This window comes from Canis lupus, chromosome 8 (genome assembly GCF_011100685.1).
Source record: "Canis lupus familiaris isolate Mischka breed German Shepherd chromosome 8, alternate assembly UU_Cfam_GSD_1.0, whole genome shotgun sequence".
NCBI lineage: Eukaryota > Metazoa > Chordata > Mammalia > Carnivora > Canidae > Canis > Canis lupus.
In genome coordinates this window covers 17,660,756-17,804,934 of record NC_049229.1, presented here as the reverse complement: position 1 = coordinate 17,804,934, position 144,179 = coordinate 17,660,756, and the positions used below count along the sequence as shown (strand labels likewise).

Below are 144,179 nucleotides of genomic sequence, written 5' to 3'. Positions count from 1 at the left end.
TGTGTGTGTGTATATATATATGTGAATATATGTGAATATATATATATATTCAACCAAATACCCAGTACTATCAAATATAATTCTAAAATTCATCTTAAATTTGTCACATTCTTTGTTTCTATTGACGTCATCAGAGTTCAAGCCTGTTTCTAATCTATACAATGTTTTCTCATCTGTACTATTGTCTAATAGTATAATCTATGCCACTTTCTAATCTACACTACTGCAATAGCCTCCTAACTTCTAACCTTTTGTCCTTTTCCACTTCATTCGAAGTTACACATTGCCAAAACACTCTTCTCAAACCTGTGCTTACAAAGTGCAGTTCTAAATGTGTTACTCCATGACAACTGTAAGAATATCAAAAAAAGATAAAATGTCACAATTCAAAAAATTTTTGAGACTCACAACTGCTTACTTTGTAAAACCCAAGTGCCTTGTCATGGCATTCAAGTATTACAGGACCTGAAATTATTAAAAAGGAACTTAAATAGCACCTTAAAGAAAGCTCTCTAAACCCTCTCCCCTTTCCTGTCTCACATTTTTATCATGTTTAACATGCCTTACACTCCAGTAAGATTAAAATTATTATTGTTCATTTGACATTTATGCCTCCATGACTATTCTCGAGTTGTTTCCTTTTCCTGGAGTCCCTTCCTCTGAAATCTGTGTCAGAATGTACTCATCTTTCTAAGTTCCACGTCAAACGTCCCATCTTTCATAAATGGTTCCCTGATCCTCGCAAATTAAAAATCATCTCTCCTTTACAGATGGTCAACAGACACGTGAAAAGATGCTCAACATCACTAATAATCAGGACAATGCAAATCTAAACTACAATGAGATATCACCTCACACCTGTCAGAATGGCTAAAATCAAAAACACAAGAAGCAACCAAAAGGAACCCTTGTGCACTGTTGGATGGAATGCAAACTGGTGTTGCTACTGTGGAAAACAGTAATATTAACAATAGAATTACCATATGATCCAGTAATTCCACTGTTGGGTATCATCCCAAAGAAAACAAAAGCACTAATTCGAAAAGATACATGCACCGCTGTTTATTGCAGCATTATTTACAATAGACAAATTATGGAAGTAGCCCAAGTGTCCACTAATAGATGAATGGATAAAGAAGATGTGGTATACACACACACACACACACACACGCATGCATGCACACACACAATGGCATATTATTCAACCATATAAAAGAATGAAATCTTGGGACTCAGTGGTTGAGCATCTGCCTTTGACTCAGGTCATGGTTTCAGGGTCCTGGGATCGAGTCCCGCATCACACTCCCTGAAGAAAACCTGCTTCTCCCTCTGCCTATGTCTCTGCCTCTCTCTGTGTGTCTCTCATGAATAAATAAATAAAATCTTTAAAAAAATAAGATTGGCAAGAATGAAATCTTGCTATTTGCAACACTATGGATGGACCTAGAAGGTCTAATGCTAAGTGAAATAAGTGAGTTACAGAAAGACAAATACCATATGATTTCACTCATATGTGGAATATAAGAAACAAAACAAATGAACAAAGGAAAAAAGAGACAAACTGAAAAAGACTTAATTATAGAAAGCAGAGGGAAGGTGGGGATGGGTGAAAAAAGTGAAGGGGATTAAGAGTACACATATCATAATGAACACTAAGTAATGTATAGAATTGTTTTTGTTTGGGGTTTTTTTTTTTTGGTCTTTTATTTTTATTTTTATTTTTTTTTGTATTTTTTTTATTGGAGTTCGATTTGCCAACATATAGTGTAACACCTAGTGTTTTGGGGGTTTTTTAAGTGTTTTCTAGGGTTTTAATTTTTATTTGAATTCAATTTGCCAGCATATAGTACATCATTAGTTTCAGATGTAAGTTTTTATTAATTTATTAGTTGCATATAACATCCAGTGCTCATCATATCACGTTCCCTCCTTAATGCTCTTCATCCAGTTACCCCATCCCCCCACCTGCCTCCCCTCCAGCAATCCTCCGTTTGCTTCCCAGAGTTAGGAGTCCTCTTGGTTTGTCTCCCCTTCTGATTTTTTCCCATTCAGTTTCCCCTCCTTCCTTTATGGTCCCTTGCACTATTTCTTATATTCCACATATGAGTGAACTGTTGAATCACTACATTATACGCCTGAAACTAATATAACACTGTATGTTAACTATACTGAAATTTTAAAAAATCTCCTCTCCTCTAAACTTTTACAACTCTATTTGAATATTTTCTTAAGGCACTAGAACATTCTGTCCTTTATTATAAATATCATGAATGTCTCCCATCACTGTCATTTGACTATGAAGGGTAGGGACTTCAGTTTATTTATTTGTATCCCCTATAAATACTTTTTCTGACCTTTAAGAAGAAGAAATCACTATCTATATGCTGCTTTCTGTTTTAAAAAAAAAAGTGTTGATAGAAGGTAAATTACAACATTGCAAATGAGATTTCACCTTTTAATTACCAACCACTAGCACTTTTGGGGGAAAGAACTGTTTTCAACACTAGATCTACATCAAGTAGGAAACAATGTCAGACTATTAAGCAATTTTATTCAATAAAAATTCATAAAACATCTACTATGTGCAAGAGGCATTATGCCAGTAGCTTTGAAAATACAAAGATACAACCCTATTCATTAATAATAACAGACTAATGAAATAACACAAAATTTTACATAACTATAACACTAGTATAAGTGCTATATGAGGAAAAAACTGCTGTGAAGATTTAACTACATGCACAACTAAGGGAGGAATTTCTACAGCAGAGTCAGAAGCATATGGAGTTAGAAGTCATTCAGTATGGTTTGTATCCTATGGTTTGGATCTTATATGTGGGGCAGCTGTTGGCAAAATATTTAACTGCTTTAGGTCTCATATTTCTCATCTGTAAAATGGGAATAATACCTACATTTAGCTAACATTCCTAAAACAGAGTAAGTGCTCAAAAAATGACATCTTCCCTCCTCCATTCCTACAGGTCTAAAAAGAGCTCATGACCTTCTTAACCTCACAGGTCTGGGTTGACTAGTGCAAAGAATCAAATTTGAAATGTTCTACATCCTCTCCCCACTGTTCAAAATGACATCGCTAGGAGAAGGTAAAATGAAATCAGCAGTAATTAAAGCCAGAGTTCTGAGGCTATAGTATAGCAAGGGTTGAATTACTGAAAAGACTGCAAATCTCTTTTTGTAGATGATGATTTCAACTTGGGGTAGTAAAATCAAGTGCCATTAATCTAGCATATCAGAGTCAGTTCTATTCAGTTTCTCATGATGATTAATAATTGAGGCCATATCTCACAGTTACAAATATGCTTCAACCCTGAAATGTTCCCAATAAATTTACCATCTTTCTCAAATGGATGTTTTACTGTCAGAACATAGTTTCTTATCCTGTTATATTGGCATTGAGCAAGACAGGCTTAAGCTTTTACTGGTAAAAGCACCAAGATAGTTGTTTTATAAGGCTTTAGCATGCCATCATTTCAAAAGTCCATTTTTATTTTTTAAAGATTTTATTTATTTATTCATGAGAGACACAGAGAGGCAGAGACATGGGCAGAGGGAGAAGCAGGCTCCCTGTGGGGAGCCCGATGTGAGACTTGATCACAGGATCCCGGGATCACGACCTGAGCCAGACAGACACTCAACCACTGAGTCACTCAGGTGCCCCACGAAGGTCCATTTTTAATAAGAAGTATAAGTCTTCCTGCTCCCAGCTTCCCAGCTCCTCTGGACCCCTTTACTGATACAAACTTTTCCAAGTGGAGGAGAACCAGGCATTCCCTAAACTGCTAACCTTATAAACCCAAGTTGATATCAAACTCAATTACAAATATAACTACCTTTTCAAGTCTGTTGCTTTTATCAATATCCTGGCCTTAAGGTCTACAGCAAACCTAACCCAGGCTGGATTCTGAGTGAGCATCAAAGAGTCATTTGAAATCCACTGTTCCTCCAGCGGAGGAAAAAAAAAAAAAAAAAAACAAGGAAACCTGGATTCTATATCTTAATTTGCTCTCAACTGCCTGATTACCCACCATCAAAGTACCAACTCAATTTGATTCAACACTCATTTATCAAACTCCTATATATCCCAGGACTCTGCTAAGTATTAAGTATAAAAAAACAAATACGATCAGGTATGATTTTAAGTTGTTTTAAAACCGAATGTTTGTAAAACAGAAGTAGACAAGTTATGTTACAGATTTTCTTCTTAAAGTAAAATAAAATAAGACTGTATATCGAGATGAAGAGTAGCTTCAGAGAGGTCATCAAGGAAAAACCCCTGAGAAAAAAAAGCATGTGCTCTCTGCCCATGTTGTCCAGACCAATGAGCCAGGTCACCCACTTGAGCTCATCACCATCTTTTATTATCTAGGCAGTGCACTTCTATGCCCTGTTCCAAACATAATACAACAATGTGGTCCCTGCCCTCGAGGCTAACAATTCAGACTCAAGAGATAGCTTGTTCTGACAATTCCTAAATAAGCTTCAAATGTACAAGAGAGAAGCCAAATCAAAGGAAACAGCATCAGACATGTAGTAAATATATTATGACTAACTGACCTAACTCATGATGTATAGAAATCATTTTTCTTCCAAAGATAACAATGTACTTGTAGTCACCACTGTACCAAAACAAGTTGTTTGATAAATCAGTGTATTCCAAATGGTCATATGGTTCAAACATAATATGATTTTAAATAATTTAAAAATATTTCTAGTCTCTAAGAGAATCTACATACTTTTAGATGAGACTTGCACACCATCTTTTTTTTAAGATTTATTTATTTATTTATGATAGACATAAAGAGAGAGAGAGAGGCAGAGACACAGGAGGAGGGAGAAACAGGCTACATGCCTGGAGCCTGATGTGGGACTCAATCCCAGGACTCCAGGATCGTGCCTGGGCCAAAGGCAGGCACTAAACTGCTGAGCCACCCAGGGATCCCCACACACCATCTTTAAAACACTTTCATAGTAGGAATGTTTTAATCTTATAATTTCACAATACTCAACGAGATGATCAGCATCACTCCAAAGTTTTGCAGCAAAACAGGAGAGAGCCATTGCTTGAGGACTTTAGTAAAAGGCAGATTATAGTGCAGATTATACTCAGTGCTTATTACATGATACATTGAATTAAGTAAGAAACTTAAACCACGGAGAGAATTCTAGGTCTGACTTCTAGTTTCCTAGACTTCAAATGTAGAACTTATAATCCTTGCCAGTGTCAATTCATCTTCCAACTTGAAGTTAGATTACAAGAAAAGCATTAATCCAAAATATAGAATTGTACTGGGGTTATTACATTTTCATTACAAGCTGGTCAAAGGTGCTTGCTGATCTACAAGCCCCACTCACAACTATGCCCTGGGCAAAAAATCTCTGGCTCTGAAAGCCTCCCATGGAAGTCATCTTTTCCATCCTACTTTCTTCTAGCAATTTTAAATAACAAAGCCAAACCTATCTAGAAGATTGGCAGTGTAAGTGCCAAGAGTGTGGACTCTGAACCCAGAAGATGGGGAGGTGGGCACCCCAACTCTACAACTTCCTAGCTGTGAGACCTGGGACAACAACAGATGGAACGAGCTAGAGGACTCTCTGTGCCTTAGTTTTCTCATTCCCCCAAATAAGAATAATAGCATACACCTAGATTGTCATAAAACATATACATTATTATATATAAATCACTTAAATCAGTGTTTAGCACATTGTAAATGCTCAGAAAATGTGTTGGAAACATGAATGTTGTGGTAGGGAGTGATTTGGAGAAATAGTTGCATATGTCAGCTGCCTCTATCTCACAAACACACATTACTTGATAATGACTTCACCTCCAATTTAAGACTGCTACAAAAATATTAAGAGCATGGATTATTGTTCAGGAAGCTATTTGTACTAGTAAAAATGTATTATAGATAACAAAGTACACATAGCTGAATACATGCTCATTTCATTTCTGAATTCTATCTAAGAGTTTAGCAGAGAGTATTTTAGCTAAAATAGTGAAGCAGTTAGGAGGCAGAGAAAGTAACAAAAATAAATCATATGTAATTCTATGAAGTATTGGGGCCCAGAGAACATAGAAAGTGGGATGTCACAGGACTGATAAGGAACCTACCCACTCTGACTGTAAAGTCTGATAGTTGAGAGTCATATTCTCAACTTAAGACTATTGATTTCCATGTCATAAATATACCTTTTTATACAAATAAAAACTGTAAAGATGTCATGCCAAGAGGTACCAAGTGTAAAGTTCACGTTCTACCATGGTTTTCACGAGAGGAACCTCCATAATCCACTTACTTCACACCCCAACCAGGTTAACTCTGAAATCGCATCATATTCTCCATCGTTTGAATGTCTAGTTCTAAAGATGAAAAGTGAGTGGAGCAGAAAACTGGTAATTCAACTCCACTAGCCTGTTGGTAAAGGAGTAGGGACAGTCAGGGAGTTACCACTAAGGGAGAGTTGATAAGGCTTTGGAAAGAAGAAGAGAAGAGGAGGGGGAGGGAAGGGGAGGAAAGAGAAAGACACACAAAGACAAAGGTAAAGAATAAGGCTTTGAAATTCAAATTTAATACAAATTTTAAAACAACTGTTAAAAATGTCAGGTAAAGTATTACTGTGCCAATCGGTAAATACAATACTTCAGTATTATTTCTAAGTGTAGATACTACAAATCCTACCCTTTTATGTTTCCAAAAGCAATTCAAAGCCTGTACTCAACAGGCTATTGAGAAACATTTGGCTATTAGTGATTTTGGTGAAATATATATATATATATATATATATATATATATATATATGAATAATTTATGTACACCTTACACACATTATATTGGTGTTGAGTACTTCAAATGCATCAACTCTAATCTTCACAACAACCCTAAGAAATGTAAGTAGCATTATTCTCTCTTTATAAAGAAACTGTATTTATGAGAGGCTAATTTCTGGACCAAGGTAACACAGATTAAAAGTGGCAAGTCCAAATTTCAAACCAAAGTTGATACTAAAGGTGCAATGTATTCAAAACATACTATCCTGGGACAGGCCACAGAAATAATGCATCCCTAAATACCTGAGTTCCTACCCGTGAATAAAGTGCCCTATCTCTAAATAGTTCTTCAGGACACTTGCTGAGTTAAGTAATACATGAAACAGGCACCAAAAACCATATTCCAATTCATCCATGATGAAATTTATTCCATAAATTCTGAATAGCGGTGCCTGGTGGCTCAGTCGGTTAAGCATCTGCCTGCCTTCTACTCGGGTCTTGATCTCAGGGTCCTAGAATCAAACCCCATTGAGGCTCCCTGCTTGGCAGGGAATCTGCCTCTTCCTCTGCCTCTGCCCCTGCCCCTCCTCTGCTTATGCTCACTCTCTCTAATAAATAAATGCAATCTTAAAAAATATTCTGAATATATGCCTTATGATTAATTTGACTATTGTACCAGTTTGAAGTGCTGACACATTAGAACAAAGAACAGTGTCCCAAGGGCACATCTCCTTCCTTTCAAGGCTTACGTCACCACTATCATTAATCATATTTTCAATAAATAAACAAGATAAATTCCAAAATATAAATTGTCCTTTTTCACTTATTCTAACAGCTCTTATCTAATCATATACATGTTCACAGGCTTATCCTCAAATTTTTAGATTGTCATTAAATTCCTTGAATTGTTAATCAGTTATCACAGATTCTATATGTGAATTACATTTTCATTACTGTTCTGGGATTATAAAAATCTTAATTTCCCAAAACATGTTCAATATATACTTTCATTTTAGTTCTAGAAAATAAAATATGATGCATTTTTATAAAAACATGCAACATAGGGGCAGCCCGGGGGGCTCAACAGTTTAGCACCGCCTTCGGCCCAGGGCATGATCCTGAGGACCTGGGATCAAGTCCCACATCGGGCTCCCTGCGTGGAGCCTACTTCTCCCTCTGCCTCTCTCTCTCTGTCTCTCTCATAAATAAATAGATAAAATCTTAAAAAAAAAAAAAACATGCAATATATATACAAACCATAAATGCTACCAAAATTACTTCCTGATAAGATTTTTATAAGAGAAATAAAAAGCAATATTCTCTGAGTATCTTATTTCAGCGCTTCCTATTAAATCATAGAATTTTATCAATGGAAAGCACATTAGGAATAGTTTATCCAAGTTCTTTATTTCATAGACCAAGAAAAAATGCTCAAGAATATAATGGTAAAGATTCAGCTTTCTGAGTAACAGAAGACAGCAATATTAGATTTTGTGGGGAAAAAAAATCTTCAGAGATTTTAATTGTACTATCACTATTTCTTGCTGCATTTCTGCTTGAGTACATGACATGATTGGTCATTTGAAGTAAAATCAAGACAAATTTATCTTCAAGGTGAATAATACCTCAACCTGAATCAGAGATTATTATAGAAGCTATTATTTTATCAACTTATAATATTTAATTAATGAACCTAGGCATATAAAATGTAATTAAGTATATTCTTTATAAGCTATACATGCAAGATGTACAGTCATAACCTTAATAAATATAAAATTCAAAACAGAAGTTTAGCATATGTGAACTTGTTTAACCTATTAGAGCTCTCAAATAAAATGAAAAATGTCATTAACTATGAACAAACCCCCCCAAAAAATGAGGTTAAGGTAATGGAATAGCAACAGTGACATCTGCTGTCTATTTTTATAGTTGCCTTTACACTTCAAATCTATTTTCTTCTATATTTGTCAGTCACATCTGTAACGAAAGAAATGCTTTGATGACTGAGCACATTGTCTACTCTAGTGATTTGCTTCCAGAGAATCTGAAGCAAACTACTTTGAATATATGATCTGTGTCACAGATCTTTTAATACACATAATCTGATGAGAGATATCACAAAAATTTAGAGTGTATAATAATGGTATTCATGAGTTATTGACAGGTTAATAGTCATATTGCTACTGTTCTTTATGTTCCACTAGTAATATTTTTAAAAATAATAAAATAAAATGGTTTTACCTTTAATTTCTATGATACAAAGCACAATGCACAATGCATGAAATTACAGCATTTAGATTCCTTCATGGGAGAACAGAAATGCAAAATTTAGACCTAGCAATCCTTAGGTTGCTTCCACCACCACTAGTAGCAGTCCTACAAATGGGAGAGGTAGGCAGCAGGGTATGCATCCCTCCTGGATATGCAATTTCTCAGGCCCCACCTCAGGACTGCTGAAATACCACAATCACACTCACTTGCTTGATTAATGAATTTTTCATAAGTTCTTACCTGTTCTACAATATTCATTTTCACTCTAGAAGATTAAGATATTGAGCCATTAATGACAAGTAGCTCCCTGGAGGGAGGAAGTTAATCAGATAGATGTTCTTTTTGACAGCCAACTGGTGAGCGTTTTAGTTGAAGAAGAGGGGAAAATGGCTTTGTCTATGGAATGCTGGCCCAAGAAGCAGGCAGACTGTGGAGAAAACTGAGTAGTAAGAGTTTAAGAATATTTAGTGCTTGATCAAGGTCAGGGGGAAAGAACACACAGAAAGAAGATAACACTATAGACAGACCTTTACAATTTTGTTCAGTTCACAGAATGCCCATAAGACAATCTTTACATGGATATGAAGTAGTGAAAGTATTATTATGAAATAAATAAGAAGGAAAGAACTAAGAAGATTCCTTAGCTCTTAAACGAGTGATGCAAGACCAGAAAATCACAGGCAAAAAATAAGTGTCCCAAGTATATTTGTCTTATTTGGGTAGAGGACAGCTGAATTTTCCTATTTGTTATAAGAAGGAAAAGGTACTCCTCAGTCTAAGGTGTGACAAATGACATCCTTCTATTGACAGCACTCACCACAAAACAGAATCTGTGGAAGCTGATCTCAAAGTTTTGCATAAGTGAAAACAAAGGTTATTGGTTAGATAAAAGAAAATCCATTTTTAAGATGACAGTATAAAAAATCCTCTAATGGCAAGAAGCCGTTTTCATTCTAAGGAAAAGTGAAATTCAAGAGCTCATATGGGAAAAAGACATCATTTGCTCTGTTTATTCTTGCCTGAACAGACACATTCTAAATTGGCCATCAGTGAAGAATAGGATAAACATTCAGGAGCAAATGTGCCTACGCTTTTAGTCCTGACATTTGAAGAAAATTTATAAAGAAATTTTATATAAAAATAAATATTTTCAGACACGCAATAAAGGCAGTGTATTTTAGGGATCAAAGGTCATGATGAATATCCCAAGCCATTGAAGTAATTTTTTAATGAAATCATAATTTGATCATTTAACCTCTAGAAACAGCATCAAGCAATGATCAAAATGGTCACTGGAGTGTACACTGGATATACAAAGATAGGTAAGTCATGGACTCCGCACCACAGAAGTTTCAATACACAAATAGCACATAAACATAAGCGAAAGAAAAAATTATTCTTGCCTGAGATTTTCCAGGCCTGCATCATTAGTTTAAGAGTTAAAAAAAAAAAAAAAAAAAAAACTCTGGGGTGTCTGGGTTGCTCAGTGGTTAAGCATCTGCCTTTGGCTCAGGGTATGATCCCATGGTCCCGGGATCGAGTCCCACATCAGGCTCCCTGCATGCAGCCTATTTCTGTCTCTGCCTCTGTCTCTGCCCCTGTGTGTGTGTGTGTGTGTGTGTGTGTGTGTGTGTGTGTCTTTCATAAATAAATAAATAACATCTTTTTAAAAAATAAGAGCTAAAAAAACTTCTTGGTTCTTTGCCTTTCATTGTTTCATTCTTTGTCACAATTACTCATTACAAATGTAAAAAGATTGTTTTATGGGAATTTTGGGTACCAGGTAAACATCAAAGTCAGTTTTCTTTGGAGATATTAGGAAGGCTCTATTCTGTAAGAAAATGGGCTGCATCTTTGAAAATGAGAAGGCATTCAAAATGTGGACAATAGGGAGACTGGCATCTTATGAAGAAAAAGAGGTGAGAGGAAGAGCCCTAAAACAAGATGGCATGTTAGAGAAATCCAGTTCAATATGGCTGAGAATGGCCGTGAAGAAGAAAGGGATGAGAGATGGAGCTGATGGAGAAGTAGGAGTCAGATACTGGAAGAGTGAGTATGACATGGTTCAATTAAGGTCAACATCAACTTTATACCTGTTTCCTTTTGTTTTGTTTTGTTTTTCAGATAGAGACAGGAGAAACCTTCTCAACCATGCTTCTCACAAGTAAAGTAGTAGATTTCCCCCACATGATTTGGGAAAAAGAGGACAAGAATAAGCAATTTAAAAAACGAATCTTGATAAATCATTCCAAATAATTTAACAGTAAAATACATGAGAACATGAAAATGAGGATAGTATCCTCATAAATAGTAAAGGATTTATCAGTTTAAATACCTTCTTTGTATATTTATTTACTGTGTCAGAAGTATACATCAGCAAGCTATAGCCTCAAGAACAATTAGGAAAATAAACCATTCAGTTGTCTTCAGTAAACATTCTTTCTAGACACACAGCTGGAAACGTCCTTTCATTCAGCACTTGCTCATTGGTGAAATAGTCTTAGTCCTTTCCCAAGAGCATGTGTGCCAAGATTTAATGGATCTGGACAGACATCTGCTTAGGGCTATGAAAGCCACCTGAACTGTGCAGAAAGCTTTTTGGTTCCAAGAGGAAAACCTTATAGGTTTTATTTTCTCACAACTGCATCTGCGATAGCAAGTGCCTCCTAAATCAAGAATTTAAGGGATCTTTACAAGAAAAGCTCATACCCAGAGTCTTGACAAAGAGTAACAAAGAAAGTAAGATATTGTTTCAAGACAGTGGTGGCTATGATTGAACTATCTCTTAAGTACCATGTGTCCTACAAGCTCTATAATACTACCTGGAATATCAAAACTTTGAAGAATAAAGGAAGAGCATAGTAAATATTAAAGAGATGGCAGTGAGGAAACCTGGACTCATAGCTAGGTCCTTTGGTATCTCTTAGTATCTTTCACTTAAACAAGTATACATATATTATACATAAAATAATCAAAAGGAGAGAACAAAAGGAAAATATATCAGGAAAAAAACTTAAGTGTACATGAGGCCCTCATTGCACTCTTGCCTAGACATACAAATATTTCCATTAGGACACAAACTCTCTCCTACACAATAATGCACAAGACTTCATCCAGGAAGCTTCTCAACTTCATTTGCTATTCCTATTTCATTCTTCCATAAACAAAGTCATTTCTAACAAGCTCCCAGGTGATGTCAGTGCTGCTGGTCCAGGGACCATACTTGGAGTATCAAGGCTTTCAAGCATAATGAGCATAACTCGCTTGCCTTAGGAAAATTTTCTTAATTCCTACACAGAAGAGACCCACCCAGGAGACTCATTAGCTTCTAACCCATGACTCTCCTATGGAGCATTCATGTTGTTTCTCTGGCTTTCTTTGTTAAACATGCATCTTCCATCTTAACTTCCTCATAAAATGCTATGCAATTCTGAGCAGAGCAGGTAAATCTACACTCAATTATAACAGGTAGTGTTTATTTAATGGCATAAATAAGGAATCTACATCAGACAGCTATAGGTCCAAATCCCACTATTGTCCATCCTAGATGAATGACCATAGGAAAGTATTTAAACCAGCCAAACTTCAATTCCTTCATCTGTAGAATACAGATGACAACAACAAATACTTCAAAAGTTCATTCTAAGGATTACATGATGTAATCCATGTAGCATTACATGGTGAGCACTCAACAAATGCTAGTTATTAGTATCATCACAATGCCACAGCAGCTACAGTGCTTCTAATGTATACTCCCATCTCTATTAATGATAGCATTTTAGATCGGAAACTTACAAGCTGATTTAGTAGAATACTTTGCTCTCACAACCAACAACTATACACATCTGCTAAGTATATTAATCATTTTTTTCTTATAAATACTGATGAAGGGGTGCCTGGGTGGCTCAGTCAGTTAAGTGTCTGCCTTCTGCTCAGGTCATGGTCCTGGAGTCCTGGGATTGAGTCCCGAGAACAAGTCCCACATCTGGCTCCCTGCTTGGTGGGGAGTCGGCTTCTCCCTCTGCCCCTCCCCTGCTCCTGCTCTCTCTCTCTCTCTAAAATAAATAAAATTATTTAAAAATAAATAAATAAATAAATAAATAAATACTGAGTGAAGATCAATACCTCCAATCTTTACATGTATATTTTAACATAGACAAGTATTTATCATTCTTTTGGGCCACCCATTACCTTAAACTTTCTATTAGTCTGGGCTTTTACTTGCAAACAACAGCACTGAATCAAGCTAATTTAGCAGAAAGCGATTTATAGAAAAATATTTAGCCAACTCACAGAATCCCTGAAAGAGACAAAGAACAAGGCTTGGGAGCTCACAGGCAATTACTGAGCCAAGAACAACACAGTGAGAGAAAAGGAACAGCTACAGTGTAGGTCTCTCCTAATAAATTCCATTAACAACCCCACTCACAGGTTAGTACACTTGGTTCTGAAAGCCAGAAGTCCCCCACAGCCACTCTTAAAAAAAAAAAATCACCTTCACAACCATGTTTGCAAAAGGTTCAATCTCCCTGTATGCAGCCATATGAGTTGACTTTATATCCCAATTTTGTATATGTATTCTAGGGGCAACAGAGCTTGGAAATCCATCACTCTCCAGACAAGGACTATCCAGAAAAGGGTTGGAATGAGTGTTGAATGAGCTAACCTATTTTAGTGCTTACCAAAACCTACTCCCTATATTTTGGGGTCTTGCAACTTACGAGTACTGGTAGATGGCAGAGCCTGCTACCACCTGTAGGAAACAAAACGCCAGATATTCGCCTTGTATGGTCCTCACAACCGAAACATGAGCCCATGACCTAAATTTTACCAGTCAGATGTATCCACTCAATTATGAACCAGGAATGCAAAGAAGAGGAAAATGTGAGCAATTTAGTCTGGCAATGACACGAGATGGAACATGATAATATCCCTGGGGTGGCAATGGCCGCAGTTCTAATGGACCCAATCCAAGATCCATTATCACTACTGTCAGCCTTGCAAAGTACAGCACCCAGTGTCAGCAGCAGCAGCAGCAATGGACATGATCTGGAGTATTGTTCCTAGCTCTGCAGCCCTGAAGATTCTGCGCAGGTAGTATCGAAATAATTTATTCATTTTTCTGCTTACATTGCATAGAGTTGCTTTAACTAAGAACACTAAGTAACATATAAATTGCTACCAGTTGCAGTTATAGGCAATGATCCCTCAGAAAAATGGAACTGGATATCTGACCACATTGGAAATAAAAACAATGAAAATTCAATGTTAAGAGATTAGAATGGTAGCCCATGGCACAAATTATCAGATTATCACCTTAAAGAAGTAGTCTTTGAGGAACACATAACCCTTGCCACAAGTATATGATCGGCGTGAGGAATTCAAGAACTTTGAGGCACAGAAGTTGCTTCTAACAGTGCTACAATGCTTAAATGGGAAGGAATGACAAGCTGAAATCACAAATTCTTGGCTAGAGGCACGAAGTGAAATCCCGAGTTTCTCTGACTGCTAAAAGAATGTCTTATCACTTTCTGCCGCAGGGCTGAGATAACTGGAAATCAAACTCAAACTTTGATCCTGGAGCTTTCTAAAAATTATAATGTCAGATGAATTCACAGCCCACTGAGATCACTTATGTGAAAGTAAAAGCATTGATCATGGTAGAACAAAACTGAGATTTGGAATACAAGAAAATGGATGAATTTGGATGTCATAAGTACCCCAAACCCACCAAATCCCATGACAGGCCCTTGCTGACCAAAGCAGTGTTTCCCTTTGTCGGATGAGACACAGAAGGAATAAATTATCTATGGTAATGGAGGTGGCTGTCACAAAAATCTAGTTCTTCAGGTAGCAGGGATAGCAGAGCTGATGGCAGCTTTGAGTCCATTGCTAGGGATGTCAACAGGGCGGGCTGTAGTTCTTAGCAGCAATGACAGCAATGTCTCCACTGAGCTAGTTCTGCAGCATGATTTGGAACATTGTTCCTATCTGCATAGTCCCAAGGCTGGTTCTCTAGCCCAGTGTTCTCTGAATAAATAATTTCCTTCTCAGATCAACAAAATTTGGTTTCTTGCTTATAGCTAAGAACTATTATGCTTAAAAATTTCAATAATGTTTTTCTATTTTACCCTTGAATCCCTCCCCCCAAAAATATGATCAGGATATAAAACATTTCAACTCTGTTTGACGACTTTGGAACAATAAGTCCATAACTGGTCTAAATTTTCCTTACAATAAGAACTCATGCTTAGAGTGACAGGCTCCCTGCCTGGAAAATTTAATAAGAGATTCATGGCTGTTTGCTACTTACAGAGAAAATTTATTCCCTTCCACCTTTATCCATCCTTGTCTCTTTTATATGCAATATTATTATTCACAGTTTTCCAGTGAACTATCAAAGAAAAAGCAAACACAAATGGCTCCCTATGCAGCAGCAGTCAACTAATTTATCAAATCATAACCTACAAATTCCAACATGAGCAATTGCCTGGTCAATCTAACACCATGACAAACTAAATGCCTCATAAACAGTCACAATCCCTTAGAAAATCTATGGCAAAGACTTTCAAAACCTCCAGCAAAGCGCAGTATTGGTAGAAACCACAGATCAAATATAGCTCATACATTGTTGATAAGGCTATTCAAGTCTATATATATACATATTTGTTTGTTTTTGGGGGGGTCTGTTTTGCTTTGATCTGTAAAGAATGAACAGTCGTTTTGCTGCATTAGACCCATAATAGGTCACTATAATGATGGCTACCCAAGTGGGCTGTTTATGTACCTTTCCAGATTTGTAGTATCTCATCATCTCCTAGGCTTTGGATATATTGATCAAAGATAATCCAGCCCCATATCCTCAGTCCCATATCCTCATCTCCTACCACTACTGCCTAGGAGAGCCTGTCTCCAGGCAAGCTTCCACATGGCCTTCATCTGAGCTACCACAGCAGACACAGTGGCTCCTTTCACTGCTTTTAGGTTCATATGAAGCTAGGCTGGCTCCTTTTTGTCATTAAAGTGTCAAAGCATTCTTTCTCTCTCTCTTCTCTCTCTCCTGTTCTCTCTCTCATTTTCTCTCTTATTTTCATCATAACACATATCAGTACTTGACACTCTTGTTCATGACATGACACTAGGAATTTTACGTCTTGTTCAATACTGTATCCCAGTACCTAGAACAGTGCTCACAACACAAGAGGAGCTCCACAAATGTTTGGTGAATAAATAAAGATTGAAATTTTCCCACCAGGTTTAATCACAAAGAGGTGATGAGCTATTTTGGCAATTTTAATAGAGTTTTGATGAAGAAACCTAATTGAAAAGGATAGGAAGTGAGAAAATGGGCAGAGTGTAGTTCTATAGAGAAATATAACTATGGATAGAGAATTGCTGAAAGGGTTGTGCATATAGAGAGTCTTTTTAAAGATGAGTAGATGAGGATATTTAAATGCTGGTGCAAGGGAAAGAACTCAAGATTCAGACACTCCTCTACTGTTGTTCTTATCCATTCATTCACTCATTCTCCTGGGCTTAGGAAACCAAGTGAAACTAATAAAATGATCAGCATGCACTCTTCAGGAAAAGCACATGCTGTGGGAAATAGTTTCAATAACCAACACATTTGTGTGACAATGCCATTTTTTGAGCTCAGTGAGGTGAATAAACAAGCTGAACTTTTTGTCATTAGCTTTCAATAGGATAGCAGTTTTCTAGACAAATTCAATCTTTTCTGACTCTCAAAGAGCAATTTTATGTTGCAAGGGCTCTATATTCAAGAGAGAGACTTTTATATTAAGCCTGAGAACTGAGGAGACTCACAATTGCTAATGTGATGAATAAAAATAAACATAATTGTTTCCTCATAAAAATACTTTAGGTAGCAGGAGTAAAAGCAACTAAACATAAAGCCTTCCAATGTGGATTATTTTCAAATATTTCATCAATTCCACACAATATGGTAATTCTTAAAGTGGTCAAATTTTGCCTTTTTGTTCTTCCAAAGGACACTCTACTGATTCAGATAAAATTTCTTAAATAAGATAAAATTTTCATAGTATAACACAATCATCTTAAGTGAGCTCTTTAAGTGGTCATCTCAGAAAAGACATAGGTGATATACCAGTAAAATCACTAAGTTCCATACTTTAAATTTATGATTCTATTAAATGAAAGTAATACAAATAAGAAGACAAAACAATAATATGCCCCTGATTCCTATTTCTGCCTAAAATATACCTAGATTTTTTAATATTTTATTTTAAAATATTAAAAATCCATGTGAGGTCTAGAGAATAAGAACAAATACACTCAATATATTGTAAATAACAAAAAAAGCCTTAAAATACAAAAGGCAGGTGGAATTGGAAGGATGAAGGAAAGCATGGTCCCAACATAGAAAAAACAGAAGCTGAAATAAGATGAAGAGATACCATGGGTGCTCCAAACTCTGAAGTGGCAAGCAGTGATAGGAGAAGAAGATCTGGGAAACTACTCAAGTTATTGTTAGGAGAACCACATTTAGTGCAGCCAGTTGGGTCAGCAATTCTGGGGGGGATTGCTCTATGATGGTCACAAATCTTTCTCTTCCCTGCATTCACATCCTTACAATGTGACATTGCAGCTCCTTCCTTCAACAAGTGGATTCTATCTCATTCCTTAAATATGGATTGGCCATCTGACTTGTTTTGGCCAATGGAACATTACCAAATATGATGCAGGTAAGTCTTAAAGTCTTTTTCTCTTGTTTTACTTAGAACTGAGACAACCATGTCAACAAGCCCCAGCTGGCTTGCTAAAGAAAGAGTGGATTCATGGGGGAGAACCAAGAAGTTCAACCAACTGTCAGACTTATTACTGAGACCATCTGAGACCAGTTGCCTCAAACCAACCCACCAACTGACAGCAGAAAAGCAGAATCACAGAACCACTTGCTGGTCACAGATGCATAAACAAGAACAGCAGAGAAAAGCAGAACCAGCCAAGACCAGCTGAGCTACCTAGCAGATCCACAAAATTGTCAGCTCAGTAACTCTGCTATTAAGTCACTAAGTTTTAGAGAGGTTTTTGGTGTTGTTACAGCCATAGATGACTGATAGAAACTCCCCTTCTACTACTGCACCATGTAACACACAGCAGAATCTTCTGTCTCTGGCAAGGATAGTTAATGTGAATGCATACCTTGCCAAGGAAAGTTAAGGTACCTGGTGGCTGGCAACATCTATAAGAAAACAGGGACTATTAAAACCAGAATACTAACTACTGGCTCACCTTCCCCACAATAACTGAAGTAAGCTATGGTAAACAGAAGAAGCATTCACTAGTTGTCCTCAAAGACTCTTAAATACAAAGATGAACACACAACCAAGAATCATCAAAATATTTATGGAAAAGGGCACCTGGGTGGCTCAGTTGGTTAAGTGTCTACCTTTAGCTCAGGTCATGATCTCAAGATCCTGGGATCACGCCCCACATCACTTCCCTACTCAGTGGGGAGTTGGCTTCTCCCTCACTCTCTGTACCTCCCAACCACTCCTGTTCTCTCTGTCTCACTCTCTCTCTCTCTCTCTCTCAATAAATAAAATATTTTTAAAATATGTTTAAGGAAAAGCAACACAATAAAAGAGAAGCACTAAATAACAGAAGAAATAACACATGAGCTCAGTGAGAAAAAATATTAGAGGAAACAAAGTAAATTTAAAAGCAATCTAATTAATAATTTTAGTGAAATAAGAAACAAAATCAGGCCATGAAAAAGAACCAGTTAAGATATGGCAAATGAAAATATGATTGTCAAAATAAAAACTCAATAGATGGGCTGAAGATAGTAGCTATATTTGTGGTGAGCATAGCATAATGAATAGGGTTACTAAATCACTATGTTGTTCACCTGAAACTAAGGTAACATTGTGTATCAACTATACTTCAATGACAACATTGACAACAACAAAAAATAATAATAGATGGTCTGGGGGAAAAAAATGAATGAATACAGCTAAAAATTAATGATTCCCAAACTGTACCCCAAAAGGAATAAAAAGATGAAATGTAGAAAAAATTTTAACCAGATAATACTAGTATCTAATGTTAAACTTCCTGATTTTAATTCATTGTAATATGATTATAAAAGAGAATATCCTTGGTCTTAGGAAATTCACACTAAAGTGTTTAGGGGTAATAGAGAACCAATTCTGTAACTTAATCTCAAATGTTTTCCCAAAAAAAATTATATACATATAAAGAGAGAAAAAATGATAAAGCAAATGTGGCATGAGGTTAACAGTTTCTAAATTTAATGCACAAGTTCCTTGTACTGTCCTTGCAATGTTCCTATCTATTCAAAATTATTTCCAAATAAATGATACACAAACTATACAGTACGTGGAGAATAAATTCAGAAGATGCAACCTCATCTATCAAAGTTCCATAAGAAATGACCAGAAATAAAGGGACAGAGAAGAGAATCAAGAAAATAATGGAAGACACACTCTTGTAGCTGAAGAAAGACCCTGACCTTAAAACTGATGGACCAAAGAGGATAAATGAAAAAAGTCTCACACCTGGACACATTGTTATATAATTTTAAACTACCAAGGATAAAGTCAAAAAGGTAAAAGACTTGATGGAAAGATGGCGAAGAGTTACCAGGGAGGGTGGGGAGAAGTTGGTATTTACTGAAAAAAAGAATCAGATTAGTATCACATGCCACACCATTCCTAGATTCAAGAAGATACTGGAGAAATGTCTTCAAAGTTCTAGTGAAAATTACTTTGAACTTGAAAATTTTTTCAGTCAAAGTATTATTCAAATATGAAAGCAAAATAAATTTATTTTCAGATTGTCAAGGGTAAAGAAATGTTATCTCCTATAAGCCCTCTACAAACAATATGTGGTATATCAAAACATATTGTACAGTTTAAATATACATCACTTTTATTTGTTAATTATACGTCAGTAAAGTTGGGATGAGGGTCAGATAAATGAACAAAAACAATCTAAGAAATGGTTAAAAAAAAAAGCAACCATAATGATGAGCAATGAAACCAATAAAACATTAGCTAAATATATTTTAATATTAAATAATAATGATCTGGAACTCAATTATCTCAGATGATCTCAGCATGGGAAGGAAATACCAGGAGGAGGGGGTAGAATGAAGCAGAGTTTTGAGGTCCCTGTCTTGTCCAGAAAGGATTTATTTACTGGTTTATTTTAGATACTGATAAAAAAAATATATATATATATATATGCTTAAACGTATACCTTAAAAACTAAAGTTTAGCCTGTAGAGTCCAGAGGAATAGAATGTATAATTAACCTAACCATAAGAAGGGAAAAACAGAACACAAATATTTCCATCAAAACAAGAGCAGAGGAGCAGCCAGGGTGGCTCAGCGGTTTAGCACCGCCTTCAGCCCAGGGCCTGATCCTGGAGACCCGAGATCGAGTCCCATGTCGGGCTCCCTGCATGGAGCCTGCTTCTCCCTCTGCCTGTGTCTCTGCCTCTCTCTCTCTCTTTCTCATGAATAAATAAATAAAATCTTTTAAAAAAATAAAAAATAAAAAAAACAAGAGCAGAAAATTGGGAAGTTGAAAAAATAATAATTTGGAAGAATATAAAACATATATTACAAAGTAACATGGCAAGAATAATCCCAAACATATTAACAATGACAATAAATGGCAAATTATATACTCCATTACTATATTAAAAGTAGAAAGTAATATTACATTATTAAATGCAGCTATAAGCTGTCTATCCCAGACACATCCCAAACCAAAAGACCCAGAAAAAAAATAAGTAGATAATTAAATTTTTTAAAAAACATATGATTTCACTCATATATGGAATTTAAGCAAAACAAATGAACATATGGGAGGGGAAATAAAAATGGACAGAGGAAAACAAACCATAAGAGACTTTTTGTTTAATTATTTATTTAAATTCAATTTAGTTAACATATACTGTGTTACTAGTTACCAGGGTAAAATTTAGTGATTCATCAGTTGCATATAACACCCAGAGCTCATTATATCAAGTGCCCTCCTTAATGCCCATCACCCAGTTACCTCTTCATTACACCCACCTCCCCTCGAGCACCCTTCAGTTTGTTTCCTAGAGTTCAGCATCTCCTATGGTTTGCCTTCCTCTCTATTTTCATCCTATTTTATTTTTCCTTCCCTTCCCCTATATTCATCCATTTTGTTTCTTAAATTCCACATATGGATGAAATCATATATTTGTCTTTCTTGACTTATTTCACTTAGCATAATATCCTCTAGTTCCATCCACATCATTGCAAATAGCAAGATTTCATTTTTTGATGGCTGAATAATATTCCATTGTATATATACACCACATCTTCTTTATCCATTCTGTTGATACATCTGGACTCTTTCCATATTTTGGCTATGGTGGACATTGCTACTATAAGCATTGGGGTACATGTGCCTCACTGAATCACTATATTTGTATACTTTGGATAAATACATAGTAGGGCAATTGCTGGGTCATAGGATAGCTCTATTTTTAACTTTTTGAGACTCTTAACAATAGAGAACAAACAGGGTTGATGGAGGGAGGTGGGTAGGGGATGGTCTAGATGGGTGATAGGGATTAAGGAGGGCACCTGTTATGATAAACACTGGGTGTTGTATGTAAGTGATGAAACACTGAATTCTACTCCTGAAACCAATATTGCACTGTATGTTAACTAGAATTTAAATAAAAAGTTGAAGAAAAAAAGGTAATGTACACCCAAAACTAATATGTCAATTATATCTCAATTTAAAAATTAATGAGAAATTTTTAAAACAATTCAAAATAAAAAGAGTAATCACATTATAAATAAAAGTTCAAAATATCAAGTGAGTATATATATATGTGTGTGTGTATATATATATATGTATGTATATATATATATGTAATTAAGATGTTTCATACAATAAAGTATATAGTCAAGATATATCATGAAATTAGGCACAGTTATGGGGTGCCTGTGTGGCTAAGTTGGTTAAGCATCTGCCTTCAGCTCAGGTCATGATCTAGGGTCCTAGTACTGAGCCTTACATCAGGATCCTGGCTGAGCCTGCTTCTACCTCTCTCTCTGCCTGCAGCTCCCCTTGCTTGTGCTCAATCTTGCATGTGCATGTGCACTCTTGCGCGCTCTCTCTCTCTGTCAAATAAATAAGTAAAATCTTTTAAAAAAGGAATTAGGCACAGTCTTAAAATATTTAAACTTTAATAGAAATGAAAAATAGATCTATAATCACAGTAGGAGATTATAACATTCTTCTCTCAATTCACAACAAATTAAGTACACAAAAATAAGTAGAGATAGAAATTTTGAATAAAACAACTTTGATTTGGACAAACAAGGTTTGATCAAATTGATATGCAGAAAAGGACTATACCATGATCTGCTTACTAAGTCATGCTGACCAGAATTTTAACAATGATCCTAGAATTCATATAATTCTTCCAATGTATTTCCGGCATTGAAGGCTGTTCCAAATCAATCACTCATATCATTGTTGTACAAATATTATAAAGGTCTACAGTGTGAGGTGTTGGTGATAGCATCTCCTGAAAGTTAACAAGCACATAAGGAAAAAAAAGAAAGGTTTGGGTTTGAAGGAATGCTACAAAACAGCAGCAGATGGTAAAGCCATCTTTTGACACAGAATATCAGGAAACCAATCCATTTAAAGTAGGAAGTATAGCACATACCCTGTATTTATTACTGAGTTTTAAATGTATAACTATTAAATGGTCTGACCTTTTAAAGTCATGGGCTCATTGAAAATTCTGACATTTGTAAGCACAGCATCTGTTAGAAGCCATTCATTCTTCTTTCCCTTACTATTGCACATAAAATAACTGTATTATCTTGCTCAGCAAATTTGATTTACCCCAAAGTTGAGTGAGTTAAAGTGATAGTAATCCATGTTGCAAGATAATTTCTAAAGGAAAAAGTCTGATTTGACCAATAAAATCCTTATGAGAGAAAAAAAAAACTAAAACTAGAACTATACATGTCAAAATTGCTAGTCTTTCTTCTTTAGTCACAGCAATTCACCTTTCAAAATTGTTCCTTACACAATTATGAGAGTGTCTGGGTCCTACCCAAACACTTCTTATGAGAAAAACAGAGATGATGATGACTCTAAAAGATTTCACACAAAGTTATCTATTCATTCTACCAAATATCGTTCCCAAGATCATAAAAGAACCTTGTGTATCTACATGCCAATACTATAAATGTTAAAAAAAAACATTTGAGTGAGGTTAAGAATATAAAGATTTTAGATTGAAAGGAAGACTTTCAACCACTGATGAGTGATAACATAAACCAACATAATACCCTAAGATGTGTTTATAGTAAGGGATATAGCAAATCTTTGATAACTATTTATAGAGATTTGTTTTACCTATGCAACATAAGAGGTTACTGTATTAGTTTCCTGGGATTCCTATATTACAAATTGAGTGGCTTAAACTGAAATCTGTGGTCTCAAAGTCTGGAGGCTAGAAGTCCAGGTCAAGGTGTCAGCAGAGTTGTTTCCATCTGAAGGCTGTGAGGAACAATCTGCTCCATGCCTGTCTCCTAGCTTTTGGTGATTTCCTGGCAATCTTTGCTGTCCTTTGGCTAGTAACATATCACCTCAATGTTTGCCTTTATGTTCACATGATGTCCCTGCATTTGGTCTATCTCAAATTTCCCCTTTTTATAAGGTCACCATTCACACTGGATTAAAGCTTACCCTAATGACATCACTTTAACTCAATTACCTCTGTAAGGCCTTATCTCCAAATAAAGTCATAGTCAGAGGTACTTGGGGTTAGGACTGCAATGTATCTTTTTGGGGAATAACACAATTCAACCCAGAGTAGTTACCTTAAGGTAAGTAGTAAATATACCTTTATTAGCATAACCACACAATGACCTTGGCAGTGAGAAACAGCAGCAATCAAGAACTATTCATAGTTTACTAATTCCAAAAGACCATGCTCTATAATCTGAATTCTTCCCTACTTTCAATGTATCTACAAATGAATTCCAACACAAACATCCTATTTTCCACTAGTCTCAAATGCAGGTGTCCTACTTGTAGTAAGTCTGGAAGAAAGGCCCTACTCTTCCTTTGGCCTCCTCATTACATATACACATGTATGCATGCACACACACATATGTACAGCAAGCCTACTTGGAAACCTATTGTCTGAACACAAATAATCTCTTTTTTAAAAAAATTAAGTATCAAAAAATATGATGTTTGTACTGTATAGGCAAACAGTTAACTAGAATTTAAGTAACCCAAAGATAAGCCTGTCTTCCCCTAAAATAAACTGACACAGCAAAAATGCAGGTCAGGATAAACTAAACATGAAAATAAATGAATTTCAAAACATGTTACTTCATAGTACAACAGAATAAGAGATCAATATTAATATACAATATATCCTATATCCTAAATAATTATTTTGCTTTAAAATGTTATTTCTGGGATGCCTGGGTGGCTCAGTGGTTGAGCATCTGCCTTCAGCTCAGGTTGTGATCCTGGGGTCCTGGGACTGAGTCTGGCATCAGGATCCCCAAAGGGAGCCTGCTTCTCCCTCTGCCTATGTCTCTGCCTCTCTCTGTGTGTCTCTCATTAATAAATAAAATCTTAAAAAATAAAATAAAATGTTATTTCTAAAAATATGGTGAACTATAAAGCTCCTGGCTCTCTTTCTTTCAAAGAAACACTGACTTAACAATATATGTACCAGAATACCTCTGTGAGAACTCTAGAGGTGAAAAGCTATAACATGCGGGCCACTGGAAAACCAAGAAGAGATTCCAGTGAAAGGAGTAGGAAAATTTGTCCCATTTAGTACACCTGTATGTGTCCCTTACTCTATGCGGCATAGTACAGAACATCTAGAAAGAAACTCCATAGCAGAACTCCTTTCTCAGCATGGAAATAGAAGTGACTATACATAAAAAATTCGCCTTGTATAAAGGCTTCTGTCTTGGTATCGGTCTTAGCTGACTCTGAGTGCTGACAGGACCAGATCAGAGTTCAAAAGCTGCTGAAAACATTTGAGCTACAGTTACATAGGCAAAGGCCAGGAAGACCAAAAGATCAGAAAAAGTTCCAAAGGTACAAGAACCTCTAATGAGGCTGACTGACAAAGGTATTCCCCTCTACAAAACCAGTACACAAAGACTGAGGGAGGTGGTTGTTTTTTCAAATATCTGAATCCAATGAGAAATTACAAGGCATGCAAAGAAACAGAATTATAGCCCAATGGATGGTACAAAATAATATACCAGAAACCAATCCTAAAGAAATGCAGATCAAGAGCTGCCTGACAAAGAACTTAAAATATCAAAATAGATGTTCATTTGACTAAAAAAGAACATAGACAATTAAATTAAATTAAGAAAATAATGCATGAACAAAATAAGAGTATAAACCAAGAAACAGAAACTATAAAAAAAAGAGCCAAATACAAATTCTAGAGCTATAAAATGCAATAACTGAACTGAAAATTTCATTAGGGGATTTCAACTGCATACTTGATAGGGTGAAAGAATCAGAGAACTTAGACAAGCCATTTCAAATCATCAATTCCAGGAAATAAAAAGAAAAAAGAATGAAATACAGTGAAGAGAGCCTAACAAACTGTTAGAACACTAATAAGCAGATAAATATATACATTAGGAAAATCTTTTTAGCAGAAAAAAAGAGAGAGGCAAATAGATTATTTGATAAAATAACAGGTGAAACTTCCCAAATCTGAGGAAAGAAATTGGACAAACTTTAAAATCTCATAAAATCACTGGGGGTTATTCTGTATGTTAGTAAATTGAACACCAATAAAAAATAAATTTAAAAAAAATAAAAAATAAAATAAATAAATAAAATCTTGAAAGAAAAAATAAATAAATAAAATAAAATCTCATAAAATTCTAACTAGAATAAATCCAAAAAGAACCACACAAAGATATATTATAACCAAACCGTCTAAAGCAAAAGACAATCTTGGAAACAGGTTTCTCAATAGAACATCACCAGGACAGAAGGCAACAGAATGATATCCAAAGTGCTGGGGGGAAAAAAACTGTCAACCAAAATATTATATCCTGCAAAACTGTCCTTCAAAAAAATGAAGCAGAGGGGTGCCTGGATGACTCAGTGGTTAAACATCTGCCTTTGGCTCACCTCATAATCCCAGGGTCCTGGGATGAGCCTCGAGTCAGGGCTCCCTGCTCACCAGGGATCCATCTTCTCCCTCTCCCTCTGCTGCATGCCCTGCTGCTTGTGTTCTCCCTCTCTCTCTCTCTTTCTCTCTCTCCCCCCTCTCCCTCTGCCAAATTAAATAAAATCTTTTTTAAAAATGAAGAGATGTTAACTAAACTTTTTGTGGTGATCATTTTACAATATATACAAATATTGGATCACAATGCTGTTCACCTGAAACGAATAAATATTATACATCAAATACATTTCAATTTTATTTTTTAAAGATTTTATTGATTTATTTGTGAGAAAGAGAGAAATAAAGAGAGCATGAGCTGGGGAAGGGGGAGAGGGAGAAGTAGATTTCCCACTGAGCAGGGAGCCCAATGTGGGGATCAATTCCAGGACCCTGGGATCATGACTTGGGTCAAACTGAAGACACTAAACTAACTGAGCCATGCAGGTGCCCCTCAAATACATCTCAATTTTAAAGAAAGAAGATATTAAGACATTCCTAGATAAACAAACCCTGAGGGAATTCACTACCAGTAAACCTGCTTGATAAGAAATACTAACAGAAGTTATTCAAGTTGAAACATAAGGACAATAGAGAGTAACACAAAACCGTAGGAAAATATAAGATTCTCCAGTAAAGATAAATATATGGACTAATACAGTAGCTTGACCTATTGTCATTTTGGAGCATAGAATTTAAAGGACAAAAACATTTTTAAACCATAAGTCTATGTTAATGAATATATAATATATAAAGATGTAATTTGTGACAATAACAAAAAAAAGGGGGTTGGAACAGTAAAGGCCTTTTGTATGCAACTGAAGTTGTTAGCAGTTTAAAATAAAAACTATAACTTTAAGATGTTTTCTATAATTGGAATGGTAACCACAAAGAAAATATCTATACAATTTACATCAAAGGAATCAAAACACATCATTATTATAAGTCAACAAAATACAGGAAGATAGGAAAAAAGAGGGGGAAGGTACAAGATATATAGAAAACAGGGGTGCTTAATTCATTACTTAGTTGACGTAGTTGGTTAAGCATCCAACTCTTGATTTCCACTCAGGATCCTGAGATCAAGCCTGCTTAATATTCTCTTTCTGGTGTGCTTGAGTGGCTCATTCAAATAAGCATCTGCCTTTGACTCACATCATGATCCCGGGTCCTGGGATTGAGTCCCTCATTGGGCTCCCTGCTTGGTGGGGAGCCTGTTTATCCCTCTCCCGCTGCTTCCCCTGCTTGGGGCTTGTCAAATAAATAAATGAAATCATCTTAAGAAAGAACAATATTGGAGGCATTAGACTCACTGATTTCAAACTACATTACAAAGCTATAATAACAAAAACATTACGGTATTGGCATAAAAACAGACACATAGACACTAGAATAAAAAAGAGAGCCCAGAAATAAACCCATGCATATATGGTCAACTAATATATGACAAAAGCCAAGTATACATAATAGGAAAGAAAAATCTCTGTAATAAATGGTGTTAGGAAAACTGGACAGCCACACGCCAAGGAATAAAACTGGATCACTGTCTTAAGATATGAAATCAAAAAGCTCCTAGAAGAAAATAAATGCAGCTAGTAGCTCCTTGACCTTGGTCTTGGCAATGATTCTTTTGGATTTGACATCCAAAGCAAAAGCAAGAAAAGCAAAAATAAACAAATGAGACTATATCCAACTAAAAAGCTTCTGCACGGCAAAGGAAACCATCAATTAAATCTAAAGGCAACCAACCAAATGGCTGAAAATATTTGCAAGTCATATGTTTGATATGGAGTTAATATCCAGAATGTATAAAAGAGCTCATACAACTCAATACCAACAAACAAAAGAACCTAATTTAAAGATGGACAGAGGATCTGAATAGACATTTTTCCATAAAAGATATACAGATGGCCAACAGGTACATGAAAAGATGTTTAACATCACTAATTATCAGGGAAATGCAAATCAAAACTATGATGAAATATTACCTTACACCTATTAGAATGCCTAATATCAAAAAGACAAGAGATAACAAGTATTGGTGAAGATGTAGAAAAAAAGGGGACCCTTGTGCACTGTTGGTGGGAATTTGTTGGAGGGAACTGGTACGGTCATTAAGGAAAACAGTATAGAGTTTCCTCAAAAAATTTAGAATAGAACTATCAGATGATCCAGCAATTGCACTTCTGGATACTTATCTGAAGAGAATGAAAACACTAATTCAAAAGATGTCTACCCCTTCTTGTTCATTGCAGCATTATTTACAATAGCCAAGACACAGAAGCAACCTAAGTGTCCAGTGATGGATGAAAGAATAAAGAAAACATTACACACACACACACACACACACAGAGGAATATTACTGAGCCATAAAAAGAAGGAAATCTTACATTTGTGGCAACATGAATAGAGCTTAAGGGCATTGTGTTAATGAAATAAGTCAGATAGAAAAGGACAAATACCATATGATGTCACTTATATATAGAATCTAAAAACAAAAAAAAAAGTGAACTCACAGACACAGAGAACAGATTGGTGGTTGCTAGAGGTAGAGGGAGGGAAAGGAATGTGTGAAGAGATCCAATGGTACAAACTTCCAGTTACAAAACAAATAAGTACTGCCAATGTGATGTACAGTATGGTAACTATAGTTAATAATAGTGTATTGTATATTTGAGAGTTGCTAAGAAGGTAAATCTTAAAAGTTCTCATCATAAGAAAAAAAATATAATTCTGTTTTAAGGATGTTAACTAGAAAGATTGTGGTGATAATTTTGCAATATATACATATATTGAATCATTTATGTAATACACTTGAAACTAATATAATGCTGTATGTCAATTAAATCCCAATTACAGAAAATTCTACAGTTATCCCCACCTAATTCATGACAGTCCTAAGCTAGCTTTTGGGATGAAGCCTCTACTTTAAGAAACTTAGAAACATGGGGATCCCTGGGTGGCTCAGTGGTTTAGAGCCTGCCTTTGGCCTAGGGCATAATCCTGGAAACCTGGGATCAAGTCCCGTGTCAGGTTCCCTGCATGGAGCCTGCTTCTCCCTCTGCCTGTGTCTCTCATGAATAAATAAATAAATAAAATCTCTTTTTAAGATTTTATTTATTTATTCATGAGAGACAGAGAGAGAGACAGAGAGAAAGAGACACAGGCAGAGGGAGAAGCACGCTCCATGCAGGGAGCCCGATGTGGGACTCAATCCCGGGTCCCCAGGATCACACCCCAGGCTGCAGGCGGCACTAAACCGCTGCACCACGGGGGCTGCCAATAAATAAAATCTTAAAAAAAAAAAAGAAAAAGAAACTTAGAAATAAATAAGAAAAGAGAGGGATAAACAAATAATGAGAAAATGGTAGAGTCAGTTCTCAATAAAAAGCATAGGCAAAGGTACAACAGAGGTAGTAGAATAGTATTTGTAAAGGTAATACAATAGAAGGTGACTCGTTCTGCTGGGAGTGTCAGAGAAGGCATCACAGAGAAGATCTGTCTCAATAGGAGCATGTAAGGAGAACAATGGGGAATATTACTGCAGAAAGAACAGGAAAAGGCACAATGATTTTAAAAAGTATGAAGCATTCAGGAACCTAGAAGCAGTTCAGTGTTGCTGGAACATGTGTGGATATGAGCAATGGGTGAGAAAGAAAACTGTTCAGGAGATACATCACTAAGGACCTTATGATGATAAATTTCAGTTTTAATCACAATTGAAACAACTGCAGAAGGGTTTTAAGCAAGAGAGTTTTGTATTTTAGGACAATAACTCTGGTAGCAACCGGAAATGTGAATTGAGATGGGGAAAGCTGAGAATGGAAACTGTTGTGATGTCTCCAAAATAGATGATGCAAGTCTGAACTTGAGCAGTGGGAAAGGAGTGAATAGGATGGCTTCTAGAGATACTTATGAAACAGTAGTTGATAGCTGTGTAATATGAGACAGAAAGGAAAAATAAGGGAAGTTTCTCTAAAGGAAAAAGAAAAAATTTGGCTCAAAAGGAAAAATGGCACAAAAGTGAGAGAAATCTGCTAGAGAAGGAATAGATTCTCTTGTCCCATCACCAAAGATCTTCTTCTTTTGCCTAAAATCATTGAAACAAATTTCTACATAGACACTTTAAATTTAATTATAAAGCTGAAGAACCTAGAACATTAAAATCTAATCAGATATACCTTTCCTAAGTTTTTATTGACTTTTAAATAAGCAGTTAGTTAAAACTACTGTCTTCCACATCTAGGGTTATATTAACCTAAAGGAATCACACAGGCTTCATTTTTCTTGAGCAATTAGGAAAGGTTTTCACTTTTCAATGTGAAGAAAAATCTAATTTGAGAATATTTTCTTTCCTCAACTAGTAGTCAATCATATTATCTTCATGGTAAGCATTTCTCAGGCTTACAACACAACCACATCCCAACTGGATGTTCACAATCCTTAAAAGGATGCTGCCCTCTTCAGCATCTAAAAAAAAAAAAATTCCTTATGAAAGGATCTGAGTGGCTAGGTGATGGGAAAGACAAATACAGCTGCCCAAATTATAGCCAAGTAATCCACTTTTATGTGAGGCAAGAAGATTTTCCTATTGAAGTATCACAATAATTATCAAATCTCAGCTTTAACTGTCACAGTGAAGAACTGGTGTGAAAAGAAAAGGCTTGGGGGATCCCTGGGTGGCTCAGTGGTTGAGCGTCTGCCTTTGGCCCAGGGTGGGACCCTAGGAGTCCCGGGATCGAATCCCACATCGGGCTCCCTGTATGGAGCCTGCTTCTCCCTCTGCCTGTGTCTCTGCCTCTCTTTTTCTGTATCTTTCATGAATAAATAAATAAAATCCTTTAAAAAAAAAAAAGAAAAAAGAAAAAAAGCTCTAAGAAATTCAGAAATCATTTTCCTGTACACTTTGTAACTTGAAGAGGAGGACTTTGCAATCCATATAGCACTTTCTGAAACCCCTGAAACAGAGCAGAAGAACATTAGGAGTAAAAATACAACAAACAAGAAAGGCATGGTTTCTGGTCAGAAAGCAATCAGGAATAAACAGAACATTGTCTAGTATTTCATTTAAGTGGATATAGAAAAGAACATAGACAAGATTTATTACATAAGCACAAATAAAGAGGAATAATATCATAATAACATTCTGAACATTGTATCTGAAACTAATTGGACCAAATGGAGAAACTTGGCAGGCAAGTGGAAACTGTGAAATCCTCTCCCATCTCCCTTCATGACTTGGAATATGACCATTTTAAAGCAGAAAGGTCTAAATTCCCAGATTTAGAGGTGCTTTTTTGATCTAGCTTAGTGAATGAGAACATTGCTTTTCTTAGTCTAGCTTAATGTTTGATGACATTCCTACTTTCCCCCCCACATCCTTTTTCAGTTTAGCCTTTTTGGAGCCCTGAAAAGGACCTAGATTCCCTTCAGGCTTGCAAAGTCCAAATTTTTTTAAACTTTCCTTCTTTCTTTCTTTCTTTCTTTCTTTCTTTCTTTCTTTCTTTCTTTATTGAGAGAGAGAGAGAGAGAGACTATGAGCAGGGGGAGGAGCAGAGGGAGAGGGAGAAGCAGACTCTCCCCTGAGCAGGTAGCTCAATGCTGGGACTCAATCCCAGGACCCTGGAATCATGACCTGAGCTGAAGGTCCATGCTCAACCAACTGAACTACCCAGGCTTGCAAATTCTAGACACTATGTGATCCTCAGAATTTTTTTCCCACCGCCCAGCATCCAGGCATCCTTGCCAACAGTTCCTCCATCTCTTTTGGGAAACCTCTTTCACAGGGTACAGTCTTAGTGAAACTATAATCAAGATGCCCTGCCCTCAACCTCTGATGAAATTCAGAGGCCCCTCAAGAGTCCCTCTGAGGGATGAGATTCTTCCTCTACCTACCCTCCCATGGTCTGGGGTTGGGACCTTTCAGATTCCCTATCCTAGTTCTTCAATCTCCCATGTATTTATTTTAGTTATAGCACCATATTTCTGAGTCTGGTTCTCCATTCTTTCCATCAATCCCAGGTATTGAGAGCCTTCCCAACCAAAAAAAAATCTTTTTTGCTTAATGTGACTGAAGTTGGTTTCTTCTATTTGCAATTCAAGCACAGTGACAGGTTCATAACACTGGAAATGCTGGTGACCATTTTTAAACTTCTCTATTCAATCTAAATTAAACCCAGAACACAATTTTATTTATAGAAGAGACTCTTAATGGTAATAACCCAGAATGCATAGAAGGTAGCATTGCAAGACATTACCACACTTCAAAGATTTCTGTAAAAAACGTCTTGCTTAACAGCAAAAGATTCAAGCAGATTGAAAGGATCAGGAAACTCAATGATGCTGGGGCTCCCAATTAGAGGAAACTGTTGTTTATCTTCCCAGCATTAAATTATACCTAAGTCTCTCGACATCAGATAAACTTAAATTATCCTTTAGCCTCCAAGGCAGAGTTCCTATACTTAATTTAATTTCCCTTAGCCTTGTCTTGGCAGCTTTTGTCTTCCCGGACCATCTCAGGGGATGGTTTCAATAGGCAATGCAGAGCAGCACCTCTGAGAAACCCAGCCAAGTTTTATCAACTGGCAAGAGCATATACCCTTTTTCAATTAGCTCACATTTCTTATAGATTAATAATAATTCACTCTGAGCAGGTGTGCTGTGTTTTTATTACACAATATTTCCATCATTGCACAGCTGTGTATCCTTAGATGCCCCACACTGGAGCTACCAGCAGGCTTCACTATGTCTCATTCTAGGTGAAAGGCAGAAATCAGGAGGAAAAAAAAAAGAGTACAATTGTTAATATCATTCTTTCACATTAATAGGATTCAAAATCCTAAATAAAATTTTAAGACAGCTTTCTTTTTCAAGCCTGGTAGGAGAATCTTTTTTTTATAAAAGGCCTGATGCCTTTTTTAAGGGCTCATCTGAATAATCTTTGCATTAACTAAAAGTCAACTGATTAATAACTTAATCATTAGAGTGACAGCCCATAATATCCACAGGCACCACCAACTCTCAAGGGAAAAGGACTATATAAGGCATGCAAACCACAGGCAGAGAATATTTGGAGACATCTTAGAATTCTTCCTAGCACAACAGTCATGATCTAAAGTAGGTAAATCAAAATATAGAGGAACGAGCATACTATCCAAGCTTATATTTAGACATTTTACAACTAAAAAAAAAACAAAACAAAAAAAACAGTTAAACATAGGTTGCTTTTGAAAAATGGATCTGGGCAAAAAGTAAAATTGCTGCTTCTTATCAAATGCCTTTATGCACTATTTGATTTATTTAACCCTATACATACGTTATCTCAATAAAATCAAAGGAAAAGGAAAGTTCATTAACAAATTATATGGTTTATTTTTACTTTGTGTGTCATCTAAAGCTGTGAACATCTCTAACTTTTTGACGTGACTTTCTCCTGTTTTTCCTCCTATCTTTCATACTAGTTCTTTCTTTTCATTTTATTTTATATTACACAAGAAAAAATGCTATTGTTGAAAGTTAGAAACCACAGATGGGCAGTGGAAAAATCCCACCTTCACAGGCATATTCTCCTATACTCTTCTTAGATGTTCAAGTTAGTCTAGATTAACTCTGGACTTATTTCCTTAACCCTCCAATTACTCTCCCTGGATACTTCATCCATTCCTGTGGCTTCAAGAACCTTCTCTGTGCTGATGGTAATCAAATATGTACTTAATAGCCTTGACCTCCCTCTTGAGTTCCACATACATATTTTTTAATTGTCCCAGATATCTCCAACTACTTAATGCACCAGCATCTCAAATCTATTAAGTCTAAAATTTATTATTTGATACCGCCAAGTCTTCTCTTCATATTTCCTCTATCAGTTGATAGTATAACCATTCACTCAGTGTTTCAAACTATAATTTTGGCATCTGTCACATCTGCCTATTCCTCATCATTCATGGTCACCAAGTTCTTCTGACTATACATCAGACTTGCTCCATATCTGACACTGTCTCACCATCACCACTGCTACCTCTTGACCAATCCTCATGTCTTTTATTTCCACCTACTAATCTCCCACTTTCTAATCTATCCTCTATTCTCTATGCCCCCAGGGCCCATCTTCCTAAAAGCCAACTTTGATGTTTCCACTCGCTGGTTGGAAACTTTCTCCCTAATTTCCTTTACAATAAAGCCCAACTCAATTCTCATCCTCATCTCTATTGGCTCCTCATCCCTCCCTTCATGCTCTTTCTCACACTCTCCCATGCAAGCACAATCTACCTTCTAGCCATACTGAATTTCTCACCATTTGATAAATATGCCATGTTCCTTTATAATTACCTAATTCTACACATGTAATCATCTCTGCCTAAAATGTTCTAGCCTCATGTCCATCAATTCTTGTTCCTTCCTTGTCCTTCTCCCTCTCACCTTCTTGCACACTGCCTCCTATAGCAAACTTCTCACCATTTTATGAACACACTTGTTCTTTGACAATCCTGTGTCTTTCATATATTTTTCTCTCTACATGGGGCGCATTTATCAAACTCCTACTCATTTTCCAAGATCCAGCTCAAATTCTGACTCCTCTAGCAGAGATTTCCTCATCTCCTCACAAAAAACTCATTCCCTTAACTCACAACATACAATTCTTAATATGATTACTGTATTTTTCATTATTATCTCATTTATTATCTTCTTCACTCAACCAAGACCATCTTCAGGACAGACAACCTCTATTATTTGTATCTATATCATTAGTACCAAACACAATTCCTAGTGTACTAGTGTACTAATTTTCCTAGTGTACCTAGTGTACTAATTTTACAAAACAAAATTAATTTGCACATATACAGTCAGTTGATTTATGAAAATGGGGACAATATGGTGCATATCCTTCTGAAAAAGTGAATCTTGTTCTTCCCTCACACCATATGCAAAAATTGATTCCAGATTAATTATAAATTCATATAAATTCCAGATGATTTAAAAATAAAGTTTCCAGAAGATAAATTTGGAATATATCTTTTTTTTAAGATTTTTTAAAGATTTTATTTATTTATTCATGAGAGACACAGAGAGAGAAAGAGGCAGAAACATAGGCAGAGGGAGAAGCAGGCTCCACGCAGGGAACCCAATGTGGGACTCAATCCCGGGTCTCCAGGATCATGCCCTAAGCCGAAGGGCAGGAGCCAAACCACTGAGCCACTCAGGGATCCCCAAGATTTTATTTTTAGGTAATCCATACACCCAATGTGGGACTTGAACTGACAATCTCAAGACCAAGAGTTGCATGTTCTACCACATGAGCAAGCCAGGTACTCCTGGAATACATCTTTATGACCTTGGAGCAAGCAAAGACTTCTTAAACAGGATACAGAGTATGTTAATCATAAAATAAATGATTGTTATTAAATAAAACTACATAAAAATTTAAAAACCTCTGGTCATAAAAAGACATAACTAAGAAAAGGAAAAGTCACAGAGTGGAAAAGATATTGGCAATACAGCCACCTAACAGATGGCAATACAGCCACCTAACAGAATTTATACCACCTACAAATTTATTTTTTATAAAAAAGAAACCAGGCAACCAATAGGAAAAAAAAAAGAAGAAATTATTCACAGAATATAATAACTGATATAAATATGAGAAAGTATTTCATTAGTCATCAGAGAAATGTAAATCAAACTCACAAATGAGGTATCAACCTGTAAATGTTACCTTATAAGGTAAAAAGGTCACTGTGAATGGGATGAAGTTAAGGAACTTAAGATGGAAAGATCATCCTGGATTATTCAAGTGGACCCTAATGCCATTACATGTATCTTTAAAAGAGGGAGACTTGACTACACAGAAAAGAAGGTGATATAAAGACAGAGTAGAGAGAGATTTGAAGATGCTATCCTTGAAGATTGGAGTGATGTGGCTGCAAGCCAGAGAATTCTGACAGCCACTAGAAGCTGGAAGAGGCAAAAAATGTATTCTCTCCTAGAACTTCCAGAGGGAGTGTCACCCTGACAACACCTTTATTTCAGCCCAGTGATAAAGATTTTGGACTTCAGGCCTTCAGAACTGTAATAGAATAAACTTTTGATGTTTCAAGCCACCAAGGCTGTGGTAATTTATTACAAGAGCTATAAGGAAATAATACAGGTACTACATATCAACCCCATCTCCATTTAATAACACTGTTAAACACTGAAAATTATGTGATAGCTCTAGAAATAATATTTTTTTCAAATTTTTCTAATAAGTGCATTTTTTGAATTTCCCAATTGATATTATAGACTGGAGCATCTTATATAACATAGAGATATTCACAGCAAGGGACAAGATATGACAAACATGGAATATAATGTTACTCAGTACATCACAAAGATCTTTAAAAATATGTTTGTTGCAATGTTTCTAGTACCAAAGTACCTTTTGTCTGCTAAGGGCTGAGCTTTAACACTACTTAAAACTCCAAATGGTGTTAAATACAGCCTTCTAGCTCAAAAACTCAGTGTATAAAAGGTACTTATTTAATTGATTAAGGATTATTTAAAATGCAAGTATATACTGACACACTGAGATTTCAAAAGGTTCTCAAATAAAACTTAAGTGCTTTACAGTAATTCATTAATCCACTTATCTTCATATGAATGCTTCAACTAATTACAGCATATTGTATTCTCAATGAATATATCCCAATTCACCCAAAAGATTAAAGTTTTATCCAATGCATACTTATCAAGTACTAATATATACAAAGCAATGTGTTGTTACTTGCTGATGTTGGGAGGTAGAGGAGTGGGCAATACCAAAAAAAATTTTTAAGTGCTGATTTCTGCTGTATAGAAGAAACTACAAGCACTAAGATAGACCTACAGGAAGAAAAGAAACATAAGTATCTATATTTATCAAAATACTGTTTTTCTAAGTGCTATAAGAGATTTAGGTAAAAAGGTTAGAGTTCAGAAAAAGGAGAAATTTCTATACAGTTTACATGGGAAGAGGGAGAAGGCAATGAAAATGGTTCACAGAAAAGGTGGTCCTTGAATGATCTATCGTGCCAAGATGAACAGTCCCAGTGGTGAGAACAGCATACACAAGTACAGAGGTGACAAAGTGCCATGTGTCCAAATTTCTGTAGAGATCATTTTTGCCTGGGACATAATTTTGCAGAAAAAAAAAAGATAGATTGGAAACAAACAGTAAAAGCCTTAAATGCCATGCTAAGGTGGCTGGATTTTGTCTATTAGCCATGAAAATCCACAAGAAGTTCTAAAGCAAAGGAATAAGATCAGGAAGAGAACACAGGGGGGAAGTGATTCAGGTTATATCTCTGCCACTTACACTAATCTCAGGCAAAATTACTTGTGGAAATAGCTCTGGAGCTATTTCTATAAATGGAGATAACTAAAATAATGACCTCCTAGAATTGCTATGAAGGTCAAAATAAATAAGGAATGTGACAGTATTGTATAAACTTTAAAACAGGATAAGTAAAAGGTATAAAATATAAAGTTCAGACTTACATTAATAATTCAGGCAGAGTTAATAAGGGCCTGAAGTATCAATTGGAAACCTAAGGACCAGATGCATATGACAGAGCCTGCCAAAATTATTCAAACTATACAATCCTAAACTTGCTCAGTTGCTTGCTCCGTCTTTCCCATTTCTTCCCACAAAAGTTGCAATAATGGCTCTAGCCCATGCTTTCTCCTCACTCTTTGCATCCTGACAGCCCCCCAGCCTTCCCCAGTGCCCCATAGCACTGAATGCCTCTTCCTCTTGCAAACTGTAAAAAAATATTTTTCAGCAATCTTCTCTCATTTTGAGGAGCAGCCAGGGTGGCTCAGTGGTTTAGTGCCGCCTTCAGCCCAGGGCCTGATCCTGGAGATCCAGGATCAAGTCCCACATCAGGCTCCCTGCATGGAGCCTGCTTCTCCCTCTACCTGTGTCTCTGCCTCTCTCTCTCTCTCTCTCTCTCTCTCTCTCTTTCTCTGTGTGTGTGTGTGTGTGTGTGTCTCATGAATAAATAAATAAAATCTTTAAAAAAAAATCTTCTCTCATCTTTTGGACTCACCACATCTGAATTTTAAAATCCTAGGTATATTTGTAAATGGTCACAGAAGTTTTATGGAGAACAAATAATCAGGGAAGGGTGTTAGGAAATGCTGGGTAGTCAGGATGGTCAGGGAAGGCCTTTCTGATAAGGAGATAATCTACTCAGAAGCCTGAGCAGGCATAAGGATAGGGGGCGAGCCCATTACAGGTAGAAGAACAAGTGCAAAGGAGCAGGGAAAAAATACGGGAGTCAGAATGGTGGAATGCTATAAGGAAAGAAGAAACAATATCAAACAGGTAAGAGAGGAAGCAGCTCCTGAAGACTCTGATCAACATTAGTAAGGATTTTGTCTTTTACTCTGAACAAGAGAGGAAATAACTAAGGGCCTTCAGAGAAGAATGACATGATGTGATCGTGTTTAAAAGCACCACTCTGGCTGCTGTGTGGAGAATATATGGGCAAAAGAGAAAGCAGAGTATACATCAGGATGCTTTTGCAGTAATCCAGAAAAAAAGGTAGTGGTGACTTGTACCAAAGACTGCAAGCTGACTCTAGGTAAGGGAACTGGTAGTTGGAGCAAAGGAGTGAAGGGAGGATTTTCACTCTCGATTTTTTTAATATAAATTTATTTTTTATTGGTGTTCAATTTGCCAACATATAGAATAACACCCAGTGCTCATCCCATCAAGTGCCCCCCTCAGTGCCCGTCACCCAGTCACCCCCACCCCCCACCCACCTCCCCTTCTACCACCCCTGGTTCATTTCCCAGAGTTAGGAGTCTCGATTTTTTTTTAAGGTAAACCATGTGAATATTGTGCCTATACAAAAAAAGTTAACTAAGCTTTGTATAAATTCCATATGTATTCCATTACACTGTTTTTCCATTTCTTCAGCTTCAGAACTTCAAAGCATAAAAGTTGTGACGATTAAGGCATAAGCTTTCATAGACATGTGAAAAGTTCTATTAACCAAAAGAACACCCTATCACAGCAGATAACTGAGATTTTACCTAATATATTCAGATTAATTTTTAAAGTACTAAAGCTAAATAGCTTTTGGTATGTCTCCAATATACAAAAAGAGCTTTATACTTGGAAATACCTGTGATAAAACTTTCACTAAGTCATTTTAATAATAATTGAAAATGTATATAACTGAATGCTTCATAATTTGCAATAATCTTCTTCCTCAAAGTATATTCTTTTCCCTTGTCTATATCGCTTATCTAAAAAGAGGATTCATTTAAATATTTCAAGCTTTTCAACAATATGATCTAGTTCAATATTATTAGTAAGTTATTGATATTCCATAATCAAAACAAATTTACAGATGAATTTCCGCACTTATACAATTATTTCAATTGCCACTTGAAATAAACAGCACCAGTATTCAAATCCTAAGTGTTGATATAAATATTGAAAATATTAAACTCTGGAGAAGTTTTAAACCTTGAGACTATATACATTAAAAGTGTTGTTACATGTTGCTATCTTCATTACCTTAAACGTAAATTACTTTCACCAGCATGTTTTGAAGAATCTTACTCATTTTTGCTGATTCCCTAAGTAAGGTAAATATAACTATTAATTTGGAAATACTGGCAATCTACAGATACAAAGTATTATAATCCAAATAAATCAAGATAAATGTCTAAACTTCAGAAAAGATTTGTGATAATATTAAAATTTGAAAGCTCATTTGTTATAAATTGTTTAAAATGATTCACAGCTATTTGTTATAAGGTGAATTTCAATCTGCAATGAAGACTGTACAACTATTTAAAACCTCCAGTTAGCAAATCAATTATCTCATAATGAATGGCAAGTGACATCAACTGTAAATATGTGTCACAAGGATCATGTACAATTTTAATAGAGATGTTTGGAAAAGAAAAACACTGAACAGTAGGTATTAACATAGTAATGCAGCACTTATTTGTGACAACTATATAGGACCCAGAAAATAATGCCTAAATATCAATAAGTGCATTTACAATATAATTCTATAACCCCTAACTTCTTCAAATGACTGCTTATATTACTCTAAACGAGCAGTATTTGAACATTTTGGTCTCAGGATCTCTTTACCTTCTTAAAGATTATGGAAGACCACATACACAAAAGAGCTTTTTGTCCATATCAATCAATTATACCCTTACAGAAATTAAACTAAGGAAATATTGAAGTATGTTTCAATTTACTTATTTAAAAATCATAATAAATTTATATCTTAACATTAGAGCAACTATGTCATCACATAATGTAGCTTCTGGAAAGGGGGAAAAGAAGAGTCCTTTGTATTATATGGAAAAGTTAAAATGGAAAAAGTTTTCACCTTCCAGACTCCTGAAGCCAAGAACTACTTTGAGACTGCTGCTCCAGGCAGCCCCGGTGGCGCAGCGGTTTGGCACCGCCAGCAGCCTGGGGTGTGATTCTGGAGACCTGGGATGGAGTCCCACATCGGGCTCCCTGCATGGAGCCTGCTTCTCCCTCTGCCTGTGTCTCTGCCTCTCTCTCTGTGTCTAAGAATAAATAAATAAAATCATAAAAATAAAATAAAATAAAAAAGGAAAGAAACTGCGTTCCACTCCCTAGCCGACTTACCAAAGGAAAAGAGAAAGGACCCAAACAGATAAAATCATGAAGGAGAGAGGAGAAATAACAACCAACACCACAGAAGTACAATTATAAGAGAATATTACGAAAATTTATATGCCAACAAATCTGGAAGAAATGGCCAAGTTCCTAGAAACAAACTACCCAAACCGAAACAAGAAGAGATAGAAAATTTGAACAGACCCATAACCGGCAAAGAAATTGAATTCAATAATAAAAAAAAAAATCTCCCAACAAACAGAAGTCCTGGGACAGATGGCCTCCCAGAGGAATTCTACCAGACATTTAAAGAAAACTTCATGCCTAGTGTCCTCAAATTGCTCCAAAAAATAGAAGTGGAAGGAAAACTGCCAAGTTCCCTCTACAAGGCCCCCATTACCTTGATTCCAAAACCAAAGACCCCAGTAGAAAGGAGAATTACAGGCCCATATCTCTGACAAGCATGGATGCAAAAATTCTCAGTAAAATACTAGCAAATCAAATCCAACAGTACATTGAAAGCATCATTCACCACAATCAAGTGGGATTTATTCCTGGGCTGCAGGGTGGTTCAGTATTTGCAAACCAATCGACGTGATACGCCGCGTTAATAAAAGAAAGGAGATCAACCACACAATCCTGTCAACAGATGCAGAAAAAGCCTATGACAAAATACAGCATCCATTCTTGATAAAATCCCTCAACGAAGTAGGGATAGATGGAACATACCTCAACATCATAAAGGCCATATGCAAATGACCCACAGCTGATATCATCATCAATGGGGAAAAAAACTGAGAACTTTTCCTCCAAGGTCAGGAACAAGACAGGGATGACCACTCTCACCACTGTCATTTAGCATAGTACTGGAAGTCCTAGCCTCAGCAATCAGACAACAAAAAGAAATAAAGGGCGTCCAAATCAACAAGGAAGAAGTCAAACTTTCACTGTTTGCAAACAACATAATACGCTATGTAGAAAACCCAAAAGATGCCACCAGAACATTTTTTGCTAGAACTGATACACGAATTCAGCAAAGCTGCAGGATATAAAATCAACGTGCAGAAATCTGTTGCATTTCTATACACCAATAATGGAGCAGCAGAAAAATAAATCAAGGCATCAATCCCCTTTGCAACTGCACCAAAGACCTTAAGATACCTAGGAATAAACCTAACCAAAGACAGAAAAAGATCTGTACTCTGAAAACTATAGAACACTTATGAAAGCAATTAAAAGAGGACACAAAGAAGTGGGAAAAAATTCCATGATCATGTCTTGGAAGAAGAAACATTGTTAAAATGTGTACACTACTCAAAGCAATCTACACATTTAATGCAATCCCTATCAAAATACCAACAGCATTTGTCACAGAGCTACAACAATCCTAAAATTTGTGCAGAGCCAAAACAGACCCCAAATAGCCAAAGCAGTCTTCAAAAAGACAAGAAGCAAAGCTAGAGGTATCACAATTGTGGACTTCAAGCTATAGTACAAAGCTGTAGTGATCAAGACAGTATGGTACTGGCACAAATACAGACACATAGATCAATGGAACAGAATAGAGAACCCAGAAATGGACCCACGACCATATGGTCAACTAATCTTTGACAGAGCAGGGAAGAATATCCAATGGGAAAAAGGACAGTGTCTTCAACAAGTGGTGTTGGGGAAAGTGGACAGCAACATGCAGAAGAGTGAACCTGGACCACTTTCTCACACCATACACAAAAATAAATTCAAAATGGATGAAAGACCTACATGTGAGACAGGAAGCCATCAAAATTCTGGAGGAGAACACAGCCAGCAACGTCTTTGACCTCAGCCACAGCAGCTTCTTACCAGGCACATCTCTGGAGGCAAGGGAAATAAAAGCAAAAATGAACTACTGGGACTTCATCAAGATAAAAAAAAGCTTCTGCACAGTGAAGGAAACAATCAACAAAACTAAAAGGCAGCCTACAAGATGGGAGAAGATGCCTGCAAATGACCTATCTGAAAAATGGTTAGTATCCAAATTCTCTAAAGAACTTCTCAAATTCAGTACCCCAAACCCAAGCAATCCAGTTAAGAAATGGGCAGGATATTTGAATAGACATTTTTCCAGAGAAGACGCCCAAATTGGCTTACAGACATATGAAAAGATGCTCCACATCACCCATCATCAGGGAAATACAAATCAAAACCACAATGAGATACCACCTCAGACCTGTCAGAATGGCTAAAATTAACAACACCGGAAACAACAGGTGTTGTCGAGGTTGCTGAGAAAGGGGAACCTTCTTTACACTGTTGGTAGGAATGCAGACTGGTTGCAGCCACTCTGGAGAACAGTTTGGAGGTTCCTTAAAAGTTAAACGTAGACTTACTTTACGATCTAGCGATTGCACTACTAGGTATTTACCCAAAGGACAGACAAATACAGATTGGAAGGGGTACATGCATGTTTATAGCAGCATTATCGACAATAACCAAACTATGAAGAGAGCCCAAATGTCCATCTTCTGATGGATAGAAGAGGCGATATGTATATATGTGTGTGTGTCTATATATGTATATATATAGACACATATATAATGAAATATGTATATAAATGTATACATACACATAATGGAATATGCATATATGTATATAAAATATATAATTGAATATATGCATAATATATATCATATATACATATAATGGAATATTACTCAGCCATCAAAAAATCGAAGCCTTGCCATTTGCAATGATGTGGATGAAACTAGAGTGCGTTATGCTAAGTGAAATAAGTCAGTCAGAGAAGGACAAACACCAAATCATCTCATTCGTATGTGGAATTTAGGAGACAGAACATATGGACATATGGGAAGGGGGAAAAGATAAAAAAGGAGAGAGAGAAGCCATAGGAAACTGTTAATAATAGAGAACAAACTGAGGGTTGATGGAGGGAGATAGGTGGTGAATGGGCTAGATGGGTGATGGGTACTAAACAGGGCACTTGTGTTTAGCACTGGGTGTTTTATGTAAGCGATGAATCACTGAATTCTACTCCAGAAACCAATATTGCACTATGCGTTAACGAAGTAAAACTTATTTATTTATTTAAGATTTAATTTATTTATTCATGAGAGACAGAGAGAGAGAAAGAGACAGAGAGAGAGAAAGAGAGAGGACACAGGCAGAGGGAGAAGCAGGTTCCATGCAGGGAGCCCAACTCAGGACTCGATCCCAGGACTCCAAGATCACGAGCTGGGCCAAGAGCAGGTGCTAAACTGCTGAGCCACCCAGGGATCTCCCCATTTCAAAAAAATCTAAGAGAAGTGTAACTAGTAGTGAAGGTAAAATGTAAGTTAGTCAAGGCCAAGGATCTTTTTTTTGCCCACTTATGCATCTCATATCTTTAAAACCTGACCTGGCACAAAGCTTATGCTCTGTCAATATTCAGTGAAAGATTGAAGACAGAAGAGAGACTGATGAAATATATCCTGAAATAGAAGATGGAGGATAGAATTAAGGTGATCATCTTCCTTTCATGCTGGAGACAAAAAAAGGAATAGCACATGTAGATAGATTTAGAGGTAAGGGAGAGCGAAATTATGCCCAATGATATCTATATTGTCATTGAAGTAGAAGGTCAGGCCCCAGGTTGAGACTGAGGATGAAAATAGAATAGAATGGTTGCAAAATAGAAAATTCAGTTAAACAGAGGGTTAAATCTTTGAAACTCCTCCCTAAAAGTGGGAAAGGAATCTTACTTGGGATGCCTACAGGGTCTACTGAATAGTTTTGGAATTCTAGCTTAGGAATGTGAGCCAAGCAATTTGATGAGGCAATTCTTTTCTATCATTATGTAATTTATTTTTTAGTAGTCTGAAAACCAGTGAAGATAAAATATGCCCATGACTGTCTAAGTAAGTGTTGTGGAATGTCAAAGGAAATTGAAGGTATGGCTATAAAATGGTAGAAATAACAATGAGATGGAAGCAAACTATGAAATTTGTCAGGGTGTTGTGAGAGTTACATGAGGTAATGCTCATATAACACTTAGAATAGTGCCTGGTAGAATGAACACTCAATCAATGTTAATTATGACTCCTGGTTCAGTTGGAAAGATGTAATTAAAGGGAAGGGACTGATTGGGAAAGTGGTTAGGATGGTAGGCTCACTGATAGGTAAGCATTGAGATGATCAGAGAAATTAGGTATTGTCTAGTTTTACAGTTCAGGATTCCAGAAATGCAGTGCTTCTGAATGATGACAAAGTTTTGAGTATTTCCTGAGAGATGATTGCTGCAGTAGAGGCCAAGTTTGTGATAGCAGTCCAAGTCAGACAATTGTGTGGTTACTATTTAGTGGATCTTCCATGTGAGTAATTAAATCAGAATGTGACAGGACTTTGTCTTTGAAGGGGTATCCTGAGCCAGATACTGGAGATCTTAATGAACATTGGGGGAGTGCTGTGGAGGTTAATAATGACAGTGAAAAGAACGGGAAGAGAATAGTGGTTATATATATAATGGTGGAGGCTTCAAATGAGAGGGCACTATTGAAGGATATTAAGAAAAAAAAGTTCTAGCTCTGAAGTGTTAGCATGCAGCCTGGAGAGTAGCTGGACTCTGAGATTGCCCCAGCATTCTCTTTTCTGATCACATGGATACAAAGGATAGAGATGGCACGTTGGCTTTCTCCCAAGGTCTTAGTCACTTCACCCTCTCTAATCAGTCTATTTTTGTTAAATTAGGTTCAGAATAGCAATTTCTTTATTGGCTACTCTGTTTCCTGAGAAGTGGAATTATCAATATAGCAGAGAAATTTGGGGATATTTCAAGTTACCGGCTATGTGAGAATCAAATGAGACTACTTACAAATGTTTTGAAGAGGGTGAAGTCTTCCAAATATCTTTATCCTTATAAATCACATTATAGTATCTACATGTGATTTTACTAAGTTATATTTTAGAGAGAAGTAAAATTTTATTTTTTAAATTTATTTTTTAAGATTTTATTTATTTATTTATTTATTTATTTATTTATTTATTTATTTGAGAGAGAGAGACCATACATGAGGGGGGAGAGGGAGAGGGAGAAACAGGCTCCCTGCCTAGCAGGGAGCCGGATATAGGACTTGATCCTAAGACCCTGGGGTCACCACCTGAATAGAAGATAGACACAACCAACTGAGCCACCCCAAGTGCCCTGGTAAGTAAAATTTTAATAAACAAAGACCAATATTGTTGTGCCAATTATTAAGTTTTTAAGTTTTTTTAAAAGGTTTTATTTATTCATGAGAGAGGCAGAGACATAGGCAGAGGGAGAAGAGGCTCCCTGCGAGGAGCCTGATGCAGGACTCGATCCCAGGACCATGCGATCACAACCTGAGCCAAAGGCAAGATGCTTAACTACTGAACCACCCAGGTGCCCCCAGTTTTTAAGCCCTTCTGTATTCTGCTTTGTAATGCTGGGACTTGGACTCTATAAACTCCATTTCTGTTATCTGGCCCCCTGTTAGGCTCTGCCAGTTGGAGGAATTGGAGGAAGAATGGGAGATTGAAGGAGAAAGAAGGGACTTGCTCCATTCCTGTTGGCTTCTAGTTTTCTTCCTTTCTTTTTCTGTTCCTGTATTAGTCCAGTGACACTTCACCAGGCAGCTGCAGCTCCCTTCTACAATGTTGACTGAGATGGCTTTCCAACACTGGCAATATCTCCAGCCCGCAACGTAAGCACCAGGCAAGCAACATTCCCTCTTCAAAAGTTGGAGTCCCCACAAGGTCACCCCTCTACATTTCTAGATTTTAACAACTACTTCCTTGTTCGCTTAACCTTAAGGGTGGTGCTAGCTGCTTCCTGCAGTTGCTATTTCTGTAATATCTTTTCTTACTTTTCTAGTTGCCAGTTCTTTGTTGTAAAATCCCTCTGCTCAAAGAACTGGTATGGTTTCTGCCTCCCGATTGTACCCAGACTGATATAATTGTCTTACTGATTTTTATTTTTTTTCTTACTTATTTTTAAATTTGTGAACAGTTTAGGGTTATATCTTAATTGTATGTAACATGCACTTATTATATAATGCTGTTTAGTGTACAATATTCTTCCAAAAATTAATTGTAAAAATATTATGGATAGAAATGAAAACCAAATAAGTTTAATTTTATGAGAAACTTGCTGCATTGCCCTTACTTCTTTTTCATTTTACTGCAGACTAATGATTATTTCATCAGATCCTCACTGGCCTGTGGTCAGCCATTTGGGAACTACCTACTTAGTACAAAGGACTAAGTTTTAAATTAAAATGTTTCACTTTGGCCCAGACTCACATACTTAGGTGATACAATTGACATTTCTGAGCTCCAAATAAAACCAGATTAAGTTCTAAATTTACTTTGGAAAGACAGGATATAAATGCCTATCATAAAAATTCAGTTTAAGGTGGTTAATTTGAAAATCTCCAGGATCAGCATTGCTCCTTTGGTATCTTTCCTCCCTACAGCACTCTTAAACGTAAGGTAGAAATCTTCAGTGTGCCCTCAATAATGTGCTTTCTTCCTTTATCATTTACAAGCCCGAAAAGTTAAAGATGAGTAAGTTTAAAAGAATTCTGGGGAGGACACTCTGAACTGTCATTCTTTCATGGGACAGAACCTGTGCTAATGATTCTGGTTTTAACTATGAAATCAAAATAGATTAGTTCTTGGTAGCCAAGGACATTACTTTGCTTCTATCAGTAGATAGATCAATTGAAAAAATGTAGGAACGAGTAAAATAATGAATTAAAAAACACAATCTTTCCATTCTACTTGCTAACTCATCTCAGAGCACCACCCAGTTTATTTCCATTATTCATGCTCACATATTCTTTACCTCTTTTTTCTCAGCGCGTATCTTAGTGTTCTAGAGCATCTTCTGTATTCTACATTCATAATTTTGCTTTTGCCTCTAAACTTCCAAAATAACAATATTTACCTCTAAAGAGGCTATACTGTATGGTCTTTTTATTTTTTTATTGGAGTTCAATTTTCCAACATATAGCATAACACCCAGTGCTCATCTCATCAAGTGCCCCCCTCAGTGCCCATCACCCAGTCACCCCATCCCCCTGCCCACCTCCCTTTCCACCACCCCTTGTTCGTTTCCCAGAGTTGGGTGTCTCTCATGTTATGTCACCCTCACTGATATTTCCCACTCATTTTCTCTATATGGTCTTTTTTTAAAAAAGATTTTATTTATTTATTCATGAGAGACACAGAGAGAGGCAGAGATATAGGCAGAGGGAGAAGTAGGCTCCCTACGGGGAGCCTGATGCAGGATTTGATCCCAGGATCCCAGGATCATGCCCTGAGCCAAAGGCAGATGCTCAACCACTGAGCCATCCAGGCATCCCTAAATTATATGGTTTTAGGGTTGATCTAATCTGGGTGTGGTCTCCCAATAACCTAATTTATTGGACAGGGATTATGTTTTGATTAACATCTATATTTAAATTTTTTATGTATGTGTTAATGGGCAGAGAGCTAATAATGAATTTATTTTTTCTCTTTCCATAGAGTACCTCTTTCCTGGCTAGATAGAAATATTTCAGTGATCATAAAATTATTTTGGTGAACATAGATTTTAGGTATAGGGAGAAGTATGATCCTAAAACATATTTAAACCAAACTATTTCAAATTGTCCAGTTCATCCTTCCAGTTTTTGGGTTGTGTTATTTTATTAAACCATAATTATATTGACTCTCCTTTATTTGGAAATGATATAAATAATACTTAAAAATTTTTATTACCAAAAAAAAAATTTTATTACCATATTCTTTGTTGGAACTTGTCATTTTGAATTACATTTATTTCAACCAAAGATAATTAATTTTCTCTGAACTTTGTTTGATCTTACCTTTAGTTTAATTCTAGAAACATGCCATAATTGTTTGTTTCAGGTGGCTACAATTATTTTTATTTTAGATATTTCCTTTTACTCATTTATAAAACCTTCTGAATGTTTGCCAGGAAAAAATCACAAATGATCCTTAATGATGAAAAAAAGTCAACAAAAGTTAGAAAGTTCCACCAATTTACAACAAGTAAATGAGCAAAGGTAGTTAAGTCTATGATGACCACTGTGGTGGACACTTCTGTGATTACTGTCTAACGTTCAACTCAGAAGAGTTGCTCATTACTTGGAATGATCTCCAATACATGCAGTGTGTACCCAGTGACAACTATATGCTGACCTTGACTTCCTGTCTGTAACTGACTTTCCAGGATGATTTATCTGATTTGACCTTGCTTAATCACATTCTTTCTCGCAAGAGTTTAAAATTTGGAATTGAGAATGAAGAGTAGAAGTTTTAGGAACTGGATCAGATCAATAGCAACTTCAAACACAGTCTGTGAACTCCTGTGTTTAAGATCGCCAGTTGCCTTTGCTCTTGCCCTTTCTTGGTATTTGTTTTCAAATTATTCTTGAATTCTGTGAGTTTTCCTAGTATCCTACTAATAAGGTTATCTTTTGGTTTAGACTTATCAGGATCGACTATAGTTTTTTGTAACAAAAATACCCCAGTGGAATAAAAAGAACATTGAATGAAAGGGGATATTCTTAAATTACTGGAAATTAGAAAACAGACATGTAATATTAAAACCAGGTTGGAAATAAAATCTTAGGTTGTTAAGGCTTCAGGGAATTTATTCTTTAAATGTTGCCTTTAACAAATTCCTTTATAAATAGTAAATGCTATTCTGCTTTGATTTAAACAGCTTATTCCTATAATGACAGCATTATCATTAACCTAAAAAGTATCTTTTAGTCTAATTTATGATTTTTAGAACTGTTGAAAATAGGAGAAACATTTTATTTGGCAACTGTATTATAAACAAACCTTGCAGTCTCTCAGAGGGGAGAGGAATTACTTTAGTTACTTTCAGAGTGTTTCAGAGTAATATCAATCTAGATTTGGGGAGATGGTTTTTAATTATAGGAAATAGTTTGCTATATTTGACCCACATAACACCTAGCTTTCCAAACTGTTAAACCTGAACACTCTTGTGTTGTCTCAATCAGGAAATGTGGAAAAATAACTCACATTGGTAAATTTTGGTTGTGTATGTTGCTAAGATAATTCCTTATCTTCATTCATTTATTCTATAATTATTTATTGCATGCCTCTTATGTGTTTGGCTCTGTACTAGTGTCTGAGATCATCAATTAAAAAGTAGACAAAGATTTCTGCTCTTGAGATGCTTACATTCTAGTTTTAGAATGGATTTATTTTTTGTTGTTAACTCAGTTAAATTTCTGTTGCCTTGAAACCATTTTGAAGCTCATTCAGATTGTATCATTCAGCATTATTTAGGGTACTGTTAATTTGTGGGGGTGGGACTGATGGTAATGGACAAGCATCTACTACACAGACATCAAAAATTATTTAAGATGGCTATTATTTTGTGTTAGAATTCATTGAGTCCTAGAACAATGTTTATGTCTTCATTTTGGTTAAAAAAAGATTAATATGGCAGATTAGAAACTAGGAAATTCATGAATATATCTGCATATTTATAGATACCAAATAAATATCCACTTGCCATGCACACACACACATACACACACACACATGCACTATTATATTGTATGAATGTTCTTCATTAGCTATTTTGTCAGATCCAGCTCAAGGGCTTATTTAAGTATCCTTGGGAATTTTAGCACATAGAGGGATATTTTAACACAAAATGAACAAAAGCACAGTTTCTCACTTATATAAGTTAATTACAGTACTGATATGTAATTTACCCTAATGAATTCAGCAGTCATAAAGAAATAGTTAAATTGATTTTTAAAACTAAGATTGTTGTCACAGTTAACTAGTTGCTGATGGCCATTTTCATTTCACAAACATTACTTCTGTTTATGAGAGTATCCATGCTGTGCAGGTTGCTGGTTCAGTCTGTGGACTTCAACTGTGTCAGGCTGGAAACTGCAGCACTTGTTTTAGTCATTGGGCCTGGGCTCTTTGTGAAAACTCTTAAGAACTGGCAAGGTAAATGTTCATTCTTCTGAAAACTGCATTTCCTTGTTGATAAATAACAAATTAAGCTTCTCCTACAAACAAAAAAAAAAAGATTTAGAGCATCAGTTTTCTTTTAATTTCAATTTTACTTAGTTGGGCAGCCAGAGTGGCTCAGGGGTTTAGCACCGCCTTCAGCTCAGAGCTTGATTTGACCTGGGATCGAGTCCCACATTGGACTCCCTGCATGGAGCCTGCTTCTCCCTCTGCCTTGTGTCCATGCCTCTCTCTCTCTGTGTCTCTCATGAATAAATAAATTAAATCTTAAATAAATAAATAAATAAATAAATAAATAAATAAATAAATAAGTTTTACTTCGTTAACGCATAGTGCAATATTGGTTTCTGGAGTAGAATTCAGTGATTCATCACTTACATAAACACCCAGTGCTAAACACAAGTGCCCTGTTTAGTACCCATCACCCATCTAGCCCATTCACCACCTATCTCCCTCCATCAACCCTCAGTTTGTTCTCTATTATTAACAGTTTCCTATGGCTTCTCTCTCTCCTTTTTTATCTTTTCCCCCTTCCCATATGTCCATATGTTCTGTCTCCTAAATTCCACATACGAATGAGATGATTTGGTGTTTGTCCTTCTCTGACTGACTTATTTCACTTAGCATAACGCACTCTAGTTTCATCCACATCATTGCAAATGGCAAGGCTTCGATTTTTTTGATGGCTGAGTAATATTCCATTATATGTATATATGATATATATTATGCATATATTCAATTATGTATTTTATATACATATATGCATATTCCATTATGTGTATGTATACATTTATATACATATTTCATTATATATGTGTCTATATATATACATATATAGACACACACACATATATACATATCGCCTCTTCTATCCATCAGAAGATGGACATTTGGGCTCTCTTCATAGTTTGGTTATTGTCGATAATGCTGCTATAAACATGCATGTACCCCTTCCAATCTGTATTTGTGTGTCCTTTGGGTAAATACCTAGCAGTGCAATCGCTAGATCGTAAAGTAAGTCTACGTTTAACTTTTAAGGAACCTCCAAACTGTTCTCCAGAGTGGCTGCAACCAGTCTGCATTCCTACCAACAGTGTAAAGAAGGTTCCCCTTTCTCAGCAACCTCGACAACACCTGTTGTTTCCGGTGTTGTTAATTTTAGCCATTCTGACAGGTCTGAGGTGGTATCTCATTGTGGTTTTGATTTGTATTTCCCTGATGATGGGTGATGTGGAGCATCTTTTCATATGTCTGTAAGCCAATTTGGGCGTCTTCTCTGGAAAAATGTCTATTCAAATATCCTGCCCATTTCTTAACTGGATTGCTTGGGTTTGGGGTGCTGAATTTGAGAAGTTCTTTAGAGAATTTGGATACTAACCATTTTTCAGATAGGTCATTTGCAGGCATCTTCTCCCATCTTGTAGGCTGCCTTTTAGTTTTGTTGATTGTTTCCTTCACTGTGCAGAAGCTTTTTTTTTATCTTGATGAAGTCCCAGTAGTTCATTTTTGCTTTTATTTCCCTTGCCTCCAGAGATGTGTCTGGTAAGAAGCTGCTGTGGCTGAGGTCAAAGACGTTGCTGGCTGTGTTCTCCTCCAGAATTTTGATGGCTTCCTGTCTCACATGTAGGTCTTTCATCCATTTTGAATTTATTTTTGTGTATGGTGTGAGAAACTGGTCCAGGTTCACTCTTCTGCATGTTGCTGTCCACTTTCCCCAACACCACTTGTTGAAGACACTGTCCTTTTTCCCATTGGATATTCTTCCCTGCTCTGTCAAAGATTAGTTGACCATATGGTCGTGGGTCCATTTCTGGGTTCTCTATTCTGTTCCATTGATCTATGTGTCTGTATTTGTGCCAGTACCATACTGTCTTGATCACTACAGCTTTGTACTATAGCTTGAAGTCCACAATTGTGATACCTCTAGCTTTGCTTCTTGTCTTTTTGAAGACTGCTTTGGCTATTTGGGGTCTGTTTTGGCTCTGCACAAATTTTAGGATTGTTGTAGCTCTGTGACAAATGCTGTTGGTATTTTGATAGGGATTGCATTAAATGTGTAGATTGCTTTGAGTAGTGTACACATTTTAACAATGTTTCTTCTTCCAAGACATGATCATGGAATTTTTTCCCACTTCTTTGTGTCCTCTTTTAATTGCTTTCATAAGTGTTCTATAGTTTTCAGAGTACAGATCTTTTTCTGTCTTTGGTTAGGTTTATTCCTAGGTATCTTAAGGTCTTTGGTGCAGTTGCAAAGGGGATTGATGCCTTGATTTATTTTTCTGCTGCTCCATTATTGGTGTATAGAAATGCAACAGATTTCTGCACGTTGATTTTATATCCTGCAGCTTTGCTGAATTCGTGTATCAGTTCTAGCAAAAAATGTTCTGGTGGCATCTTTTGGGTTTTCTACATAGCGTATTATGTTGTTTGCAAACAGTGAAAGTTTGACTTCTTCCTTGTTGATTTGGACGCCCTTTATTTCTTTTTGTTGTCTGATTGCTGAGGCTAGGACTTCCAGTACTATGCTAAATGACAGTGGTGAGAGTGGTCATCCCTGTCTTGTTCCTGACCTTGGAGGAAAAGTTCTCAGTTTTTTTCCCCATTGATGATGATATCAGCTGTGGGTCATTTGCATATGGCCTTTATGATGTTGAGGTATGTTCCATCTATCCCTACTTCGTTGAGGGATTTTATCAAGAATGGATGCTGTATTTTGTCATAGGCTTTTTCTGCATCTGTTGACAGGATTGTGTGGTTGATCTCCTTTCTTTTATTAATGCGGCGTATCACGTCGATTGGTTTGCAAATACTGAACCACCCCGCAGCCCAGGAATAAATCCCACTTGATTGTGGTGAATGATGCTTTCAATGTACTGTTGGATTTGATTTGCTAGTATTTTACTGAGAATTTTTGCATCCATGCTTGTCAGAGATATGGGCCTGTAATTCTCCTTTCTACTGGGGTCTTTGGTTTTGGAATCAAGGTAATGGGGGCCTTGTAGAGGGAACTTGGCAGTTTTCCTTCCACTTCTATTTTTTGGAGCAATTTGAAGACACTAGGCATGAAGTTTTCTTTAAATGTCTGGTAGAATTCCTCTGGGAGGCCATCTGTCCCAGGACTTTTGTTTGTTGGGAGATTTTTTTTTTTATTATTGAATTCAATTTCTTTGCCGGTTATGGGTCTGTTCAAATTTTCTATCTATTCTTGTTTCGGTTTGGGTAGTTTGTTTCTAGGAACTTGGCCATTTCTTCCAGATTTGTTGGCATATAAATTTTTGTAATATTCTCTTATAATTGTACTTCTGTGGTGTTGGTTGTTATTTCTCCTCTCTCGTTCATGATTTTATCTGTTTGGGTCTTTTCTCTTATTTTTGTTAAGTCTAGCTAGGGGCTTATCCATTTTATTGATTCTTTCAAAGAATCGGCTAAGTTTTGTTGATCTGGTCTACTTTTGTTTGTTTCTACATCATTTATTTCTTTTCTGATCTTTATTATTTCTCTTCTTCTGCTAGTTCTAGGCCTTATTTGCTGTCCCTGTTCTAGCTTCTTTCAGCATAAGGTTAGGTTGTGTATTTGGGACTTTTCTTGCTTCTTGAGTAGGCCTGTATTGTAATATACTTCCCTCTGAGGACCATCTTTGCTGCATCCCAAAGGTTTTGTACTGTCATGTCATCATTTTCATTTGCTTTCATTTGCTTTTCTTCTTTAATTTCCTGGTTAACCCATCATTCTTTAGTAGGATGTTCTTTAATATCCATGTATGTGTGGTCTTTCTAAATGTTTTCCTGTGGCAGACTTCAAATTTCATAGCACTGTCCTCTAAAAATATGCATGATATTTTTGTATTTGTTGAGGGCTGAATTGTGAACTAGTATATGTTCTAATCTGAAAAATTTTCCATGTGCACTCAAAAATTTATATATTTTACCTGCTTTGGGATGAAATATTCTGAATATATTTGTTAAGTCCATCTGGTTGAGTGTGTCATTCAAAGCCACTGTTTTCCTGTTGATTTTCTGCTTAAATGATCTCTCCATTGCTGTAAGTTGGGTGTTAAAAGTGCCCTGCTACTCTTGTAATATTATCAGTGAGTTTCTTTATATTTTTTATTGACTGAATTATATATTTGGATGCTCCCAATTTGGGGGCATATTTACAATTATTAGATCTTCTTGTTGGATGGACCCCTTAATTATGATATAATTCCCTTCTTCATCTCTTGCTATAGTCTTTGATTTAATATTTAGTTTGTCTAATATAACTATAGCTACTCCAACTCTCTTTTGGCATCCATTAGCATAATAGTTCTCCATACCCTCACTTTCAATATGCAGACATATTTAGGTCTAAAATGAGTCTCTTGTAGGCAGTCTATAGACAGGTCGTTTTGTTGTTGTTTATCCATTCTGATATCCTATGTCTTCTGATTAGAGCATTTAGTCCAATTATATTCACAGTGATTATTGATAGATATGAACTTAGTGCATTGTGTTACCTATAAAGTTGGTGTTTCTGGTAATGTTTTGTGTTCCTTTCAAGTCTTTGTTGGTTTGGGTCTTTTTCTCCCCAGAGTCCCCTTTAATATTTTTGCAGGACTGGTCTAGTAGTCACAAATTCCTTTGGTTTTTGTTTGTCCTGGAAACTCTTTATCTCTCTTTCCATTCTGAATGACAGCCTTGCTGGATACACATTTCTTGGCTGCATATTTTTCCCATTCAGCACATTGAATACATCATGCCACTGTCATCTGGCCTGCCAAATTTCTGTGGACAGATCTGCTGTAAACCTAATCCATCTTCCCTTGTAGGTTAAGGAATTTTGTTTTCCCTTGCTGCTTTCAAGATTCTTTCCGGTCTGTGTACTTAAGAATTTGACTATGGTATGCCTTGGTAATGGCTAGCTTTCGTTGAATTTAATTGGAATTCTTTGTTCTTCAATTCCGGTATCTGTTTCCTTCCCCAGATTAGGGAAGCTATAATTTGTTCAAATAAACCTTCTGCTCCTTTTTCTTTCTCTTCTTCTTCTGGGACTCCTACAATAAAAGTATTATTACACTTTAAGGAGTTGCTGAGTTCCCTAAGTCTATATTCAGGATTGAATACTTTTCTTTCCCTATTTTTTTCAGCATTATATTCCATAATTTACCTTCCATATCACTGATTCATTCATCTGCTTCATTCCATCCTCATTGTCATGGCATCCCTTCAGTTTTGCATTTCAGTTGCAGCATTTTTTTCTTTCCACCTGACTAGTTTTTAGTTCTATCTTTATTCTCTAGTGTCTTCCATGCCTTTCTCAAGCTCAGCTAGTATCTTTATGATTATTGTTTAAATTATGATTCAGACATCTTACTTGTATCTGTATTGATTAAATCCCTGCCATGTCTTCTTCCTGTTCTTTCTTTTGCTATGAATTCCTCCATCTTGTCATTCTGTCTGGGTTACAGTTTTTGTGTGATTGTTAAGAAAGTCTATTGTGTTCCTGTGTTTAATATAGAGTAATGTCTATATTAAAAAGAGGTTAAAAAAAAAAAAGGAAGCTAGATCCTAGGTATGTTTTGGTCTGCTTGTTAAAAGAAGCTAGATCTAAGAAACAAAACAAACAAAAAAGCTAGATCCTATTTCTTCTAGAGCTTCTGGAGTTTTGCAGCACTCTATGATCAGTAGACATAGTGCATGCAAGGGATTTGTGCTGGTCTTCTAGTGGGAAGGGCCTGCTGAGCTGATTCTCAGGCAGACTTGCCCTAGTGGAGATGCACCTTCAGGGTACAGTGGGAGGAGGCTTGGTGTAGGTGGCTCCAATCACCACTGGAGGTGCTGTGTTGTTCCCTGAGGTTCCCTGGTCATTGCTAATGGACAGTGGGGAAAATGGCATTACCCCACTCTCTCCTCCCTGGAGCAGGGAGTTGTGCTCTCCATTCTTCAGGAAGACCTGACAGAAGAGCAATCAATCACCCCTCTTGTGTTCCAGACTTCCATCAGATCCCTGCCTTCACCCTATGTCTGAGCTGTCTGCCTGCCAAGTGGCACAGTACTCTGTGTTTCATCTCTCAAGTGTGCAGCTGGGTTTCAAAACTCCAAATTTTATGGACCTGTATGACACGGAACTGGCCTGATCTTCTAGGGGTGTCTTGCTGCACTTTGTCACTTGCCAGTTTGTCCCAGAAAAGCAGTCACAGAACCACAGTCTAGGGTACTTTACCAGCCAAGAAGATGGCGCCAAGGCTTACTGCCTTCAGCTGGTGTCTTTGTTCCTATGGTAGGGAATGGGCAGAATGTTGGCACTGCCAGTTCTTCTGTCCCTGGAGAAGCCATGCCACCACTCCCAAATGCTCTCCAAGAAGGGGGAACTGTTTCTCCCTGTGCAACCCAGGGTATCCTGAGACCACACTTCCTGCTCCCAGATCTCTGCCCTCCTTCTCTGCAAAAGCCTACCAGGAACAATCCCTGAGATGGCTCAGACTTCTAAAACTCAGACTCTACACTCCACTGCTTATAATAACTTGCGGTAGTCAGCCCCTCTCCTTTTCCCAGTCAATGGTTTAGGGGAAGAGGTTTTTCTTGTGCAATCCCCTGCCTGCTTGCTGCTTCACTCTTTCTCTCTCTCTTTCCTCTCTCTGCAATCAAGGTTCCCTCCCCTCCGCAGCACCTGCAGTTCTTTTCTACCCCAAATCAACTCTCCGCAGCCCCTATCTTCCATGAAGTGGTTGTTTTTCTATTTGTGGATGTGCAGTTTTGTTTTCTCAGTTCTCAAACTGAGTTCTTGGGTATTCAAAATGATTTGATATTTATCTAGCTGTGTTCAATGGATGAGCCAAGTGCAGGGTCCCCCTACTCCTCTGCCATCTTAACTCCTTTCCAATCACCCCTTTTGACACATGTACTTCATTTATTAAGTGCTTACTGTGTATCAGGCAATACTAAGCACTGAGGACAGAGATATATGTATAACACTGAAATGAAAAAAATTATAATCTAGTAATCATAACAATAACAAATTACTCAGTGTATGAATAGAAAAATATAAACAGTAATATAAACAGGAAGCATCTTGGAAGGGTGAGTAGACAAAAGCCTTACAGGAAAGCGGAACTATCTCTGATAGTTTGTTATTGGTGTATAGAAATAAGTTGTTTTTTTTTAATTTTGTATCATGTAACTTTATGGAAATCATTTATTCTAACAGTTTCAGACTGGAATCTTTAGGTTTTCTTATATGTCATCTGCAATAACAAAAAAAAAAAAAAAGACTATTTTACTTGTTCCTTTTCAATTTGGTTTATTTTATTTCTTTTTGTGGTCTGTTTTGGCTACAAATTCCAGTACTATGTTGAATAAGAGCACCAAGAGTGGGTACCCTTATCTTGCTCCCAATCTTAGAGGAAAAGTTTTCAGCTTTTTACTATTGAGTATAATGGTAGCTTTCGAGCTTGTCATGTATGGTCTTTGTTATGTTGAGGTACCTCCCAGTTATACCCAGTGCCCAGTGTGTCGAGTTTTTATGATGAAAGGATGTTGGATTTTATCAAATGATTTTTCTGCATGTATTGAGATGATCATATGAGTTTTATCCTTCATTTTTAAAGTGGTGTATGACATTAATTTGTGGATGTGGAACCATCATTGCATCCATAGAATAAGTCCCATTTGATCACAATGTATAATCCTTTTAATATATTGTTGAATTTGGTTTGCTAACATTTCATTGAGGATTTTTTCACCTATAATGATCAGAGATAATAGCCTGTAATATTCTTTTATTGTAGTGCCATCATTCAGCTTTGATATCAGGATAATACTGACCTATTTAAATTGGAAGTGTTCCTCCCTCTCCTATTCTTTTGAAGCATTTTGAGAAGGATGGGTATGAATTCTTTAAATGTTAGATAGAATTCACCAATAAAGCCATCTCGTCCTGAACTTTTGTTTGTTGAGAGGTTTTGGATTACTGTCTCAATTTCCTTCCTTTCTAGTAATTGTTCTATTCAGATTTTCTATTTCTTCATGATTCAGTATTGATAGGTTTATGTTTCTAGAAATTTATCTGTTTCTTTCAATTTGTTGGGGTAAAAATGTAGTGGTCTCTTATGACCCTTTTTATTTTGTATCAGTTGTTATGTCTCTTTCGTTTCTGATTTTGAGTCTTTTTTTTTCTTGATGAGGCTAAAGATTTGTCTCTATCTTTTCAAAAATCAGCTCTTACTTACATTGATCTTTTCTATCTTCAGTCTCTATTTCATATATTTGCACTCTAATATTTGCTATTTCCAACCTTCTACACCTTGGGCTTAGTTTATTCTTTTCGAGTTCCTTGAAGTGTAAATGTAGGTTTGAGATCTTTTTCCTTAATGTAGGCGTTTATCACTATAATGTCTTTCTTAGAACTATTTTTGTGGCATTCCATAAGTTTTATGTTTCCTTTTTCATTTGTCTCAAGATATTTTATTTCTCCTTTGATTCTTTCACCCAATTACTCAGAATTATGCTGTAATATCCAAATATTTGTGAATTTTCCCATCCTCTTATTGTAATTGATTCCTACTTTCATGCTGTGGCCAAAAAAGATGCCAATCTTCTAAAATGTATTGAGACTTGTTGCCTAATGCAATCTATCATGGAGAGTGTTACAAGTGCACTTGAAAAGAATGTGTTTCCTGTTGCTTTGGATAAAATGTTCTGTAGATGTCTGTTAGGTCCATCTTGTCCAATATATCATCTATATTCAAGTTTCCTTATTGATTTTCTGCCTAGACAACCTATCCATTGCTGAAAATGGGATGTTGAAGTCCCCTTCTATTATTGTATTGCTATTTCTCCCTTCAGATATGTTAATATTTGCTTTACATAACTAGGTACTCCTATACTGGGTGCATATTATTTATAGATGTTCTATCCTCTTGATGAATTGACTCCATTATCATTATATATTGACTTTTCTCTCCCAGTTTGACAGAGTGGTCTCAAGTAGATGAAGCTTGCCAACCAGCCCAGCCCATTTTCCTGTCTCTCAAATCTGTATGACTGTCCAAGCCATCATCTCTGTTCTTAGTGGCTCCCAGTCAGTGAGGGTAGGCAAGACCCATCTGTATCACAAAGGTGAGGATTATAGCCAGCACTTAGGTGCAGGCTGATTACAATCTGGACCTTTAAGAGGCAATTTATATAAAAGTATATAGTTCATGGGCAGCCCAGGTGGCTCAGTGGTTTAGGGCCACCTTCAGCCCAGGGGGTGATCCCGGAGACCTGGGATCCAGTCCCACATCAGGCTCCCTGCATGAGGCCTGCTTCTCCCTCTGCCTGTGTCTCTGCCTCTCTCTGTCTCTCTCATGAATAAATGAATAAATTATTTTTATTTTTTTAATTTTTTAAAGATTTTATTCATTATATATATAGAGAGAGAGAGGCGGGGCGGGGGGGAGGCAGAGACACAGGCAGAGGGAGAAGCAGGCTCCATGCCAGGAGCCTGACATGGGACTCAATCTCGGGACTCCGGGATCACACCCTGGGTCAAAGGCAGGCGCTAAACCACTGAGCCACCCAGGGATCCTCGAACAAATTCTTTTTTAAAAAAGTATATAGTTCAGTCCCATTCAGGAGAACCTAGGTAATGGCCATTTTTGCCTGCTCCCTTTGTGCCAAGTACAGATTTATAGCAGGGAAGGGTATTTCTGCATCCATTTGAAACTGCTTGTTTGCTGTAGTCCTACAGGACTCATGCACGCAAGCCCTGTTGGCTATTAGAGTTAGGTGGTTTGAGGGCCCATCCCTCAGGTTGTAGCCACAAAAGCTGGGGGCTCATACATGTGTACAAGCTTCTTCTATGGAGATCTTGGCAACTAAGTTTTACTGTTGTAGCAAGCTGGTTGGAGAAGGCTGTGGAAATTTCCAATAGCTTCACTAGTCTTTAGAGGGTATCACAGCCAGCCACTAGATACATGCTAAATTGATAAGGAGTGTGGCTCAGTCAAGTAAGCATCTGCCTTTCACTCAGGTCATGATCCCAAAGTCCTGGCATCAGCCTTGCCTCGGGCTCCCCCACTCAGTAGGAAGTCTGCTTCTCCCTCTCCCTCTACCCACCCCCCACCCCACTGGTGCACACACTCTGTCTCTCTCAATAAATCTTAAAACAGGGCAGCCCCAATGGCACAGCGGTTTAGTGCCGCCTGCAGCCGGGGGTGTGATCCTGGAGAACCAGGATCGAATCCCACATCGGGCTCCCTGCATGGAGCCTGCTTCTCCCTCTGCCTGTGTCTCTACCCCTCTCTCTCTCTCTCATGAATAAATAAATCAAATCTTAAAAAAAAATTTTTTTAATTAAAAATAAATAAATAAATCTTAAAACAAACAAACAAAAAAATCCAGACCCTCAAACAATAGCATGTAAAGTCAGATCCCTTTCAGGGAGACTAGAAGATGGGCATTTTTGCCTGCTCCCTCACTACTGAGCCCTGGAAGTATAGCAGTGGTGAGTGTTTACATTACATGCTCTCACCCATTAGGAACTGCTTCTTTCTTTGCTACAATTCTGTGAGATTTCCAAATGCAAGCCCCATTGGCTATGAGAGCCAGATGATCTGGGTGCCTCTCCCTCAAGCGAAAGCAACAAAAGCTGAGGTGCCAGATGTGTATGTATAAGCTGCTTTCAGGGAAATACTGGTGATTTGGTTTTATTGTTGAAGGAGGCCAAGAAAAGACAGGGGAAGGGCCCACCATTTCTTTTGGGCTCTGGGGAGGACTGCAGACAGCCCCTGGATGCATGCTAAAACTAAAAGTTGGAAACTCAGGCAGCACCTTGTAAAGTATGCTGTTGGACCCTGATTTTCAGTGAAATGCTGGGAGATTTCAGTGAAAAGGCTTTTCCTGCTCCTTCTACTGAGCCTAGGGAGACAGTTGCCTCAAGTGATCTCACCCCCATTAAGAACTACTTCTTTGTATGCAATAGTCTTGTGGGTCTTGTAGATGCAAGCCCTGTTGGCTTTCAGACCTAGAGGTCTTGACTCTGCTGGTTTCTGCACGTTAGATATAAAAACCACCTCTCCACTCTGACAGTGGTCTCATGAAGATGAATTTCATCAGTTTAGCCGAAGTTCCTAGTCATCTCTCAAACTTTTATGACTACCCAAGCCACCACCTTTGTTCTTAGTGGCTCCCCTCCCTCAGGAAAGGGTGTGCAAGATCCAACTGTGTCACAAAGGGGAGGATTGCAGTCAGTCCCTTAAGTTGGGGTGCTAGATGTGTAGTCCAAAAACTTTGTTCCCCAGAGAGAAGCTAGGATTTGGGGATTCTCTCTCAAATTTTATGACACTCTACAGGGATATAGTTTATGATGAAATCATCCCAGCCTTTCCTACGCATTAAGTATTTTCTCTTCTGCCCAATGTGTGGAGTTGGCTCAGCTGGTTTTTGAATTTCTTTCAGAGGGTACCTCTCTCAGTGTAGCTATATGTACATTTGGTGCACCCATGAAAGGAGGAATATTCAGGAGCCTTCTATATTGCCACCTTGGTCAAATCTCCAAATGCTGGATACTTCTATAGTCACTGTGGAATGGCTTACTCAGTACATGTCCTAAACCCTTCTTCTAGTACTGGGGCTAAAAAGCTTAAAAACTATTTCCCAATCTCTTGTACCTAGGGTTCTAGATTTTATCGAAGTTCCTACAATCAGATGTTAAACTTGACTGTGGCATCCACTTGCGTTGGAGACTTGAAACAGCAGTGGCATAGTCTGGGACAACAGCTGTAAGAAGCAACTTCCTAAGTTGGTAGGCAATTTTCGTTCATAGAAGAAACTCTGGCGCTGATAGGCATGGTGATTATCTTTCCGATATCATAGCATCTCAACTGTGGCAAAGGCAACAATCCCTCTTCAGCCAGTGTGGGTCTGGGAATCATTCCTGGAAGCTCAACCTACAACCAGTAAGCCATTTAATACTCTGATGAATCTCTTTCTGCTTAAACTAGAGTGAATTTTTATTCTCCATAACTAAACACTGACCAAAATACTAACTACTGTTATTTCTTCTGGAGAAATTTTCCAACTGGGAAGAAAATGATTTGTGACCAAGATGGCAATTCAGAGAAAGATTTCACTCCACATATTTGACTTTAAGTCAGTGAAGTGGGAACCACACTCATAAAAAAAGAATGGCAAGCAGTGGTTTGTAACAGGCTTTGGCAAGCATTTGGGAGTACTGAAATTTGGTGTAGTATTTAAAACTATATCTGAACTCCTTGACTATAACTTAGTTTAATAAAATAACATGCTACTGTTTTCTGCTATATATGCCTTCCTATAAGCATGTACCAGAATTTTTCCATATAAACATCTTCTAGGAGCAGTGACTATCTGCATGCACCCGCAGACCCTGGAAAGGTCAAGCACTGGGTATGAACTCCCAACAGGAAGCGTAAGAAAAGTCAGAATCCAGGTCTCCTTATTGCTGGCCCTTCAACACTGTTCTGTCTGAATTTAGCTGCTCTTCTTTCTTCACCTCTATGTCCTTGAAAGGCTCTCAGTATCACATTCTCTACCTTTAACTCTACTTCAAATAGTGACTGATCAACAGCTGAGGAAGATGTGTGACACTTTCTGTGGCTTTGACTTCATGATCCCATGATTATTTTCTAGTTGAACAAGCAATAGCTATAAAATAGACCCAGTAAATTTTTGTAGCAAATAGTCTGGAGACAACAAATATTTATTGAGTGCAAAGGTATAAAGCATTCCAGGTAGTTGAGATACATACAAACAAAAAAACAAACAAACCTAGTCCAAACTGACCACTTTGCTTTTGACAGTTTCTGCTTATGTATGTCACTGTGAACAAATTAAAACAATAAAAAGGCACAAATGAAGACCTTAATCTGAGATGTGTTTCTACACCTACAAAATAACTCACCTAAAATCCCTTTTACTATAGTAAGTAATTTCCTCCCAACAGTTTATGCAGACCTGGGAAGTTTAGAATTTAACCGTTTTATACTCCCTGTGTGTGGAAAAACCAACCACCAAATAAATCCTCTATGGAAATTTTCTGTATCTTGATGGTGGTTTGGGTAACTCTGGCTTTTACATCAAAATTTATGTAATAGTACATGTAAGATTTGGATATCACTGTGACATAAATTTTATCCACCACACACAATATTTAAAAATAAATATTAAACTCCAGTTAATTTACATGCATGCTAAAATGTCTAGGAATGACGTATACTTTGAAATGCATCAAAAAATAGATGGATAGAAGGCAAATATATCATAAGAATCATGGAATCTGGGGGATCCCTGGGTGGCTCAGCGGTTTAGCACCTGTCTTCGGCCCAGGGCGTGATCCTGGAGTCCTGGGATCGAGTCCCGCACTGGGCTCCAAAACATGGAGCCTGCTTCTCCATCTGCCTGTGTCTCTGCCTCTCTCTGTCTTTCATGAATGAATGAATGAATGAATGAATGAATGAATAAATAAATCTTTAAAAAATCATGGAATCTAGGTAAACATTCTTTCAACAATTCTAATTTTCTTTATATTGAAATTTTTTATGAAAGTTTGGGTGGAAAAAAAAAAAAAAAAAGAAAGAAAGTTTGGGTGGGGGGGAATGGTCCCCTACAGCAGACCAGTCACAATTTGCAAATTAGTATCTACCCTGGGACCACCTTAAGTTGCACAGATAACTTTATTAAAAAAAGAAAATATTAGCAACAAATAATATGAATTAGATCATGGAGAAAGATTTTCTAGGCATATGGGAGGTGGAAGGGAAGGGAAAAAAACATTAAGAAACTCATTTAATAACACCCTGCTAAGGAAAAATCTGCAATCACCAGCTCAAAACCATAATGGAAGTTTTTACAAAAATACCTGCAGGGTGTGTTTTTTTAAAGTATTCTTATTACACTTGAAAACAGAAAGATTGTTTTGCTATTTCAGGGTAATAAACTACCACTATTGCCTTCAAAGGAGGGGGATCACACTGGGTGAAGGGCCATCTACTACAGAGCACCTTGGTAGCTTTGGAGGTAGGGGTTAGGCAGGGAGAGAAAAGGTGGAAAAGGGAAGGGAAAAGGGACAGGGTAATATGAAGGAGATGAAATGTGAGAAGATGGAGGAGAGAGGGAAAAGAATTTGAAGTTCCAGGGCCAAGAAGGGAAAAAGAGGAACCAACTAGATAAAGGCTGAAACACATGAATTCAGTAAAATCCCATGGTGGTGGGTGGCCAAAGGACATTTTGAGACCTGAGAGGCTGCCTGATTCATTTGAGGTTGTCTGCATTGCTGCTATATATATAAACTCTGCCTGCTATCCTTTCTTCCAAATCTTCACTAAAGGCTCTTAAACTCATGAATGTTTAATGTAAATAGGCTTTTAGGCAGGGAGCTCAGTTTTGTTTCTGGGTCAATGGAGTGCAGAAATCTTGAAGAGGGCTTCAGACTCTCACAGGCCCTGGAATGAGAGGTGTCTAAGTCAATTTTATGGAAATCTCTAGGGGTCACGATGAATGGAAAGGAGGGAGGACAGACATTGGCTTATTCAAGGAAAAGCTGGCCTGCAGAGAAAAAAAAATTCAAACTCACTTTTTCTCATCCATTTTTAACCCAGAACACCGTCATTACCAGGTTTGGAAATGCAAGACTCATTTTCAACTTTTGGTGATCAGTCTTTTTTCCATGGAGTAACACTGCCACCTACTGGTAATTATAAAAAAATATTTTATAATAGTTTTAAGTTTGCAAAATCGAGAATTGGGAAACTTTGTTTTTCATTTACTGACAAATTCTTCCTTTGTGCTGGAACACCAACTTATATGAGGTTCTTTGTCCTCAAAGACTTTATATTATCTAATGGCAAATTTAATAAAACTTACCATTCAGGATTCAGGCATCATTTCATTGGTATAATCTTTCTTAAGAGCAGGTTCCCATCCTTCTGAGGCAGAAAGTGACTATTTCCCTTGGGCTCTATTCTATCCTGTACACATTTCTTTCTTAACCCATACTATATACTATTGTACTTATTTTATTACAATTGTCTGTCTCCCAGACCAGATCATAAGCCCCTTAAAATTCAGGCACTGTATTCTTTCCACATTTATACTCCCAGCACCTGGAACAGAACCTGCATATTACAGCTAATAAATATATGATATATGAATAAATTAATGACAGTCAAAAAGCATAGGCAAAACAAGTAGCACTCTATAAAACTTTTATTAATTTAAAAGTTTAAATAAATTTTAAATAAATATTTTAACAATTTTAAATAAATATTTTAACTCTAAATGTGCTCATTATGTACTTCTTTGTGTAGGTGGTATATTTCATCTTGTCCAAAAAAACATTTTACAAAATCCATATACAATGAATCAGTAGAATAAAGAACAAAGAGAAAGTTACTTTATCAGATAATTTTCTCATCAGCCTATAAACTCTTAATTACTATAGGATAATAAAAATAAGACACCAGTGGACTCTGTCTCAACTCTTAAGAGAACCAAGTAGCAAGAAACATTCAGAGTAAATAAATTTTATTTGATGAGATATAAAGGAATCTAAAACATGTTCTACCTGAATTATCCATATTAACTACATAACCCAGGATCAGAGAGTTCAGTTTGACATCTATTGAGATCCTCCTATCAATTCTAAGGAACTCCAGAGCACTCAGGTCTCTCCCTGGAAATTAATTTCCCCATGGGGAAAGATAATTGGCCCTCGATTAAGCATCCCATCTGAGTCTGAATAAAAACTAAAGAACTCTCTCTCCTTCAAAATTCTCTGGGAAGTCATTTCCAGGGAATATGGCCTCACCTTCAGTCAAGATAGGGTCAAAGAATATGCAAAATTAGTGCAGGGACAGCAGGCCAAGCCTTATGACATGGCCTTGTTTCACAATGTTTCACAGGGTTCTGCATATAGGCACTGTTAACAGAGAACCTGAACACCTTATGTCAACAAGCAAAATCTGATGTAAATTCCTTTAAGTTCTTCCCTTTTGCTTCAGATTTTCTATTTGGCATCCACCATTCTTCTTTCCTTTTTGTCTTCCTTTCTAATGTTGATCTCACCCTTTCCCAGTTAAGTTCTGAGACCTTAATTCATAAACCATCTCTTGTTTTCATTTCCTCCACCAAGTCTCCCTACATATTGCAACACTAAGTCTCTTCTGTCTTGAAGGGAAAAAGCCCTCCTCGAGTCCTATTTCTGAAGACTCCAGTGACATATTTAATCTCTTCTTCCTCTCACTGTCAACCTTCATAAAAGATTTTACATGCTGCCACAACTCTCTTCTCCCTCTTATGGTGCAATTCCTTGAGATCTGAGTTTCTGCATATCCCTGTGTTGGTACTTTCCCCAAAATCATCAATAAACTCCAAGTTGTCATATTCAGTCACTCTTACTCTACTTCTGGAGCTTTTGACAACAATGATTACTGCTCTTTACTGACATAGGCTTCTCCCACATTACTGCCCTCCATCCTCTTCCTACTTCAGATCAGTTCTTCTGTTTCCTTCCCTGGAACCTCTTCTGTCTTCTACCTCTAAAATAGAAGGTAAAAGATATACTAAACAGTTTAATTCCTCATCTTGTTCTCACATGATATATTCTTCCTTAGGGATTTCGCCTATAATTTCTGTCCTTTGTTGGCTTGATAAAGATCTATTAATGGTCAACCATGTAACAAGTACTTTCCTTGGAGCTTGTGACTTAGCAACGAACAAGAAATAACAAGATCCCCATTGTCATCCACTGATATTCTAGTGTGCATGTGTGTTGGAAGGGAAGGGTGGGTAGTAACAGATACTAAACAAATTAAAAGGCAAATGAACAAGAAAGTATCAAAATAAATTTCCGAGCCTGGTCAGAAAAAGTCTCTTAGTACCCAAGGTTGGCATAGATTAAACCCGAGAACATCTAACTAGGAAGCTTGCCAGTTGAGGGTTTTGAGTATAGGTGAAGATCATCGCTCAAAGTGAGCCCACTTAAGCTGAGTTGACTCTAACTTCTGGCCAGATCTCTAACACCAGAGGCCAGATTAGCCAAGAAGTATCACTAGGCTCTGACCAAACTGCAGGAGAGGAGTCCCAAGTGCTGGGACTTGGGAGAGCAGCAACCAACAAAGGATATCACCACAGCAACCAGGGGAGCCTTGAGACAGTATGTGAATCTGAGAATCCTGACTTCAAGCAGTAAGATCACAGAAGCCACCTCTGTTTCACAAATGCAGATGCTATCTTAAAGTGAGAAGCTGAGACCCTGAGCAGTTATATTAAGACATTAAGCACTGTTGAAATTTTTAAATTCTTATATGAGCCTTAGTTTTAAACCTTATTAAAACAATTTCCCCGTATTTTTTGTTGCTGTTTAGTTTTCCTCCCTCATATTCCCATTCCCCCAAGAGGCACCTGGTTGAGGACCGTAAATGGTGTATCGGAGCAGTGATAGCACATAAACTCTTCCCTGTAGTTCTGAGTTTCGAAATCGGTAGATTTATGACATGGCTACATATTTGTTTCTAATTCTGACTTCTTGCTTGAGTTCCAGACCAGGATTTCTAACAGTCTGGTGGTCCAAAACAAAATGTATCTCTCCTACCTACAGACCAGCTTTTTCCTAAATCACTTCTATCATTAAAATGGATTTCTGATCCTCCTAATCAATCAGGTTGAAAACTTTGGAGTCTCCAAAATGTCACAAACCTAACCTGAAACACTGCTCAGACATGTTTACTGATATATTCACTGGCACTCTGCTAACTCAGGACCCCTTTAACTCTCATCTAAAATATTACAAAATCTCTTAACTGGTTTTCCTGGGGACAGGGCAAGAGGACAGGCCTGTGTGAGTGGCCACAACATATGAGAATATTTGTATTCACATATTAATACCTACTAGAGAATACCAACCAAAAAAGAGGCAGGAAACAACCAAGTATGCAGAATACTAACCAACTGAAATCATGTAGCATCTGCCACTGTCACCTTAGTGCTGGCATAAGGGACAAAGTAGCCAGGTGGCAGCCACAGAGGCTATGCAAGGGCCCGACAGTATGGACTCCTTCTCACCAAGGCTGATCTAGCCAATCACTACTGCAGATGATCCAACCTGCCAGTAACAGAGATCAAAGCTGAGCCCCCAATATGATACATTCATTCCCTCAAAGAGATCAAGACTCAGCACAAATTGATTACACTGGACCCTTTTCACTCTGGAAGGAAGTGATTCACCTGACAAAAATCAACACATATTAGTATGGATTTGCCTTTCCCAACCATAAGGCCTTAGCACCACTTCCTGAGAGCTAACAACATTTCAGATCCACTTTAACTATATCCTACATAATATTACTTCAGACCAAGGGATCCTCTTTATAGCAAAGGATATAAGCAAAGACCATGGGATTCACCAGTCCTATCATATTCAGAAGCTGCCAGCCTAAGAGCAATGGAAGAGCCATTCTAAAGACATGACTGAAGCACCCCTTTGGAGATGATACCGCATGGATAGTATCTACCCTCCACCGAAATGCAGTTATACTCTAAATCAATCAGCATTATATGGTGCTGCATCTGTAATAAGTAAAATACATATAGCCAGGAAACAAAATGGTAAAGGAGGAATGGCCTCACTTGCCATCATTCCCAGTGACCCATTTAGCAATTCATATTTCCCTTCCCAGCAATGCTAGCTTCTACAAAGCTACAGATTCTGTTCTCACCAAGCGATACAGCTCATTAAAGTTTAAGTTACAACTGCCACCTGGTCACTTCAAGCACCTCTGGCCAAGAGACCAGAGGGCAAGGAGAAAAATCACTAATCTGGGAGAAGTAACTGACTTTCGTCATCATGAAGAGATAGGACTTCTGTAATTTTTATCTAAGAGGGAAATACGTTTTTATCACCCAGATGGCAAACATGTTTGTCATATGAAGAGTATATATGAAAGGTGTCTCCTTTGTCTAATTTTTTTTAATTTTTATTTATTTATGATAGTCACACAGAGAGAGAGAGAGAGAGGCAGAAACACAGGCAGAGGGAGAAGCAGGCTCCATGCACCGGGAGCCCGATGTGGGATTCGATCCAGGGTCTCCAGGATCACGCCCTGGGCCAAAGGCAGGCGCTAAACCGCTGCGCCACCCAGGGATCCCTCCTTTGTCTAATTTTGACAACAAATGGACAAATACAAAAGCCACAATCTGGAGACTAGAGAGAGCATGGTGACTAGGCCTCAGAACTTCTGAGATATAAGAGACTCAATGACCTCAGATAATCTGTCTAGACCAGCAGAGGCATTAGCCAAAGGTAAGGGGAAATCTAGAATTGGTAGCACAAGGATATAATGAATTATTAGTTGTGGCCCCAGGACCAGCTATAGCAAGAAAGACTAGAGTTAAGGAGTTAAGTCCTATTTACCATCCTATTTCCACAGAGACCAATCATAACCCTAGAGGAACTAATCCCAGATGGAGTACACTTATCATATAAAGCAAATAGATGATACTGGAAACTGTCAGGATGTACTCTCTAGGTCTTTCCTAAGGACAGAGGCACTCTACCCCAGGTGTGAAAATACTGTATGCAGCAGCTCCCAACTGGCATCTCCCTAGGAACTAACCTCAATTGAAGGGAGCTTCCTCACTCAAGGGTATGTTATGCTCCCTTTCCAGAGGAAACCCACATCAAATAAATGGACCATGAGAGGTATAAGGGCCAGTCCCCTTGTCTCAATTCAGAAAAACTCTGAAGAGCCATCTCAGGTCCAGAGTTCCATATTCAGAAAGTTAATTGCATCACAGTCCAACTTCTCTCTCTTCCAATCCTGCTTTATTCACTTCCTTATGAGTATTTTTCCCAAAAGTACTCCCCAGTAGATCTTCTGCATGCAATCTCTGTCCTTTTGACATGTTCCCATTCATCTCTGAGCAACTCCTTGCCTTCTGGCATGTTAAAACAATGCAGGCTTATTGTCCTACTTTTCCTGCCCTGGAATTAGTCATTTCTAAAGAAGCACTATTCCTGAATTAGAAGAAAAGACTGTAAGAGAAATTAGTGAATCCAGGAAAAGCCTTTCAAATTTCTATTTTAAAAATCTTCAAGTTGAAAGCTGGTGAAATCAGAATACTTCTTTATAAGTATTTTCCAACAGTCTATCACCATCCAATGAGATTGAACATGTGTATACTTACTTTATTACTTAGCACTATTTCCTCTCATATTCTACTGTTACTATTCACTTTTGTTAGTGTACTTCCTCAAGACTTCTCTAATCCCTGAATCCTCACACATCTGTATATATTTTTCTCTCTGACAAGTAACTGAAAGTTTAGCCAACTATAGGATTCATGGGGTATAATTTCCTCACTAATCCATTCATATTATCCTATCAGCTTCTAGTCTCCAAAGCTGTATACAGGAAACTCAATCTCAGTATCATTTTTTTTTCCTTTGCGAGTAACTTGTTTTTGTTTTGTCTTTTTATCTAGAATCCAATAAGATTTTATCATTACCCTTGGAATTTGAAAATTTTATAGGCATATACTTAATATTAGTTTTTCTCATTAACCCTAATTAAAACTTGGGTTGAGGTGAGGGAATGCTTCAAGATGCAAGCTTAGGTCTTTCTTCTGATACAAGGTCTTAACATTTTCTCTCTTTTTTTAACCTTGTGGAACTCCTTCTGATATTATATCTCTTGGATCTATCAAGTCTGTCTTCTCTCATTATTTCTTTTTAGTTTAGGTTTCTGGAGGTTTTATTTTTAAGAGCTATACATGTACATCATTTAAAACTTTACAAGACTTGCTATAAAAAACACTAGGCGGGGATCCCTGGATGGCTCAGCAGTTGAGCGCCTGCCTTCAGCCCAGGGCCTGATTCTGGAGTCCCAGGATCGATTCCCACATCAGGCTCCCTGCATGGAGCCTGCTTCTCGCTCTGCCTGTGTCTCTGCCTCTGTGTGTGTGTGTGTGTGTCTCTCATGAATAAATAAATAAAATCGTTAAAAAAAAAAAAAAAAAAAAAACTAGGCCCCACACATGTCAAATTACTCCTGAAGCAATTGTTTTCAACCCTTTCTGCTGGGCTTTGGTGTTTATCCCCATCTGCTAAATAATATTCTTATAATCTTACATTCTTACTTTTAATTAAAGGCATTAATACCTACTAAAAATATTTATTAGAAAAGATGAGAATTTAGTTTTCAAATATAACCACCATTCTCAACACACAAACACATATACGGGTTCCTTGTTCTTCCAAAACCTTATCATGACAGATCAAAATCCATCTTTTTTCCTATCCAATCGCTACTCTTGCTGCCCCCACCGGTAACCAGCTTTTTTCTATCATACCTGTTTATTAAGAATAATAGTCTTGGAGCACCTGGGTGGTTCAGTCAGTTAAGCATCTGCCTTCAGCTCAGGTCATGATCCCAGGGTCCCAGGATTGAGCCCCAAGACGGGCACCCTGCTCAGCAGGAAGTTTGTTTCTCCCTCTGCAACACCCACCCCCACCCTCACTCCTCGCTTGTGTTCTCTCTCACTCTCTTAAATAAATAAAATCTAAAAATTATCTTTTTTCATTTTTCGCTTTTCTGTACATTTAATATTTATCCCCCATGTTCTCCAAATCTTGTATAAATCTTTTCTCAATACACTCAAACCCATTAGGTAATTTTACTAATTTCATCTTCTTGAAGAAGTCTCTCCTTAAGTCTTCTGACCTGTTTCAATCTAAATTGGTTTATTTTCAGGCCTGCTACACAACTGTCATTTGGTATCTTTTTCACCAACACTTTGTAAAATTCCTTTGCTTCTCTTTTGTGTTAGACCTTATTTCTTAAACTTGGTTTTCTTCTCCCTTGGTTCATAACATTATTTTGATAATGCACAACTTTCAGAATTTCCATAGAAACAGTATATGAAAATTGAGTTTTAAGTGAATGTCTTTGTCCTAATTCTTTTTTTTTTTTTTTTTAACGTATTTGTTCTTAGTTTTTAGATATCTTACTCTTGATTTTTCCAATCCACTATTCAGGCAGATCTCTAGAGTACCTCTTCCTTAAATTCATCTACTGATGAATTACTGATGGTTAGTTTTATTTTTTTTTATTTTTTATTTTTTTAGATTTTATTTATTTATTCATAGACACACAGAGAGAGGCAGAGACACAGGCAGAAGGAGAGGGAGAAGCAGGCTCCATGCAGGGAGCCCGACGTGGGACTCGATCCTAGGTCTCCAGGATCACACCTCGGGCTGCAGGTGGCGCCAAACCGCTGCGCCACCAGGGCTGCCCTGATGGTTAGTTTTATATATAAACTTCAGTGGTCTTGAGGTGCCCATATTATATCTGAGTTTATCTGTTAGAGCTGTTTCCAGAGAATAGCATTTGGATTGTTGGCCTCAGTGGACTGCCTTTCTCAGTGTGGAAGGGCATCTAATCTGTTGAGAGCCTAAACAGAATTAAAAGATAGAGGAAGGAGGAATTTGTTCCTTTCTTCCCACTTCATCATTTGAGCTGAGATCTCTCATTTCATCTTCTCCTGACCTTGGACTGCGATTTATACCACCGGCTCCTCTGGTTCTCAGGCCTTCAAATTTGGAATGGATTACTCCACTGACTTTCTTGGGCCTCCAGGTTCAAACAGCAGATCCTGGGAATTCTCAGCCTCCACAGGTTGTTTCTCTGGAGAACCTGGACTACTACAGATTTTGGAACTGAGAGTGGAGTGCTCCTATAACAAATATCTAAAAATGTAGAAGTGGCTTTGGTACTGGATAACAAATAGTGGCTGAAAAAGTTTAGAGGTGCATGCTCAAAATGAAAGGGCCATTCTGGTGAGGTCCCAGAAAGAAAAGAGGAGAGGTGGAAAAAAAACTTCAATCTTCTTAGAAAATATTTAAATAATCCTGAACGGAATGCTGGTAGCAATACAGACCACAAGCGCACTATGATTAGGTTTCAGATGGAAATAAGGAACACATTATTGGAAACTGAAGAAAAGATGATCCTTAATTTAAAGTGACAAAGAACCTGGCAGAACTGTGTTCATGTTGTAGTGTTTTGTGGAAGGTAGAACTTGCAAGCAATACATCAGCTATTTAGCTGAGGACTCAGATCTCTAAGCAAAGTATTGAAGGAATGACCTGGTCCCTCCTGAATATTTATGGTAAAATTGTTAAGCTAAAAAAAAAAAAAAAAAAAGAAGAAGAAAGAAAGAAGGAACTAGAACTTAAAGATTGGAAATGTTTTCAGCCTATCCACACTGCAAAAAATAAAAGTGTTTTTGGAAGAGGACACTAATGGTGTAGCAAAGTGACCATTTAATAAGAAGATTAATACCTAAACCACAGACCTAAAACATCCATCTCAACAGAAGCCAGGTGCTGTTCTTCAAGATAAGGAAAGAATAATAACAACACTACCACCACTACCACCACCCACTGCCAAGGTAAATCAGAGATCATCAAAGTTGCCACTGCTATCACAGGCCCAAAGTGCAAGAATTCAGGGGACAGAATGGTTTCAAAGGGTAGGATGCCTCTTTCTTACATCTAAACTAAGACAATATGGAATTTTATTTCACTCAGTGAGAGAACTTATATTTTAATTTGTTCATATAGATATTTCCATAAAGCAAACTATAACAAATATTCAACAGTAAGTATATTACAGACCACAGTCACTGATCATGATTTAATGACACTAGAAATAATTTTTAAATGGTTTGAAACATCTTAAAATTTGAAAATTAACTGATCAAAGAGGAAAAATCACAGGCTCCCTATAAATTAATGGAAAGATAAATACATAAAAAAAATGCACAGAACACAGCAAAAGCCATACTTAAGTAAAAATTTATGCCCCTAAATCCTTTCATTATGAAGAAAATGACAATCACATGAATGTTATATTTACCTTAAGGTTAAAAAAAGCATAAAAGTAACCAAAAGAAAATAAAAAGAATGAATAAAAATAACAGATATAATTAGTGATACAGAAAGTTGGTAATTCCAAAAACGTGTTTTTTTAACTGCTTAAGAATATAAAACAAAACAAATATTAGCAAGACTGGGAAAGAATAAATGTATTATTTCCTAGAAAATATAAATAACCCAAATTAAACCAAGTAGTAAACCCAAAATTACCAAAGAAAGACTAGAAAGGTGACTATCATTTTTATTTATTTATTTATTTATTTATTTAGATCTTATTATTTGAGAGACAGAGGTGGAGAGTGTGCATGAACTGTGGGAAGAACAGAGGGAAAGGGACAAGTAGACTCTGCTGAGCACAGAGCTTGATTCAAGAGCTCAATCCCATGACCCCTAAGATCATGACCCAAGCACAAATCAAAAGCCCAATGCTTAAATGACTGAGCCACTCAGGCAGCTATTATTTTCAATAACACATCCAAAAAACCTTTAAACCTGAATTCTAGGGGCACCTGGGTGGCTCAGTGGTTGAGCATTCACCTTTGGCTCAGGTCTTGATCCAAGGTCCTGGGATCAAGTCCCACATCGGGCTCCCCACAAGGAGCCTGCTTCTCCCTCTGCCAATGTCTCTGCTTCTCTGAGTGTCTCTCATGAATAAATAAATAAAATATTTTTTTTAAATCTGAATTCTAACAGTTAAGTAACAACCACAATGTTATTTAAATTATTCCATACCAAATAAAAGATGAAATGTTTTCCAATTCATTTCATAAAACAGCAAAACTTTATTACCAAAACTTAATTAAAAAACAAACTCTAAAACTATATATCTTTCTAATTATTTCAGTTACTATGGCTACATAAAAAATAAATAAATAACCCTAATATTGACCAAGACACCGTTTACTTTGCTCATGAATCTGCAATTTAAACAGCTTGTCTCTGCTCCACTTAGCATCAACCAGGGTGGCTCAAAGGCTGGGGACTGAAATTAAATAAAGCCTCATTCACTAATGTGTCTGATGGCTGACGCTGTCAGATGAAACCCTGGCTGGCTTCACATAGCTTCTGTATGTAGACTAGGCTTCCTCATACTATAGTGGCTAGGTTCCAAAGGTAAGCAACCTGAGAGAGCCAGGCAAAAAACAGTACCACCTTTTCTGACCTAACTTCCTTATAAGTCATATCAGCTCCTCAATTCAAAGGCCAACACAAGTTCAAGAAGAGGAGAAATACACTCAGCTTCTAAGTGGCATGGTTCTAGAAGAACACGTGTAATCACAAATATTGTTGAAATCAGTTTTCAAAATACCATATGCTTCAGTCCACCTTCTGGCCACAGCAGTTCACATCCTTCCAACATGCAAAAAATATACTCATTCCCTCCCCCAATACCCGCAGCTACTAGGCTCAGGCTTGAGGTCCAGGTATGGATGAACTTCTTGGGTACAGTTCCTTAGATATAGCCCCTTGAGTATAGTTCCTCTTGATCTGAAGAGCTGTAAACAAAAAAGATAAGTTATCTATCTCCACAAACATGAATACAAAATGAAGAAGCAGACACAGGTCCATTAAAAGTTTAAAACCCAGCTGGGCATATGCTGCCAATTCTTCAACTAGGGAATGATCCATGTGGTTCATGTCTTCCTACTCTGGGCTGTAAGTTCCATGGTAAATAGCCTGTTCTTGGCATTCTTCTTAACTGTAGAAGTTTGAGATCCAAAGGCCTCTTTTCATTTTGTACTGTCTCTGTGCCTTTCAGTCTAAATTGATATACTCCTTTTAAAAACTATGTGGATCACAAGAATTAGAAAACAAGCCACAGACTCTGAGAAAATATTGCAAAAGACATATTGATAAAGTACTATTACCTAAAATATGCAAAGAATTCTTAAAACTCAAAAGTAAGAAAAAGAACCACCAGATTAAAAACTGGGCAAAAGATCTGAATAAGCCTACCAAAGAAGATACACAGATGGCAAATAAGCATATAAAAAGATGTTCAACATCATATTAGGAAAATACAAATTAAAATAAGATACTATTACACACCTACCAGAACGGCCAAAATCCAGAAAACTGACAACACTTAATGTTGGTGAGGATATGGAGTAACAGGAAATCTCATTAATTGCTGGTAGAAATGGAAAATGATACAGAAACTTTGGAAGACAATTTGGCAGTTTTCTGCAAAACTAAACATACTCTTATAATACCATACAGACATCACACTCCTTGGTATTAACCCAAAAGAGTTGAAAATTTATGTCTGCACGAAAACTTGCACACGGTGTATAGCAGCTTTACGCCCAACTGCCAAACCTTAGAAACGGTCACAATGTCCTTCTGGAGGTGAATGGATAAACCATACAGACAACAGAATACTACTCAGTGTTTAAAAGAAATGAGCCATCAAACCATGAAAAGATGGAAGAAGTTTAAATGCATATTACTAAGCAAAAGAAGCCAATCTGACAAGGTTACATACTATATGACTCCAACCGTATGACACTCTGAAAAAGGCAAAACTATGAAAACAGTAAAGATTAGTTTGTCAGGGGTTGGGGGAGGACTAGATGAATAAGCAAGCATAGAAGATTTTTAGGGCAGTAAGAATATTCTGTATGATATTATAATGTTAGATATGTGTCATTATACACTTGCCCAAACCCACTGTACACACACCAAGAGTGAATCCTAATGTAAACTATGGGCCAGGAGCTATAATGATGTGTCTGTGCAGGCTCACTGATTTTTTTTTTTTTTTTTTTAGGCTCACTGATTTTAACAAATGCACCACTCCAGTGTATGAGAGGGACGGAGGATATGGGGAACCCTGTGCTTTCTGCTCAGTTTTGTTCTGAACCTAAAAATGCTCTTAAAAACAAGTATTTTTTTTTTTTAAAAAGTGTATGGACTTCATGTGAACCAATTCATAATCCACTACATTAACACCCATAAACTTCAAAATAACTCCTTGAGCTTCCCATAAGGTTCTGAGAGACAGTGCTCTTAAAATTCTTAGAGAATCTTTTGTGTTTAATAAGGAAGATCTATGAAGCACTGCAGGTCCTCAGCTCCTTAAAGAAACTACTATCTTTGCGAGGTATGACATTAAATTTCCTGAGGCCTCAAAAAAGAGTTTTATAATCATTCCCTTGGCTTCACTGTTAAATGACAATAGTGTAGTTGGATCTTTTTCTGAAAATATTCTAGATTTGATCTCTTTCCACTTGACTTTTCTTTTTCTTTTTTTTTTTCAAGTTTTTATTTTATTTTTAAGTTGGTTTTTTTTTTTCCATTAGACTTTTCTTAATTTGAGAATTGTCTGCCATCTGGAGAAACTAGAAAAGAGAGTTTTATTTTTGAACTCAGTAAGTTCTGGTTCCTTTATATTTAACAATTCTTTTCTTAGTTTATCTTATTCTGATCAGATTACTTTAACAAAATGCCAGTGTGGCATTGTTAAAATAAACAAAAATTTATTTCTCACAGTTCTGGAGGCTAGAAGCCCAAGATCAGGGTGCCAACATGGTTGGGTTCTAGTGAAGACTCTCTTCTACATTGCAAACTGCCAACCTGTCACTGTATTCTCTCATGGTGGAAGGGGCTAGTCAGCTCTGTGGGGTTCTTTTACAAAAGCACTACTCCCATTTATGAGGGCTCCAGCCTCATGACCCAGGTATCTCCCCAAAGGCCCCAAATGCTAATATCATCATATGGGCATTAAGATTTAACCTAAGAATTTTGGAGGACACAATGATTCATACCATAGCACTCTCTCCTATCATATTTTATTACAAGCAGCAAGAAACAACCAGAAAACATCCCTGGAATACCTTTATCATACAATCCACTGTCATCAAGCAAACCATTTCCTACTTTCTACATTATCATAGGTGACAATGTTGCTAAACTTTCTTCTATTACATATCAAGGATCTTTTCACTAACTCCAAATGATTTTTTTTTTTTTTTACTTTCCTTTAAACCTTCACTGACTTCCTCCTCAAGGGCTACCGGGTTTCCACCAATTTTTTCAAAGCCCTCCGGCTTCTGCCCATTGTCTATTCCTAGTTTGGCCTCAACTACTGTTACATTTTTAGGTTTCTGTTACATGTCACCACACTTCCAAATACCAAAATCTATTTCAGTTTCTATAACTGCATAATAAAATACTCTAAAATTTAGTGGCTTAAAAGATTATTATTTATTCAAGAATCTACAATTTGGGCAGGGCTTTTTGCTCCACTCAAAGGAGATATAAAAAACAACAAAGAATTACAGATGCTTATAACCATTGTTAGCGTGTATATATATATATGATGGGCACAAAGGAGTTAGTGGTTAATTCCATCTGAGAAATCACAGAAAAAAATAACCTCTGATCCAGAGTTGGGTGCTGACATAAAGGGCAGGAATATGAAATGGGATCACATGCAAAAAACTGCAAGTGTATTGATATATAGATAAGTCCATTGAGGAAGAACAGAAAGGAAAGAACTAGTATGAAGTTGAGACTAAAAAGGAAGGCTAGGAACAGACAATGTTTCTATAGGAGTAAACAAGAGGCCTGGGATCAAATCAGCTCTAAAGAAGCTACACCATGGGGAGCTGCTACCGGGAACTATTGGAAATTGTGAAGAAATAAATTTGCTAAAGAAAGTCCCCTAAGTTATAAGAAAGAATGCCAAGAAGTGCTGTCATAGAGAGAGGCTGTCAAAGACACCACTTTATTGATTAAAAAAAAAAAAAACACTACTAGGAAGAGAAGTAGGAAATGTCCTCAACTGAACAGCTAGAAGGTCAGGCTAGGGTACCCTGTGCATTCTGTATCTCTAACTCAAACACCTAACCTTTTCCTTAGAGAGAGAGGTTGTTCCCAATATCTACTTAAAAAGCAGAGGTCATAGTGACTATGACAATCTCAATACAACTTCTCTCCAAAAAAAATCAACAGAAATTCAGTAAGGGCTGCAGTTATTTATACAAGCTGGATTATTTTCTCAAGGTTCTGATGGAAAGCATAAACCTGGAAAAGAGAATGTGGTATTTCTCTCTCCTTTCCTCCATCTCTTTCTGTATCTCTGTGTGCACACATGAATCTCTCTTTAACCCATTATATTTCTATATAACCACACATTAATAGCTTACTTCAAAGAAATAATTTATTACCAGAAGCCAAAAGCACGAACCCTATACTAAATCCTGACTGTCTAGTACATGTTTTCTCCTTAAAAGTGAAATTTTTATTTGGCAGTGGCACTTTTTGGAATAGAAGTGAGAACAACATTTAACAAAAGATTATTACTCTATAAAATAAACACTATCTTAGTGAGCCGCACTCCCTGTGCCTAAAGGAGTCATGACAGCAACAGAAGATGCTGTCAGTTCTTATAGCTCAAGTGGACAAGAATTACAGTGGGAACTTCAAATAAAATCACTGGTGCAACAACTGTAGCCACTCACATAAGGATTTCAAGTAGATATGCATAGAGAACAGAAGCAGGAAAAATTGTCTCATGTTAAACTGACAAACTAGAGCACTATTCTCCGTAACCTACACCTCACTTATACTTAAAAACAAGCTTATATAAAACTTATATAGAATCTAATCATATCAAAAATATTTTTTAAGATCTAGATTCAGGTAGCTCTAACAAAAGTTGGAAGATCTCTATATTTCAACACAGATATGACTCTGTGTTTTTCTGATTTCTGCTCCTGTAACCAACAGCCTGTATTGTTGTACTTATGCTTTAAAAAAAAAAAAAAAAAAAAAGCCCTCAACAAAGTAGGGATAGAGGAAACATAGCTCAACATTATAAAGGCTGTATACAAAAGACCCACAGCTAATATCACCCTCAATGGGGGTAAACTGTGAGCTTTTTCCTCTATGCTCAGGAACGAGACAGGGATGTCCACTCTCACCATTGTTATTTAACACAGTACTGGAACTGGGAGTCCTAACCTCAGCAATCAGACAATAAAAAGAAATTTTAAAAAGGCATCCAATTCAGCAAGGAAGAAGTCAAACTTTCACTATTCACAGATGACACGATACTCTATGCAGAAAATCTGGAAGACTCCACAAAAAAGTTGCTAGAACTGATACATGAATTAGCAGTCGAAGGATACAAAAATCAATGTGCAGAAAGTGGTTGCATTTCTATACACCAATAATGAAGCAGCAGGAAAAGAAATCAAGGAATTGATCCCATTTACAACTGCATCGAAAACAATAAGATACCCAGAAATAAACCTAAATAAAGAGGTAAAAAATCTGTACTCTGAAAACTATAGAACACATAAAAGAAATTGAAGGGACTCCTGAGTGGCTCAGTGGTTGAGCATCTGCCTTCTGCACAGGGCGTGATCCTGGGGTCCTGGGATGGAGTCCCACATCGGGCTCCCTGCATGGAGCCTGCTTCTCCCTCTGCCAGTGTCTCTGCCTCTCTCTCTGTGTCTCTCATGAATGAATACATAAAATCTTAAAAAAAAAAGAAAAGAAAAGAAAAGAAAGAAAAGAAAAGAAAAGAAAAGAAAAGAAAAGAAAAGAAAGAAAAGAAAGAAAGAAAGAAGAAAGAAAGAAAAGAAAGAAAAGAAAGAAAGAAAAGAAAAGAAAAGAAAAGAAAAGAAAAGAAAAGAAAAGAAAAGAAAAGAAAAGAAAAGAAAAGAAACGAAACGAAACTGAAGAGGACACAAAGAAATGGGAAAAAATTCCATGCTCTTGGATATGAAGAACAAACATTGTTAAAATATCTAAACTACCCAAAGCAATTAAACTTTTAAAGCAATCCCTATCAAAATACCAACATTTTTCACAGAGCTACAACAAACAATTCTAAAATTTGTATGGAATCACAAAAGTCCCTGAATAGCCAAACCAATCTTGAAAAAGAAAAACTAGAGGCATCACAATTCTAGACTTCAAGCTACAGTACAAAGCTGTAATCTAGACAGTACGGTACTGGCACAAACACAGTTCAACGGAACAGAATAGAAAACTAGAAATGGGCCCACAACTATATGATCAACTAACTAATCTTTGACAAAGCAGGAAAGAATATCCAATGGAAAAAAAGACATTCTCTTCAACAAGTGGTGTTGGGAAAAGTAGACAGCAACATGCAAAAGTATGAACCTGGACTATTTTCTTATAGTATACACAAAAATAAATTCAAAATGGATGAAAGACTTACATGTGAGACAGGAAACCATCAAAATACTAGAGGAGAATGCAGCAACCTCTTTGACTCAGTCAAAGCAACTTCTTACTAGAACTAAAAGGCACCCTATGGAATGGGAGAAAATATTTGCAAATGATATATCTGATAAAGTGTTAATATCTAAAATCTATAAAGAACTTATCAAACTCAATACTCAAAACCCAAATAATCCAGTTAAAAAATAGGCAGAAGATTTGAATAGACATTTCTCCAAAGACGACAGCCAGATGGCTAACAGACACATAAAAAAAAATGCTTCACATCACTCATCATCAGGGAAATACAAATCAAAACCACAATGAGATACCACCTCACACCTGTCAGAATTGCTAAAATTAACGACACAGGAAACAACAGATGTTGTCAAGGATGTAGAGAAAGGGGAACCGCCTTACACTATTGGTAGTAATGCAAACTGGTGCAGCCACTCTAGAGAAGTTTGGAAGTTCTTCTAAAAGTTAAATATAGAACTACCTTATGACTCAGAAATTGCACTACTAGGTATTTACCCAAAGGATACAAAAATATGTATTGGAAGAGGCACATGCATCCCGATGTTTACAGCAGCATTATCAACAATAACCAAATTATGGAAAGACCCGAAATGTCCATCGACTGATCAAATGATAAAGAAGAGATGGGGTGGGGTGTGTGCGTATATATGTGTGTGTGTGTGTGTGTGTGTGTATACATATACAATGGAATATTACTCAGCCATTAACAAGAATGAAATCTTGTCATCTGCAACGATGTAGACGGGTGTAGAGTGTATTATGCTAAGCAAAATAGGTCAGAGAAAGACAAATACCATATGATTTCACTCCTATGTGGAACCTAGGAAGCAAAACAGATGAACCTAAGGGAAGGGAATAAAAAAAGAGAGGGAAGCAAACCATAAGAGACTCTTAACTGCAGAGAACAAACTGAGGGTTGCTGGAGGAGACGTGGGTGGGAGAATGTGCTAAATGGATAATGGGTATTGAGGAGGGCACTTACTGTGTTGAGTAGTGGGTGTTACATGTAAGGGATGAATCACTATATTCTACTCCTGAAACCAGTATTACACTGTATGTTAATTAACTAGAATTTAAATAAAAGTTTGATTAAAAAATCAAAGAAAGAATGAATCTCATTGACCAACAACTGGTCAGGGTCCCCATGAGGGCAGTGCCTTCATGGCAGCATCTGTAGGCTCTTGACCTGGATGCAGCTAGAGTAAGGAACACAGGGTCCAATAATCACCAATCAGCTATAAATGAGTTGGCAGAGTTATATGGAACTGCACAGAGCCATCATATACCAGGAACTGCCTAGAACTGCTTCCTTGGCAGGGGCTATAACCTGACACTAATATATTCTTAATCTTAGCTCTAGGATCTCAGCTCCAAATCAGGAAACCGTAAAAGTCCCACTTACCAACTTGCTACATTAGCCTACTCTGAAATTTACATTAAATTTTCTTTTAATTATTTATGTAGTAGTTCTATTTGACAGCCTTTTAAAGTTGAAATCTTTAGATAAAATCTTGTATACTGTTGGGCAGCACAAATCCTTATATTTTTTTGATGTATGCAGTAGTTTCTTTACTCCAAAATTGTTCCTGGAAAAATCCTAATAGATCTAAAAGGACTCACATCCCACTCCAAAATAAATAAAAAACAAAAAGTTCCCCATTCTATCCAAAAGAAAACAGACCAAGATATTTTTCCTTTGTTTAGGTAAAAGCCTTCTGAAGGTCTTCTAGCTACAACAGTTACTATATGGACTAGATGATTAGAATATTGTGCAATCTACTGTCAGGAGTGAACAAATATAATTTGACTAATGACAAAACGATAAACAAGTAGAAAAATAAAAGCAGTTGTGTTTGGCTAGTGATCTGGGTAGGAGGAAGTTGGGAGAAAAAAGAAGAACACTGCAACCTACAGCATTAGACACATTCTACAAAGCACACTCTCCATCACACAGCTTAAAGATTCTCAAAAACAAATCTATTTTCTGCAAAATCTTCCTAAGACACCTCACACAACCACAACACTCATTTTGAAGGCAAGTGGTCTAACAATAGAGAAACAAGAAAAAGGAAACTGCACAACTCCTAGAAGAAAACATAGGGAAAAGCTCCTTGACACTGGTCTTGGAAATGATTTTATATGACACCAAAAGCACAAGCAACAAAAGCAAAAAATAAATGGGACAACATCAACCTAAAAATTTCTGCACAGCCAAAGAAACAATCAACAAAATAAAAAGGCAACTGACAGAATTCAAGAAAATATCTGCAAACCACATATTGGTAATGGGTTACTATCCAAATTACACACAAGGAACTCATACAACTCAATAGAAAAAAAAAAAAAGTTAAAAAAAAGGGCAGAAGACCTTAACAGAAATTTTTCCAAAGACAACATAACAAATGGTCAACAGGTATATGAAGAGATGTTCAACATCATTAAGCATCAGGGAAATGCAAATCAAAACCACAATGAGATATCACCTCATACCTGTGAGAATGGCTAGTAACAAAAAGACAACAATTTTGGCAAAGACGTGGAGAAAAGGGAACCCTTGTGCACTGTTTTTGATAACGTAAATTGGTGTGGCCACTCTGGAAATTGGTATGGAGGTTCCTCAAAAAATTAAAAATAGAAATATCATACAACCTAGCAACTCCACTCCTGTTTTTCTGAAGAAAACAAAGACACTAATTTCAAAAAGATTATACACATCTATGTTTACTGAAGCATTGTTTACAACAGGAAAAATATGGAAGCAGCCTAAGTGTATATCAAAAGATGAATGGATAAAGAAGATGTGATAAACATACATATGCAATTAAATATTACTCGGCATAAAAAAAAGAATGAAATCTTGCCATTTGTGACAACATGGATGGACCTGGAGGGTATTAAACTAAGTGAAATAAGTCAGACAGGAAAGACAAATGCCATATGATTTCAGTTATGTGTGGGATCTTTAAAAATATGGGGTACAAACAAAACAGAAACAGACTCATAAATACTAAGAACAAACTGGTGGTTACTCAACTGGAGGACTGTAGGCAATTGGCAAACAGGTGAAGGAGATGGAGAGATATAAACTTTCAGTTATATAGAAGTCACAGAGATGAAAAGTATAACATATATAGTCAATACTATTTTAATAACATTGTATGGTGACTACACTTATTGTGAGCATTGACTAACATATATAAGTGTTGAATCAGTATTGCATATTGTATGTCATCTACACTTCAATAAAAAAAAACATTTTAAAAAAGAAAAAAGCACATAACCCTTAAAAAAAAGATGTAATAAGTGTTGGCAAGGATATAGAGAATAGGAATCCTTGTACACTATTGGTGGGAATGTAAATTGGTATAGTCATTATGGAAAATAGTGTGTAGGTTCCTCAAAAACTAAAAATAGAACTACTATATATATGTGTGTGTGTATCACACACATGCATACACATATATACAACAGAATATTATTCAGCCATGAGAAGGAAATCCTGGGCATTACTAATGGGCATTATGCTAAATGACAGAAGTCAGACAGAGAAAGACAAATACTGTGTAATCTCACTATGTACAGTACCTGAAAAAAACAAGCTAAAATAAAAAGAGTAGAATGGTGCTTGAAGTGCTGCTGCAAGGGGCTGCAAGGTGGAGGAAATGGGAAGATGTTGGTTAAAAGTACAAACCTGTTATAAAATGAATAAGTTCTGATGATCTAATGTACAGTATGGTGACTATAGGTAATAATACTGTATTATATATATTTGACAATTGCTACAAGAATAGACTTTAAGGGGCACCTGGGTGGCTCAGCTGGTTAAGTGTCTGCCTTCAGCTCAAGGCATGATCCCAGGTCCTGAGATCAAGTCCTATACACATCTCACTGCTCAGCAAGGAGTCTGCTTCTCCCTCTCCCTCTGCCATTCCTCCTGCTTAGGCTCACTCACTCTCTCTCTCAAATAAATGAATAAAATCTTAAATAATAATAATAATAATATCCTCTTGACTGTAGGTCCTTACATGTGTAAAATTCAAAACCTTGCCATATTAGAATGTGCCTGGCTATCCCATACATTTATACGTTTTTCAGATCTCAACAATAATAGCATTTTCTTGTAGACTACAGTAAGAATTATGATCTTCACCTTAAGGGTCACAGAACGATATTGATACTTTTTAAGCAGAAGATGTGACCAGATTTGCATTATAAAAGGAAGACACCCTAGCTGTAGTGGTGGAGAATAAATTTCTGATGTGGGGGTAAAGGGGGGGCTAGAAGGGGTAAATGAATGATGCTATTGTAAAAATTGGATAAAATATAATTGCAATGGTACATGAGTAGAATCTTGGATAATAATCTATATCCAGATTATTATTATCTAGAGTGGTAGCAGCAGGAGAAAAAAGGATGGATTGTACAGTAATTACAAAGCAAAACCGACAGGACCTGGCTTGGCACAGCATACAAGGAATGAGGGTTAGGAAGCTTTCCAACATAGACAGTTTTAAGCAACACAGTTTGAACTGCACGAGTCCACCTCCATCAGATTTTTTTTTTTTTTACAGTACAGTAATGTAAATGTATTTTCTCTTTTTATTTTCTTAATAACATTTTCTTTTCTCTAGCTTCCTGTATTATAAGAATACAGTATATAATACATATAACATACAAAATAATATGTTAATTAAGCCTTAAACCAGTAACAATTCCAGTCAACAGTAGGCTATTAGTCAAGTTTGGGAGTCAAAAGTTATACAGGGATTTTTGGCTGTTCAGGGTCAGCACCTCTAACCCCCATTGTTCAAGGGTCAACTGTATACACTTTATAGACACACACACACACACACACACACACACACACATATATATATAAAGGAAACTATAAAACTTTATTTTGGGGGCACCTGGGCGGCTCAGTCCATTAAGCACTTCAGCTCGGATCATGATCTCCAAGTCTTGGGATTGAGCCCCGGGTTAGGCTCCCTGGTTAGAGGGGAGTCCGCTTGTTCCTCCCCCTGCTCATGCTTGCTCACACTCGCTCTTGGCTCTCTCTTCCCCCTCTCAAATAAATAAATAAAATTTTCAAGAAATAATAAAATTTTATTCTTAAAAGTAAAAAGATATTTAAATATATAGTATATCAATTCCCTAGAAAGGATGGCTGAACATAATGGTCTATCTCTCTTTGAATTAATATCCTTTGCAATATGACTTCATTGCTATTCCCATTAAAAAATATAGTGTATTCCCTTATTCACTTGTTTTGCCAACAGCCCAACAGAAGGGACACTGTAAATTCTAAGCCAGTTTTAAGTATGTACTTCAGAAGTCCTTGCAATTCTGCTACCTTGCTTAGATCCCTGAAACTGTCATTTGAATAAGCCTAGCTAGGTTAGCCTGCTGCAGGATGAGAGAGATACAAGGCCTAATTGCCCCCAATGCCTCAGCCAAGAGCTCATCATCCTCATAAACACAGCCATCTATAGTTAAACAGATGAACACAAATGCATAAGGGAGCCAAGCTGAGATCATAACCATCCAGTTGATCCCAGCCTAATGTGCTGATCCAGAAGATGGTGAGCTAAACAAATGGTTGCTGTTTTAAGCCATTAAGCTTTGCTTAACCTTAGGAAGTTTCCTATACAACAAAAGACAACCAATAAATCTACCTAAGCTTTTTAGAGACTTATACTAGGCAACTAGCTAGATTTTTTGATTGATTAAGTGAGTGGTAACAACCAGAATAAAATCAAATGACAATGACGGAACACCAGATAATAGCCAGGCCTCTGCCTATACATCCTAAACGAAAGCTTTCCGGTTGATACAACTCACCCACGTAGACAGAGGTCTCAGTCAGGCTTCCATTCAGAAAAGAAACCTATCAGAAATATATCTATCTATTCAATAACAGAGAAAACTCATGTCAGCTTCCAGTAATCATCAATGTATGCTTTATTCTTAAATAAAAACAAGTTTGAAGAATTTCCAAGCATATGAGGAAACTGGGAGCAGGGAAGAAAAAGAAAAAAAAAAAAACTAATTTCAGAGATCATTCCCAAAGATTATCAGTCTCAAAGAATATTCAGGAAAAAGAAAATGTAAAAAATTAAATTCTAACTAGTATCTTTAATATTATAAAACATGAACAGGATGCCATAGAAACAAAGAGCACTAAAGGAACAGAGTTCCTTGAAAATAAATATGACTGCTAAAAATATTTTTCAAAAGGAAGAAAAATAAAGACAAGGACATTTCTTAGAACACACAGCAAAAAGAAAAAGAAAAATATAGGAGAACAAATGATAGAAGAAATGGAGAGTAAGACTAAGAGAAGTTCCAGAGACAGAAAAGCAAGAAAATATAGAAAAAACAATCCAAAAAAAAAAAAAGAAGAAAAAACAATCCATGTGAGACAGGAACTCCTCAAAACCCTAGAGGAGAACACAGGCAGCAATCTCTTTGACCTCGGCTGCAGTAACTTTTTACTAGACATATCTCCAGAGGCAAGGAAAACAAAAGCAAAAATAACTACCGGGACTTTAAAGGGTTTTGCACAGCAAAGGAAACAATCACCAAAATTAAGAGGCAAACTACAGAATGGGAGAAAATATTCACAAATGACATATCAGATAAAGGGCTAATATCCAAAATCTACAAAGAACTTATCAAACTCAACACCCAGAAAACAAAAATCCAGTCAAGAAATGGACAGAAGACATGAACAGACATTTCTCCAAAGAAGATATACAAATGGCTAACAGATATATGAAAAAAATAAGATCAATATCTAAATATATTCTTTAGATTTCTGAGCATGAGCTATATAAGTTAAATATCCTAAAATCTTCCAGAAAGGCAAGAAATAAGCAGGCATCAGGCTTCTCAGGAATAGCACAAAATTCTAGAAGGCAATGTAGCATGTCTTCAAAATTCTGAAGGAAGATGCTTTGAATTTAAAACTCTATACCATAGGTCATTCAAATATAAGGATCAAACAAAAACATTTTCAGACAGGTAAGATTTGTTATTAGGCAATGTTCTGAAGATACTGAAAATGTTATTCAGTAAAATGAAGTGAGAAACAAAGAAAACACTGGATCTAAGAAACAGAAGATCTACCCCAGAAACATAGCAAAGGGAAGATCCTGAATGACAGCTATGCAGCCAACCTAAAGAGTAACAGATCCCAAGTGGATCAGAAAGACAAAAGGATCTAAAAGGACTGTCACCGGGAAGCCCCGGTGGCACAGCGGTTTAGCGCCGCCTGCAGCCCAGGGCGTGATCCTGGAGACCCTGATGAGTCCCACGTCAGGCTTTCTGCATGGTGCCTGCTTCTCCCTCTGCCTGTGTCTCTGCCTCTCTCTCTCTCTCTCTCTCTCTCTCTCTCTGCGTCTCTATGAATAAATAAATAAAATCTTTAAAAATAATAATAATAAATAAATAAATAAAAGGGCTGTCACCAAGAAGATTTTAGAACCCAATATGACAGAGAAAGCAGATAATTTTCAGAATGAATATATCTTACTCTTTTGTCAATTAGAAGGAAAAACAATTAAGTCCTAACTCTAGAAGGAAAAACAATACATAAGAAAGTCAAGGTACAATTACAAAGAAAATTTAAATGCTATATAATTTTAAGAAATTTATGTAGTAGAAGAAAAATAATCAATTTTACTTTGATCCCAGAAGCATTATCCATAGGGTGAGGCCTCTGGACATAGACAAAAGAAATGGAATCATAATATATACTATTTTATTCTGTATCGTATAATCATAATAAGTTAAATAGTTAAATGCTGTTTACTGATTTTACCTTTTAGTATAAATTGAAAGCATGGAAGAGTTAACTACAATTACAGAAAGTTTTTAACACTAATAGCAATTATTTACATAGTATTTATTATGTACCAAGTCCTGTTTTAAATGCTTTACATATATTAAATTATTTAAGCATCATAATAATCTTGTGAAATAAGTTACTCCCCATTTTACAGTTGGGGAAAATAAGGCACAGAAAGATTAAATAACTTGCCAGTTCATACAGCTATAATGTCATAGAACCTGGCTTTTGAAACCAGGCAGCCTGGCTCCAATATCTACATTCTGAACCACAACTATACTGCCTTCTTTAAATAGAATATAAATATTATCGACTGATAATTTTAAAGTCAATAGATATCTGATAGAAGTTAAAAGGCCAAAAGGAGGTAAAAGAGTTGAAGTAAAGGATATGAATGATAACATCCTCACTTCATAAAACAAGAAATAAGAGATAATGCTAAAAGCTAATGGAACATAGAGGTTTAAGTATACTAGAATTGCAAAGATAGAGAAAAGAACATCGATAATATATAACTATATAAAATTTGAAGTAGCACAAGAATAGCGTAAATGAATTAAATCCTCATCTTCAAAGTTAAAACACGTAAACAGCATCTAAGTTACTGCCTTAGATGATGAATCAAGAAATAGTGATATAAGTATACTATTTTAAATTATAGAGGCATCCATTAGAGGACAAAAATAATTAAAATTTGCTGGCAGCGCTCAGAGAGGCTAGTATACAGTAGAGCATTTAAAAGTATAAGCTCTAGGGATACCTGGGTGGTTCAGTCAGTTAAGTGTCTGCCTTTGGCTCAGGTCTTGACCCCAGGGTCTGGGATCAACCTGCATAGGGCTTCTTGCTCAGCAGGGAGTCTGCTTCTCTTTCTCCCTCTGCCCCTGATGATGCTCTCTCCCTCCATCTCCCTCTCTCCTTCTCTCTCTCTCTCTCTCTCACATATATATTATATATGTGTGTGTGTGTATGCATGTTTTATATATATAAAATCTTAAAAAAAAACAAAAAACTATAAGGTCTGTATCAAAACTTCCCGGGATCAAACCCAGCTACTCTACTTAGTATTAATAGCATTACTGAAAAAGGTTACTCAATCTTCTCAATTTCCTATCTGAAAATGGCTAATTCATTTGGATATTATTATTAAAAGACTTAATACTTGTAGAACATTAGAACTGTGACTAGCCCATGTAAGTAAGCCCTAAACAAAGGTTTGGTATCAGCTATGAATCAGAGGAAAGAACACAAACACATGAACAAACATACACACATTTACATGTAGTTCCTGATTTACTTAGCCAAGGATCCAAAATCTTATTAGCAGTGAGACTATCACTCAGAGCAGGAATAGATATAGAATGTCTCAACACTGCTTCCACTGACCTCTAGTGTCCTGCACTACCAGCAAGAGGACAAGGTGAGGTCTAGCAATATTTGACAAGCTGAATTGTTATGGTCCCATTTCTCTTTTATGCTCAGGCTTACACCACCACTTTGGGAAGAACAACCCCTAACAACCCATAGCCTTTAATGAAAAGAAATTACAAACATCTGGGTTCCTTCTGGTTCTTGAGCCAAACCCAGTGCCGATAAGTCTGCAACTTCATCTGAGAAGAGAAAATAGAATCAATATCCAGATGTCCCCAAACATTCCTTACTTCCTCCAGGTTTCTAATGTTTGGGAAAACTGTTTCTCCACAGACTGCCCTTGAGGAGTAGAACCAGGGTTCTGATCTCCGTAGAAAACATGAAAAATCATGGTTCCTGCCATATATCTCAAAAGTTCACTAGGAAAAACGGACACATATAAAAACATGAGAAACTGTGCAAACGAACAAGATAAAGGGAATTGAATAAAAGATACAGAATTTTGGAAAATGAAATTAAGTAAAGAGAAGTCAAAGTATTCTAAGTAAAAAGAATACAGTGAGCAAAAATAGGAAAGTGACAATGCAAAAGGAGAGCTTTGGCAACATAAGTACTTCAGTTTAACTGAAAGAAAAGATTTATATGAAACTACACTATTGAAGGCCATGGAGGGGCAGCCCAGGTGGCTCAGCGGTTTAGCACCACCTTCGGCCCATGGCGTGATCCTGGGGACCTAGAATCGAGCCCTGCGTCAGGCTCCCTGCATGGACCCTTCTTCTCCCTCTGCCTGTGTCTCTGCCTCTGTGTGTGTGTGTGTGTGTGTGTGTGTCTCGTGAATAAATAAACTCTTAAAAAAAAAAAAAAAAGGCCATGGAGAATCTGCAGCCTTTGGGAGTATGTTACAAGCAGATATATGGAATAAGGTATTTCAAAAAGTTAAATCTTTCTTTCTACACTTACTCTCTAGATGACTCAAATGGTCTCATAATCTAAATACTATCTCTATGCTGATCATTTCCAGACCTCCTTCCTGAACTTCAGTCTAGTATACCCACATGAACCTAGACAGTCTTGCTCAGCATGGATGTCAAGCAGGCATCACAAACTTATCATGTGCCAAGCTTAACTCCTGAAAATCCCCTGCCAAACTTACTCCTTTCAGAGCCACCTACATCTCCTTAATGATAATTCCATCCTTTAGCTGCTTAGGCCAAAGACCTTCAAATAATCCTGACTCTTCTTTCCCTTTCACACCTCACAGCCAATCCATCAGAATATTCTGTTGGCTCTACTTCAAATATTTCCAAACTAGAATACCTCTCACTACTCCCACTGCTATCATTGAGGTCTGTGCTACTATTCTCTCTGACCAGATTGTTGTCAAAACTCCTCTCCCTACTTCCCCTCTCTCTTCAATATGGGTACAACAATGATTCTGTTAACATGTAAGTCAGATCATCTCACTTGTATGTTTAAAGGCTAGCCATTTCATTCAGAGTAAAACCAGACTCCTAATTGTGACTTACAATCTATATCTTCCCACTCAGTATCTCTCCCATCACACACACCTTTGATTCCTACTACTCATCTTCTAGCTCACTCTCTCCTCCTCAGTATCCAGAGAAGCCAGGCACACCTGCCCCTTGGGACCCCTGCTGTTTGTTCCCTTTGCCTGGAGAACACTCCTCCCCCAGATATTCCTTCCCCACTCAATTCAAGTCTTTATTCAAATGCCACCTTTACAGAAGGGCCTTCCTGGCCACTTGACCAAAATGTCAACATTTCACCCTTGATGCTCCCTTCATACCCCATCATTTATATATATTTTTTCTTCCTCTGCAGCTATCACCATTTGATATACTATGTTTTATGCTTGTCATTCTTCTCTATCCTTACTAGACCAGGAGTCACACATTTCTGTTTGTTTTGTTTGCTGATTACTACATACTTAGCACCTAAAAAGAGTCCTTGACACAAAGAAAGCATTCAATAGATATTTGTTAAATGAATGAAAGAACATGACAATTACTGTATAAAGTACATTAGAAGGAGAAGAAATTATAGTTACAATACCATAGTCTCAAAAATATTTGTTGATTACCATTTATGATGCAAAGTTTCTGGGGGATACAGAGATGAAAAGGGCAACAATGAGAATGAGACACAATTAACTATAATCCAAAATAGTTGTTCATAACTTTCATGTGAAAGTAGTATAAAAACAGAGAGAAAATTCTATTGCTAGGAGACTACTGCATCAACACAGGGATCAGGTAATCAGGCACTATACTAGATAGAGTGCGATAACAATGGAAAGGTCAGATGTGATAATGATTATAACAATGGACAGAAATAGTTGAATTTGGTGAGTAGTTGAACAGGGAAAGACATGATCACTAAGTGTCAAGCTTAGATGATAAAAAGAATGGTGGTGCCATTAAGAAAGAGAGAAAGAAAGAAAAAGAAAGGGAGAAAGGAAGGAAGGAAGGAAGGAAGGAAGGAAGGAAGGAAGGAAGGAAGGAAGGAAGGAAGGAAGGAAGGAAGGAAGGAGTATAATAAAGTGGATAGAAAAAAAATGGTAAGTCCAACATTAGACACGTTTTGTTTGAGGTAACAGCAGACCACACAAGAGAAAATTTTAGGACACGGTTTTAGATTCAGAGCTGTGACTCGGGGTTAAGAAATATAGACTTAAAAGTTATTTTCCCACTGAGAGATGACTGAACTGAAAAAGGTAAGATTTCTAAGCAAAAGACGAAAGGCAAAAGCCATGGGAAACAGGCAAACTTATAGATGGGGAGGAAGAGGTACAAATGAACATAACAGAAAAACTTAAGAGAGGAAGAAATAAAACCAGGACACCTCACTATATATATAGTAGCCACAGCTATAAAAATTTATCCTTTTAAAAAATAACAAGTTACCATCCATTTTCATATTTAATAACTTTGCAACTATGTTCATTAAGTACTCAAAATCTCAGATGAAATCAAGGCAATATTTCAGTTCAATCTTAGAATTGTCAGACTGCAATGAGACTTTTTTCTGGTAACCTCTGAAACAACAGCTGTACATTTGTACAAGTACAAAAGATACAAAAGATACAAGATACAAGCCGTCACCTAGGAAACCACTTAATATCATGGCAAATTGCTCTGCCCTAGCTCCATACATATAAGAGGTATTCAAAATATATTCATTTATACAGATAGCAAACAGGACAAGTAACAAAATGTAGAAATAGGTAAATTTTAAATAATTAGTTCAGGGGAGAAAAGGGAAAGCGGAAGCCATTGTTTAATGGGTATAGAGTTTCAGTTTGAAAAAATGAAAAGTTCTGGAGGTGGAGAGTGGTAACAGCCGTACAATATGAATAGACTCAATTCCACTAAACTGCACACTTAAAACGGTAAATTTCATGTTACATATATTTTTCTACAGTTAAAAAAGTAACTGTTTCAGCTCATATTTTGTGCTATAAGCTAAATGTTAATGCTCCAGGAGCAACTGTCATATCAATTCTTTTAATTCTGAGTCTCTGGATTCTGTAATTCAGCAATGAGGAGAAAAAGCTTTGATCCAAAATGAAACTGACAAAGGAAACTAGACAACAAAATGAAAACAGGTTGGTTTGTTTTTAGTATTTTTACTTTATTTTTATTTGTTAAGTATGCTCTAGGTATACTGTGGGGCTCGACCTCAAGATCAAAAGTCACATGCTCCACCAAATGTGCTAACCAGGCACCCCAAAAATAGGTTTTTTCAATTCAAAATATTTTTTATGAATTATTCTTTCTTAATTTGCTTACTTTTCGCTTCTCCATTTGTAGTCCAAATCCTTATCATCCCTCCTGGAAAGGACACAGTGGTTTACAACTATCCAAATATTAACCCTTCAAGTAGAGATCTCATCTTCTTCATGAAATCTTCTACCAGCCCAAAGTATACTGATCTCTTCATTGCTAAATTCTCACTCTTTATGGTCTAAATTAGTACACTTCCTGAACTATCTGTGGTCAGATGCCATTTTTAAAAATTTTCTAACCCATTTTGGACTGATACTTCCATAATATGAAGTTGAAATATCCAGAAATTTTTTAAACATGCAAAAGAGAAGTTAAATTTTATTGTAACTCAACAAACATAAAATTGCTGTCAAATTTTTTTTTAAGATTTTATTTATTGAGAGTGTGTGCATGTGCACAAGTGGGGGGATGAGCAGAGGGAGAAGGGGAGACAGAGAGAGAATCTAAAGCAGACTCCATGCTGAGTGTAGAACCAAATGCAGAGCTCAATCCTACAACGTTGAGATCATGACCTCAGTCGAAATCAGAGTCATGACTGAGTGACCCAGGCTCCACTGTCAAATTTCCATTGAAGTTCCTAAAGCTGATTCTCAATTTCTATACTTCTATTCCAGCACAGTGATAACAATTAGTGCACCAGCATCAGTCTGCAGTCTGCACTTTGAGAAGCACTGACTTAAACAACTCAGGGCTTCAGTCAATAAATCTTTATTATATACTATAGGGTATGTTATATACTTAGGGTAATCAGGTACATATCCTAGGCGTTTTCTCTAAAACCATAAGTTTTCCTCTATTTTGTGGGAAAGAACACTAACAAGTGTGAATCAATGATAAATAATACAGATAAATAAGCTTAAATGAGCTTTGTTGTTGTTCAGAGGAAAAGGATCACTGAAGTCTGGAGTAGTGAAGATAATCTCTTTTAAAAAAGTGAAATCTGAAGTCAGCATCTGTATTTTTTTTTTAAGATTTTTTATTTATGTATTCATGGGAGACACGGAGAGAGAGGCAGAGACACGAGATGCGAGGCTCAATCCCAGGACGCTGAGATCACAATCTGAGCCAAAGGCAGAGGCTCAACCACTGAGCCACCCAGGTGCCCCAGCATCTGTATTTAAACAGAATTCAGATATGAAAAAGATGGTAACTCCAGAGACTGGAGACTACATGTAAAGGTACAGAGGTGAGAATCAACATAGCATGTTGATAACAAAATGAACTGAATAGCTCTCACTAGAGGGACAAGTATTGATAGCAGGGAACTGAAAGACAGGCAGAGTCTACAGACAGAAAAACAAGCAAGGAAAATGCATCAAAGTTTCTCAAAAAGTACCACAATAGAATTAGTGTCCTAGAAAGGTAAGCCAACAGTGGTATCAAAGTTGGAGGAGCAAGGTGGAAATTCTTCACTTGCAAGGGATCATACATTTCACTTTTTTACATAACCTATAGAACTAGAGAAGTACTCAGCCCATGGTGGATAGAAAATGTATCTTTCTTAAGCATCAGGTTTTAAAAAAATAATTAAAATTCTATTAGAAGTACTAATTGAAGATACTCATCTTTACTTCACCTGACTCCTGAAGATTAAAATAAAAATGTATAGATACATAAGTGTGCATAACAGTAAAGAGAACTCAGCTTGGAAAGAGTTAGTCATTGGGCAGCAAGAGATTTCAACAAGTTTCTAAAAGACAAAAGGTATACAGGAATATACTGACAACTTAAACAAAACATAATATACTAGGAGGAAGTTGTAACTGAGGTGATAGCAGACCTCCTCACTGGAATCCCAGAGAGACTCTAAGCTCGGAGACACCTGAAGAACTGTCTCTAAGGAATATTAGGAAAGGGATGAGAAGAGTGGCTAAGAACAGAGATTAATTGACGATCTCAATATAGAAAAACTGTACCAAATATACCACCTACCTTCCTCTTGCATCTCCACCCATGAAGCATCCAGGAAGGAGCCTATTATTTACCACCAGACAAAAACTGTAAGAGTTTAATTATTCTTTGCAGCAAAGATGGCCATCTGTGGACCAAAATTTATACACCTTCTTCTACAGTATAAAGTTGTCCCTAAGAAATAACTGCTTAGCCAAAAACAGCATTTCTCAGACTCTCATGCATGTAGGCAGGACCATGTGACTAATTTTAACCAATGAATGTAAGGAGAAATAATTTTATTTCCCTGCCAAGGCAATGAAGAAGTGCCTTCTCCATTCTCCTTTCCCCTTCCACTGGGAGGAGACAGAATCACAAGGCATTTTAAGGATGGCAGAACCACAAGACAGAGGAATTCTCAGCAAGCAGAAGGAAAGCTGCCTGCTAAAAGGAAAGCCCTCACTGGACCATTAAGTAAGTGAAAAAATTTTGTTAAAACATCAAAATGTTCAGGTTTATTTGTTCCAGCAACTACCAACCTTGTTAATCTGAGCTTAAAAGGAAAAAAAAAAAAAGGAGGGAAGAAGAAACATCATTATAAAAATTAACTTTATACTATGGTTTTGGTGACTCAGAGACAGGCGTTCCTCTTTGCGGCATTTGGAAGACCAGCAGCCTGACAGCTTTCTACCCACCCACATAAAGGAAAGCCTGCCAACTGGCATGTTCTATCATACATACATATTAAGATGACAAACTAGGCAATTGGAATGGGAGTGACATGAATAATTATGACTAAGAGGTCAGATGTGGTCGACTGAATTGTTCTTGTACTTTATCCTGTAAGGCTAAAAGCAACCAGCTGATGTTTTCAATATCCTGCCTTGAAATTTCCTTGCCCAATACTAACTTCATTACTCACATTTGCTGTCTTCTGTGCTACAACAGAAAACAGTTTAATCAAATGTTTTGCTACTACATAATACAGTTTACCATTTTTTCCAGCCTTCTATAATAGTTTTCTTGTTGACCACCACCTAGTCCCAAAGCCAATGACACATATTTTAAATTTCTGTTACAGTAGCACCCTACTTCTAGGTACTCATTTTTATAAAAATTAGTTTTATGCAAAATAAGCAAGCACTAAATCCCAGTAGCACACATAAAATGAGTGTGTATTTCTCACTTAGAAATGAATTACTTAGGTGAATTGAGGCAGTTGTTTCAGGCTGTAGGTCAAGTTGACATCTCCTTGTTTCTCCACCTGAGGCTCAATGGTGGCCAAAAGATGACTGGGACATGTTTTATTATACAAAGGGTAGAAACTCCCTGGGTGGCAAATTAGAAACATTTAATTTCTCTTAAGGCGTACACTTAAAATTGGTGCACTGTCACTTCCTACATTTTTTCAGCCAAAGCAAGTTATAAGACTAAGCCTAATATTATTAATGGCAGGGATGGGGAAAATTATGCTCTTCCCATGGCAGTGGATGAGAGAGAAATGAATCAATTGCTGAATAGTTATCTAAACTGCCATAATCTACCCTCCTGTACACAAAAGACTGTGATTGCTGTGCAGCAAAAACTGATTAATCTAAGAATCAAGAGAAAAGCTAGGGGCGCCTGGGTGGCTCAGTTGATTAAGCAGCTGCCTTCAGCTCAGGTCATTATCCCGGAGTCCTGGGATGAAGCCACACATAGGGCTCCCTGCTCAGTGGGGAATCTGCTTCTCCCTCTCCTCTGCCCCTCTCCCCCAACTCATGCTCACACTTGCCCTCTCTCAAAATATTTTTTATTTATTTTATTTTTTTAATTTTTATTTATTTATGATAGTCACAGAGAGAGAGAGAGAGAGAGGCAGAGACATAGGCAGAGGGAGAAGCAGGCTCCATGCACCGGGAGTCCGATGTGGGATTCGATCCCAGGTCTCCAGGATCGCGCCCTGGGCCAAAGACAGGCGCCAAACCGCTGCGCCACCCAGGGATCCCTCAAAATATTTTTTAAAGGTTTTATTTATTTATTCATAAAAGCCACAGAGAGAGAGAGGCAGAGGGAGAAGCAGGCTCCAAGCAGGAGACCAATGTGGGACGGGAGCATGGGATCACGCCCTGAGCTGAAGGCAGACGCTCAACCGCTGAGCCATCCAAGCGCCCCAAATAAATATAATCTTAAAAAAAAAAAAAAAAGAGAGAGAAACTAAACTCATAATTAACTATCAAACATTAGTAGGAAGATTGGGAGAAAGATGGGGGAGTAACTGAACTAAGTATTCATCTTTTTATAAAAGGGAGTAGGCAAATGTCTAATCAATAAAAATTTAAAAAAAACATTAAATAAAGCTAATCAATCAAGGACTGCAGGTAAAAGCTTGTAACTTAAAGTTACCTAAAGAACAAAACACCCAAATAGTTTAAAATGTTTGTTTCTGGGACAATGGCAGGCAAGGAATGAGAAACTGAGTATTTTGTTGTTGTTGCTAACATGTTTATATATTATTACTTCAGTTAAGAAAAAAAAATATAAAGAATTTTCTGCTAGAAACTTCTTGCCTAAAGGTAGGATTTTTTTTTTTTTAAGATTTATTTATTTATTTATTCATGAGAAACACACAGAGAGAGAAAGAGAGAGGCAGAGACACAGGCAGAGGGAGAAGCAGGCTCCATGCAAGGAGCCCGATGCGGAACTCGATCCCAGGTCTCCAGGATCTCACCCTGAGCTGAAGGCAGAGCTAAACTGCTGCGCCACCAGGGCTGCCCCAAGGTAGGATTTTAGAGATGTTAAAATCTCCCTGTATATAAATACCACAGGAAAAAAAAAAAATGGTATCCTTCAAGTAAATGAAAACTTGTATTTTCTTTGTGGTATAAAAGTATGAGTTCCCCTCACCCCAGTGCTCCCGTTAATATTCAATATAAGTGAAGTAGTTCACATTCCTAGAGAATCCAGTTAAGAACTGACCAATATTTTTTTAAGACTTTATTTATTTATTCATGAGAGACACAGAGAGAGAGGCAGAGACATAGGCAGAGAGAGGCAGAGACATAGGCAGAGAGAGAAACAGGTTCCCTGCAGCGAGCCTGATGGGGGTTTTTAGGACTCTGGGATCATGACATGACCTGAGCCAAAGGTAGACACTCAACCACTGAGGCACCCAAGTGTCCCAGAACTGACAAATTTTTATACTTAGAAATTTATTTGATATCACTGTGGCTTTTAAAAGTTATTTTGAAAAAAGTTACTTGTAAAATGTAATACTTAAGTGATATGCCACTACTCACAAAATCAGGTATTGGCACAAATATAATCCACTGAAAAATGTACATAGACAATAATTTAGTATCATTTAGACAATAATTAACTCAAACTAGGGACCAGAAAGCATAGGTCATTCAGGTCAAGAATTCCAGCCATGGCAGATATCACAATCAAACATGGCACTCTTCCCAGTAGAACAAGAGAACAATCTCCAAATCCTCAACATAGTACTCCTCAGCCTCTAAAACTGTTTACAGTTGGCGTATCAAGTGAAACCCCTTTGCCCTGGAGCAAAGATTCTAATTAATGTTACTGTATGAAAATATTCACTTCATTTCTTCTATTCAGCACCTAAGAGTCTTAAGAGATTTTCCCAAAGGATTAAATATTACATTCTGTAATGAGAACATTGCAGTAATTGACCATGAAGTATATAGGTCTTCATGACAAAGTCTTTTTTTTTTTTTTAAAGATTTTATTTATTTATTCATGAGAGACACAGAGAGAGAGAGAGGCAGAGACACAGGCAGAGGGAGAAGCAGGCTCCATGCAAGGAGCCCAATGTGGGACTCGATCCTGGAACTCCAGGATCACACCTGGACTGAAGGTGACACCAAACCACTGAGCCACCAGGGCTGCCCCATGACAAAGTCTTATAGCTATTCAACTAGTATGACCTGAAAAGTCTGGTGAGTATTCCAAGAGTAAGGAATACCAAAGAAATTATCTGAAAACTAGTCAAAACTACCTAAAAGATCAGTTGTCAACACAGGTGATTTTTATTCAATATAGAGTTCAAGGCATCTCTGGATAAAGTTACTGAGCCAGGGTACCCACTGTACTAGATAGATTTCAGAGTGGTTGCTGGCCCAGACCCTGTTCTGAAGAAAGCTTCCTCTCTTCATCCTTAATCCCCAGCATCCATCTGTACAAAGCATCAGCACAAATTACTCCATCCTCCTAAATTCAGCTAACTGGACTATGGCAGTGTGAAAATTAATTAATGGAAATCTCACTAAAATAGAGTCAGAGGTTCACAGAGGAGTTTTCATGCCCTACCACTCATCATCAATTGCAAAATGGACCTTGCAGGTGGATACTGCCCCCACTGCCTCAGCAGGAGGAAAAAAGGCTTTCCTCTTCCATTGGCAATAGTCCAGCTAACGAGAGACAGTCACAGCTCAGCCAATGAAAAGCCTCTATAATTCGAACTTCCAGTTTTCTGCAATGGACTTTTTGTTTATAAAAGCTTTCCCAATTTCCCCCTTTCCTCTATAGAAGAGCTTCCCTGGGCACCTGGGTGGCTCAGTGGTTGACCTTCTGCCTTCAGCTCAGGTCATGATCCTGGGGTTCTGGGATCAAGTTCCACATTGGGCTCCCTGCATGGAGCTTGCTTCTCACTCTGCCTCTGTCTCTGCCTCTCTCTTTTTGTCTCTCACGAATAAATAAATAAAATCTTTAAAAAAAAAAAAAAAAGTGTTCCTCTATTTTCAGATTTTGCCACAATTTGCTTGTGCTAAATGGCAATTCTCTGCTATTCCTGAATAAACCTATTGTTTGCTGGTAAAATAACTGGCGGTTTTATTTTTAAGGTTAACAACAGGAACATTTGGCCTTAATAGGAATGGCACCAACTTTTTAGTACCCTATCTCCCAAAGATAACTCAGACAGATACTCTCGAGAATTTCAGGTGGAAACAAAGGACAAATTTGCAAATTAAAGTGGATACTTGAGTGAGAAGACCTGGTAGACCAGTAAGGCCAGCAGTTTGGGGCCCTGAGCAAATTAAAAAGCAAAGGAAGCCTACTGGAAGAAAAAAAAAAAAAAACAACGAGAGAGAGAGAGAGAGAGAGAGAGAGAGAGAGAGAGAGAGAGAGAGAGAGAGAGGAGAGAGAGACACACGAAAGGAAAGAAAGGAAACAAACAAACAAACTACTGAACTCAGAGATGAGAAGAGTAAATTTAGTTCCTGTTTTGATTTCCCCATTCTAATCCTTGGGAGGCTCAGATATGCCCTGATGTGTGTTTTTATGGGTGTCCTCTAAACTCCCTACAGTATCCATTAAAAAAAAAAAAAAGATAAAAAGAAAAAAGTTCCTTTGGTTGCTTAAGTGTCTTAAGCAACCAAAGAAATCCAATTAAAATGATTACTAAGAGACCATGTCCCTTGAGTAACAGTCCTATGTACCCCATTGTGGGATACATAGCTATACAACTCCAACTAAAAATAATTAAAATCAGCCAGTTACTGATTTTAACTAGAAGTCAAGGAACTCTATAGGTTGAATCAACTCTATCAAAAACAGCAGTAACTAGTTTTTAATGTATTTTTAGCCAACACAAGGTACTTCTAAAAACACCCATCTTCTTTAATAGGCAAGAGACAAGAAATCAATAATGCTATAAAATAAACACACTAAATATTTTTTTCTTTCTTTTTTCTTTAAATTCTAAAAGGTATGAATGAGGAAAGGAAAAATAAAAAATAAAAAAGCTCTAGAAGTGGACTTAAAGCACATGAATTAGCTAGTAGGCCTGCTATTAGAACACAAAGTGGCCCCAGCCCACATGTATGAGAGCTCTTAGGTAAAGAAGTTGTAACCTGGTATTCTACAGGTAATCTGGTTTTGTTTAGTCCAAAGAATACTTCTAATATTCTGTGAATGAGCTAGCATTCAGGACATTTCATCTTTTAAAAGATTAGTATTTTAATGCCTTCTGAAAATCTAGAAACTTTCAGCTTTCCCAGTGGAGGTAAGTATCCTCTGGTAAGTTACAGTCCTCCCCACTCACTATCACATCGCTCAGGACCCAATTCCTCTCTCACTGCTTCTGTCTTTTAGAGTATCAATTCCTGCTTTATTGATATAAATTTTTCAATTCACAAACTTGCACAACAAATTTGCAAGTAGTTTGGTTAGAATCGGTTCTGATATCAGCAACATGGCACACCTAAGAAAAAAACTGATCCTTTGTCCTGCAGCCAACTCACCAATGCCCTACCCTAAAGACAAATTCCTTTCAACCCTTCACTGCTTTTTCCTGTAATATGACCTCACTAGGAACCATTCCAATCCATCAGACCAGAGTGGAGAGAAAGGAATCAGGTTCCGAATTCTATTTTCCCAGGAGGCTCCTGTGCCTCTAAGTAAATTTATGGATGCATGCTAAGAGATAACTGAAAGGAAGTTATGGCATGTCTATTTGTCAACAGTATTCCGAAACCTAAATCTTATTCTGAAAAAAAAAAAAAAAAAAAAGTTTGCATTTAGGCAATTCGCGTGTTTATTGGTAGTCTAGAGCATCTCTTCATGATGTAGCTAAAATAAAATCTGCCATGGGTTCTTTTCGGTTATAATATTGCAAATGATTCAGCATAATAAAAGTTATATTTTTATAACTACTGTCTGACAACTTGCCAAACAATAATGGAGAAAAGGCTACAGTACAAATGCATTTAATATCCTAATAACCTAGCAAGAAGTACTAAACTTGGCATGTTAGAAAAGGAAGAATATAAGGATACTAAATGCTTAATTTCTCTCCAAAAACACACAAATTAAGATGACTTCATAAAAACCTGAATCAATCATAATAAACATACAAGAAAAATGGAACCAATACTTGACCATCAACAGACCAGACCACATCAATCCACCAAAGCACATATCTATCTTGATGTTATAGTCTTATCCACCATTCGTTGCCTGGGTTTCAGATCCAAATAAGTATGGGTAGTTGCTATAGTGACAATATGCTACTTTTGGAACCAGTAGCTTAGTACTACTGAGTATTTATGAGCTTTACAACGTCAGTACTTCCTCCCACACTTGGAATCTTAGCTCAGACATTACAACTTCACAAAATGCAATTTCATCCTGCTGTTTAAAAGTCCATTTTGTTAGTTTATCAAAAAATAGTTTATACTTTAGTAGACATAAATGTCAAGAGAAATAATCTAACTCAACATGCTAAGAATATACACACTCAGTAAATATTTGATTAATGTTAAAGATGGCTTAATAAAGTAAACAAATCATGTTATCACTGGCATTTACTGTTTTATTATAGTAACTAGGCAAGAACCGTATCTTATTAATTCATGTCTTAGCTTATTTTCATTAATAGTATCACTACCACTCTTCCCTTAACATGAAAGTAAAAATTTTTTTAAAAGCACTAAGAAGCTGGGACGCCTGGGTGGCTCAGCTGTTGGGCGCGTGCCTTCCACCCAGGGCATGATCCTGGAGTCCCAGGATCGAGTCCCACATCAGGCTCCCTGCATGGAACCCACCTCTCTCTCTCTCTGTGTCTCTCATGAAGAAATAAAATCTTAAAAAAAAAAAAAAAAAAAAAACACTAAGTTGAATTTTATTTTATAGCAGACTGGTATAAAATTGATATATTTTTATTTCCTTTAGGAACTATTCCTAATAATTAAAAACTAAGTATTAATGGTATCCAAGAAAAAGAAAAATGCGGTTTGTTTTTAGCAAAATGCTAAGAATAAGGAAAAATAATCTCAAATCAATCGTAGACTATCTCAAGATCATCAAAAAGTCAGAGCCTGGAAACCCTCATACATTGCTTCTAGGAACGAAAAATGATACAGACGCTTTGGAAAACAGTTTGACAGTTATATATGGAACTACCATACAACCTATCACTTTCCTAGGTATCTATCCAAAAGAAATGAAAACATATGTCCACAAGACTTGCACATGAATGTTCACAGAAATATTATTCATGATAGCCAAAATCTGGGAATCTAAGTGTCCATCAACTTGTGAATAGGCTATATATATTTTTTTAATCCATAAAATGGAATACTATTCAGCAATAAAAAGGAATGGATTAATGACACGCTACATCATGAATGAACCTCAAAAACATTATGCTAAGTGAAAGAAGACAGAAAAGATCATATATGATTCTATTAATATTAAATGTTCAGAAAAGGCAAATTAGAGACAGAAAGTACATTAGTGGCTGTCTGAGGAATTAGCTGTAAATGGGCACAAGGTATCTTATTAAAGGGATGAAGATGTTCTAAAATTGATTTATAATGATGGCTGCACCATTTGGTATAACTACTAAAAATCACTGACTCGAAATGGGTGGATTTTATGATATGTAAAATATGTCTAAGTTTTGTCTTCTTATTTTTTTTTTTGTCTTCTTATTTAAGTCAGAGAATATCAGAGCTGCAGGGAACCTTGCCAATACTCTCTATTTGTACAGATGGAGAAAATGAGGCCCAAAGAGTTAGTTAAGAAAACTGTTCAAATGTCACCTAGCTGGATCATAGCAAAAGCAAAAAAGATCAAAATCTAGCCTCACTCTCCAACCCAGTACAATGTTACATCTACTAAAAATGCTCAAGGATTTTTATTATAATAATATTTACACAGAATTCTTTGAGAGGTGTTCTAGAAGCATCAAATTTAAGAATCAAAAAGAATAACTAGAGGCACCTGGGTGAATCAGCCGGTTAAGCCATCTGACTCTTGATTTCAGCTCCTGTCCTGATCTTAGGGCAGTGAGATCCAGCCCCTGGACAGGCTCTGCACTTAGCATGGACCCTTCCTGAGACTCTCTCTTCACCTCTTCATTTCCCTCTATCCCTGCTCATACTCTCTCTCTCTAAATATTTTTTTAAATGAATAGTTAATTAAAATATACCCCAAAGCAATGAGTACATGATATTCAGAAAAAATAAAAGCTAGAAAAAACTCATTTGTCACTCTTGGGAGCCCTAAAACTTACTTTTTAAATTGGTAATAAAAGAAAAAGAACTAAGCATCTTTTTCGCTAACTTTCCAACAGCAGCTCTATTTTGGAGTAATTAAATGTTGCCAGTTTATAAAAGAAAGCTTCTACTACACAGAAGAATGCAAATTAATAAATGTAGATGAAACCCTCATCTGGAAACTATCATTTTGCAACCCCTAATAAAATTAGGATTCAGGCAAGAATTTTCAATTATTGTTAAGGGCATTACGCAAATGGTTGATGGGGAGCTAGACATTTTTAGGGAGGCAAAACAACACCTTACACACTACGAAGAAAAACAACACATAAATTTAGGAGGGAGATCAAGATGTCACCAACCTACTCAAGCCTTCAGCATTAACGTTCAAGTTTATTAGAAATTCAAGGACTAGAGGGATAAGCTAAACATCAAGAGAAAATAGTCAAACAATTACCAAAGGGGAGAGATACTTTAAGGATAGTAAGTCTCGCCTCTTTAGCTAATCAGAGAGGGTGGGGGAAAAAAAAAAAAAGTGTTGGGGGGGGGGTGACTATCCTAAATCAGCAGACTTGAAATACATAAACAAAAACAAGTGTGGTCTTTAACTGGATTCTAGTTTGGATAAAACATCTGTAAGGGTCATTCGGGAGATAAACGGATAAATATGAAGACTTAAATATTTGATATTAGAATATTAGATAACATTAAGATGTCATTATTTAAAGTGTGATTATTTTTTGTTCCATAGTTAATGTGCTTTTATGGAGATGCATACTGAAAGACTTAAAAGTGGAGTATCCAGAGGTCTATGGTTCACTTCAAAATAATGAGTTTAAGAAATAAAAGACCAAAATCCAAGTCTCAACTTCCTAATTGTTTCCATAAGTGCACGTTAAAGTACTCATAAGGTATAATAATAATCACGCAGAAAGAGCACTCGCGGAGGTTCAGAGACGCGACCTACTCTTCTCGCAGATACGTAGCTGAAGAGAACTCCGAAGTGATAACACGATACCGTTGGAAACATGGTACGTGCAAGGCACCAAAAGCCATCAAAGCAGCATGAATGAAGAGTTTTGCCCTCAGAAAGCTAAATATATCTAGTAGAACAGTCTCTTGGTGTTTACCAAGAGAACAAGGCTGTTCCAGGATCACAGTTACGGCTCTGAAGCGGCAGCCGCACTAAAGCCATCCTCAATTATTACATAAAATCACTTACTCCTTTCTGACTTCACCGCCCCTTACAACCGGTTCACTACTCCCCAAGTTGTAATCAAGGTAAGGGGCAGTTTTAAAGAAAGCCTTCTCTCGAGTTACGGGCGCCAAACTAAAGACAGTCTTTACCATATTCATCAGCTTCTTTTCAAGTAGAGCCTCTAAATCTCAGAACCGGGAACTCACAGCCTCGCTCAAATCGTGGACAAGAGGCTGACAACCAACCATCCCACCGACCGACCGACCGACCGACCAGGAAGGAGATCCCACTCACTGGACTTTTCTTCTCTCTCTCCCTCAAAATCCAAAGGGTGGCGCTGTCCCCCCTCCTTCCCCACAGGCCAGGAGGGCGCAGAGGTCATGCGCACCGAACGACCGACCGGTGGGGAAGGTCCACCCGCGGGCCGGCCCGGGTCTGGGCGCTCGGCCGCCGCGCCCCGAGGGTCTCCCCTCCGACGACCCAGCTCGTCCGAGTTGGCCCGCGAGCCCGCCCGCTCCCTCTCCCTAGCGGCTCTCTCTCTCTCAAACTCTTGGAACAGGACTCTGCACGGCCGGGTCCGCCCGGAAACCCCGTGCCGGCGGACACTTGGGCTGTGAGTCCTCAGCCCAGCGCAGGACAGCCTCAGACTGAGAAGCGTCGCGACCCCCCGCACGGACCCGAGGTCCGCCGCTGCCACCGCCGGAGCGCCCTCAAGAGCTTACCGACTCACACACTTGACGGGACTCGGCCGCAGGTAGGAGATGGGCCGGGCCGCCCAGCGCCCGCACCAACCGCGCTTCCCGCCCCGCCCCGCCGGCCTGCGTGCGTCGAGAGTCACGTGCCGCGTCTCCCTTCCCTACCGGCGAGCGGGCGCTCCCCTCTTCCGGAAGTCGCGCTCCTCCTGGCAGGGCTCCGCCCACCGCCGGTGACGTCAAACTCAGCTCCTACCACCGCCCTGCCTCCGCCTCCAGGTGCGGGGAGGTGCGCCGCTTCCTTGCGACAAGTTCTGCCGCTTCCTGGGCCCGAAACACTACAGGCGAGGGTTTTGAGGTCACGGAGTCTGTGGGACTTGGCCCCGCGTGAGGACAGTGCAAGGCACCAGACGCTGACTCCCGAGAAGCCGCCCCCGCAGAGGCCTTCCCCCCTCTCGGCAACTTCTGCCACACTTGGTTCCGCCAAGACCCACGACGGTTCCGCCCCCTTCTTCCTTGTCATTGATGTTGTTGTTCTTGTCAGTGCCGCAGCCCCGACCGCCGGGAGCTCGAACCCGAGCCGGGGCCGCCCGGGTGGCGCGGTGGCGGCGGCTGCGGCTGCGGCGGCAGCAGCTGCGACGGCTGCGGGGGCTGCTCCGGGGACTGCGGGGGCGGCCGGGGGCGGGCGGCCGGCGGCGGGGCCGGATGGCTCTGTGCGGGCAGGCGGCAGGCGCCGCGTCGCTGCCCAGCGAGCTGATCGTGCACATCTTCTCCTTCCTGCCGGCGCCCGACCGGCTGCGGGCCTCGGCTTCCTGCTCGCACTGGCGCGAGTGCCTCTTCTACCCTGCCCTCTGGCCGCAGCTCCGCATCTGCCTCCGCGTCTCCCCCGCCGAGCAGCCCCGGCTCGAATTCCTCATGCGCAAGTGCGGCTGGTTCGTGCGAGAGCTGCGTGTTGAGTTCGCCGCCGAGAATTACCTGAGCGGTGGCGGCGGCCCCGGCGACGGAGGCGGCGCGGACCCCGGGACTGGCGGGGAAGAGGTCGAGGCCTTGCAGCTCTCAACCCGTTGGCTGGAAGTGCTGCGCACCTACTTGGAGCTGGTGCTGTGCGTGCTGGTCAGCATCCGGAACAACAGGTAGGCTCGTCGCGGACCCCTCCAGTCCATTCGCCTTTCTCCTCTCCCCCGCTCCCGGGGCCCCGTGTCCTTCCTGCCTCTCGCCCCGAAATAGATTCAGTGCGGATACACCCGGCCGGATTTAGCGTTGCTTTCTTCAGTGACTGAGGGCGTCCGTTCCAACCCGGCGACTTCCTTGAGGCGGGAGGGCATAACGGGACGCATCGTAATATTTTACCAACAGTGGCGGACTGGGTGTTTTCAGACACCACTCCTGGCGCCTTTCAGGAACTGTCTCCCTCATCCTCTCTGTGGCCCTGGGATGAAGCGGACAGGCGCCGTCATCCTTCCTATTACAGATGAGAGAACTGAAGCTTGAAGGGTGAGGCCTGTGAGTCTTGGGAGAAACAAAACATAACCTGCTCTTTCTGACTCGGAACCTGTGTATTTCAAAATAGTTGGTGGTGGGGGAGGGAGGAGGTGTGCTGCTGGTGTCTCGTAGTTACAAGATTCTCCGCGCCACCCCCACCCCCCCAAAAAAATCTTTGACAGCCATTTTCTTACCAGGAATAGTTTTCATTAACTGGGCCAGGCACAAAGAGTAGGAGTGTTTGTTAAAGGCATGAGGGAAGAAGAGCCTGATCATCAGGGTTGGAAGTCCCTCCCCTTGCATCACCAGACTCAACTTGTCCCCAGTGATTCACCTAAGAGTAGCACAGTCCAGCTTAGTGCTTGTGCTGGGGGAACTGCCCAATGTCTGCAACGTGTAAGCACGTACCTGTCCTGGTTTTGCATCAGGACTCTAATTCTGCGATTCACTTCCTATGTTCTGACCTGTTATCCTTATCAACATTTTCTTTATTTGTCCTCCATCCTATTAGTTTACATTCTTTTTTGTATCTGGACGGTCTAACCAAACTTACAATTAAACTGTGAGTTGGAAAAGTTCAAAAGTTCTAAAAGAAGCAACTTATATGGTAGTAATAGTTAGCAGTTTACCGGTATACTATCTTATTTGATCCTTTCAGTGACCCTATGAGTTAGGCAAGGCAGCTGTTATCCCTATTTTATAGAAAGGAAACTGATGCTTAATAGAGTCAAGCGATACACACATGGTTATACAGCATCACTTTTCTACAGGAGCCGCGTCCTTCCTTTTGCAATAAATACATTGTATTGAACATCATGTATTATATTGAACAATTGAGAGAAGGTACTGATTTAATGCTAGACTATGTATATAAATTCTGTATCTGAATCAAAAGAGTAGGGAATAAGCATGTAGTCCAAGTTGTACCTGGAGCATGGCTCCATCATTCCAGCGGCCTGTGTATTTCCGCAGCATTTCACACCAAGCCATTCTGTTTTCTGACTTTGTGTATAGCAAGAGAGGCTGTTTGAAGATGTAAATTGGAGGCTCTCAGTTGAATGTATGGCTAGAGGACCAAATGACCCAGAGTTGAAAAGATTCAGTCAGTGAGCACTTAAACTCCTGATGAGACCAAGAGTGGGGTGAATTCAGTGAGTACTAATTAGATTTTTCTGTTCTGAGATCAGATGGCACTTCTGAGCAACCATCCAAAAAAAAAACAAAAACAAAAAAAAAACCAAAAAAACTTGCCTTTGCCAAGTACAAATAAGCTTTACATAGTGCCGAATCCCTTTAAGCGTTTTAATAAGTAGTTGGTTGGATGGATGGATAACGTTATATAGGCAAAAAAGTATATCACCCCTTTTCATTGTTGTTTAATTTGTCTTTCCCTCCTTTCCTTACCCCTACCACTTTTTACCCCCTCTGCTTTATTGAGGTATAATTGACAAATAAAAGTATATCTATCACTTCTATTAGCATCCCAATCTGTAATGTCTATAATGCCACCGTATGCCAGCCCATTTGGGTCAGCTGTCACTTCTATACAAATACAGTACACTGTCATCTCTAATTTTAAGGTTTTCTTGTCTTTTACAGTAGGGATGGTACTGTGAGTTGTGCTGCTTTGATAGCACATTCATTGTATGTGTAAAGTATAGTATTTTTACACATATTATCTGTCCTAATGATATTTCAAAGGATTTTTTAAAATAAATTATCTTTAAGTGTTTGGAAATAAGTTAATTTAACCTTTATTTTTGAAAGTGTCTTGAGGTGCTCTAGTAATAATGAAAGTACTAATGTGAATGTTAAAAAACATAAATGGGTCTAGTTTTAACAAATTTCAATTTTAACAATTTTAACAAATTTAACAAATTTGAAATGTTTTAGATCAAGTTGTTTATTTGATAATTTTGTTAAACCCTATACTTCCTTCTGTAAGCACTTGAACTACAGACTCAGGTTCAGTGAAGAAGAAAACAATTTTATTTAGTGTTTTTTGGGGTTTTCCAAACGCATTAAATAACTAATGAGAAAAATGAACATTTGATATTGTTCTTAACATTCCAAAGTTAAATTTACAGTAGTTTTGCTCTATGATTTCTGCCATTTTAAAAGTACTAAAGGGGATATGAAACCTACTGGTTCACAAGCCTTATGTTTCCAGGCTTTGTGGTGAATTCCTTTATATAATTCACACAACTCAGACTGTTACTTTGTTGTGTTCCAGATATTTTCATGTTCCCCAGGAAAAGACTAAAACTATAACCTTGGATTGTGGGAACTTTTCAAGGATACTCTTCGAAGAGGATAATCAGCATTTTAGTTTTTTGCTTGGTTCCTGGGTTTGATATACGCGTGTACCCTCACGGTGACTGTAGCCTCTTTGCAGATATCTTAGATGTTAGGAACAACTGATGAAGATCAAAGAGTTGCAGAAATGCCTCTCAAAGGGCAAAACACAGTACTCTAGGTTTCATAGTTCCCTTCCCTGCAGGAGGCTGCAATATCTGCCAGTATTGTAGAAACAAAATAGAATAGAAATACAGTAGGTATTTCTCATTCAATTGTATTATAAGTTAAGTAGGCTGAATTTCTTCTGCAGTTGTTCCATAAGAAATTGTTCTTAAAAGTTGAAAACAACATATGTAGATACTCATTTTTAGGGTATAATCTAGTTGTTGAGTACTACCTATTGAAATGTTGTATTTGACTACTTAGGAAAAATGAGTTTGTGGACAATAAGATTTATGATAATAGCTAATAGATTCAGTAACTAAAAATATTTATTTTTAAACAGCAGGCATAGGTACGTTGTAATCATCCAGTTTATGCTTTTCTGAACTGTATAAGTATTTTACATGAGCTTTGTTGGATAAAATTCCAAATTGAGTGCAGTACTTTTATTAAAGATAAATACTGCATAGGCCAGTGAGATTTTATAGGGAAGATTCTCTTAAAGGAGCGCTAAGTCTGCGCCTAGGATCCCGGCCATTGACATTTATATGAGATAGATTTCTCTTAGTCAGTCTCCCACTACAATGAATTGACATTCACGGCTATGCCCACTGACATAACCTCTCAGTAATAGAAGTTCTATTAATAATTATTAGATTTGTCTTGTTGACTTGGCATGTGCAATGAAGAAGACTCTTACGTTTGTATTGTTTTCTCAGCATCAGTCTACCAGGATCCAAAAACACATAAGGCCTTTAAAAAATACATCTCAAAATATGTTAAAAATTCTTTGGACATTTCCTATTACTATCTAAGATGGTAGGAAATGCCTTGAAAGTGTTGTGTTCAACAACCCTCAGCCTTATTTTTCTTGAAATATTTTCCCCTCTCATAATGTAGTAAATACATGTAATAATAGCATCTTTCTTTTGAGAGTTTTTATTATTTATGTAAAGTAGTCTATTTGCAGAATAAATTTTAAAATATATTGGGACTCTGACCAGTATATACTATCCAAGTGGTGACTACCCATAGAGAAGAGAGGTGAGATGCTGCATACCCAACAGACTCCTTACTTTAAAACTGACAAGTTAAAATGGTTTCATAGGTCATTGAGAAAGGAGGAGATTCCAACCCGTTAAAGAAACTAACCTCCTCAGGAGGGATGCTAAGAAGAATTAGGGTTCTCTCTAGGCCATATAGGTACATTCTTACAGTGACTGAGAACTGATAGATTGAGGATATGAAATAAAACCCAGCAAAAGATTGTTAAAGTAAAATGTCATTTCTTCTGTGTTAAGTGAAGCTGTGAAGCAGTTTTTGAGTGAAGTGATTAAATTATTTCCATTTTAATGAGTTAGTTCTGAGGAAGCCCTGAAAGAGCTCATCCAACTTGATCAACTTATTTAGGGCCTAAGATGATAGTTTTAAAAAATCTGGTGGTTTTCCTCCAAATATTGAGAGCCCACTATGTGTCAAGCAGTGAAAACAAACTTCCTATTCTCATAGAGCCAACATTCTAGAGGGGAAAGAAAAAAAAAACAGTAAATAAATGAAAGGAAGATTATTTCAGTTGTGAAAATAAAAGAGCACTATGTAATAGTGACTAGGTGGCAACATTAGAGTAGCAAGGGAAAACATGTCTGAAAAAGACATTTGAGCTGCAATGTGAATGACACAAGTTACCCATCTGAAGATCTGAGCAAACAGCATTTTAAGCAGGGGGAGGAAAAAAAAAACAAAAAACAAACACCAAGGCCTTAGGTCAGACAAATTTTTGACCTGTTGAAGCAATAGGAAAGAAAGTATGGCCAGACCATGAGAAGGAAAGTGAGGTGAGAGGGGGCGTTGTCCTGCTTTCTGCAATATAGAAGGAGGAAGGAATGGGATTGATTATGTGGGCTTGTGGAAGGAAGTTTGAGCTACATTCTAAGAAGAAATCACAGGAAAAATATTTAACGGCAAAAATAATGTGATCTAATACGCATTTTAAGATACTCTGCTGTGTAATGAGTGAATTACAAGAGGGAAAAGACAGGGAAACTTGGCAAACTGTTGCAAAAATATAGACAGAGATGATGATAGCTTAGAGTATGGTGGAGACAGTAGAGATGAAGAAAAGTGGATAGATTTAGAATATATTTTGGAAATAGAGCCAAGAGAACTTGCTGCTTGGGTGTAAAGAAAAAGGAGAATCAAATGTTTTTCCATCATTTCTCTTTAAGAATCACTTAGTTTTCTTATTCTTAGTATTATTACAATGATCTTTTAATAGCATGTTCAATAGCAATTTTAAGTGTCAATCTTATTTAAACTTTTCTTGTGTAATCTCTGGGATTGAAAGATGATGGTGATTCTTAGAAGGTAATTAAGTAAGTGAACAGTAAAGCAAATGCTAGGAGATTGCTTTTAGTTAATGGATCCTAAAAAAGCTAATAAGCTGTTATATCCTGATGACTTATTTCTGATTCCTAAAATTGTGCTGTACAATTTAGTTGCCGCTGGTCACATAGAGCTTTTCAATTTTTAACTTATTAAATAAAATTAAAGATTAGTTAGTCACAATAGTCACATCTCCAGTGCTCAATAGCCATATGTGACTGTTAGTCACAGTAGTCACATTTCCAGTGCTCAGTCGCCATATGTCATTAGACAGCATGGAACAAAGTATTGCTATCATGGCAGAGTTCTACTGGACAACATTTCTCTAAAAGTGTTTGTTTTTATTTGTGTCATTTGGCTGTGGTCATTCATCAGCATTTGTGAGAGGAGGAAATATGTTATCAAAAGTGGTACGTGGATGTAAACACACTTGGTACTAAACGTGAACTAAGAATAGAATTAACTTGAAAGAATTACTTGCAATGATGTAGATTATTTTAGGTTTTATCAGTTTAGACAACTGATAACATTTTGTGTGCTCCTTGTGTGATTATGATATCAAAAACTTTTGGGTCCCAGTTATAGTAAACAGTACAACAGAATCCCAGAAAATGATGAAAGGTCTTCAACCTTCTGTAGTTAGAACTTGAGGACTATTTCTTAGGCTCATAGATGGTTAATATTATTTTCAAAGAATTGCTCAAACTAATTCAATGAATACCACAGGCATACCTTGTTTTATTGTGCTTTGCTTTATTGCCCTTGACAGATAATGCTTTATTTTACAAATTGACATTTTGTGGCAACCCTGCATCTAGCAATTATCTTGGCACCATTTTTCCAACAGTACTTGCTCACTTTGTGTCTCTGTGTCTTATTTTGGTAACTCCTACAGTATTTCAAACTTCTTCATTATTATTAGATTTGTTATGGTGATATGTGGCCAGTGATCTTTGATGTTACCACTATAATTATTTTGGAGTACCACAAACCATTTCCACATAAGATGGCAAACTTAATCAGTAAATGTGTGTGTTCTCACTGCTCCAGTGACCAGTCATTCCCTTGTCTCTTTCCTTCTCCCTTAATCCCTGAGACACAACAATATTTAAATTAGGCCAAATAATAACTCTGAAATGGGACGCCTGGTGGCTCAGTGGTTGAGCATCTGCCTTTGGCTTGGGGCATGATCCCTGGGTCCCAGGATCAAGGCCTCATCAGGCGCCCTCTGCCTACGTCTGCCTCTCTCTCTCTCTCTCTCTCTCTGTGTGTGTCTCTCATGAGTAAATAAATAAAATCTACAAAAAAATTAAATAAATAAAAATCTCTGAAATGGCCTCAAGTGACAGGAAGAGTCACATGTGTCTCACTTTAAATCAGAAGCTAAAAATGGTTAAGTTTTGTGAGGAAGGCATGTGAAAGGCTGAGATAGGCCAAAAGCAAGTTCTCTTGTGCCAGACAGCCAATTTGTGAATGCAAAATAAATGTTCTTGAAGGAAATTGAAAATGCTACCCCAGGGAGCACACAAATAAGTGGAACAGCTTTATTGTTGATATGGAGAAAGTTTGAGTGATCTGGACAGAAAACCAAACCAGCCACAACATTCCCTTAAGCCAAAGCCTAATCCAGAACAAAGCCCTAACTCTCTTCAGTTCTTGAGAAACTGAAAGGCTGACAGAGGTGAGAAAGTTACAGAAGAAAAGTTTGAAGCTAGCAGAAGTTGGTTCATGAGGTTTAAGGAAAGAAGTCGTCTTCATAACATCAAGGTACAAAGTGAAGCAGCAATGCTGATGCAGAAGCTGTAGCAAGTTATCCAGAAGCTCCAGCTAAGATAATTAATGAAGACGGCTACACTAAGCAACAGATCTTCAACATAGACAAAACAGCCTACCATTGGAAGAAGATGCCATGTAGAACTTTCCATAGCTAGAGAGAAATCATTGCCTCACTTCAAAGCTTCAAAAAACAGGTTGACTCTCTTATTAGGAGCTAATGTAACTGGTGACTTTAAGTTGAAATCAGTGCTCATTGATTATTGCCAAAATCATAGGGCCCTTAGGAATTATGTTGAATCTACTCTGCCTGAGCTCTATGAATGAAACAACAAAGCCTGGATGACAGCACGTCTATTTACACCGTGGTTTACTGAATTTTTTTGTTTGTTTGTTTGTTTACTGAGTATTTTTGAGCCCACTGTTTAGACCTACTGCTCAGGAAAACAAACAAAACAACAACAACAACAACAAAAACTCCTTTTAAAATATTACAACTCGTTGACAATACACCTGTTCATCCAAGAGTTCTGATGGGACTGTACTATGAAATCAATGTTGTTTTCATGACTGCTAGCACAAAATCCATTCTATAGCCCATGGATCAGAGGTAATTTTGATTTTCAAGTGTTATTATTTAAGAAATACATATCATAAGGCTATCACTCATAAATCATGATTCCTGTGATAATCTGGGCAAAGTAAATTGAAAATCTTCTGGAAAGGAATACCATTCTAGATATCATTAAGAACAGTCAATTCACATGAAGAAGTCAAAATACCAACATCAAAGGAGTATGGAAGAATTTGATTTCAGTCCTCATGGATGATTTTGAAGGGTTCAAGATTTCAGTAGAGGTAGTAACTGCAGATGTGGTGGAAATAACAAGAGAACTAGAACTAGAAGTGGAGCCCGAAGATATGACTGAATTACTACAATCTCATGGTAAAACTTTAATGAATAAGAAGTTGCTTCTTAGGGATAGGCAAAGGGAGTAGTTTCTTGAAATGAAATCCATTCCTGGTAAAGATGTTGTGAAGACTGTAATGACAATATTGTAACGACAATAGAGGATTTGGAATATTACATTAACTTAGCTGATAAAGCAGCAGGATGGTTTGAGAGGATTGACTCCACTGTGGGTAAAATGCTATCAAACAGCTTTGCATGCTACAGAAAAATAATTTGTAAGAGTCCATTTGACACATAAAGTTTAATGTGCCAAACTTTATTTTTTTTATTTTAAGAAATTGCCACATCCACCCTATCCTTCAGCACCCACCATCCTGATTAGTCAGTAGCCATCACATTGAAAGTAGGATCCTCCACCAGCAAAAAAAAAAATTGATGAAAGCTCAGATGATGGGTTTTTAGCAATAAAATATTTTTAATTAAGTCATGTACACTTAGACATATTGTACACTTAATAGACTACAATATACTGTAAAAAGAATTTGTATATGCACTGACTGGGAAACCAAAAAATTCATTTGACTTGGCCTTATTACAATATTCGCTCTATTGTAATGGTCTGGAACCAGTGTCTGAACAGTATCTCAGAGGTGTGTGTGTGTGTGTGTGTGTGTGTGTCAAAAATTGTGATAGGTTTAATTCATAGGGAAATTCTTATGCTAAAAAGTAAAAAGATAATTCTTTTCAATGGAATTTTAATATACATACCTACAATATACATGCTGTAAAACATACAATTTAAATATGTATATTAAAATAATATGTATACTGAAATTATTATTTAAAAAATAAGTGCATATAACCAGTTTGAGAAAAGAAGGGAGGGAGCAGCCTTCTATGTCTCTCTGGGAAGTAATTCCTAGAGTAAGTAGCAGTAAGTGGAGGAGCTCTGCTGTGGGACTTTGACCAGGAGTGTGCTTAAGTAAGATAGGAAATGCCTTGGGATGTAGAACACTGCCTACCACATAAAGGGGAAGATGAAGTAGAAATAAGTAGCCCTTTATTAGGCTCTTGTAAGGACTTTGACTTTTACTCCGAGTGAGATGAGGAGCCGTGAAAAAGTTTTGAACCGAGGAGTGACATGATCTAATATTTCAAAAAGAACACTAACAGAAGAAAGTGGTGGTTGCCACAGAGAAGAGGGATGGGAGGATGGGCGAAGTGGGTAAAAAGGGATAGGAGATACAAGCTTCCTGTTATGGAATGAAAAAGTCATGAGAATAAAAGGCACAGCAGAGGGAATATAGTCAATGATACTGTAATAGTACTGTATGACAACACATAATAGCTACAATTGTGGTGAGCATAGAATGATGTATAGAGAAATTGGATCTATTTTGTACACTGAAACAAGAAAAAGGAATATTTCAGATGCTGTGTTGGAAATAGTTTTTAACAAGATGGGTAGAAGCAACAGGCTGGGTCAGGAGGCCTTTGTAGTAATCCAGGCAAGAGATGATGGTGCTATGGACCAGTGTGGGAGCAATGGAAGTAGTGAGTAGTTTGATTCTGTATTTTTATCTGGAGATCTTCCAGAAGTAGAATGTAAGTATTAAAAATTAGACTTGTTTATTTGATATTATAATGCCCTTTTAATTACTCCTTCAGTATATCAAAATATTTTTCCATTGGCTATTTTTATTCATTTTGTTTTCCTTTTGTTAATGATTTATACTTTTTAAAAAAAAGAGAGAAAATACCTAGGGTTTGAATAGTTTATTTTCTGAAAATATGGCTTATCTTTGCTATTTAGCTCCTTCTTCCACAAAGTACTTTCAAACAGTGCCCTGTTCATATAGGCCTTATGGATTAGCCTGTTAGATTGCCCCAGAAACTTCTAGTCTTCCTTACTACAGTCACTTGGGATTTTCCTTTCCCTCTTGTCTCCTACCTCACTGCCTGCTTCATATAAACCCATTACTTCCTTGAATTTACTTGAGTCTGGCCCTCGTGTGAGTTATGGGCTCAAGATGCTAGGACTAAGTGGAAAGGAAGAAGCAGTTAGTACTCTTCACAAGAATTCTTTGCCCCAAATCACTGGTCTAATCACCTGTAACCACAGGCCCAGATAAATCTGTTTTCCTACCCAGACATTCATCATGTGTACTCTTCTATGATATCTCTTCAGTGGACAATGAAAAGGGGAGCAAGCAAGGGCAGAATTGAGCATTTACTCAAATGTTGCTAGTTACTTCAAAAAAGAATCAAAATCTCACTCTTAGGAACATCAAAAGGACAGTTTTGGTTCGACAAAGAAGAAGGGTAGTCACCTGAAGCAAAAGACTTTGACCTTCCATAGCTTAGGCCCACCTCTCAAACCTAACACCCTCCTGATACCAAACTCCAATTAGAGTCACCACAACAGTCATGGGACTGGGTAAGGTCCAGTTGTATTGCCAGCACTGCAGAAAGCTCATGAGATGTGTCCTTAACAACCCCTAAAATGCAAAACTAGTTTTCTCAGAGAAACAGCAGTATTATAAGGGTAGATACCATTATTATTCCTACTTTTACAGATGCTGAAACTGAACTACAGAATAGTTAGTGAACTTGCCAGTCATACAGAGAAATGACTGCCTGGTTTTCTAATTTTTTTTAATGAAATTTTCTAACACACACAAAAAATAGACACAATGAACCAACCTATCACCCAGATTCAGTAATTTAAGGATTTTGCCACATTTTTTTCTTTTATCTTTACTGACGTATTTTAAAACAAGTCCAAGATATCAAAGTCATTTTACACTACACACTTTAGTAGAAAGCTCTGAAAACTGTGGGTTTTTTTATATGAACACAAGGCTATTAATACATTAACAAAGTTATTAATAATTCCTTATTCTCATCCAACTTTTCTAAAATGAGTCCTTTTAAAATCTTTATTTCTATGCCAGAAGACTAAAATTCATGGACATAAGAAGCTTACTTGCCCTAACTTTTCACATCGTTGACACACGGTACATATTTTAATAATTGAACAAAGAGTAGGAGAGAAGTCTGTAGGCTCAGTTCCTAAGTTGTAAGTACTTAATGATCTGATACCTCTAGATCTAAAACTGATGGATTTTTGTAATAGGATTAAAAAAGAATGCAGACAGGTTGAAGAAATTCATTCTCTTTTGGCAATAGTATGGCCTTTTGCATGTTTCAGAAGATTGATCATCAAACACTCTTTATGGTTTTGTGCTCTCACAACACATGGAAGATGTGTTGCAGAGGGACTAGTAATAGTAAGTAGGTTGTATCCTATTAATATTACCCTAGGAATAGAGCTAAACTAAGTTGAAGAATTAAGATGAAAGAACACTTTGAAACTAACTGTAATGCTTTCCCAGTATGTTTTTATTACAGGCTTTTGAGCAAGTGCATGCTATAGACATTGTGCAGGAATATGGCTTCACCATATGATCTATAGTCTAATTTCAACACAACATATTTGAAAGCTGTCACTGAGTTGTCAGCAGGGTTTGTTTTCTGTTTTGCTAAATTTAAAAGTGAATTATTGTTTTCCGTATCAATTAAAAATTTCTCATTTTGAATGGAACAATAAGTATCCAAAAACTTGTTTCCACAGATGTCCATCAGATTCTACTCTAAAATATGCCACTTAGGATTCTTCCAATAACTTTCATCAAGACCACTGTATTCAAGGACATGGTTTAATTATAAGAAACAACATGAAATGGGAGTCAGAACCCAGGTCCTCTTCCTAGCTCTGCCCTAACTAGTATTGCAGTCTTAAACAAGTTACTTCAATTTCTTGATTTCAAAGAAATTATTGAATTGGATGATTCCACAAATCATTATAGCTTTAAAAGTATGTCTGTGATTACATCTGTAAGGAAAATTTGTATTATTAGTTCTACAGTAACAAGATTATTACCATTTCATTTTTGCAAATAGGAAGAATTTTTTAAATTGCCCTCAGTGGCATGTTTCTAACATTGCTGGGGTATTTTTAAATATTGTATTAAAAATTAATATGGTATAGTGGGAACTAAAACAAATATTCCAGAGATTCTCCTTATATTAACTTGTTAAATTTTACTAGTGTACAGGTTGTTAGGGTTTTTTTTTTTTTTAGTGATTTTACCATGAATAAAGTTCTTATAAAGGTGAAAGCTATGTACAGCTAGTTTAAATTTCTTTTCTGAGTTCTGGTTGAAATGGCAATGTAGGAAGACTTTGAACTTACCTTCTCTATGGAACACACCAAATTGCATCTATTAATAGAACAGTTCTACTGAAAAAGATCTAAGGGCTGACTGAACAGGTACTGAACAACCAATGATAAATGGCAAGAGAACGACAAGAGAGACAGAGAGATGTGACATGGTTTAAAAGACTTACTGGCATATTCAGCTACAGCTCTGCCCAGCCACAAAAATCACCAAGCACACACATTCTGCATATGGGACACCCTACAGAAGGCCACTACTCCAGCTTTAGGAGGTGTAGCTGTTTCACCTAATTCATAGAAACAAACACAGAAAGTCAAGCAAAATAGGGACACAGAAGATTGTGCTCCCAAAGAAAGAACAAGACCTCAGAAAAAGAACTAAATGAAACAGAGAAGCAGTGTGCCCAATAAAGAACTTAAAATAATGGTCATAAAGATATTCAATAGGTGAGAAAAAAGAATGGAAGAACTCAGTGAGACCTTCAATAAAAAGAAAATACTTGAAAGATCATTTTAATTCAATAAGAGTTAGTACAAGAACAAGTGAAAAACACACTAGAGGGAATCAGTAGTAGTTTAGAGGTTGCAGAAGAACATATCAGCAATCTGGATGATGGGATAATAGAAAGCACACAAGCTGAGCAGTAAAAACATTTTTTTAAATGAGGATAGATTAAGAGATCTCTTAAAATCAAGTGAAAAATGTTCACATTATAGGGTTTTCAGAGAAAAGTGCAGAAAACTTATTTGAAGAAATAATAACTGAAAACTCCCCTAACATAGAGAGGGAAATAGACATCTAAGTCTAAGAAGCAGAGAGTTCCAAACAAGATGAACCCAAAGAGGTCATAATAATAGCACGTAATAATTAAAATGTCAAAGGTTAAAGATAGAGAATCTTAAAACCAGCTAGAGTGAAACAAAAAGTTACCTACATGGAAAACCTGTAAGACTGTCAGCTGATTTTTCAGCAGAAATTTTGCAAACCAGAAGAAAGTGGCAAGTGCTGAAAGGAAAAACCTACAGCTAAGAATACTCTACCTGGCAAGGTTACCATGCAGATTTGAAGGAGAGATAGTTTCCCAAAAAAGAAAAGATAAAGGAGTTTATCACCACTAACCCAGCCTTACAAGAAATGTTAAAGGGATTCCTATAAGTGGAAAGGAAATGGCCATAATTAAACATAAGAAAAACGAATAAAAACATGTAAAATACAACAACATATACACAAAAGTGGAGAAGGGACTAAAAAGGGAAAAGAAGGAGAAAAAGAAAAAAAATTTTTTTCTAAAGAATGTATTTGAACTTAAGGACCATCAAATTAATATGGACTGCTATATACTTTGGGTGACATATATGAACCTCATGGTAACCACAAACCCAAAACCCGTGATAGATACACCAAAAGAAAAGAGAAATAAAGCCAAATAAAACACTGTAGATACTAATTGATCACAGAGCAAGAGAAGAAGAAAGGAACAAAGAAGAACTACAAAAACAACCAACAAACAAAATTTTCAAATAGCAATAAGTACGTACCTATCAATAATTACTTTAAATGTAAATGGCCTAATGCTCTGATCAAAAGAGTAGATTAAAAAAGTAAGACCCATATATATGCTACCTGTAAGAGACTCATCTCAGACTTAATGATGCCTACAGACTAAAAGTGAAGGGACAGGAAACATACACTATGTAAAAGAAAGTTTTAAAAAAAAAAAAAAGCTGGGATTGTAATACTTCTATCAGACAAAATGGACTTTTAAACAGACTGTAACAAAGAAGGGCATTACATAATAGTAATGGAGTCAGTCCATCAAGAAGATATAACTGTAAATATCTGTGCCCACCTGATACTGGAGCACCTAAATACATAAAGCAAATATTAATGGACATAGAGAAATTGATGGTAATACAGTTACAGTAGAGGACATTAATACTCTACTTATATCAATGGATGGATAATTCAGACAGAAAATCAGTAAGGAAACAATGTCTTTGTTTTTGTTTTGATTTGTTTTAAAAGTTTATGTATTTTAGAGAGAGAACATTCATGAGCGGAAGAAGGAGAAAATCTTTTTTAAGATTTTTTTTTTTTTTGAGAGAGAGAGAGAATGAGCAGGGTGCAGGGCAGAAGGAAAACAGATTCCTCACTGAGAAGACAGCCTGATGCGGGGCTTGATCCCAGGACTCTAGGATCATGACCTGAGCCAAAGGCAGATGCTTAACTGACTGAGCCATCCAGGTACCCCATGAGAGAGAATCTCAAGCAGACTCCATGCTGAATGCAGAGCCTGACATGGAGTTTGATCTCACAACTCTGAGATCACAACCTGAGCTGAAATCAGGGGTTGGATGCGTAACCAACTGCACCACCTAGGAACCCCTATAAGGAAGCAATGTCTTTAAATGACATATTGGACCAGCTGGTTATAACAGATACATACAGAATATTCCATCCAAAAACAACAGAATACACATTCTTTTCAGGTGTAAATGGAACATTCTCCAAAACAGATCACATATTAGGCCATAAAACAAACCTCAATAAATTTAAGAAAATTGAAATCATACCATACTTTTTTTCCTACACATCAATGTAAACCTAGAAATGAATCGCAAGGGAAAAAAAAAAACAGGGAAAACTACAAACACGTGGAGATGAAACAACATGACACTAAACAACCAATAGGTCAATGAAGCAATCAAAGAAATAAAAAATTACATGATGACAAATGAAAACACAATGATCCAAAATCTCTGGGACACATCAAAAGCAGTTCTAAGAGGGAAATATATAGCAATACAGGCCTAAGGAATAAGAAACAAGAAACTCAAATAATCAGTATTAGGCCTAAAGGAACTAGAAAGAGAAGAACAAAACCCAGGATGAGTAGAAGAAAGGAAATAATAAAGATCAGGGCAGAAGTAAATGACATAGAGACCAAAAAAAAAAAAAAATTTAATAAAACCAAGAGTTCTTTGCAAAGATAAACATGATTAACAAACCTTTAACCATTAAGAAAGAAAGAGAGGGCCACCTAGGTGGCTCAGTTGGCTAAGCATCTGCCTTTGGCTCATGTCATGATCCCAGGACCTTGGGATCCAGCCCTGCATTATGCTCCCTGCAGGAGCTCTCTATGCATTGGGCTCCCTCTCCCTCTCCCTCTGCCTGCCACTCCCCCTGCTTGTGCTCACTCTCTCTCTCTGTCAAATAAATAAAATCTTTTAAGAGAGAGAGAGAGAACACAAAATCAGAAATGAGAGAAAGAAATAAATGCAAGAGGAAAAGTTAACAACCCATACCACAGAAATACAAAGGATTATAAGTGAATACTGTAAACAATTATATGCCAACAAATTGGTCAGCCTAAAAGAAATGGATAAATTCCTAGAAACATTTAATCTTCCAAAACTGAACCAGAAAAAAAAATTTAATTTTAACAGACCAATTACAAGTAATTAAATTTAATCAGTATTCCAAAACAACCAAAGAATAAAAGTCCAGGACCACGTGGATTCACAGATGAATTCTACCAGACATTGAAAAATGAGTTAATACCTATTCTCAAACTATTTCAAGAAAATAGAAGAGGAAAGAAAACTTGCAAATGCATTCTATGAAACATTACTCTGATACCAAACCCAAACAGACACCACAGAAAAAGAAAACTACAGGCCAGTGTCCCTGATGAACCTATGTGCAAATATCCTCAGCAAAATATTAGCAAAGTGCATACAAAATACATTTAAAAGATCATTCACCACATTCAGGTGGGATTTATTCCTGGGATGCAAGGATAGTTCAGTATTCGCAAATCAAGCATCCATCATACACCACAGCACAAAATGAAGGATAAAAGTCGTATCATTTCAGTAGATGCAGAAAAAGCATTTGACAAGATTCAGCATCCATCTTTCAACAAAATTGTGTTAGAGGGGACATACCTCAACATTTAAAAAGGCCATATGTGAAAAACCCACAATTGGCATCATCCTTGGTGGTGAAAAACTGAGAGCTTTCTAGGTCAGAAACAAGATAAGGGTGTCCACTCTCACCACTGTTCTTCAAAAGAGTACTAAAAATCCTAGCCAAAGCAATCAGACAAGAAAAAGCATTAAGATATCCATATTGGTAAAGATCAAGTTAAACTGTCACTACTTGCAGACAACATGATACTATACATAGAAAATCCCAAAGATTCCACCAAAAGATTACTAGGAGTAATAAATGAATGGAGTAAAGTGGCAGGATTTAAAATCAATACCCAGAAATTGGTAGCATTTTTCTACACTAACAATGAAGTTGCAGAAAGATATGTGTGTGTATATATATACATATACATACATATATATATATATATATATACACGCACACACACATACCATTACAGTATATATACCATTTACAGTCACAGCAAAAAAATAAAATACATAGGAATAAACTTAACCAAAGAAGTGAAACACCTGTACCCTAAAAACTATAATATAAACACTGATGAAAGAAATTAAAGAAGATTCAAAGAACTGGAAAGATATTCCAAGCTCATGGATTGGAAGAATTAATATTGTCAACATGTTCATATTACCCAGAGCAATCTTCAGAGTTAATGCAATCCCTATCAAAACACCAACAGTATTTTTCACAGAACTAGAATAATACTAAAATTTGTATCAAACCATAGGAGACCCTGAATAGTCAAAGCAATCCTGAGAAAGAATAACTAAGTTACAGGTATCATAATTCCAGACTTCAAGTTATATACAAAGCTGCAGTAGAACAGTATGGTACTGGTACAAAAATAGACACTTAGATCAATAGAACAAAATAGAAAATCTATAAGTAAACCCATAATTATATGCTCCATTAATCTTCAACAAAGCAGGAAAGAATACCCAATGAGAAAAAGATAATCTTTTCAACAAACAATGTTGGGAAAACTGGTCAGCTACATGCAAAAATATGAAACTACACTACTTTCTTACACCATACACAAAATAAACTCAAAATGAATTAAAGACCTAAATATGAGACCTAAAACTATAAAAATTCTAGAAGAGAATACAAGCAGTAATTTTCCTGGCTTCAGCCATAGCAACATTTTTCTAGATATGTCTCCTAAGGCACGAGAATAAAGGCAAAAATAAACTATTGGGGCTATATCAAACTAAAAAGCTTCTGTACAAAAAATAAAATAAAAATAAAAATAAAAATAAAAAAATAAGAAGCTTCTGTACAGCAAACATCAAGAAAACAAAAAGACAATCTACAGAATGGGAGAAGGTATTTCTAAATGATGTATCTGATAAGGGGTTAGTATCCAAAATATATATAAAGAACTTAATACAATCAATACCAGAAAAAACAATCCAATTAAAAAATGGGCAGAGGACTTGAATAGACATTCTTCCAAAGACAATGCAGATAGCCGACACATGAAAAGATGTTCAACATCACTAATCATTAGGGGAATGCAAATCAAACTGTTAGAATGACTAAAATCAAAAAGACAAGAACAAGTGTTGGCAAGGATTTGGAGAAAAAGGAACCCTCTAGCACAGTTGACGGGAATTTAAATTGGTACAGCCACTGTGGAAAACAGTGTAGCAGTTCCTCAAAATATTAAAAATAGAAATACCATATAACCAAATAATTCCACTATTGGTTATATACCTAGAGAAGATATGTAGATAGATGTATATATATCTAAAGGCCTATAGATATATGTAGACATATGTTCCCATGTTTATTGCAGTGTTATTTACAATAGCCAAGAAATGGAAACAACAGAAGTGTCCAGTAGACAAATGGATAAGGAAAATGCGATAACACACACACACAATGTAGTATTACACAGTCATAAAAAAGAATGAGATCATGCCATTTGAGACAACATGGATGAACCTAAGGGTATTATACTAACTGAAGTCAGCCTGAGAAAGAGAAATGGCATATGATTCTACTCATAAATGGAATCTAAAAGAAGTGCATAAAGAAACAAAAGGCTAAATCAGAACTGTAAATAGACGCAACAAACTGATGGCTGCCAGAGGGAAAGGGATTAGGCAAATTGGGTGAATGGGAAAAGGAGATACAGGTCTCCATTTATGGAATGAGTAAGTCATAAGGGTAAAAAGTGGAGCATAAGGAATACAGTCAAGGATATTGTAATAGCGATGTAATGGAATAGAAGGTAGGTGGTGAACATAGCATAATGTATAAACTTTTCAAATCACTAAGTTGTACACCTGAACCTAATGTAATGTGTGTCACCTATATTCAAAACAAATTTCTTGTGAATACCCTAGTAGCATATATCTACAAAACAATATTTGAAAATACAAGGAAAAGAAAAAATTCACCAGAGATCACTGGCAAACATGATGTATCTTTTGCAAAACTGGAATAATAATCTATGTGTGATTTTGTACCTTTTTCCTCTAATATTATATCTTGTTCATTATTTACATCATCAAACCCCTGTCATGCACTACAATGGTACAAATCCAGAATACTGGCAATACCAAATACTGGCAAAGATGTGGAACAACAGGAACTCTTTTTACTAGAAGAAATGCAAAATGGTATGACCGTTATGAAAAAAAGAGTTGGCAGTTTCTTACCAAACTAAACATACTCTTACCATACGATCCAGTAATCATCCTACTTAGTATTTACTAAAAGGAGTTGAAATCATATGTCCACAAAAACCTGCTCACAGATGGTTATAGCAATTTTATTCATAATTGCCAAACATTGGAAACAACCAAGATGTCCTTCAGTTGGTGAATGTATAAATTAACTTTAGTACATCTAGGCAGTGGAATTATTATTTAGCACTAAAACAAATTGAGCTACTAAGTCATGAAAAGACGTAGAGAAACCTTAAGTGCATATTACTAAGTAAAGAAGGCAATCTGAAAAAGCTATGATTCCAACTATGTGATATTCTGGAAAAGGCAAAACTGTGAAGGCAATAAAAAGATCGGTGGTTGCCAGGAGTAGGTAGAAGAAAAGATGAATAGGCAGAGCACAGAGGATTTTTAGAACAATGAAAAAATTATATACAATATCATCATGATGGATATATGTCACTACACATTTGTCCAAACCTATAGAATGTACACCAGGAGGGAGCCCTAGGTAGACTATGAACTTTGGGTGATTATGATTTGTCAGATTAGGTTCATCCTTCCTAAAAAATGTACATTCTGGTGAGTGATATTGATAATAGGGGAGGTTATACATGTGTGGGGATAAAAGGTATGTGGGAAGTGTACTTTCTCATCAATATTGCTATGAATCTAAAATTGCTCTAAAAATAAATTTTAAAAGATATGTATATATGTTTAACATTCTGCTCTAAAAGATGACTATATCAGTGAAGCATCTTCTGACAGTTAGGTTTCAGAGAAGTAAACTCCATAACCCAAAGGATTATTAGCCCTAAAATTGTTTATATTGCAGACACTTTGTGCATTAGTCTATAATATGAGAATTAGTTGGTTTTGTTTGAAGAAAAAAGATCAGATTTTAAAATGCCAGGATTTAATTATGACTGTACTATTAATAGATAAAAAAATTATGTTTTACATGTTTAAATTACGAGTTTTCCATCCATTTACCAACTTGAGTCTGAAACAAATGACCCTTAACTTCAGTTGTACTTCTTTGCATTTATAAATATTTTCATATGCAAAGGGCTCCTAATCAGACGCCAAGAAGACTCTTTATTAAAAAGAAAATAGCCAATACTGTTAAAATATTCATGCTATTCAAAGCAATCTACAGATTTAATGCAACCCGTACCAAAACACCAACAATATTTTTCACAGAACTAGAACAAATAATAGTAAAATTCGTATGGAATTACAAAAGATCCCGAATAACCAAAGCAATCTTGAGAAAGAATAACAAAGCTGGAAGTATCACAATCCCAGAACTCAAGATATACTACAAAGCCATAATAATCCAAACAGTATGCTGTTGCCACAAAAATAGACACAAAGATCAATGCAACAGGACAAAGAACCCAGAAATAAGCCCATGATTTTATGGTCAGTTAATCTTCAGCAAAGCAGGACAAGAATATATGCAATGGGGAAAAGATAGTCTCTTCAAGTGGTGCTGGGAAAGCTGGACAGCTGCATACAAAAGAATGAAATAGGACCACTTACTTACACCATACACAAAAATAAACTCAAAATGGATTAAAGGCCTAAGTATAAGACCTGAAACCATAAAATTTATAGACGAAAACAAAGGCAGTAGTTTCTTTGACATCAGCCATAGAAATATTTTTCAAGATACATTTTCTCGGGCAAGGGAAACAAAAGATAAACTATTGGGACTACAAAAGAAAAAAAAAAACAACAACTCTTGCACAGTGAAAGAAACCATCAACAAAACAAAAAGGCAACCTACTGAATGGAAGAAGGTTCTCAAATGCTACATCTGATAAAGGGTTAATATTCAAAATATAAAAACTTATTCAACTCAACACCAAAAAAGCCCCCAAATAATTTAATTGAAAAATGGGCAGAAGACCTGAATAGACATTTTTCCAAAGAAGACATGTAAGTGGCTAATAGACACCTGAAAAGATGCTGAACATCACTAATCCTTAGGGAAATGCAAATCAAAACCACAATGAGATAATCACCTTACCTCTGTCAGAATGGCTAGATCCAAAAGGACAAGAAATAACAAGTGTTGGTGAGCATGTGGAAAAAAAAGGAACCTTTGTGTAATGTTGCATGGAAGTTCCTTTAAAAGGTTAAAAATAGAATTACCATATTATGATCCAGTAATTCCAACAGTGGGTATTTATCCAAAGAAAATGAAAAAGAAAAAGAAAATGAAAAGACAAATTCAAAAAGACACATGTGCTCCTGTGTTTATTGCCGCATTATTTTCAATAACCAAGACATGTAAGCAACTCAAGTGCCCCATTAATAGATGAATGGATAAAGAAGTGACACACACACACACACACACACACTCAGCCTTAAAAAAGAATGAGAGCCATTTGTAACAATATGGAAGGAGCTAGAGGGTCTGATGCTAAGTGAAATAAGTCAGAGAAAGACACATACCACATGATTTCACCAATATGTATAATTTAAGAAACAACAAAAGAACACAGTAAAAAAGACAAACCAAAACCAAAAAAACCCAGACCTTAAATAGAGAAAACTGGTGGTTGCCAGAGGGGAAGTGGGTAAGGGGGATGGGTTGAAATAGATAAAGGAGATTAAGAATACACTTACTGAGATGAGCATACTAAGTAATATATAGAAATGTTGAATCATTTTAATGTATACCTGGAACTCATATAACAGTGTACATTTATTATACTTCAGTAAATAAAATGGTTTTCTCAAATAAAATAGAAAATACCACCCCCCGAAAAAAAGAAAGAAAGAAAATACTACCCACATTGGGCTCCCTGCTCAGCACGGGAATGTGCTTCTCCCACTCCCTCTGCTGCTCCCCCTGCTTGTGCGCTTACAATCATGCTTGGCTCTCAATCTCACAAATAAATGAATAAAATCTCTTGAAAAGAGAAAAAATACTTAAGACTTCCATTTTTAAGTAAATCATATATACCACGTTATCTATGAAAGAATTCAAAAAGTAAATTATTTTGCCCATTTGCTTAGATTTTTATCTAGGCATTTATGTAGATTTTATCAAAAAATACAGCCTGAAAATACAAAAGTAAGCTGTCTCCTAAAAATCCTAAATTAAGATTACCCTGTGAGCTAATGTGAACAATACCAAAACAACAACATAAAAACCACCTTAAGTACCTAATTTAAGAGGCCTTATTTTCTTTAAGGGGTTAACTGAGAAGAGACAGTAGACAATCTAACATTTTTGTAGAGAAAATATATGGCTAGGATTTTTTGAGTATAATAAAATTTCTAAAGTAAAGCGTTTTTATTTCCACCTAGACTGGGAAATTCTTTATAACATTTTTGTTGTGGTGGTGGAGGTTGACAGCTGTGAGTTGGATTGATTGAAATGTGGCATTTCTGATAGAAAAGTTCTTTTAGAATATGAAAGCTTACCAACAAAATTGACAAACAGCACTCTAGGCCCAAAATAAATTAGGTTTTAGTCCTCACATAAATGTACTTAATTTTGCTTGACCTCTTACCTACTTTTGTGGGTAAGATTGCAGATAACTAAAGTATCATCATGTTTAGAAAAAATTAGGTGTTGCTAATGTGATAGGTTTTTGTCTTTTTAAATAAAAACTATTTTATTTCACACAAAAAAACTGTAGTCAGTGGATTTTGCATTTTGGACACTTATTTTCTCATGCAATGCTCTTTCAACACCAACTTTATTTCTCCAGAGCAACCCTTTAAAAACATGAATAATATTATTCTTGCTGATGATAATGTGGTTTATGTTGATTGTCTAAGTGACACTATTTCATTCAGACCAGTGTGTATAGTATATGAAAAAGAATTATAAATATTTAAATGATTTGTGCCAAGAAAATATAATATTTAATATTTTTGAGCATCATTACTTAATGCTGTGAGCTTGGCAATGAACATTACCTGGTAAATAGATTCCAGCTAGAGAAAGCTATTGGATTGGGGAGGGATAAGTGTGATATGGGAATGGACAAAATCTTTCATATACAATTCTGTAATGGGAATTGTGAAGTTCATTTTTGGGTAATATCTAGATTATTTGATCACATACAGAAGCACTGAGTTGTGGTCTAATTATCATTAGGAATTTTAGATTGCTGAGTAGCTGAAGAAATTCAGTGCTGCTTGTCAATAAAATTTAAGTGCTTAGGAAAATGACATTGCAAGAATATCTTAGTCACAATTGCAAAGGAAAACAGATGAAAAAACTTTGGTTTTAGATTGAGTATATCTAAACAGCTGTGAAACATTAATTGGGGCAATGTTTTATTAAATTCTACTTTTAAGTGCTAATAACTATGACGGATATATAGTTACCATTATGCCAAGAATTGCCAAAATATCAAAATTTTTTGTTAATAGTCTTGGCTATTAGCCATGATTGTGAAAGACAATTTTTCTGCTTTTGTTTTTTTTTTTTTAATCTATGAGAACTTTTATATTCCATCACTAGGACATCTTCTTTATTTACCACATATAGTACAGCAAAATTAAAACCACAATTCATTAAATGAACTCCCAGTTCCACTTGTGGCACCTTGGTAAGTAGTAGTCTCTGATAATTCTTAAGGAAGTTTTTGGACTAACTGGATTGAAGGAGTAGAAAAAGAGGAGATTAGAGAACAAAAGAGAGGATAGATTATCTGTCTTGGAGAACATGGGTGATCTCTCTCTCTCTCTCCATTGTCGCAGAGACCACCAAATGCTGGAAAAAAAGGAACATCCAGACCTTGACACCAGTGATGTAGATTGAAATATTTGGGAAAAATAAAAAATAAACACCAGCATAGTCATCTTAAATTCTATGGACCTAATTATAGTAAATAAGTGGAGAAAACTTGCCATTTAGAGGAAATGTATAATCCATGGTTAATTTCATTTCCCCTGCCTATGTATCTCTCCATTCCTGTTTCTCTTCTATGGGAGAACTTGCTTTTGAATCAGTCATAGCTGGAAGCCTGCATTTTTCCAGGTCTGAGATACATACAGACAGTGAAGGTTAAATATGATGTCTTCAAGATAAGTGAGTTACAGTAAATGGAAAGTCAGAAATGAAATCACGGTGAAAAAAGGTGAGCTTATTTGCTCCATTGATTCAAAATGGTTGTCCTTTTGATCATTTGTACTTTTTTTAAAGTTGATGAATTTGGTTTGTATTTGAGTTAATGGGAAAAATGAAGGAAGATCATGTAGGTTTTCTGCAATGTATGTACAACATACATTAGCTTTATAATTAAGATGTACTTGGGTTGTAGGACTTTTTTTTAATTATGGATAACATTTTCTGAAATCAATTCCTAACTTTTTATAGTTAAAAATTAGTCACTGATTCTTAAAGTTCATATTGTTACATTTAGTCAGAAAGCAAGCTGAAAAATGGTGTGGGCCTTCTACTAAATATTTTAACCATAAAAGCAGTAGTATTAGCTGTATATCCTTAATTATATTTCTGCTGACGACAGTATGTTTTTAAATGAAGCTAGCCAGAAAACTAAAATATGCACATTATATTCTTTAGAACAACACTATTCAATAAAAATATAGGCCATACATGTATTTTGAATTTTTCTAGTAGCTATATTAAAAAGTTTTTAAAAAGATGAAATTAGTTTTAATATTTTTAACCTAATATATCCAAATAAATATTATTTTTTCAATATGTGATCAATATAAAACACTTAACGAGATTGTATATTTATTGTACTGTCTAAATGTATTTTTATACTTAGAGCACATCTCAGTTCTGACTAGCCACATTTCAAGTATTTAGTAGCTACATTCCTCAGTAATGCAGATTTAGAATATGACAGAAAGAATATTACTAGTATGATATTAATAATTCAGGTTTGTTCCCATCTCTCCTGGGAACACAAATAAAAAGTCTTTTTATTTGTGAAAAGATGTTTTATCAGTATCTCTTTTTATAAATAATAAATTTAAATACTTTTATAGGGTCATTTTGGTAGTAGATACAGTGAAATATTTTCTGACTCACCTGGTATTATTGCCTTGCTATTCTATGGAAATATATGAAGAAGTGTTCTAAGCCCTTTGTTGTGCTAACCTTTTATTTTAAGGCAGATTTAGTTCTCTATTTCATAAAAGAACTCCTGATAGGAAAAACAAAGTAATGAAGGACATAATTATTTGGAATAGCTGTCAATACCCCTAATCTTTAATTTCCCTTTACATAGAAGATCTATCTAGAAGGAAAACTTATTTTTTTAATTGATTAAAAACATTACCCTTAAAATAGTTCTCCATATGATGTGATTATCTTTCCAAAATCTATCCCAGGCCCCCTCCCCTTATGTATCTATTTCCTATTGTTCTCATTTATATTATGGTCTTGATTACTATTTCTATATTTAGGTAACTCTTGAACTTACCTTCCCAAATATTCATTTGTTTAGCAAATACTCATTGAACCTATTTTGTGTCAAAAAGTATTTCTAGGTACTTATAAGAAACAGTTTACCTCTCTCATGAGAGAGATAACAAATCATAGTAAAGCATATTACAGTTTAATAAAAGCATTTTACAAAGTCCCATGGAATGGCTAAATCTTCAGAGGCTGAGAGGATTGCCTCAGAAAAGGCTTTAATAGAATATGTGGCATTCAGATATAGAAAGCTGAATAGAGGTTTACCAGGCAGACCAGGAGAGGGAAAGATACTACATTTAAAAATTAGTAAGTAGCCCCAGAGTAGCTTTTTTGAACCATATTTTGAAGGACCTCATTTTATCAAGCCATTTGCCTTTTTCTTGTAGCCAGTTAGGGGTGTGATCCCTTAGGAATTTTTAATCAAGGGAATACAAAATTCAGTTTTGTATACAAGTGTGATTCAAGAGCATTCCTATTTGCACAGGAACCTGTTGGGAGACACCTATTTGTGCCCCAGGGCAGACCTGCCAACATTGGTCTAACTGGATCCTGAAGCAGCCCTGTGAACCAACTCCGTCCTCACTCAGCCATGGTTGATGCAACATCTAGAAACCCGGCAGATGGCATACCTGTCAGTGCACCCGGAGACAGGCCTGCAGCATCTGGTTCCAGCTGTGGACCCTGAAACAATCCTAACACTCAGTTCTAGCCCCTCTCTGCTGCAATCCTGGGCACTCCTACCGTCCCTGAGGCCCATCCCATGGCAGAACAGGAGCCCTCCCAGAGCCCTGGCAGGAACTACCCCTGCCCACACACCTAGTAACACGCCAGCTGTCTGCAGGGCCTAATAGCAGACCTTTGTCCCAGCATCAGCTCTACTGACCAAGGACTCAGAGGCAGTCCTGTCCACCAAGAGACCGGACAGGATCCACACCTGTCCAGGTGTCTGGTAATGGGGTCTACACATCATAGACCCCAGTGTGGGCCCAGCAGCAGCTTGTGACCTGGCTTCAGCCCAACTTGACTGTGGTCCTGGAGGCAATCTCATCAGTCTAGAGACCCAATAGGAGGAGATCTTTACCTACAGAAACCTGTCTATAAAAATCAGAAGAGGTATTTGTTCCTCCAAATGCAGACACCAATTCAAGGCTACATACATCATTAAAAATCAGGCAAACATGGAACCACCAAAGGAAACTAATAAAGCTCCAGTAACCAACCTCAAGGAAATTGCCTGACAATTCAGAACAACTATCTCAAAGAAGTTCAGTTACATGCAAGAGAATACAGACAGCTAAATAAAATCAGAGAATGCATGAACATTTTTCCATGGTCATTAAAATACTGAGTTCCTGAACTAAGCTTTATACCTCAGTCCTCATTCTGTAAAGCTTTTGCTATTTCTCCTGTATTATGTTGCTTTTCATTGTATGTAAAAAGCAATCTGAAAGTACTGAATTGGATTCTAAGTGAGTTATAAGGTAGAAACTTTTCTAGATACCCCCTTCTACATTTCTATTTTTAATATTTATATTTTTATATATTATTTAGTTAGACAGTCATTTTAAATTACTTTTCTTGTAGGAACCTCCAGAAGTTTAGCCTTTTTGGAGACATAAGTGTTCTACAACAGCAAGGAAGTTTGTCAAATACATACCTCAACAAGGTGGATCCCGATGGCAAAAAAATTAAACAGTAAGTTTTATAGTTAGTGGAAGGGGGCTTATATTAATAATTTTTCTGAGAAATTGTAAGATACAATCAGAAGAGTAATTTTTTTCTAAAAAGAATCTATGTCCTGTAAATTGGAAATGTTTTAACTATGAAATATGCTATGCCACATGATAAATCTTTAAGACGAATCAAAGAATTTGCTGGGTAATTATTGCTATTTAAAACTGTAATTTCTCTACTTACCTTCACTGTAATATAAACTGTATATCATCAATTTTTTTCTACCATAATGGTGCAAATGCTGCTTTCCTTGGGTGAAGAACACATTTTTCTGTGTTTAATACAGTTTATTCATTATATTTTAATGTGAATTTTAATGGTATATATGATAATATTACTTGTGGGCTGGATTGAAATTAACTGAGAGAACATGGATCTCAGCATTTGTATGCCATTTCATTGCCTAGTTTCAAAAGTCAGTGCTAAAAGATTAGTGCTAAATGTTAATGGGATCATTGTGGCATGTGTTTTCCTTACAGAATTCAGCAACTGTTTGAAGAAATACTGAGTAATAGTAGGCAACTGAAATGGCTGTCCTGTGGGTTTATGCTGGAAATAGTAACCCCAACATCACTGTCATCTCTCTCAAACTCTATTGCCAACACCATGGAGCACCTGAGCTTGCTGGACAACAATATTCCTGGTAACAGCACCCTTATCACCACAGTCGAACTGGAGCGATTTGTGAATCTGCGCTCACTTGCCCTGGATTTCTGTGACTTCACAGCTGAAATGGCAAGAGTCTTAACCGATAGCAACCATGTGCCTTTGCAGCGACTGTCTCTCCTGGTCCACAATGTTTCCGTGATGCACAAGTCTCTGGACAACATGCCAAACGATGAACATTGGAAAGCCTTGGCACGAAAGAGCACCGGCCTTCGGGTCTACATAATGGCCTTTGATATCAAGAGTGAAGATATGTTAAAGATTCTTAAACCCAGTATACCACTAGAGAGGATTCATTTTGACAGCTACATCACTTGTGTTTCGGGAGCTATTGTTGATCTTATATCCAGGCAGTATGATAAGTTCCTCACTCATTTTATATTAATGAATGATGTGATTGACACATCTGGTTTTCCAGATCTTAGTGACAACCGAAATGAAGATCCATTGGTTTTACTAGCATGGAGGTGCACAAAGCTCTCTCTTCTGGCAATTCATGGTAGGTGATTTTTGTTCAGTTCAATTTGTTATTTATTTTACATCTAAAACATTATAAACCAGTAAAAAAGATAGCACTAACATTTATAGTGGTGAGTAATCTCATAACAAGTTGAAATGCAGGTTTTTATACTTTTTGATGTTAATAAGATATACCACTTAAAATAGAAAGTCATATTTCTACTCTTAAGTGTTCTGCTCTGGCTTCTGGCTTCCACCATGTGATTGATGGTATTTCATGAGAATGGCATTTAAAATTAATTTATCTATCTAAGAAAATATATGTATGTACTTGCAGTAGATGTATTTCTTCCTCTAATCACGAGATCTCTTAAAACACAATACAGAAGGGACACCTGGGTGGCTCCACAGTTGGGCACCTGCCTTCAGCTAGGGTCATGATCCCAGAATCTGGGATCAAGTCCTGCATCGGGCTCCCTGCAAGAAGCCTGCTTCTCCCTCTACCATAGTCTGTGTCTCTCATGAATAAATAAATAAATCTTACAAAAAAAACACACACACAATACAGAAGGAAGAGAAAGTAGGATTTTTCTTGCTGCCTCATCTTCTAGATTCTAGATATTAGCATATTAATTTGTATAATATATTTTTAAACAATGCTTCCATTGATTGGGTGTATGCTTTTTTTCTTACTGGTACCTTTTCGTCTTAATATTAACTATTCTGACAAGTTAGAAGAACATTTTGCTTCCATTCCTAGAATATGTAAGACATTTACAGAATGCAAGATAGACTATATGAGTGTCTTAAGCTCTCTTTATTAGCTGGTTTCCTTATTTTTGAAATTAATTTTTTAGCCTGAATCAGTGCAGGAAAGTGTGTGTCTTGCTTTTCAAGATTTGCATTGTAATTTGGCCAGTCATCAGAGGTAGCAGCAAAGATAGATCAATACTGAAGGTAATAAAATAGAGATTTTTTTTACAGGATAAAGAAATGTCAGGTTATTTAAAGGTTAATTTCAGCCAATATAAGCTTGTTTTTTTTTCTTTTAAGAAATAAGATGTTGGATACAGCTAAAGCCCCTGTACCCCCCTTTATTCCTTTCCAGAATAATTATACCTTACATATTTTCTGTTGGCAATCAGCAGTTTAAAGTGTCACTTCTTAACTTTGGACTGTGTAACATTGTGGTAGAGAGGATTTTTTACTAACTAAAAATAAGTTTCCTATGTTTTGTTAATGGATACATATATATGAAATAAAAATGTGTTTTTATGATACAGCAATATCCAAAGCTACAAAGTTTTACTTTAAATGGCTTCAGTCTTACTAAATGCACTGATACCAGAAAAGGATTACAGCACCTACCAATTCACCACCCACAGTGATATTGTAAGAAACAATATCAAACTTCATTTTTGTTTTCGTTTTCTGAGCTAAACAATCATACTTCCTTTTCCAATCTCAGTATAATTTTAAAGGAAAAGGACCAAAGTGTTAAGTGAAATATAAGCTTGTGGAAAAGACTAACTTATCAAATGGACAAAATAAAAAAGCAAGGGAATGACAGTGCTTGTCTTCTCTTTATTTTGAAGGTTACACAGTGTGGGCGCACAACCTCATTGCCATTGCTCGTCTTCGTGGCTCTGATCTAAAAGTACTTGAAGTCACTGAAGAAAGCATTGATTTTGACCAAGGTGAACTGGCCGACCAGGATGTGGATCCAGTGCATAACCTAATTGAGCAGGTATCCCTGGGCCTGGGTCAACCTTGGCACGCGGTCATGGACATCGAATCACTCAGTGTCTTCACTGAACCAAATCGTCATTTTTACAGAGAGATGCAAAGCTTCAGCGAAGACATTTAGCTTTTTTTTTAAATGTACAATTCCTGTGGTTACATATGCAAGTAGGGTCCTATTATGTTTTTTTTTTTCCAGTAGTGTGAATTAATCCCTTTGTGCTGTGTTTAATCAGTATTAGCTTTATAGAATTATATATGTGTATTCTACTTCTTGATCAAAGAACGTAGTCGGGTATTGGTTTAGAAGTTCAAAGTGACAATGTGTAGGGCTTTCACGGTTAATGGACTTGTTATCATACCTTAAGGATATACAACCGAAGGTTGTCTGAGGTTGCTGGCTAACTTTATTTTTCACTGAGTTACTCTGCCTTTTGATGTTTTTATTCTTTGTGTGTCAGAGTTCAGAGCTCAGGAGCCAAAATATTTTTATACATATAGATATATATCCATAGCCTGGTGGATTTGTATGCAATGCACCGCATTCATGCATCCTGATAGCATTTCATTAATTTTTAATTGAAATGGAAGAAGGGAGGATAGTATGATCCCAAATGAGTTCTCGTTAACAGAAAAGCCAAGACTTTTACTTTCATTACATATATAATAGTTGATATCACCAATTACCATTCTGAATTTTGTATAGTACTAGGTTAGAACACTGCTTAATCCTTTTTAAAAAAAATACATTTACATAAACATGAATATTCAAATTATTAGACTTTTTTAAAACTATATCTGACATAATTTTATTTATCAATTACATTATACATTCAAGTTAGCTTTTTAGCCCAGATTTCAAATAGTGGAGGAAGAAACTATATTCCAGGGTAAACCTCCTTAAAAGAAAATCAAAAAACAGTTGTAAACACACATGCTTGCAAACAAACATTAGTCGTGAAATTCCTAGCAACAAGTCACTGGATTTTTCTCTGTCAGCGCGCGTGTCAGCTGCCAAAGAATAGACTTAACTGAAGAAGTGCCCACATGCTGGCAGGGGCCGGCCCACTCTGGCCAGCCAGATACTGCTAGATTGTAATATTTAAGGTCGAATTTCGACCTGTGGTACACAGCTGTGCTGTGGCTCAGTCAGCAACCTCAGAACTCTGAAAAAACAAAACAAAAAAAAAGAAAAAAAAACCATGCACCTGTTTCACTGTGAATAGTGAATGTAAAGGAAAGAAAGGAAAAACTGAAAGCTTGTTCTATCACAGGTATGAGCTGCTATGATACATGAAGAACATTCCATGAAGTATGTTTTAAAACCTTGTTATATCTGAGAGGCTTTAAAAGCCGACTTAACTGTTTCAGGGCAACCGCGGTACAGACGTGGTCTCTGTGAGACTTCCACCTGACCCCAGTTTTAAGTGGTACGAATGTTGTGCATTTAATGTTAAAGGACAGTCTGCAATAATAAAGTAAGTAGCCAACGTGGGTGCCCAGCAGTGCTGAGACCTGGCTGCTCTATTGTAAGCTTTGGAAACACAATTTATGCAACAGATGTCCAGATATGATTCTATTTATGGAAAAAGTTTATATGTATTTTACAAATGGTTTTACCATCTTATATTAAAATGACCTTTTGACAGGTGTGCACTGTTTTGTCTCCAGTGAGCACATACCATGAGGATTTTATATGTACATCAGTAGTGTGAATCCACTGGCACAGTGTGTGTAAATGCCAGATGTGGTGAGATTTTATCTTATAAATGTGATCAGATAAAATAAATCCTGACAGAAACTGTAAGGAAACCAGCTGAATGTTTGACCTGATGACTGATGTTGTATGGTTTATGTTAAATGTATATTCTTTTAATCAATGAATAAAGCATTAAAAAGTGATCATTGTAATATATTTTATTGTATACAAAGCATGAAAACTTTTAGTGTTAAAAACTGTAAAAATCCTTGTATCATGTGTAATCATGTTAGCTACTATTGTAGTCTGGTGCGGCAAATCTTCAGTTTGGGATATTTCATAGAAAGTCTTAGGTTAGGGGCGCCTGGGTGGCACAGTCAGTTAAACATCCGACTCTTGGTTTCAGCTCACGTTGTGATCTCAGGGTCATGAGATCGAGCCCTGAGTCAGGCTCCACACTCACACTTCTCTCTCCCTCTTCCCCTCCCCCTGTTCACTCGCTCACTCTATCTCTCTCTCAAACAAATAAATCTTGTTTTAAGTCTTAGGTTAAATAGTTTGAAGGGTTTTAATTTTAACTAACTTTGGCAAAATACAAGCTTAAAAGCAAAAGGTACACTGGTTAGCACAAACCCCAAGTGCATTATGTATTTAGAACATGATTGATACAGTGTAGAACACAATTTATAGACTATGAGAACTTTTTACAATTCCTATACTAGATATAAAAATACTTCACTATACCAGTATTAAACAGTTCATGAACCCCTATTTTGCTTTAGTTTGGCTTTGTAATCTCTATTCTTGGTTGTTGAGACAAACAGCTGTCATTTATGAGATAGAAAATGGCTCTATTCCTTCATTTATTTTTCCTTAATCATTCCAGACACTGACTCTTCTTCCAGACACTGCCTCATCTTGGAATAATCTGTTCACAAGCAGTTGTCATTAAACCTACTGCTTCCTTGTTTCCTGAGCATATCTCAGTCTTTTGAGTGAATCAACATGTTTATGTACTTAAAATACAAAAATAGTACCCAAAATGTATGAAAAAAGAAAGTCTATTAACGTATATGACAAGCATATAAATGAAGGTTGGTACAGTAAAGCTCTAAACGGGGAGGCTCAGCATCTGTTTTAGTAGACTCTAAGCTCTGACTCTAATCTTTCAGAAGCCAACTCTCCCTTGACATTCAGGTTCCTCATCTGCAACATTAGAGATTGGACTTGGTTATCTAAAACTGATTCTTCACTAAAAGATTTAAATGTTGGCCTAACAGCTCAGAAATCTCTACAAGATCATCTTTGAATAACTGTATTAAATAAAAACCCTTCAACACATAGCTTACTAAACTGTATGAGTTTTACATAGCTAAAAACATTTCCCCATTTCCCCTACCACCCTAGGAATAAAGACGTATGGAGTTAGTGGCGTTGGGTCTTGGGGAAGGACAGTGTGCTTATGGCTAAATGCACAGATTCAGAAACTAACTGGCTGGGGGCTTGTGGCATGCATCAGATGGGATCTTTATGAAGTCAGTAACATAAAGTGGTGCTAAGGGAGTAACACACAAGCAGGGGTGAATAATATGCAAGCATCAAACTACATTGTATCAGTGCTTCCCAACCTTTATCATGTCCTGACACATACAGAAAATATTGTACAGCATACTAGTGTAAACCGGAAAAAACTGCAGGGGAAACATCATTGTTTTGTTTATTATATAATTGATGAGACAAAATTGCAGAGGATTGGGGGAAATACTAAATTTGTATAGAACTTTCAAATAAAATCTTGTTTTAACTGATAACCTCTCCAAACTTTTAATATTGCCACCAATGAGAAACACTCTACAAATAGGTAATTTGCAAACTTTTTTTTTCACAACCATTCAAAAATGTATGCTGCTGAAATTATACTTAATCTAACAGCTCTAGGGGAATCTGGGTGGCTCAGTCGATTAAGCATCTGACTTGACTTTGGCTCAGGTCATGATCCCAGGGCCCTGCGTGCAGCTTGCTGGCTCAGTAAGGAAGCCTCTTCTCTCTTTCCCTCTGCTCCTCCCCTGGCTTGCTTGCTTGCTCACTCTCTCTCTCAAATAAAAAAAAAAGTACAAAAAGCTCTAAACGTGGTAAATGTAAAGTTGAGATTTCTGATAATGTGAATTAATTTCAAATTCAAGTAATTTTTTTTCATTACAGTATTTCAAAAATAATGACAAAGCTCTAATTTGTAGTCTCCCACACTTAACCGTCCTGCTTGTTTAGCCACCCGGGAGCACAGATCAGCCACCAACAGACAGAAAGACCTGATTTATTTAAAAGCAATTGGAAGTCTGCAGGGAGCCCTCCTCCCGCCCCTTCGGCCCCAAGCCTCTCACAGTCAACCAGCTACATCCTGGACTTCACATCTAGGCTTCCTACCTGCTCCTTGGACACCTGGGACATTCTTCTCCCACAGCCTCATAGACACTCCTTGCCTATGATGGATAATGGCACCCCTGCATCTCACGGGCAAGTAGTTAGTGCCCGAGGCCACACCGTATCCAGGGCACACTGTCCTACCTGGCTCCACTCTAGTCCTGGCTCCAACCAGCCAGGGCTCCTAGCCACCCCAGAACTCAGCCCGAAAGGCATCACTCTGCCACAATATACGAGCTAACCTGAGCTGCTGGTTGTAAAAAGAAAATGGACGGTACATATGAATAAATTTTCACTTGAATCACCCTACCGTCTGAAAAAACTTAAACATACAGAGCTGGGTATAATCTTAGTGGATATAAACAATTAAAATGAACTACAAACATCATTTTTAAAAATGTATATAACAGGATCTATGTGCTGTAATTCAGTACCTACTTCCACTCATCCATTTAAAAACTACAATAAGCTCTTAACCATTTGAAAATTTTACATCATTCATTTTCCTCCTTAAACTGCTTATATTGTATCAGTTATCAATTTACTGCCTCAGCTCTGAACACACTGCTCATTATATATTCTCCGTTAACAGAACACCTTTAAAGTCAGCACGCTGTTACATTTTCTTAGTAAGGCCATAGGAAGGGTTCCCAGGCAGGCCAGCGTAGGCAGCCTGAGGGTAGACACTTGCAGTGGGGTCTACCACAACCACAGGCCCAGACACAGTGCTTCTGTGGCCTTGCGGCTTTGGCTTGACCTTCCTTCAGCCCTCCTGACACGGAAACTAGAGCTGCTGCATGGCCCACATGCTTTGAAAGTCTCCTGCCTGCACTCACACCGGGGCTCCCACTGCCTGCCCTGAGCACCTGCATACGGCCCCTATGATCCTAAGGCTCAACCATGGGGTTGCCGCTGCCCAGCCCACACAGTGGCTCTGAAGGCCTTTCATCCCCATCGCCCTGACTCCCACTGCACCCCGGTTGCTGCTTGCCTGCTTCCCACTTGCACCTATGGACTGCCAACGTCTGTGCCGTCCCAGGGGCTGAACCGCCTCCTCCCAGCTTGTCCTACCATGAGGGCCCTCCCTCAGATCTAGGAGCCCATATAGTTTCCTTGTATCTTATAATTATTTTATCATAAAATTCTTTATATTAAATTTTCTGTTTAAAGTACTGTGTGGTCTGTCCCCTGATTTGACCCAGACT

General features: G+C 37.0%; 1 protein-coding gene and 1 long non-coding RNA gene across 2 annotated transcripts; one reads left to right on the top strand and one right to left on the bottom strand.

The window, feature by feature from the left end:
* Positions 1-75,659: 75,659 nt before the first annotated feature.
* LOC119876488 lies at positions 75,660-107,363 on the bottom strand. The gene is made up of 2 exons (XR_005363199.1): positions 107,026-107,363; positions 75,660-76,397 (listed from the first exon to the last, which is right to left on the bottom strand). It is a non-coding gene; the product is annotated as an uncharacterized LOC119876488 (long non-coding RNA).
* Positions 107,364-108,118: 755 nt separating this feature from the next.
* FBXO33 (F-box protein 33) lies at positions 108,119-140,756 on the top strand. Its single transcript, XM_038544584.1, has 4 exons — positions 108,119-109,081; positions 135,840-135,950; positions 136,469-137,154; positions 138,710-140,756. The coding sequence occupies exons 1-4, from the start codon at positions 108,474-108,476 to the stop codon at positions 138,979-138,981; spliced, it is 1,677 nt and encodes a 558-aa protein (XP_038400512.1). The 5' UTR covers positions 108,119-108,473; the 3' UTR covers positions 138,982-140,756.
* Positions 140,757-144,179: the final 3,423 nt, after the last annotated feature.

What these genes read in the sequence shown, in the direction of transcription:
- FBXO33 (XM_038544584.1), top strand. Translation starts at nt 108,474, where the DNA reads ATGTTGTTGTTCTTGTCAGTGCCGCAGCCCCGACCGCCGGGAGCTCGA. An exon ending in GATGGCAAAAAAATTAAACA is followed by an intron (nt 135,951 to 136,468) that starts GTAAGTTTTATA and finishes TTTTCCTTACAG; the next exon opens with AATTCAGCAACTGTTTGAAG. An exon ending in CTCTCTTCTGGCAATTCATG is followed by an intron (nt 137,155 to 138,709) that starts GTAGGTGATTTT and finishes TTTATTTTGAAG; the next exon opens with GTTACACAGTGTGGGCGCAC.